Genomic DNA, 136,899 nt, shown 5'->3' with positions numbered 1-136,899 from the left:
ACTAATCGATATCAGCTTGTTCCTAAGCCTTAATGGACATGAGGTGTGAGAAGGTGGGGGCGGGTGTGCTGGGCCCCGGGCAGCAAGGGCAGTGGAGCACAGGAGCAGGGATTCTGCGGCGGCGGCATCTGCTTTTTCAATTGGCTGCACCGTGAAGTGCCTCACTCGGGCCACCGGCGTCCTTGGCGCGCATCCTGCTTCACGAGGGCACCGGGGAAGCCCTTGTCCCTCCGCCTGGCCGTGGTCTGTCCTCAGTGTCCCGGGCACACCAAGAGTGCCTGTCGGGCTCCTGGCTCTCGGGGCAGGGGTGACGAGGCCAGGGGGCAGGGGAGGTGGTGGGCAGGAGCCGGGCGACCCTCCACGGACAAGCTGCTGGGCTGGACAGTTATACGTATGTCAGAGCACCTCGGGCCTTACTTTTTCTGTTTTATTTTGTTCAGTTTTTATTTCTTAAAAATCCACCTTCTGCCGGGACCGGTGTGGCTCAGTGGATAGAGCGTCGGCCTGCGGACTGGAAGGTCCCGGGTTTGATTCCGGTCAAGGGCATGTGCCTTGGTTGCGGGCACATCCCCAGTGGGGGGGGGTGCAAGAGGCAGCTGGTCGATGTTTCTCTCTCATCGATGTTTCTAACTCTGTCCCTCTCAATTCCCCTCTGTGTAAAATCAATAAAATATATATATTTTTTAAATCCACCTTTTAAGTTTCCTTTTCCTTTTCTGTACCTCACTTAAAAACAGACTTAGCTTTTCTAGACGGCCTGCTCTGTCTCTTCAGAAACAGCCGTTGCCGTGGTGGCTCCAGGGCTGCAGCACCTGACACGGGCTCCTAGACAGAGACACGCTCTGTGGCGTTAGCTTTCCTTCGCCAGAAGTTTGGATGATAAAAGTCTTAACAGTGAAAACAAGACCAACAGGCAGATGCCCAGTCACTCATTGTGAGCGCCCCTGTCTTTGCAGGATGTTAAAATCTTCGGTGAGGACGGGACATGCAAAGTGGTGGAGATTCCAGTGGACATGAAGTCCCGGGACCTGTGCCAGCTGCTGGTGTACCGCACTCACTGCGTGGATGACAACACCTGGTCCCTGGTGGAGTACCACCCTCACCTGGGGATCGGTAAGGGCAGCATGCAGCCACACCCCCCACCAGCTGCACAGCGCCGTGTCCCTGCCTCTTCTCTCTCCCCCCACGTGTCCCCTCTCCCTCCCGTGCCCTCTCCCCCACACACGCCCTGGGCCGTGCTCTACTGTCTGTGCGTGGCGCCAGCTGTGGTGGCTGATGCTCAGCCAGAGCGGGCACCTCTGCCCGAGGCCCAGCCTCTGCCGGGAGGGGGTGCCTCTCCCTCACTCGGCGTCCACGCCGCCCAGAGCGGAAGCCCCGTCCATGTCTCACCCCCGCACGCAGCAGGGCTCCGAGGGGGATGGGCGTGGAGCTCCGGCACCTCCGCGCTCGCCCGCCTTGTCCGAGGCAGGGGGCCGGCCCTGCGTGGCCCCCCTCCTCCTCACCGAGACGATTCTCCCCAGAGCGCTGTGTGGAAGACCACGAGCTGGTGGCCCAGGTGGACAGCACCATGGCTGGCGAGAGCAAGTTTCTGTTCAGGAAGAATTATGGCAAATACGAGTTCTTCAAGAACCCCAACGTGAGTCCCGCCTGCTCAGCCTGGGCTGGAACTCGGGGTTTCACGGGAACAGAGCAGAGCATCGGGGACCCGGGGCAGCGGGCAGCGGGCAGCGGGCGGGCCTGGGCTGCGGGGGGGCGAAGCCCTTCCCTCGACGCCTTCCCCGCAGGGGGGGATTAGGAGCGCGGGCTCTGCCTGAGCAGGTTGGCCCGAGACTCAGCAGAATGAGAGCTTACTCCCCCAAGGAGCAGATGTCGCCTTGTGGTGGTCTGGGAAGGGCGAGTGGGGAAGTTACTATCCAGGCGTGCTGACTGGTCTCCTGCTGCGTCTTGGCTTTTCTGTTTTGGGGGCATGAGGGGGTAGTGCTTGTCTGGTGAAATGCCAGGACAGGCCTTGGGCCTGCGCAGTGTGCAGAGGGGGCTCCGGAGCTTCATTGCTCTTCACGCAGAAGTAAGAAATGGTGCCCCCCAAACAGGCTGTGCATGCTGGCCACTCCTCTCCAAGCTTCCGGAGTGGCGTGGCTCATGCCGTGACCTGGTCGGTGCCCCCGAGGCGTGAGCGCACACTCCTGTGCGGCCCGGCAGGCACAGCATTAGGCGCTCCGCGTGCCAGGGACAGAGGCGTGCACAGGGCAGGGCCACCCCCTGCACACCCCGCCTCACACCGACGGCGCGTGTCTGTCTCCGCTCCTCAGAACTTCTTCCCGGACCAGATGGTCACCTGGTGCCAGCAGTCCAACGGGGGTCAGAACCAGATGCTGCAGGTACAGGGCCAGTGGGCCTCAGGGTCCCAGACCGGAGTCTTCCCTGGAGCTGCCACAGCCTCGCAAAAACTTGGAGCAATTTCATTCTTAATCATGGATCAGCCTCAGTTCTTAATGGAGTTTAGAGAACACATGCTGACCTGGGCAATCCGCTGGAGGCAGCTCCTCCAGCGTGAAAAGGCCCTGGGGCAGGACACTTGCTGTGGCTCGGAGGGGGCAAGGCAGGAGGGAGGCCGAGGGCTCTCAGCCCATCACGGAGCCCCTGGCATGCTCGGCTAAGGGTCCTGCTTGGTAAAGCGCGGGCCTACAGGCCTAGAAACGGGGCCTCCGCTCCCCTGCAGTGGGGGGGGGGGGGGGGGGGCACTGCCTCAGGAGGCTTGTGCTGCTCCAGGGAAGGCGGGAGCAGAAGAGGGGACACTGCTGCCCCTAAATGCATGTGCAGCGTGCACGTGCCAGGGAACTGTTCATGCAGGCAGCCCTGCTGCCGCCCCACCCAGTGTAAAAGGAGCCAGGGGAGGGGAGCGGGGATGCAGCCCCTAGCCCTCTTTTTCTGCTGGTTGGTCACCACCGGCGTCTCAGCCCCTGAGAGGAGCCTCAGAGCCTGGGAGCCCTTTGCAGGCCTCTCCCAGGCCCCATGGCCCCAGCACAGCAAGGCCCAGAGGCTGATGGCTGCTTTACCGCCTGATCTGAAGTGGCTCCAGGAGGGTTGGCCCAGGTGCACCCAAACTGTCCACGTGTCCCCGCTCAGTCCGGTCCCTCCCGGCCGCACCCCAGCGGCTGGGCCTCCCTCGGGAGGAGGTCACTGGGCCCGGGCTGTCGCCCAGGGGTCCGGGGAGAGCTGGTGTGCAGATGCGCGCGGGCCCTCAGGGAGTGAAGGCGGGCACTTCCCGCTGGTGCTGGCATGGGGGGGCTGTTGGCAGACCTGGCGGAGGCTGGAACACAGGAAACGGGGCCTATGCTCTAGCTGCAGTCAAGGTCCACGTAAACGCGGACGCTGGCCGTCCACGCCAGTCGGACAGAACGGTGAGGATTTGAAGAGGGAGTTTATCATTTGAAAACTCAGAAACAGTGCTTCAGTCGTTCAGAGGGCGTTAGGATGCCAGAAGCTGATGGCGCCTCTGTAACCGTACCCGATCCCCTGACTCCACATCCGCCTTTGACAGAACTTCCTGAACACCAGCAGCTGCCCCGAGATCCAGGGCTTCCTGCAGGTGAAGGAGCTGGGGCGGAAGTCCTGGAAGAAGATGTACCTGTGCCTGCGCCGCTCGGGGCTCTACTGCTCCACCAAGGGCTCCTCCAAGGTGAGCTCCCCGCCGGCACGCCACGCACACGCCATGGCACGCCGGACACGCCACCGGCACGCCAGACACGCCACTGCAGGCAGGCGGGCAGGTGCTGCAGAGTGGGCGGGGCCTCCCTCTGCCTGCTCCCGGGGTCCCTTGGAGCTCCTGGCTCCCTGTGCACTGGCTGAGACAGCGGGTGACCACGCAGACTAGAACCTGCAGGCTGCACCCCTCCCACCTCAGGCTCAGCCAGCTGCAGGCTGAGGACTCGCTCCGTCCTGAGTGCCGTTACAGATATTTGAAGGAATGAGTGCCGTTTTGCATGTATCCCCACTGGGAAGAGGGCAGGTGAGGGTGCTAAGCACCAGCCCGATTTCCTGCTGCTCCAGGGGTGTCGGGGGACTGGGAGCCGGGGAGCCAGAGAGAAGGCAGTGGGTGGCAGGCCTCCTGCCTCTGATGGAGATGGAGATGGAGATGAGATGGGCAGTCACTTTCCCAGCGCCTCGCTCTGGCGTCTGGCTCCCTCCCCCTCCTCGGAGACGGAGCCTGGGGCCTGTGTGCCCGGGGCTGGAGGCAGAGCTGAGGGAGGATGGGGCCGGAAGGTGAGCCGTGGGAGCTGCAGGCCTGGTGGAGTCTGACACAGGGAGTGGACGGGACCTGCCTGGGAGCCTGTGCTCTTAACTCTGACCTTTGGGCTCGGAGTCCCCCCACCCCACCCGCTTTGCACTTTGAATGTTTGGTTCTGACTTGGCAGAGTGCCAACGCATTCCCAGTCTTCTGTCTAGGAATGGGGAGGGCTTTCTGGTGGGGGCGGGGCGACTGGTTTTAACTTAGGGATTCTCTTCCACGTGGCGCCTGTGGAATGTCTGCGGGAGGCGCGCAGCCTGCCCTCTGTTGGCCAGGACAGGAACAGCCGGTCCTGGTTAACCCTGCCTCCGCCTCACAGGAGCCCAGGCACTTGCAGCTGATGGCTGACCTGGAGGACTGCAGCGTCTTCACGGTGATCTCCGGCAAGAAGCAGTACCACACCCCCACGGAGTTCGGCTTCTGCCTCAAGGTAGGCCCGCCCTGCAGCCGCCTCCGCCGGCCACTTCAGAATTCAGGCTGTGCGGCTTCCTTGCTAGCTGCTTCTCTCTGAAGCCAGCAGCCCGGTTTCACACTGGGGCTCCTCATCCGTGTGGAAAGCTTTCCTGGCGTTGCGAGGGGTCCGTCCCCGAGGAGCTCGGAGGCCCCGGGGAAGGCGTGGTGGCTCAGGCCCCTGGGGGACGCCCAGCCAATCTGTGTGTGTGAGTGTCGCTCCCGTCCTGCCGGAGGCTGAGGCGGGCTTCTGATTGGCTGTGGACACTCACCACGTCTTCCTTTACCTCCTTTAAAAGCCAAACAAAGTGCTGCAGGAGACAAAGGAGCTGCGGGTGCTGTGCGCTGAGGACGAGCAGGGCCGCCTCTGCTGGATAACCGCTTTCCGCCTGCTCAAGGTACGTGCGTCCTGCCCGCGGCTTGTCCGTCCGCTCCGGGGTCGCCACCCTCCTGCCCCCGGGGTCCGGGAGCTTCCCCGGAGGCTCCAGGGGAGGGCAGAGCCAGGGCCGACCTGGCCGGGCAGGCAGGACGGCAGCATCCCTCATCTCCGCGCTCGGTGCCCTGGTGCCCGTCCGGTGAGCCGACGTGAGTGCCTCCAGGCACTACCACCGTGCCCGGGTGTGGGGGCGGAGGGGCCGGGGCCAGGGTCGGGGGAGGGGGGGGGAGAAGGACCAGGAGTCCGGGCACACGGAGCTCGCAGGAGGGTGAACTGCTTTCTCGGCAACTCTCAGACTCCCTGCCCGAGGGTGGGGGTCCCCAGGCACAGGGACTCGGCAGCACACCGAGTGGTGGCCAGGGCAGGGGGTGCCGCCAGGCAGCAAGTTCTGAAGGAAGTTGAGGGGCTGGGAATCGTACCCCCGACAGCAGCTTCTCAGAGAGGCCACAGCCCGCCTGGGGTGGGAACCCCCTCAGCTTCCATCCCCACAGACGTCTGAGCAGACACCCCTCGGGCCCCTGTCTCCCAGCCCGGTGCTCACAAAGCCCGGGAGAGTTAGTTGATCAGGAGGAACTTGGGGGAGCAGGATCTGGAGGGAAGTTTGCTGGCTGACCTGGGGCCAGCACAGGGCGTGGTCCAGGAACCCCGTCACTAAGCCCCCAGCCCCACTGCCGCTTGCAGCTGCACAGACTCGGGTGCAGCCGCCTGGAGAAGCAGGCGCAGCGGAGGTGGGCACAGACTCCCCTCCAGACGCCCAGGAGGAGCCGCTCGGCTCCCGCGCCTCGGCCCCAGAAGCCGCTGTGTGATGTTTGCCCTGAGGGGACAAAGAGGGTCTGCAGCGATGTTTTACTGTTGCCTGGGAAGGCGGTGCTGAGGTGGGGGGTCCACGCCTTCCAGGCCTGCGGGGAGAGTGTCCGGGCGCCCACCCCCAGCCACAGGCGCGCTCTGCAGAGCAGGGCAGGAGCAGCTCGCGGGGTCCCCCTGTGGAGACAGAGGGAACTTCATCAAAGAGCCAGGAGCAGTGTGCTCAGAGCAGGCACTGGGAAGAGGGTGGACCTCTGTGCTCCCCCACTTTGCCCACGCCCCTCCTAAGCATCTGAAATCCCGGTGCCCCTGACACTCAATCCTGGTTATTCCGAAAGCGAGCCTGCTCACGGAGGAAGCCTGAGCGGCCAGGAGTGTGGTCTGCACACGCTTCCAAAGAGCACGGCACCGCGAGAGAGAAAAGTGCGAGAACAAAGGACAGGGGAGTCCTGAGGGAGGAATCACTAAGAACGTGTTTAAAAATAATATGAAGTGAAATGGAAAAATAGCAAATAAAGTTTCAAAACACAGGCATAAATATGCCACAGTATATATTTACATACTGTTCATGAGGCCCCTAGAACCATAAGAATGCAAAAAAAATCACTATGAATAACTTACCCTGGAATTGCCCTCCTTAAAACTTCAGTTGGCCGAAACCAGTTTGGCTCAGTGGATAGAGCGTCGGCCTGATGACTGAAGGGTCCCGGGTTCGATTCCGGTCAAGGGCACATCCCCAGTAGGGGGTATGCAGGAGGCAGCTGGCCGATGTTTCTCTCATCGATGTTTCTAGCTCTCTATCCCTCTCCCTTCCTCTCTGTAATAAGTCAATAAAACATATTTTTAAAAAATTTCGGTTGCCCCTGGGATGTGCACCTCACACTGGGACCCGATGGTGTCGGGGCTGGAGGCGGAGGAGGCGGCACGGGGAGAGCAGAGCAGAGCAGCCACGGTGTGAGCAGAGGTGGGAGATGGTGCGTTCTCCGTATTGAGTGATGGTTTTGGTCTGCACACGTATGGCCTGTTTTGGGAAAAGCAAAGTGAACCGGGCGTGCGGGGCTCTGAGGGGCCTCCCTCCCCTTCCCCCTCCCCCTCCCCATCCCCCCTCCACTCTCCCCTTCTCTCCTCCCCTTCCCCCTCCCCTTTCCCCTTCCCCCTCCCCCTCCCCCCTCCCTTCCCCCCTCCCCTCCTCCCTCCCCTCTCTGCTTCTCCCCTCCCCCTCCCCCCTCCCCTCCCCCCCTCCTCTCTCCCCTTCCCCCTCCCCCCTCCCTTTCCCCCCTCCCCTCTCCCCTTCCCCTTCCCCCTCCCCTCTCCCCCTCCCCTTCCCCCTCCCCTCTCCCCCTCCCCTTCCCCCTCCCCCCTTCCCCTTCCCCCTCCCCTCTCCCCCTCCCCTTCCCCCTCCCCCCTCCCCTTCCCCCTCCCCTCTCCCCTTCCCCCCTCCCCTCTCCCCTTTCCCTCCCTCCTCTTCCCCCCCTCCTTCCCCTCTTCCCCCTGCCCACCAGCACTGACTCTGCCTTTGGCTTTGGCCCGCAGTATGGAATGAGCCTCTACCAGAACTATCGGCTCCCCAACCACAGAAAGCCAGCCTACCTGAGCTCTCTCTCCGGACCCGCGGTAAGTGGACCTGCCGCCCTCCGAGCCAGGCCACCCCTCAGCTCTGCACACCAGCCGCCGCCATGTCTCATGCAGACGGGGTTGGGGGGGGGTGCAGCCTCCGCAGGCCCCACCCGTGGAGCTCTATGGTCCCAGAGAAGCAGCCTGCCCGCACCCATGCCCAGAGGCCGCCCCATCGCCCGCCCCGCACCCCGGCAGTTCAGGCGGACGCTCCGCCCCATGGCAGGCGCACGGGCTCCCTGAGGGTTGCCCTCGCCCTTAGCTTCCGGCCTGAGACCTGGGTGCCCTTGGCCGTGCCACGGTCCTTCGCTGGTGAGCGGGCAGAGGCCACGCCGCCTCCCGAGGCCCAGACTCGTCCTCCCACTGCATGGTCTGCGAGGCCCGTGGCCCTCCTGGCCCTGGCCCTCCCGCCAGAGGAGCCTGTGTCCCTGCTCTCGTGTGCCCGCACGAGGGGGCATTTCTGTCTGAGGAGACCAAACCCATGGGAGCTGAGGGCCCGTCTGTCGGCCCTGAGCTCCAGCGCGCCTCAGAGCTCGGAGGACTGCTTCGCGCGGAGCGCCCGGCAGCTCCTGTGTTCACCCCCCCCACAGCGCAGTGTCTCTGAGAACTCCCTCGTGGCCATGGACTTCTCCGGACAGACCGGGCGCGTGATCGACAACCCCGACGAGGCTGAGAGTGCAGCCCTGGAGGAGGGGCACGCCTGGCGGGTGAGACACGGCCCCTCCGCGGGCCCTGCCTCGCTGCCCGCACTGCGGCGCTGTGTGCGCCCCGGGGGGAGGTGGCATCGGCACTACCACCACAGCGCCGCCCCCTGCCCCCGGCACCCAGGAGGGACCGGGACGGGGCAGGGGCGTCTGGTCCCTGCTGGGGCGTGTCAGGGCCTGGGTGTGCGGGCCACAGAGCCCACGCCTCGCAGCCCCACCCCCGACCGCTCCGGGGCCTTGAACCACCCCTCAGGTTCCCGACCCTGAAGACGGTGCGGAGCAGGAGCTGAGCCTGGCTCACCGCGCTCCTGAGCCGGAGCGTGCGGGGCGGCCCCAGCGGGGGGGTGGGCTGTGGTTTCTGCTGAGGTCCGTCCGCCCCCCCACACTCTCCGTGGGGAGCGGGCGGGCGCCTGCACGGTGCTCCGGCTCTGCCTTACCCCGGCCCAGCCCTTCGTGCTCCGTGGCAGACAGCGCGGGCACTCGGCGGGCCCCGTTCCCCCGGCAGGACGCCTGAGCAGCGTGGACGGGGTGGGCGGGCTGCCCGCTGCTGGCAGCACTGACGTGGCGTTTCCCTTGCAGAGACGCAGCACCAGGATGAGCGCCCTGGGCGGCAATAGCCCCTTGGCTCATGCCTCCCTCAACACCGGTACGTGGGCCGCTGTGTGCGCAATGGAACCCGCCCCCAACCCCCATCCCCCCCTACACCGTCCACCCAGGGTGTCCGCTCCCCCCACACACCGTCCACCCAGGGTGTCCACCCCCCCACACACCGTCCACCCAGGGTGTCCACCCCCCCACACACCGTCCACCCAGGGTGTCCGCCCCCCCACACACTGTCCACCCAGGGTGTCCGCCCCCCCCACCGTCCACCCAGGGTGTCTGCCCCCCCCACCGTCCACCCAGGGTGTCTGCCCCCCCCACCGTCCACCCAGGGTGTCCGCCCCCCCCCCACCGTCCACCCAGGGTGTCCGCCCCCCCACCGTCCACCCAGGGTGTCCGCCCCCCACACCGTCCACCCAGGGTGTCCGCCCCCCCCACCGTCCACCCAGGGTGTCTGCCCCCCCCACCGTCCACCCAGGGTGTCTGCCCCCCCCACCGTCCACCCAGGGTGTCCGCCCCCCCACACACCGTCCACCCAGGGTGTCCGCCCCCCCACCGTCCACCCAGGGTGTCTGCCCCCCACACCGTCCACCCAGGGTGTCCGCCCCCCCCACCGTCCACCCAGGGTGTCCACCCCCCCACACACCGTCCACCCAGGGTGTCCATGGCCTCAGGAAGGGGCCTGCCAGCCACACGGCTGTGCCCAGGGCAGCTCTGCGCAGGGCCGGGACTCACCTCCCTCTCTCTCTCCACCTCTCCGCCGCCGGCTCCAGTGATTCACAAGAGCCAGCACTGGTTCCATGGCCGCATCTCCAGGGAGGAGTCCCACAGGATCATCAAGCAGCAGGGGCTGGTGGACGGGTGAGCGTGCGGGCAGGTGCTGAGGGCGCGATGGGGAACCTTGGCCTGGGCATGCGGGCCCCAAGACCCGCGTGTGTGCGTGTGCGTGTGCGTGCACGAGTGTGTGTGCGCGCCGAGTCTGGGTTTCACACTGACGCTGTCACCTTCCTCCCAGGCTCTTCCTGGTCCGCGACAGCCAGAGCAACCCCAAGGCCTACGTGCTCACGCTGAGCCACCACCAGAAAATCAAAAATTTCCAGATCTTACCTGTGAGTACCCACGTCACCGCTAGCCCTCTCCGCGGGTTCTGTTTCGAGTCACAGGCCAACCAGACTGCGGGCAGTCATGGCAGGCACCTCCACGCTCCCGGGGGAGATGCTTAACGAGCTTCCCCAGAGACTGTCCTGGAAGGGCGGTGGCGGGCGGGGGGGGCGGTGCGGCCGGCCCGCGCTCTGACCTGGGAGTGTCTTGTGTCCCGCAGTGTGAGGAGGAGGGGCAGGTGTTCTTCAGCCTGGACGACGGGAACACCAAGTTCTCCGACCTGATCCAGCTCGTCGACTTCTACCAGCTCAACAAGGGCGTGCTGCCCTGCAAGCTGAAGCACCACTGCGTGCGCGTGGCCTTGTGACTCGCTCCGCGCGGCCGGCGGCTGGGGCGCCCTGCGGCCGGGGCCCCAGACCCGCCTGAGCTGGAGCCGGAGGGAGCTCACACTGGAAGGAGCAGGAGGCCTTTGCATGGTGGAAACACACTTTGATTCTGCGCCGGGGGAGCAAGCCGCTCCCTCTGGTGCCACACACCCCCCCCCCTCCCCCCCGGATAGTCCTTGGATGTCACAGCGAGGTGCTGCTGGCCCTGCCCGCCACGCAGGGGCTGAAAGCGAGTGCTAACGGAGGAAACTGGAAGAGCGTCCTGGCGGGCCGCGTGTGAATCATAGCAGTGATTGGAAATAAACTCTTGCCCTGGAATAATCTTGACAATTCAAACTGACATGTTTACTTTTTTGTATTGATCCCTCTTTTGCACTCCTTGTTTTCAATGTTGTATTCAGCCCCTGGTGGCGGGGACACGGCTGTGCAGCGCATACAAGACGGAGAGAAGTTTCACGCGGACGGTAGATGTTGCCGACGGAGCAGAGGTACCAGAGGGCGGCCGCCTGCAGGTCACCGCGGGCGGACTCAGCGTCCAGTGATCAGCGCCCCGCCCTCCCCCGTTTACCGGCAAAGCTTCTAAGGACATCTAGGTGTCACCTGCGGCCGCATTGGACACGCTTCGTGGACCAGTCCGGCAGCCACCGTCCGTCGCGCTCTCTCCGCACCAGGTGCCGCGCTCATGCTCCCAGGTGCCCTCCTCCGCAGCCAGGAGCCTTCGTTTCCGGGGACACCCGCGCCCGCCCGCCCGGCCGAGTCCCCCGCTGGTTGGAGACAGGCAGCTTTCTTGAGACTCTGCTACTCTCGTCTGCCCGTGGTCCGTCCGCCGGCGCCCCTGCCGCCTGTTCTAGAAGGATCACTGCCTGACCCCTGCGGCGGCCTGAGTCTCCTCATGGCTGTCCTCCCTCGGGGACTCCAGGCTCTGATAAGAAATGTCACCTGCTTGGCTTCCTGCAGAGACCCGCAGGTTTCCATGGTGACACGGATGGAAACATTGAAAGGGCACCATGTCTCCGCCCAGATTTGTGAGTTTCCATGGTGACACGGATGGAAACCTTGAGAGGGCACATCCCTGCCCGGATTGGCAGGTTTCCATGGTGACACGGATGGAAACGTTGAAAGGGCATGTCCCCACCCAGATTCACGGGTTTCCATGGTGACACGGATGGAAACATTGAAAGGGCACCATATCTTTGCCCAGATTTGTGAGTTTCCATGGTGACATGGATGGAAACCTTGAAAGGGCATGCCCCCGCCTGGATTGGCGGGTTTCCATGGTGACACAGATGGAAACATTGAAAGGGTATCATGGTCCAGGCCCAGATTCCCGGGTTTCCATGGTGACACGGATGGAAACATTGAAAGGGCACCATGTTTCTGGCCCAGATTCCCGAGTTTCCATGGTGACACGGATGGAAACATTGAAAGGGCACCATGTTTCTGGCCCAGATTCCCGGGTTTCCATGGTGACACGTATGGAAACATTGAAAGGGCACCATGTTTCTGGCCCAGATTCCCGGGTTTCCATGGTGACACATATGGAAACATTGAAAGGGCACCATGTTTCTGGCCCAGATTCCCGGGTTTCCATGGTGACACAGATGGAACCATTGAAAGGGCACCATGTTTCTGGCCCAGATTTGCAGGTTTCCATGGTGACACAGATGGAAACATTGAAAGGGCACCATGTTTCTGGCCCAGATTTGCAGGTTTCCGTGGTGACACAGATGGAAACATTGAAAGGGCACCGTGGTCCAGGCCCAGATTCCCGGGTTTCCATGGTGACACAGATGGAAACATTGAAAGGGCACCATGTTTCTGGCCCAGATTTGCAGGTTTCCATGGTGACAAGGATGGAAATATTGAAAGGGCACCATGTTTCCGGCCCAAATTCCCGGGTTTCCATGGTGACACAGATGGAAACATTGAAAGAGCACCATGTTCCAGGCCCAGATTTGCAGGTTTCCATGGTGCCACAGATGGAAAAATTGAAAGGGCACCATGGTCCAGACCCGGATTGGCAGGTTTCCATGGTGACAAGGATGGAAATATTGAAAGGGCACCATGTTCCAGGCCCGGATTCCCGGGTTCCATGGTGATAAGGATGGAAAAATTGAAAGGGCACTTTCTGGCCCAGCTCTGCGGCCTGTGCCTGATGCCCCCGGCCTAAGACCCGGCGCGGGAGGCAGCTGGCGGCCTCTGCCGCCTCGTCCCTCACAGCAGCAGGGGACGTGGACCAGCCTGGTCAGCGGGACACTGCTCCCACTCCGGGGCCGCTCGGACGGTGCCCGGTCCCAGAGGGGTGTCCCCAGTCTGAGAGTGGCCATGTCTTTCTTTCCTTTGGTCTCTGACGAGCACACAGACCTCTGTGGTGCAAGTGATTTTCTTGTCTAGTAGCAGTTCCGATGTTGACTGGCCTCTGAATGTGCCCCCACTGACCCCCCGAGGGGTCCCCAGAAACACACAGGCCTGGCCCGGGGCGCGCCCTGGTCAGTCAGTCCAGGGGAAGCTGTTACTCTACAGGCCACACTCTGGTTGTTTTCTGTGCCTGTCCATTTATGCAAATGAAGAAGTTTCAGTAGACGTTTTTAGCTATAGTTACTCAATTGTGTTTTCTTTTTTTGTACCCAGTTTATCTTTCATAGCCTTGACCCTGGCGGGCCTCCCGTGGTGCTGGCCGTGCTGCCCGCCCACCTGAGGGACTGACGTGACCGCCCCTCGCTGGCCGAACGTGAGCCTGAGCACGGGAAGGTCCCGGCCTCTCCCGCTGAGTAGACCAGGCCGGCAGTGAGGCGAGGCCCGCCGTCCCCGTAGATGGCTAGTGTTTGCGGCATTTCATATTTATACGCACGCGTTTTATTTAAAGGACAGCAGGAGCCCGACTCTGACTCAGTTTCGCATGTAGCTGTGTGCCCGGCCCGTGGCACCTTCCGGCCTCCACCAATCGACGCGAGTGCAGGCCTGGCACAGGGTCCTCGCCCTGCCCGGCCGGGAGGGCCCGACAGCAGCCGGTCCCTGGCCGAGGCTCGCCACCGCCAGCCAGGGGCTGAAGACATCGGCCTTTATTTTTGTATTTCGGTGACGTGAATGTAAACGGGACAGCTCAGGGTCGTGTGGAGCCTGTTGGGTTTTTCTCTGCCTGTGATTTCTTTTCTTTTTCAGTGATACTCGTGTAACCGCCTGGGCCCGATGGGAGGGAGGAGGAGCCGCGCTGCGGTGTCGGCCCCCAGCGTGCTGGGGAGAGTCCCAGGATGCTTTTTTGTTTGCTAAACTTTGAAGAAATATGTGCCTCAGTCTAGAAGTCTTGTCCTCTCTCCTCTGCATGTGGCCCTGGCAGGCTGACCAGCGTCTCGCCCCTCGGGGTGGGACTCGCTCGCCCTCAGTGTGACGCCACAGCGAGCCCAGGGTGCAGACGGCGCAGAGACAAGCTCTCCTCATGTGCTTTGCTCCTCTTTGTACATAGCTCCTCAGCTCATGAACCTAAGTACACACTTTCAGGTATTTTTGTACCAATAAGGGACTGGTGATCTGTTTCTTGTAATTTGAAATAAACATTAATAAACATACAGTGTTCTTCATTTTCCATGGTGTGTACTGTCTCTTTATTTCCACCCTCCAGCCGGCCAGCGGCTGAAAGCCCTCACGAGTGGTGTGGGATGATGACCACAGGCGTCTCCGCACTGGGGGGCGGGGCGGCTGGAGGGAACCGGCGTGGGCTGGTCTCGGTCATCACCGGGTGAGGGGCCCCGGCGGGGGGCCCGGGCCTGGAGCGCCAGGCGCCGTCTCCACTCGGACGCCTCGGTGCTCACACCTGACCCCCACCCAGCGGGCCGTCCCGGGCGGGACCTGGGTCTCCCCGTCAGACGGGAACTCGGCGGGAAGTCAGGAGAACGGCTGGCCTGGCCTCGCCTGGCTGCTGTCCTGGCCTCGCCTGGCCGCCATGTGCCTCAGCCGTCCCCCCAACCACGCAGAGAGGGTGGGCTGTCACTGCGGCCTCGCCCACCCGCAGGACCCCCCTGGGCCCATGCTCCTGTCCGTGTTCCCAGAGGTTCTCCGGGTCTGCAGCTCACCCCGCTGTGGCCCCAACCTGCCCCCCGCCCGAGTCCCCACCTCCCTCCCCAAGCTCCCGTCCGCCCTGCCCCTGCCCCCCGTCAGGCTGGTGCCCGCCCTCACCAGCTCGCTCCCGGGGCGGTCCCTCCCTGCGTGTCTCTCCGTGTCAGGCTGTCTCCACCCTCAGCGTTGCGCCTGCCTGCCCGGGGCCCTTCCCTTCAGAGCCGTCCCCGGGCAGAAGCCGGCAGCTGACGGAGAGGGAGCAGGAAGAAGGATGCGCGTCGCCGAGGGAGTGGCGGGTGGGAAGTCCGGCAAGGAGCCTGCTGACCCGAGGGTCTTGTCTCAGGACCAAGAGCAGCCGTCCCCGTGGCCTCAGACGTGGGCTCCAGGAGCCCGCTGTGCGTGGCCGACGTGGGGAGGCCCTGGCGGCTTCGAGGAGCAGGAGCCCCGGAGCTGGGACCAGCGGCCGCCGGAGGAGCACATCCCAGCTGAGGCGGGCGGGAGGCCTGTGGCTTGACAGCCAGCCTGCCCTGCAAGCTCTTCTCCTGCCCCGCGGCGGGCCCACAGCCAGCCACCCGCCGGCACAGGCCACGCTCCGCCGCCGGCGCTGGCGACCAGGCTGGCCGGGCTGCCAGAGCCCAAGGCGCCCCTGGGAGGAGGGGCCCTGCTGGTGCCGCAGGCAACCGCCATGCACCCGAGTTCTTTTTTCCTAATTCTCACCTGAGGGTGTTTTCCCCACGGGTTTTTATCTATTTATTTTGAGAGAGAATGGAAGGGGTGGGGAGAGAACTTTTTCTTAAATATATTTTTATTGATGTCGGAGAGGAAGGGAGAGTGAGAGTGAGAGAGAAACAGCAAAGATGTGAGAGAACCATAGATCGGCTGCCTCCTGCACGCCCCATACTGGGGATCGAGCCCGCAACCTGGGCCTGTGCCCTCGACTGGAATCAAACCTGGGACCTTTCAGTCCACAGGCTGACGCTCTATCCACTGAGCCACACCGGCTAGGGCGAGAGAGAACTCTGGATGAGAGAGACACGTCGAGTGATTGGTTGTCTCCTGCACATGCCCTGACCAGGGCCAGGGATGGAACCTGAAACTGAGGTCCTTGTCCTTGGTCAGGAGTCCGCAGGCCAACACTAACCACTGAGCGACCCGGCCAGGGCCACCCGAGTTCTCACAGTGTCCGCCGTGCCACGGGAGGCTTGAGGGAAGACGTGGGGGCGAGGGCCTGTGATGAGCCACAGCAGCATCCTGCAGGGTCAGCTGGCCTTGGCCTGGCCTGACCTTGGACTGCGCCCTGGAGGCTCACCTGGGACCCAGGCCGCCAGGACCCAGCTCAAAAGGCAGAATGCTGGGGATGCGAGGGGCCCCCGGGGGCGGCGGGGTCAGCTGCCGTCTTCAGCCGGGCTGCAGCTGCCAGCAGTGCCGCTGCAGCCCAGACACTTCGGGGCGTGGCGCTCAAGGGTCATGGCACATGCTACACGCCACACGCCACACGCCACACGCCACACGCCTCTGGAGCTGGAGAGGCTTGAGCTGTCACGGGTCACCGAGCTGCCACATGCAGGTTCCCCTGGCTCCCCGGAGGCGGGATTGAACCCGGCCGCAGCGCGGAGAGCACGGGGACCTGAGTGGAGAGGCGGGGCTTCTGCTGAGGGGCCCTGTGGTCCGGGGATGGTCTGAGGCCCCTCATGCCCAGGGCCCCCTGGGCCGGCTCGCAGCACCCCCTCGGGCTGGACCCTACCTGGCGCCCGCCCGCTCGGTGCCCGCCTCCCTGGGTGGGCGTGTGTGAGCCCCGGGCCCGAGGGTGAAGCAGTGGGATCGGGCACCCCCTGAGGGTTTCTCGGGGTCCGTTCGGGTCACGGAGTCTCCGGTCTCAATGAGGCGGGCCTTATGCCCGCACGCTGTTCTAGGACCAGGCTCGGGCGCTGCCCCCTGGGGAGATGGGCACTCGGTCCCCGGGGGCGAGGCTTTATCTCGCCAGAGCTTAATGTTTAACCAGCTGGTGAGGCTGAAAACCAAGGCCCGGCCTCGGCGTTCGCCGCTGCCAGGCAGACCTGCGTGAGCTCCCACCGGCTCCTCCCGCCACTTGCCCCCGCCGCCCTCCCCAGGGGCAGGCCCCAAGGACAGGACCCGGGCCTGAGTCTCCCTGCTGGTGCTAACCGGAGGGTCCTCACCGGAGGGCCCCGCGGGACACACAGCACCGCTTCGACCTCCACTCCACAGCTCAGAGGCCGCTCACAGGTTAATTCCCCGCGGGCGGGGCGGGGCGGGGGGGGGAGTGGGGGTGGTTACTGGCCCTCCACGCGTCTCTCCCGCTGCAGTCGGTTGGCGGGGGGGGGGGGGGGAGCTGGCAGTGGCCGTCCCTCTGTCCAGGGTCTGACCGGCGGTGCCGGGTGCGACGACCCAGATGGCCCAGCCCAGCCGCTGCCCCTCCGCCTCCCCCCCCCACGCCGCTGTCACCCGCTTCCCGGGCCTGCGTCTCCCCGGGAGCGGGTGCTGCCCCGGCCGGTTTGGCTCCGTGGGACGTGGGCGTCCATGGCAGCTGGGGCCTAAGCCACGGCCTGGCACACGGTCCAGCTCGCGGGAGGCCGAGAAGCATCGCCGCTCCCCTCGCTCCCCCCTCGCCTCCCTCCGCGGCACAGGACCCCCTCCTCACGCCAGGCAGTCCGCTCGCTCCCCTTTCTGAGCGATGCTCCCATCTCTGTGGCCTCGCCCCAAATCAGCGCCCCCCCCGCCCCCGGCCTCACTGCAGCTCAGCTCCGTCGATGGGGGAGACCCCTGAAGCCCGCGTCCATGAGGGGCATCGCCGGCCGCTGGTGGGGGCCGCAGAGACCTCTGCCCCCCGCGTCCTAGCGTCTCCGTCGTCCCCGCCCGAAGGGCCCTCCCCCGAGGGAGGCCGTCCCCGTCTCATTCCCGCCGCGGGCCCAGTGCCCGCACCACGCGCTGCCCGTCCCTCCGGCGCGTGGCTCCGCCGCCCGCGCTCCCCCCTCGGGGTCCCGGGCCCTCGCCGGCCCCCGGCCAAGCGTGTCCCCCGCGGACGCCCACCCTCCGCAGCGCCATCGGGCCCGGGTGAGGGGCATGACCCCGGCCTCTTTCCCCAGAGCACGCGGCCCCTCCTGCGTGGCTCCCGGGTCACCGGGGTTCCAGGGCCGCTGCCAGCCGAGCGGGGAGAGCCCCGCCCGCAGGGTCAAAGGGCCCAGCTCTGCCCGGCCTGGGCACACGGCCACCTGCTCCAGCGCCCCTCCAGGCCGGGGCCCTGCGCAGCCACAGCAAGGGGTGCGGCCAGCGGGCCTCTCCCCTGCCGGGGGCCCATCTCGCAGGCGGCCCCGCCCTCGGCCCTGCCAGCCCCTCCCTCCGGCGCCCTGCCCAGGCCTGCAGGTCCTGCCCCGAGGGCCCGGCCCGGGAGACGCTGGTCCTCAGCCAGGCCCACGGCTCTGACCGCCACAGGCCTGAGAGTGTGCCCCGTGTGGGTGCGTGTGCACGTGCCTGCCTGCTTTGTGTGTGCATGTATGTGCTGGGGGCATGTATGGTGCCTGCATACTATGTGCACGTGCATGTGTGTGCTGGGGTGTGGTGCATGCATGCTGTGGGTGTGTTTGGTGCGTGGGTGGGTGTGTCTGTATGCTGTGTGTACATGTATGGGGTGTTTGCATGCTGTGTGTGGTGTGTCTGTGTGTGTGTGTGTGTGTACACGTGGTGAGAGCAGCAGAACCACCTGCGCCTCCTGCCTGAGCGCCAGCCCCTCACAGAGGAGGCACCTGTCCTGCCCCGTCTGGCCAGGCGGAGGGAGGCGAGCCCTGAGGCGGGAAGAGCTGTGCTTTGGGTGCTGGCCACTTCGGGCGGAAGAACAGGGCTGTGACTCAGACCCTCTCCTGCCTCTGCTGCTCTCTGACCGAACCCTGAGCCTGTCCCTCCTGCCGGGGTCCCCGTCACCCCGGGGAGGAGAGAGGTGCTGGCTCATCCTGTGCCGGAACCTGCTGGCAACGAACAGAACCTGAGGGAGGGGGTGAGGATAAGAAAAAGACAGACGAGAACAGATGGGGTCGGGAGGGCTCAGACCCGAGGTCTGCAGCCGCGAGTTTTATTTTTCCAACCTTTAAACACAACCTGAAGGAGGAAATATTTATTTCAGGGAAATCGTGCAGGTTGCCGTTTCTGCTAACATGATGAGTTCCTGTACAGATAAGTTCCTTCAGCACCTGACCTTTTACAACCCCCTGACCTTTTACAATCACCTATCTTCCTCTGAACTTGCAGCTCCTTCTGCATCCGCAGGCTCCTATCAATTGTTTTAGCCTAAGGCAAAGACATCTGCAGTGAGCAGCACTCCTAGGGGCAGTAGTAATTTCCACTGAGGTTAATGGAAAGGGGGCACATGGAGAGCTGTGTCCTACACCCACGCCTGCACTCAGGCATATAGGACAGCATTCAGGGCAGCTCCCCACAATCCTGTCACAGAGCAAGCCCTTCCGCGGTCCGGCTGCTGGCCCCCGTGCCCTGGGCAGATGGGCTGGGCTCGCTCAGGGCCGGGCCTGCCCAGCCCTGTCTGGCTGTGCCCCGGGGCGGTGGCCGCGCCGAGATGAAGGAGCAGACAGCGTGACTCTGATTGGCTTCGGGCGGCGGACACCGGCTACATAAATGGCAATCGCATAATCACATCCTCTGTGTTGTCAGCTGCGCGGGGAGCGGGCGGGCGGGCAGGCGGACCGAGAGCGGCCCCGTGAGTACCCTCTGCCTCCGGGAGGGGCGGGCGGGGAGCGCCTGGGCTGGACCGGGTGCGGGGACAGGAGGGTCCGCCTGTTGCTTCTGGTTGGGCTGGCGGGCAGGCCCCGGAATGTGCAGGTGGGGCTGCTCGGAGCTTCCTGCCGACACAGGTACCCCCGAAGGCTGCCAGCAGCAAGGTCGGGGCAGAGCTGGGAGCCTTGGTGACACCAGAGTGAGAGGCCATTGTGCCCAGCCGGTCCCTCCGGCATCTGGACGCGGGGCTGGGGCCGGGGCTGGGGCCAGGGCTGGGACCAGGCTGGGGCTGGGGCCGGGGCTGGGGCTGGGGCTGGGACCGGGGCTGGGGCCAGGCTGGGGCTGGGGCCTGGGCTGGGCCGGGGCTGGGACCAGGCTGGGGCCGGGGCTGGGACTGGGACTGGGACCAGGGCTGGGGCCAGGCTGGGGCTGGGGCCTGGGCTGGGCCGGGGCTGGGACCAGGCTGGGGCCGGGGCTGGGACTGGGACTGGGACCAGGGCTGGGGCCGGGGTGGGGCTGGGACCAGGGCTGGGGCCGGGGTGGGGCCGGCAGACCAGTTTTCAGGGTGCAGCTGGGTGCCCAGCCCGCTGCCTGGGGTGGGGGGGCCCGGGAGGCCACCCACGGGTGCTTGTAAAACGGGTCTGATGTTTGCCGAGGGCCTGGCCACGTGGGCGCTGCTTTATGAATGAGCAGGTGACTGCGGGGGCGGGGGGGGCAGGGGGCTGCTGAGCAGCCTCCCGCCGTGTCCCTCTGCTCCGCCTCCGGGGGGGTCCACGAAGCCCTGTCTCCCAGAAGGCCTGGAGCGGCCCTCCCCGGGCTCCTCCTCCAGCGGCAGTCTGCCTCGGGGCCAGGCCCACGGGCAGGGCTGGGCAGCGTGGGGGCCGCCCTCCGGGGCCCGAGGGCCAGAGAGCGGCTCTGTCTGGGTCAGCCCTGAGTCCCACAGGGAAGGGACGTCCGGGTTCGAGAGGACGAGGACGTGGCGAAGTGGGGGTGTCCCCAGGCGCTGGAGAAAGCTGAAATCCTGCAGCCCCCCCTCCCCCCCGCCTCTGGGGTGGGATAGCTGACACCAGCGGCCCTCCCCTCCCTCCGACCACCGGGTCCCCGCTCCCCCCGCACCCCCCTCAGGACAGCCCCCAGGAAACTCCATGTGAGTGGGGGGGTCTGGGGAGAGGAGACCCCTGACCGGGTTCGAGGTGCCTGAGGGCACGATGGAGGCAGTGCTCAGGGCGGGAGGCAGCGGGAGGGCCCGGCCTGGGAGAAGGGCTCACCCTCACAGCCCACAGCTCCCCGAGGGCCTCAGTGGGGGGGTCCCAGGCTGACGGGGGCTCACACCCCACAGCTCCCCGTGGGCCTGAGAGGGGCAGGGGGGCGGGGGCATGCGGGGGCACATGGGGGCACTCCATCCCCGAGGGCGGCCCCGGGATCACCGGGCGCAAAGAGGGGCGGTCACACTCCGCGTGCTGGCGGTTTCCATGGGAACGAGCTGCAATAGCAAACACGCCAAAGGATGCAATTTGTTCGAATTACCCTAAATCAGACGTGTGCACCGTCATTGCGGCGGCGATGTGCATGTGTCAGGCGGGGGTGGGAGTGTGCTCAGCGCCCTGATGGTGGGGGGCCGTGTCCTCCCGGTTCCCCGGCCGATGCCCCACCGCGGAGCCCCGGCCAGGCCTCGGCTGCGTATTTGTGGTGACGGGCCATGAGGTGAGGAGAGCCGTGGAGAGGCCCGCATGCCCACCGGCCTCCCACAGGGGCCGTGGCCGCAGCCTCCGACGAGGCTGTGAGTTTGTGGGGCCGAAGGAGAGACAGCGGCCAGAGGCTCCATCCTCTCCCGGGCCGGACAGCCTAAGAGGCTCAGCCTGGGCTCTGGGCCGGACACGCACGGCTCTGTCCAGGCAGCTGGGAGGGCAGGAGCCGCCTGTAGGCTGCTGGGCACAGGAGGCGCCTGGGCTCCTACCCTGCCCTGCAGGAGCCACTGCGCAGGCGTGGGAGCGGACACGGGCGTGGGTGTGGGCGTGGGCGTGGGCGTGGGTGTGGGCGTGGTTCAGGCGTGGGCACGGGTGCAGGTGTGCAGCAGGCGTGGGTGTGGGCGTGGGTGTGGGCCTGGGCGCAGGTGTGGGGCGGGCGTGGGCATGGGCGTGGGTGCGGGCATGGGCACGGGCGCAGGTGTGCGGCAGGCGTGGGTGTGGGCGTGGGTGTGGGCCTGGGCGCAGGTGTGTGGCAGGCGTGGGTGTGGGCACGGGCACAGGTGTGGGGCAGGCCTGGGCCTGTGCAGGGTCCCCGTTGCCCAGCAGCAGACGCACACGGAGTGCGGGGAGCGGAGAGAGGACGGACGGAGGCCGGGAGGTGGGAGCCGGGGGCAGCTCCCGGGGTGCCTGGTCTCGCTGGCTGGCACAGGCTGGGGAGGCCCGGGGGCAGGGCCCGCCTGGACGCCTCCACAGGGCACTGCCCATGCCCGGCCCCGCCGTCCGTGTGCGGAGCAGGGTCCCGACCAGCGAGGGAGGCGCCGGACTGCCTGCGGCTCCGGAGAAACTGGTTTTTGGAGTTTCTGGCCTGAGGTGTTCCCGGGTTTGCCGCCTGGCTCTGGCCGGACCGGCCGGCCGTGCCATCTGGCCGCGCTCCAGCGCCTCCGGGCTCCCGGCAGCGGGCAGAGCGGCGGGCGAGGCCCTGACCTCCCGGGTCTGAGTGCTCCGTCTCCGAGCCTCGGCCTCACGTCTGATGGGCCGCAGGGCGAGAGGGAACCTCCTGAGCAAGATCATGGAGACTGAACGAGAGAGCAGGCGGGAGCCTGGCCCCGGGCTGCCTCCTGCACGCCCCCTACTGGGCATTGAGCCCACAACCCAGGCACCGGCCTGGCCAGGAATCGACCCTGACCTCCTGAGCCAGGCTGGCCAGGCTGTGGCTCATCCCTTACGTGTCCTGGTCCTGTGCTGCCACTCGTGTCGGCGGCGCCGGGCTGGCACGGAGCCCGTCACGGTGTGACGAGACGCCGGGCGGGGAGACAGCGCCGGGCCGAGCCCGCGCCAGCCGGCTTGTGCCCGGCAGTGTGGGCAGGGGCTGCCCATGGAACGCCATGGAGCTCAGCGGCCAGTGACGCCGTCTGGTCATGTCCACAGACACGGTTTCACAGGCCTTGTCACTGCCTACCCTGCCAGCCTGTACCTGCTGGCATGGGCCGGCCATCTCAGAGGCACCCTGTCCGGCCTGCACACCCGCCGGGAGGTCTCTCTGGGGGAAGGGGCCGTGTGTCTGTTTGCTCGGGCCGCTGATCCTCCGAGAACCCGGGCTCCTCTGCCCGGCGCTGCCCTCGGCCACGCAGCAGGGCTGCTGGGAGACAAGGCCCTCTCCCCCCGCTCCTCACCTCCCACGGGAGGAAAAGGGCCTGAGGACTGAGGACCTGAACCCTGACGCGCTCACAGGCCGAGCAAAGTGAGCCGCACAGCAGTGAGGGCGCCTGCAGCCCCAGCCGGCTGTGGTCTCTGCTGGAGCTGCAGCCCCAGCCGGGCTCGGAGGGCACTCCGGGGGCAGGGCTGGGGGGCACTCCGGGGGCAGGGCTGGGGGGCACTCCGGGGGCAGGGCTGGGGGCACTCCGGGGGCAGGGCTGGGGGGCACTCCGGGGGCAGGGCTGGGGGCACTCCGGGGGCAGGGCTGGGGGGCACTCCGGGGGCAGGGCTGGGGGCACTCCGGGGGCAGGGCTGGGGGCACTCCGGGGGCAGGGCTGGGGCGGAGGGGCACTGTGGGGGCAGGCCATCTGTCAGAGAAGAACTCCAGACGGCCGGGGAGGTGGGAGCTGTGAACTTATCAGAGCTCGGACAGGTAGCTGTGAGACAGGAGCCAGGCGGCAGGGGTGAGAGACGGGGCAACTGCCTCCTGCATTCCTGCACGTCCACAGGCCTGAGGTAGAGAGAGAGAGAGAGAGAGAGAGAGAGAGAGAGAGAGAGAGAGAGAGAGAGAGAGAGAGAGAGAGAGAGAGAGAAAAGCATCCATGATGAGAGAGAATCATGGATCGGCTGCCCCCTGCATGCTCCCCACTGGGGATGGAGCCCACACCCCAGGCTGTGCCCTGACCGGAGATCGAACCCTGACCTCCAGGTGCCCAGGTTGGTGCTCACCACTGAGCCAGGCCGGCTGGGCCTGAGGTAAATGTTGAAGCCAAAACAGGCTTCACCAAACCCAGAGCCTGGCTCCATCTCAGGACCCTGCTCAGCCGCGCAGACGGCAGTGCGGCCACCTCGCCAGCGCCTGCACAGGGATCAGCGAAGGTGGGGGGCGGGGGCTGAGGGGCCGGAGCGGGGAGTCCGGGAAGACGGGGCCACAGCCCAGAGCTGGTGGCTGTCGGGCGCCTCCCCTTGGGGCCCCCTGGCGGCCAATGAGCTCTCGCCGGCCCGGCCGTGCCGAAGGCCAGAACCGGGGCCTCCTGGACTCGCGCAGCCCAGCCCGGCCGGCGCGGCCAGCACCTCGTGAAGGCGGTGGGCGTGGAGGCCGTGTGTCTGTCCCACGGCGGGGCCGTGGACGGGCGGAGACAGGGAGGGCGTGGCGCTCGGGGTGAGGGGCTGCCCAGCGGGGAGCAGGGAGGCCACACGCCCAGCCCCAGCTCCGGGCATTTCCCGGTCCCCGTGGGAGTGAAGCGCCTGAGCCCGCCGGGGGCTCTGTGGCTCAGCACCAGCCTACGAACCAGGAGGTCAGGGTTCGATTCCCAGTCAGGGCACAGGCCCGGGTCGCTGGCTCGAAGCCTAGTAGGGGGCGTGCAGGAGGCAGCGGATCCATGATTCTCTCTCATCATTGGTGTTTCTCTCTCTCCTTCTCCCTTCCTCTCTGAGATCAATAAGGATATTTTAAAGCCCTAGCCGGTCTGCTCAGTGGATAGAGCGTCAGCTTGGGGACTGAAGGGTCCCGGGTTCAATTCTGGTCAAGAGCATGTACCTTGGCTGCGGGCACATCCCCAGTGGGGAGTGTTCAGGAGGCAGCTGGTGGATGCTTCTCTCTCAACAATGTTTCTAACTATCCCTCTCCCTTCCTCTCTGTAAAAAATCAATAAAATATATTAAAAGAAAAATAATATATTAATAATTTTTAAAAAGCGTGCCTGGCGGGGACCTGGCCCAGGTGGCCCAGCGGTCAGCGGGCGTGGACCGGCCGCTCCGCGTGGAGGTGTCGCTGCCCACTGATCCGGCCCCCTCCTCCCGCTCCCACAGGTTCTCTGAGGCCACACCATGGACGCCAGCGAGTTCCGGCGGCGCGGCCGAGAGATGGTGGACTACATCGCCGACTACATCGAGGGCATCGAGGCGCGCCAGGTGTACCCCGACGTGGAGCCCGGCTACCTGCGCCCCCTGATCCCCGGCTGCGCCCCCCAGGAGCCGGAGGCCTATGAGGACATCATGAGGGACGTGGAGCGGGTCATCATGCCGGGGGTACGTGGGCAGTCAGAGCTGGGGGGGGTCCACCCGGGCCTCGGCCGTCCCGCCGGACAGCGGCCCAGTCACTGCAGTCTGGGCAGGACCCCGGAGCCAGAGGGGGGACAGTCTGAGCCGCACAGCGGCGAGCAAGGGGGCCGGGAGGCAGCCCAGACCGGGCCTGGGGGCCAGGGCCGCCGGCCGCCCTGCGGAGCCGGGGTGTGCGGGCCGGGCTGGTTGGCCGGGGCACACGCCTGCCTCCCTGCCCGGCGAGGTCAGCCACCTGCAGAGTGGTGGTGGTCGGTATGTGTGGAAAGGGGGGTGGACGGTCGGTCCAGGGTGCCCGGAGCCGGGACCGGTGTGGGCTCGCCCGGGCCGGGGCCCCGAGGGGCTGCAGCTCTGGGGCTCTGGCCGCGCTGTCAGCCTCTTCCCGGTGGAGGAGGTCCTGGACAGCGGCGGGCAGGAGCCCCCGTCCTCCCTGCACACGCGCTCAGACTGGACGCCAGGCCCTGAGCCCTGTGGGGGCGGGGTGGGGGCAGCCCGGATCCTCACAGCAGGGCTCAGCGGCCCCCTGACTCCCGGGAGAGTCCCTGACATTTGCGCCCGGAGCCTGGCCCCCCGCCGGCCCCCGCCTGCCGGCTGAGCAAACACCAGCCCAGCCAGCCTGCAGGCCGCTCTCCGTGAACGTCAGGCCAGACGCCAGCGCCTCCCTCCCTCCCAGGGCGCCAGGCCGGGTCCGAGGCCTCGGGGCCCGGGGCGGGGGCAGGACAGGCCGCTGGGCCGTCTCCTGGACTCCGCCGGAGAGCTACCCCCCCGTGTGGGGCAGATGGCCGTGCCCGCACCCCCCTCCACAGAGGGCGCTCTAGAGGCGGGCGTGCCGGCACAGGAGCACGTTAAAGAAGCTAAACCGGCCGCACCGCATCTCCCCGCCCCCCTCCTCCCCGGGCCCGGGTCTGCCTCCTCAGCACCTCACATGTCCCGCCCGGACCCGCGGGGCGGGGTCCGAGGGCGCAGGCCGGAGGGAGGGGACTGAGCCGGCCAGCAGCAGGCCTTGTCAAATGTATTTTGTTATCATCACTGCATTTTCCTGTTGGAGGATGGAGGGTAGGGAGAGGGGGAGAGAGAAACATCCATGTGAGGGACACGGATGGTCTGCTTCCTGCACACACACAGCGTGACCGGGCTGGGAACAGAGTCTGCAGCCAGGGTACAAGCTGTTGCCCGGGAATCGAACCCGAGACCCTTTTGTCCGAGGGCCAGCGCTCTAACCACTGAGCAGCCGGCCGGGCACTGTCAGGCCTTTGCCGTGTTCCTGCCTGGACCTTCTTTGGAGGGAGCCGGCCGATCTCCCACCCGGTGCTGGCCATGACCCGGCCGTGCCCACAGGGAGCCGGGTCCTCGCTCCGGGGGCTCCTCGTGCGAGTGACCGCCCGCCCGCCCGCCCGCCCGCCCGCAGGTGACCCACTGGCACAGCCCCCGCTTCTTCGCCTACTTCCCCACGGCCAGCTCCTACCCGGCCATGCTCGCCGACATGCTGTGCGGGGCCATCGGCTGCATCGGCTTCTCCTGGGTGAGTGCTGCCGGGGGAGGCCGGTGGGGGTAGTGGAGGGGGCGGTGCCCTGAGGGCACGGTGGGGTCGCCCTGCAGAGGGCCCTCATGGGGAGAGGACCGGGAGCCGGGGAGACAGACCTTCCTGGGAGCGTGAGTTCCCGCCCAGCCCTCCGCACGCCGGCTCCCTCTCCGGCCACGCAGCTCAGCGTGACCAGCCTTTCTAGAGCCTTCCACAGGAGACGGTGCTGACGGCGAGCCCGCGGTGCCCGCGCCCTGCGGCAGGGTCACTGCCCGGCGCTGCGTCCGCCCCGGCCACTCTGCCTCGCGTCTGGGCAAAGGGCTCCGCTCCGTGGGCCTGGGCTGGGACAGTTCGTAAATGTGTTTTCATTTTTTATTATTTTTTATTATTTTTAAAAAGTGTATTTTATTGATTTTTTACAGGGAGGAAGAGAGGGGGATAGAGAGTTAGAAACATCGATGAGAGAGAAACATCGATCAGCTGCCTCTTGCACACCCTCTACTGGGGATGTGCCCGAAACCAAGGTACATGCCCTTGATCGGAATCAAACCCGGGACCTTCCAGTCCACAGGCTGACGCTCTATCCACTGAGCCAAACTGGTTGCGACTAAATGTGTTTTTATTGATCTCAGAGAGGAAGGGAGAGAGAGAGAGACAGAAACATCAGTGATGAGAGAGAACCATGGACGGACTGCCTCCTGCACGCCCCCCCCTGGGGATCGAGCCTGCACCTCGGGCACGTGCCCTGACCGGGAATCGAACCCTGACCTGCTGGTTCCTAGGCCAACACTCAATCGCTGAGCCACCCGGCCGGGCCAGGGTTAGACGGTGTTACCCGGGTTCCCTGGCGATGACACCCTGCTGCCGGGCTCGGCGTTCTGCGAGGAGCGCGCTGTGCACAGGCCAGCCCGGAGGACTGAGCAGAGGGGGGGGCGGCATCGCCAGGAACCACGTCTGCGGTGGCCACCCTCGCGCCCAGACACACGGCCTCGGGCAGACCTGGCGCTGGGCTGGGGAGCGGTCCTCCGGCCCCTGTGCGGACTCGGGTCCCGGGGGCAGGGCCGTCTCTGTCCCTGCTTCTCCCGGAGCTCCACCCCGGGAGGCACCCGCTCCCCGACCGCCCCGGGGTGGGCCTTCGGCAATGGGTGAACCCAGCTTCGCGGGCAGAACCGAGCCCCACGGGAGCAGCCGTCATGCCCTCGGCCCTCTGTGGGGAGCGGGCGGGCGCTGAGGGTGCGTCCCCTGCAGGCGGCGAGCCCGGCGTGCACGGAGCTGGAGACGGTGATGCTGGACTGGCTGGGGAAGATGCTGCAGCTGCCCGCCGCCTTCCTGGCCGAGAACGGGGGCGCCGGCGGGGGCGTCATCCAGGTGAGGCGCCCACGGCGGGCGTGGCCACGGCGAGAGCCGGGCTCCGGGCCCCGCTGCCCACCCAGACGTCCCTCTCCCCATCCCTGCTGCCCACCCAGAGTCCCCACTGCCCACCCAGACGCCCCCCTCCCCATCTCTGCTGCCCACCCAGAGTCCCCGCTGCCCACCCAGACGGCCTCTCACTCCCCGTCCCCCCTCCCCGTCCCCCTGCCCACCCAGGCGTCCTCACTCCGCTGCACGGCGCTGTGGGCCGGGGTCCAGCTCGTGCCCGGAGAGTGGTCCCTGGACGTCTCTCATTTCTGGAAGGTTCCCCTCCTGGGCCACTCCCCTCCCCCGTCTCAGAGCCGCTGAGCTCCCTCTCCCGCCCCTCCTCCCTCACGTGCCTCGGACGGACGCAGATGGCTCTCCGCTCCGGCCCGGTGAGGCGGCGGCGGCAGATGATCCCGCTAATCCCGGTGCCCAGCGCCTTACGTAATCCCCTCAGCCAGATCCGTCCCCCAGGGCGCCCAGGCCGGTCCCGATGGAGACCGGCACCTTTGGAGGCCCACTCCCCGGGCTCGTCCTGTGGGGGCGGGGCCCTCCGGGCGGCGGGGCCTGGGAGTTGGCCTCCTCAGGGCCCTCTGGCCGTGACCGCAGGGCCCCACGTGCGTGGCTCAGGGCTGTGCCGTGGCTGTGGGACTCCTCCAGGCCCGGCCCGCGTGGCAGCTCAGGCCCACCCCCTGTCCTCCATCAACTTTTTAAAATGAATTTTTATTGATGTCAGAGAGGAAGGGAGAGGGAGAGAAACGTCCATGATGAGAGGGAATCATGGATGGGCCGCCTCCTGCACGCCCCCCATGGTGCTCAGCCGCTGAGCGGCCGCCAGGCGGCCCTCCCTCCGCCTCCGGCTCCCAGCGGCGCCAGGGGCGGGCCCAGGCGGCGAGCACCTTCCCAGCCTGGCGCGCGCCTCCGGGGCAGCAGGCCGTTCGCACGGCAGAGCGTCGGACGGGGCGGCGTCTGGCGGTCAGGGGGCCAGACGGTGGCCGTGGCTTCCCGCCGCGCCCACGGGCCTGTGTGCACCGAACCGCCTCGGCCGGGCGGGGCCCTGGCGTGGCGGCCCTCCCCTGTCCGGAGTGAGCGCAGCCCGGCGTCCAGGCGCAGTCACGCTCCTCCGGGCCCGGACTCGGCTCCCCCGGACCCCCGGGCCTGGGCTCGCTGGGCCCGGCAGGTCTGAATCCGTGGCAGGAGGCGCCGCCCTCCTGGCGGACAGGGCTGGTCGGTGTCGTCTGCAAGGCCCCGGAGCCCCGGCCGCCCGCCCTCCCGGCCCCCTCCCAGCCGTAATGACAGCCTGGGCCCAGCACCGCGACGCCCGTGACACTGTCAGCCCAGCCTCTGCGCCCCAGAGCCGGGCTGTGCGCGTTCCCTAATGCGTCTGAGAGCTCTGGGGGGGCCAGCCCTTACCGTGGGGGGACCCCGAGCTGGGGCGGGCGGCCATGGCAGCCTGTGTCCCTGAGCCTCGCGGGACTCATCGAGCTCCTGCGCAGGGCGGCCCCCCTCCCGGGGAGCGCCAGCTTCCAGTACCGCCCCCCCCCTCCCCCCCCCGCAGCCCGCTGACCCCGGGCCCGGTGCTGGGGTGTGGCTGGCGGGGGTGTCATGGCTTTTCTAAAATAACTCTTTGGTAAATTTTTTTATTGATTTTCAAGAGGAGGAGAGAGAGAGGGAGAGAGAGAAACATGCACGATGAGAGCGAATCACGGACCAGCTGCCTCCTGCGCGCCCCCCATGGGGACGGAGCCCACAGCCCGGGCTGTGCCGGACCCTGGCCTCCCGGCTCTCAGGCCGGAGTGAGCCCCGGGGACGGAGGAGCGCCCCCTAGGCCGGGCCGGCTCCTCTGCCGCGCTCTAAGTGGCCCCTCTCCGCCTCTGACCCAGGGGAGCGCCAGCGAGGCCACGCTGATGGCGCTGCTGGCCGCACGGAGCCGGGCCACCCGCCGCCTGCAGGCCGCCCGCCCGGGGCTCACCGCGGCCGCCGTCATGGAGAAGCTGGTGGCCTACGCCTCCGACCAGGTGAGGAGCCGCCGCCAGGGTCCGTGTGTCCCCTCACTTCGGGTCCGGTCCGAACCGGACAGGACTGGGCGCCTCCCGGGACGGGCACTGCAGACGGCCCCGGGCCGGACACACCGCGCTGAGGAGCCGCAGGGGCTGGGGGCGCCGCCCGCCCCCGGAAAGGAGCCCGTGAGCCTCGGCGCCCGGCTCCGGCCGCCCGCCCGGCGCCCTCGGCAGCCCCGGCCCTGCACACGGACTCAGACGTGGACTCAGAGCCCCGCTCCTCCCCACGCACTGTGGTTTCACTGTTAGTCTTCAAACGCACTTTCGTTGGTTTCAGAGAGGAAGGGAGAGGGGGGAGAGAGAGGAGCATCCGTGGGGAGGGAGAGTCGTGGGCCGGCTGCCCCTGGCACGCTCCCCGCTGGGCAGCACGTGCCCTGGCCTGGACCCGCCAGGACCTCCTGGCTCAGAGGCCGCCGCTCAGCCCGGAGCCGCGGGGCCGGGCCGGCTCCTTGTCTGAGATCCACGCTCTCCGGCACGTGGGTGCCTCCTCGGAGCCTCCCGCCTCCCCAGGGGACCACAGCTGGTGCCCGGCCCTCTCCCCGGGCCAGAGGCCCGAGGACCCAGCCGCGGCCGGAGGCTCTGCACACCAGCCCTCCTCCGCCAGCCAGCCCGGGAAAGGGTTAAAGAAAAAACCCCAAATGCAGAGCAGGCGAGGGAGAGGAGGGAGAGGGCTGGCAGGGAGGCGGGTCGGAAGGTCAGCGGCGGCCCCCCCGCAGGAATGTGGGGCCCCGGCTGAGTGGGTGCCGCTGACAGGCTTATCGCCGTGCCTTTCTGACCCGGCCCGCAGCTGCGGGCGCTCGGCCCCAGCTCATCCATCCGCGTCTCCCGGAATAAACGCGCCGCCCGCGTGTCTGGGCCGGCGGCGGGGCGGCGGCGTGGTCTGGCTCCGGGGAGACTCCGCCCCCTCCTCCCCGGGGAGACACCTGCGGGTGGCACGGCTCCCCAGGGTGGGGCCACCGCCCGTCTCCGGGGGGAGGGGGAGAGGAACGTGCCCGTCCGCGCCCAGCACCCCGAGGCCCGGCGAGTGGCTGCAGGGGCGGTGCAGCCTCTCGCAGGGGGGCTGGCGGAGCCCCCGGAAAAGGGTCTGGGGGTTCTCTGTCCCCCCGGGCACCGTCCCAGGGCCCGGGCGGGAGGGAGGGGGCTCACCAGGCCCCTGAGGACCCGGGGCTCCTGGTTCCGCTGGGACCCCCCGGCCGGCGCCTGGGGAGCAGGGCCGTGCAGGGCGGAGGGTGCAGGGTTGGGGTGCCCTGGGAACCTGCAGGGAGGGCAGCGGATGGGCGGGCCGGAGCAGGCAGGGTGTGCCCTCTGGCGGGCGGGCGGGCGGGCGGGCGGAGGGCAGCCTGGCAGTGGGCGCTCGGGCCGTGGCCTCACTCGCTGCTCTCCCCGCAGGCCCACTGCTCCGTGGAGAGGGCCGCACTGATCGGAGGAGTCACCTTCAGAGCCATCCCTTCGGACGGCAAGTTTGCCATGAGAGCGTCCGTCCTGCAGGAGGCGCTGCAGCGGGACAAGGCGGCCGGGCTGGTTCCTTTCTTTGTAAGTTCAGCCCCGGCCGGGCTGCAGAGGCCCCTGGGATGTTCCCTGGCCGCAGGGCGGCATTCCCAGGGACCGGAGAGGGGCTGGTGCCCAGCCCTGCCCGGGCTGTTTCACCAGGACCTCCAGGGCTGGGCCGGCATCGGAGCCGGCACTGCGGCTCAGCCCGAGACACACCGCCCAGCAGGGGTGGGGGCCGTGACCCCTGTCAGAGCAGCTCCCCAGGCAGGTGTGAGCGGCCACCGCCCGGCTATCTGAGACCAGTGACCAGGGCCCTGTGGCCAGAGGGGCAGGCCCCGGGACCCAGAGGGCCACGCTGAGCCGGAGTCCACACGGCAGCTGGTGGCTATAACCGCACGTGTGACAGCCAGGCCTCTGGCCTCCCGTGGGCTCCCGGGCACCGCCCTCAGTCCCGGCTCCGTGGAGAGCCTGCTGCGCCCTGGGCAGGCTGGCACCCGGGGAGAGGGGGCGCGAGCTGGGCAGTTTCCTGGCTTCTCGGGGTTCGCTCCCACCGGCTGAGGCCAGGCCAGAGCAGACAGCCTCGGGCGGGCATCTGAGCGAGCAGGCAGGCCGGGGCGGGCGGGGGTGGGGGCGAGGGGCTGGGACGTGTCCTCGCGGCAGGACCCGCCGCCGGGGGCTGCCCGCCCGGCGCCAGCCGGCCCCCGCCCCCCGCGCAAATGTGATTAGGCCTCGGCTGAAATCAGGTTAGCGCCGCGCTGAGCCGTAATCAGAGCCCCGAGCGGAACAGGTGCTGGGAGTTAGGGTGGCTGCGGAGAACCAGGGCAGCTGACTCCACACCCAGACCCTCCCAGGGCCCCCGGCCCCCCGCCGCCCCCACTCCCTCCTGGCTGCAGGCGGGGGCTCCTGGCAGGGGCGCTGGGCTCTCCTCCTGGACGGGCAGTGAGAGTCCCCCACAGCCCAGTCCATCCTGTGTCTCCTGACCCCCCCCCCAGCCTCACGGAGGCCTGTGACGCGGAGGCCACACGCCCAGCACTGAGGCTGTGGCCGCCCGGCCCCGTATCACAGGGCCCAGCCTGGGGACATGGCCCCGTCCTGCTCCCCGAGGCCGCCCCGCGAGGAGGAGGCCAGAGACGGGGCTGCCGCTCAGCACGTGGCCCGGAGACAAGCGCACGCTGTGCCCCGTGAGCAGACAGAGGGGTTTAACTGTTTAAAAAGCCAGCACTTTCCATCGGTTTAACACCTGAATAACGTGCGTAAGCTATGACTGCAGGGCGTGCGGAGGGAGCTCGCAGACACGTCCCGCACCGGAGCCCTCACAGCGCTGTGGGACACCCAACACGACCGCGGGGTTCAGGGCCCACTCGGCCCGGTTTCCGGAGAAGGCCGGCCCAAAGTGAAGAGAGGCTAGCAAAGAGTTAATTCGGGAGAATGGGGGCCTCTATGGGGAGGACGGCTCCAGTGCCCTGGCCTGTGACCATCCCTTTCACTGAGGTTCTGAGACAAAGACATCTCTTAGGCGGGAAGTTCCAACAACAGAAAATCAACAAGAATGTACAAGCTGCCTTTACTTATTATTACCAGAGACAATCTTAGGTTTTGGCTATCGGCACAGGCCCTCTGAGGAAGGCGGTGGAATGGAGGCCCCGCCCCAGGGGCTCCGAACTGAGGGACCGGCTCTGAGCAGCACCCAGACGGCCCGGCACCGGGTCCCGGGGGCCATGGCTCACGTCCGCTCGGGATGCGGGGCCTCGGGGAGGGCCCCCCAGTGCGGGGTGTGGGTCAGGGGTCCCCGAGGACGCAGACGGGGAGCAGTGGCCATGGCTGTGCAGGGTGCCAGGCGGGGAGGTGCCGGGGAGAGGGTGCCCAGTGCGGGCAGCAGCCCAGGAGACCCCGTGGGGAGGCAGAGGCCAGGACAGGGCCGGTGGGCTGTGAGAACACCCCAGCCTGCGAGCTCCCCACCCGCACCCCACCCCTGCCCCGTGCCCCAGAGCCAGCCTTCCGTCTGCCCGGTGTCTGGTGTGAATGCTGCGTGTCCGTCACGCTGCTCCTGGCCCACGCCTGTGGTCTGTGGGCATCAGGGGGGCCTGCTGACCTGTGACGGGAGGACACCCCCCAGAGCCAGGAAGGGACCTGCGTGCAGCCCTCAGTGCCAACCTCCGGGGCCTCGCCCAGCTGTGCAGACAGCAAGGGCTGTGTGTGGTGTGTGCTTCTCTGTGTCTGTGTGTGGGTCTGTGTCTACGTGTCTGTGTGTCTCTGTGTGTGTCTCTCTGTGTCCGTGTGTGTTTGTCTGTGTGTGTCCATGTGTGTCTGTCTGTCATCCATGTGTCTGTGTCCATGTGTATCTGTGTGTCCATGTGTGTCCGTCTCTGTGTGTCCATGTGTGCATACGTGTGTGTCCATGTGTCCCTATGTGTGTGTGTCCGTGTATCCATGTGTGTGTGTGTGTGTGTGTGTGTGTGTGTGTACCAGCCTCCACCCCACGGCCACGGAGCAGCTCGCATTAGTCACTCCTCAGCCTGCTCCCCGTGCCTTCTGGCAGGAAGCCCGGCCATGGCTCCTGCTCACGTCCCCTCCCCGCCCCCTGCACAGCCCTGTGCTCCCACGTGGCCCGCAGCCCGGCCTGGACGTCGGTGTCACGGCTGGCTGTCCACGCCGAGGGCTGCTGACTGGCCTCTCCGGCCCAAATAACACTGAGCCTTTACAGTGGGGAGGGGGACTCACAGACTGGGCCCACTTCGGAGAGGCTCGCCCGGGCCCAGGTCCCCGAGGCCAGCCCACCCGGCGCCCGGGCCCACAGGGCCTCCTCCTGCCCATGGGGCCACGCCGCCGGCTCCAGCCCCAGGTGTGCGGCCCCGAGCCCAGGCCTGTCGGCCCCTGGGCTTCGTGTGCCGCCTCCGCTCCGAGGGGCCCTGGGCGTCCAGCCGGGTGGTCACAGGCCTCCCCTGCCTCAGGGTCTGACCTGGCTTTCCCATCTCCCTCAGCGAAGGCCACCGTTCACACACACACACACACACACACACACCCGCAGGCATACACACAGATACACACACAAATGCACCCTTAAACACACACACATATATCCTCTCTCTCTCACACACACACACAGAAACACAGACACACATGCAGACATACACAGACACACACACATGCCCCCTTAGACACACAGAAACAGACACACATGCACCCTTAGACACACACACACCCTCAGACACACACACACCCAGACACACACACATACACACACCCTCAGACATACACACACACACACACGCACGCACACACACACACAGAAACACAGACACACATGCAGACATACACACACACACATGCCCCCTTAGACACACACACATATACCCTCTCTCTCTCACACACACACACACACACACAGAAACACAGACACACATGCAGACATACACACACACACATGCCCCCTTAGACACACACACATATACCCTCTCTCTCTCACACACACACACACACACACAGAAACACAGACACACATGCAGACATACACAGACACACATACATGCCCCCTTAGACACACACACATATACCCTCTCTCTCACACACACACACAGACACACACATGCAGGCAGACAGACACACACACAAATGCACCCTTAGACGCGCACACACACCCTCAGACACACACACACCCTCAGACACACACACACACACACACACACCAAGTTGTGGAGAAGCTGGGCTCCCTCCCTCCTGGCAGGAAGGACACGCGTGTTCCTGGTGGAGACGTGTGGGAGCAGAGGTGGGGGAGAGGGTCAGGGGAGGGGGGACCTGTGCGCCTGGCGCTCCGCCCGGCTCCCGGTGGCCGGCGTGTTCCTCCCCCGGGGCCCGTGTGGTGAAGCTTCCGGCGAAGACCCACGTGCCTCGGACCCAGGTCTCCCGGCGGGTCCTGGGCGGGGGTGGCAGGGACCACGGGCCTGGAAGGTCGTCTGCTTTCTGCGCAGGTGGTGGCCACGCTGGGGACCACGCCCTGCTGCTCCTTCGACAGCCTCTCGGAAGTGGGCCCGGTCTGTGAGTACCCTCCCCCGGGCGCCCCGGGGCGGTGGAGGCGGACAGACCGCCAGGCTCCCCTCCATCGTGCGACTTCCATCCTCGCAAACGCGTCTCCGTACATACCACGTGGGCGCCAGCCGAACGGTCTCCCACGGGGTCCGCCGTGGATCCCCCGGGGACATTTCCCCGTGGGTTTTGGGGAGAGTGGGAGAGAGGCAGAGGCGGAGAGAAACACCCATGTGACAGAAGCACATCGGAGGGTTGCCTCTGACCGGAGCCAGGGCCTGAGGAGCCCGCAACCGAGGTCCATGCCCTTGGCCGGGATCAAACCGGGACCCTTTGGTCCACATGCCGACGCTCTGTCCACGGAGCCACACCGGCCGGGGCCACACGGGCTTTGTGTCTGCAGAGCCCCAGACCTCCTTAGCGCCAGCTCCCGCAGCTCTGACGTGGCCGCCTGGACCACAGGGCAGAACTGACCCGCACACGCCATTTCTCAGGGGCACGGCCGGCTGCCCCAGGGAGAGTCCCCTCCGGGCTCCCGGCTCCCGGCTCCCGGCTCCCAGCGCCCTGCAGGAGGGCCTCTGCTCCACTGAGAACCATCGCCCCGGAGTATTCTCCCCCCAGTCCTCCCCGCCTCCCCTCAGTCCTCCCCGCCTCCCCCCAGTCCTCCCCGCCTCCCCCCAGTCCTCCCCGCCTCCCCCCAGGCCTCCCCAGCCTTCCTGGGTCAGGAGCCAGGCCCCTAAAGCCATGAGCAAAGCAATGCTCTGACTCCCCTTCTCCGGAGAGGGGCCCGGAGCCTGTGCGTACGGCCACCTCCCTCCCCCGCCTGCAGACCCGCTGTGCCCACAGCCTCCGGGTCTGCCCGGGGGTCAGGGTGCGATCCCGTCCACCTGCCCTCTCTCCCCGCACACGCTCTGAGCCCGGGCTGTGCGGGCACCGCGGGCCACCATGCAGGTCCCTGCCCCCGCTTCCTGCCGTCAGGGGAGGGGCTCTGAGGTCCAAGGCCGGCAACGGTGGGCTGTGGGCCGGACGAGGTCGGTGGCCAGACCCACCGGGCCCCCTGGAGCCCACACACAGCCCCTGGGGCCCCACGCCTCCCCGTGGAGGACACGCCGGGAGCTCACGCCGCCTGCTTCCAGGTAACCGGGAGGACCTGTGGCTGCACGTGGACGCGGCCTACGCTGGCAGCGCCTTCATCTGCCCCGAGTTCCGGCCCCTCCTGGACGGCGTGGAGGTGGGTGTGCGCCACGGAGCCCGTCACATGTGTGTCCTTACTGATCCGAGAGGAGGGCGGGGGAGAGAGCATCAGCGGCCAGGAGAACCACGGACCCGCCGGCTCCCGCAGGCCCCTCACCGGCTCCCGCAGGCCTCTCACCGCCTCCCGCAGGCCCCTCACCAGCTCCCGCAGGCCCCTCACCGCCTCCCGCAGGCCCCTCACCGCCTCCCGCAGGCCCCTCACCGGCTCCCGCAGGCCTCTCACCGCCTCCCGCAGGCCCCTCACCAGCTCCCGCAGGCCCCTCACCGGCTCCCGCAGGCCCCTCACCGCCTCCTGCACGCCCCTCACTGCCTCCCGCATGCCCCTCACTGGGGGCGGAGCCCACAATCCGGGCATGGGCCCTGACTGGAAATCGAACCCCGACCACCTGGTTCATAGGCCGACGCTCAACCAGCGTGCCACACCGGCCAGGTCCACGGCCTCGCTCCCCGCTCCAGGCCAGGCTGACGAGCTACTTTATTCTTTATTTTATTTTATGTTTTTTTCATCCTCACGGAGGACATTTTCCCAGTGGTTTTTAGAGAAAGTGGGAGGGAGGAGGAGGAGAGAGAGAAGCACCAATGTGAGAGAGACATATTGGCTGGTGGCCTCCTGCGTGTGTCCTGATTGGGGCCTGGGATCGAGCCAGCACCCGAGGTGCCTGCCCTTGACGGGAATCGAACCAGACTCCTTTGGGTCTGAGGGCAGCCCAGGGCAGGAATGCCTCCTGCAGGGTCAGGGAGGGACCTGGGCCAGGCGTGGAGAGCCGATGGGGGGCCGCCTCCGCTCTGTGCTCAGAGACAGGGTTTCGGTGGCCTCGCCGTGCACGGGCGCAGGGGTGAGGGCACGAGGCGGCTGCTCAGACCCGCTGCCCCGCACCCCACGCCCTCTGCACCCTCCCGAGGGCTCTGCGGGCTGTTGGGGGGTCAGAGGAGTCAGTCGTGTTCAGCGGGCTGACCGCCTGGCAGGCAGCGGGGGGAGCATCAGACGCCGTGATTGATGCTCACCAGGCCGGAGCCCGGCTCTCTCACGTCCGCGCCATCCCTTTTCTGATTTCCGGCGTGGGCCTGACCGTGCCCGAGGCAGGACAGGGGCTCCATTCCACCACGCCCCTCCTCCCCCCGCCCCCCTCCCTGCCTCAGTGACGGTGCCTGGGCCACTGCGTATGGCGAGGGCCGAGGCCAGACCCTGGGCGGACACGGGCACCGAGTGCCTGTGGCTACGGGGTGCTGACCCCCGCTCGGCGGGTCCCTGCTGGTGCTGGCTTTTTGGGGGCCTGGGGGCTGGGATGGGAAGAACAAACACCTCACGTGGTGGGCGGCACCCACCCTCCCAGGCCTGGCTTCCCCCGCGCCAGCAGGCAGGAGGAAGGGGGTCTGGCTGCCCCCCTCTCGCCCTCCCCCACCCCCGGGGCCTGGTCCTGTCTCACCACCAGGTTTAGGGTTTCAGGCCTTTTCCTGCGACTCCCTCCTCTGCCCCGTGAACTCGGGGTGTCACCTTTCACGGGGCCCTCCCGCTGCCCCCTCCGCGGCGGCGGCCGCCAGCTGGGTTCTATCAGCGCAGACAGGATCTGGCCGGCCGCGGGGTCTGCCTCCCCCACCGCCCCCTCCTGCGCGGCCTCCCGCTCCCGCTCAGATAAGGCTGCAATATCCTGTCTGGGGCCCGCGGGAGATAAGGCGCCCTCGGCGAGCGGGGAGCAGGGCCGTTAACCAGGCCGCCGCGAGCGGAGCTAATAATGCGCTGGCAGGCGGCCCCCGCCCGCCCGGCCGCGCCGCCGCCTTTGATCAGCAAACGGGACCTTGTCATTTCCTGCCTTTTCTCCACGGGTTTTATGGAGGGAGGCCGGGAGGAAATGAAGCCGTGCCCCGAGCGGCCGCCCGGACCACGGCCCCCCTCCATCACCCCGGCCCCCCTCACCTGCCCCCTCCCCGCTCCGTCCCGCCTGCCTCCTCGGCCGTCCTGGAGCCGAGCAGGCCTGCGAGCTCCACGGCCTCCTAGGAGCACGCGGACGGGCCGGCCGCCGAGGCTGCTAGGCCCTGTGGGGCCCGGCCGGCCTCCGGGGGCGCCCCGGCCAGCAGTGCGGGAGAGCCGGGCACACTGTTCGAAAGCACAGAGCTGAGCCCTGAGGACAGGGAGCCGGCAGGGCCCCCTCAGCCCCCGTGGCTAACGCCTCCCATTCTCTCCGGAGCCCATGGTGGTGCCCACAGCGGGGCGGCCGGCCAGCTGTCTGCAGCTGGGGCCTGCACCCCTTCCCTGCCAGCCCGCCTGCCTGGCCAGCCCCGGGCGGTCCCTGTCAGCTCCGTGCTGCGTGGGAGGGGTGCGTGGTCACGGCCGGGTGGACGGGAGTGGAAAGGCCCTGGCCGGTCAGGCGGCCGCCGGCCTGTCGGTCGGCGGGGTCTCCCGGTGCAGTGGGCACCGCACCACCGGTCCCCTGCGCAGTCCTGCCTGGTGGCTGCGAGTAACACACCATCTCCTCTTTGTGCCCGGGCTCCGGCAGTGTGCAGACTCCTTCAACTTCAACCCCCACAAGTGGCTGCTGGTGAACTTCGACTGCTCTGCCATGTGGTGAGTCCGCCCGCCAGCCCGCCCACAGGCAGAGCCGCCGCTGGGGCGGCCCCGCAGCCCCCTCCTCCGCCCCCTGCACCCTGCGTGCCCCCTGGCGGCCACTGTGGCTGAGTGGGTGGGGGCGCGGAGGCTGAGGGAAGACTCTGCCCCCCAAACCTGCGGTGGGACTCGCCGCCCCCGGACAGACGGGCCGGCTCCGGTGGGACTTGCCGCCCCCGGGCAGACGGGCCGGCTCCGGTCTGGCAGCTGCCACGCTGCCCGGTGCCACCAGATCTGCGCCCAGACGCCAGGGACCAGGAGCTCGGTCCGATCCCGGCCGTTCCCGCCGGAGCTCAGGCTGCCGCGCTGACCGCTGTGCCGTCGACGGGGGATGGTCCAGGGCTCCCCACAAGGGCGGCCTGGGCCCCAGATGTGGCTCCTTGGAGTCCGTCAGAAACAGTGCCGTCCGTCGGGCTCCAGTCTGTGTGAGCAGGGCCTGGGCCTGTGCTCTCACTCCATTTTAATTCTGTCACTCCTCACCCAGGCTGTCTTCCCACCGGTGTTCAGAGGGAGTGGGAGGGAGGGGGTGGGATAGAGAGAGAATCGTGGGTGAGAGAGAGAGAGACATCGATGGGCTGCCTCCCGATCATGCCTGGCCAGAACAGGGACTGAGCTGCAACACAGGACGGGCCCTGCCGCTCTGTCCACTGAGACAAGCCGGTCCAGGCCAGGGCCTGATTTAATCCAATCGCCCCTTCAAACTCCGTCTCCAAAGACCCCAGGCTGAGGGCGGGGCTCGGGGCATGGCGGAGGAGTTGGGAGCACGGCGCAGCCCACCCGGTGTGCGCAGCGGTGCAGGGACAGGCCCGGGCTGACCACTCGATCCCGGGTCAGGGCACAGGCCCGGGCTGCCGGCGGGACCCCCAAGGAGGGCGTGCAGGAGGCAGCCCGTCCGTGCTTCTCTCTCATCAGGATGCTTCTATCTCTCTCCCCTCTCCCTTCCTCCCTGAGATAAAAATAACAAAGACGGCACAAGAGGCCTTGCACACAGCACAGCACAGGCCCCCTCCCCGTCTGTCCGCGCTGAGTGCTGACGGGCTGGCGGGCGGCTTGACCTTGAGATGCCCTTGGTGCGGCCTCACCCAGGTGTGGGCTCACGCCGCCCCCCCAGCCGCCCGGGGAGCTGGCGGGCCCCAGGGCGGTCCTGTCCCCCAGCAGGACCATGTCTCACAGTAGATGAGCAACAGCAGGAGGACGAGGAGTGGGGATGTGCTCGCGGGGACACACACACACACACACACACACACACGCTATGGCAGGGAGCAGCAGTGCGTGGGGCCCCAAAATGATGCCGTTTGGGCTTAAGCATCCTGAGTTTGCCTGTTGTTTAGAAACAGGCACATCCAGACCACGGCTGACGGAGGATTTCTGCAGGAAATTCAGCAGGCTGGGTGTGATCACGCAATGCAGTTGCCTGGCGCCCCCTGGGGGCGGTGAGGGGAAGGACATCGGTGTCCGCGGAGGGCTCAGGTTTTCTGCCAGTGGCCAGGGGGGTGTATCGCTGTTCACCTCTGTTTGAAACCACAGTTTTAGCGCCGCATCATACTGTATTTATGTGTTTGTTTATTTTAAATTCTCACCCGAGGGTGTTTTTCAATTGGTTTTTAGGGAGAGTGGAGGAGAGAGGGAGAGACAGAGACATCGACGGGGTGCCTCCCGCACGCACCCTGACCAGGGCCAGGGCCGGGGAGGAGCCTGCAATCCTGCTACGTGCCCTGGTCCAGACTCGAACCCGGGCCCCTTTGGTCTGCGGTGTTCTCGGCAGCCACCATGCTGAGAGAGGGCCCCCACGGCACAGACTCCAGGGGATTAGCACCGTGTGCCAGGGACAAAGGCCCAATATTTAGTCTTTTCCAAAATATGTACATATGTTTTCACTGATCTCAGAGAGGAAAGGAGAGAGAGAGAGGAGAGAGAGAGAGAGAGAGAGAGAGAGAGAGAGAGAGAGAGAGAGAAAGAGAAACATCAACGATGAGAGAGAATCATGGGTCGGCTGCCTCCTACAGTCCCCCTCCTGTGGACTGAGCCCGCAGCCCCGGTGTGAGCCCTGACCGGGAATGGGACTGTGACCTCCTGGTTCACAGGTTGACACTCAACCCCTGAGCCATGTGGGCCCAACAGTTGTTCTTCCTTATCCCCTGCCCGGTGCTCAGCGGCCATGCCGAGGGCGGGAAGGGGCCGGTGGAGGGCACGGCGGCCGGGGCCCTGGGCGGCCCTGAGCCTGTCCCCTCCGTCTGCAGGGTGAGGAAGCGCGCGGACCTGACCGGAGCCTTCAAGCTGGACCCCGTGTACCTGCAGCACAGCCACCAGGACTCGGGTGAGCCGGGCCACCCGTCCGGGCGCCGGGGCGTGGGGCCGGGCGCGGGGGCGTGGGGCCGGGCGCCTGCCGGAGGGGCGGCCGTGCCCGCTGGGTCTGACCGTCTCTTCTCTCCCCAGGGCTCATCACCGACTACCGGGTGAGTGGAGCCTCGTCCGCACGGAGCGCGGGCCGCCGGGAGCCGGGCAGGGGCGCGGCCGGTTGGCCGGTCTCGGGCAGAGCGGGCACCATGCAGCCACCTGGCCCAGGGGCAGGCTGGGGGTGAAGAGCCTGCTGGGCGGGATCAGAAGGCAGAACGGGGACCTGGGCTGGGACCCCCGGCCTCGCACCCGACGCCGTCTGGGTGTGGGGCGTGTCTCTCTCTGTTTGGCGCGGGGAGGACAGCCTGCAGGCGGTTCGAGTGCGGTCCACGGGGAGGCAGAGTGCCCCAGCCGCTCACGGTGCCCAGGCAGCCGGGCACGGCGGGCAGAGGCTGTGGCCTCGGGCGCCCGGTCTCCTCCTTACGTCAGGCCCAGGGACCAGCAGCACTCCTCCCCGGGGTTATGGTGACGGCTGCGAGCCAGCGAGGGGCTGGGCTGGGAGTGAGACAGACCGACCGAGTGTGTGTGTGTGTGTGTGTGTGTGTGTGTGTGTGTCCCGGGATCGGGGTCTGGGCGGGGCCAGGGGCGAGGCTGGTACAGGGGGAGTTTCAGCTCTAAGCGGCTTCTGCCCCTCCCGGTGCTCCCGGCTCCCCACAGCGCCTGCCCAGTTCCAGCCGGTGTGCCCCCCCTGCCTTTCGCTGAGGCCTGCTCTCTCCTCTCCTGGCCTTACCATCCCCAGGGCGTGGGCGGCCCCGGCCTGGCCACTGAGGCTGTCTGTCCCAGGCTCTGTCCCCTGAGGCTGTCTGTCTGTCCCTGAGGCTGTCTGTCCCTGAGGCTGTCTGTCTGTCCCTGAGTCTTTCTGTTCCTGAGACTGTCTGTGTGTCCCTAAGGCTGTCTGTCCCTGAGGCTGTCTGTCCCTGAGGCTGCCTGTCTGTCCCTGAGGCTGTCTGTCTGTCCCTGAGGCTTTCTGTTCCTGAGACTGTCTGTCTGTCCCTAAGGCTGTCTGTCCCTGAGGCTGTCTGTCTGTCCCTGAGGCTGTCCGTCTGTCCCTGAGGCTGTCTGTCTGGCCACTGAGGCTGTCTGTCCCTGAGGCTCTGTCCCCTGAGGCTGTCTGTCTGTCCCTGAGACTGTCTGTCTGTCCCTGAGGCTCTGTCCCCTGAGGCTGCCTGTCTGTCCCTGAGGCTGTCTGTCTGTCCCTGAGGCTGTCTGTCCCTGAGGCTGTCTGTCCCTGAGGCTGTCTGTCTGTCCCTGAGGCTGCCTGTCTGTCCCTGAGGCTGTCTGTCCCTGAGGCTGTCTGTCTGTCCCTGAGGCTGTCTGTCCCTGAGGCTCTGTCCCCTGAGGCTGTCTGTCCCCTGAGGCTGCCTGTCTGTCCCTGAGGCTGCCTGTCTGTCCCTGAGGCTGTCTGTCTGTCCGCAGCACTGGCAGCTGCCGCTGGGGCGCAGGTTCCGCTCGCTGAAGATGTGGTTCGTGTTCCGGATGTACGGGGTCACCGGGCTGCAGGCCCACATCCGCAAGGTGAGCTCCCGCTGCTCTTTGGCGGTTTCTTTATTGTAATTCTAACTCATTGATTCCAGAGAGGAGGGGAGAGGGAGACATCGCCGGTGAGAGTCCCGGGCGGCTGCCTGCCGCACGCCCGCAGCAAGCCTGTGCCCGGGCCGGGGATGAACCCTGACCTCCGGGCTCACGGGCCGACGCTCAGCCACGGAGCCACGGCCGTCACCTGCTTCTTTTAACGATGGCCGAGGCCATCATTGCCCCCCCCGGCCCCGCCGCTCGCACAAGGTCCCGCCCACCCCGTGTCCTTCCTGGCCCCGGCCCGTGGGTCCTCGGCGTCCACGGCAGGGGCGCGCCTGCGGCTTCCGGCCCCCCCACGTCCCGGGGCCGGGCTCCGCCCTGTGCCGGACAGGGAGTCCCGCCGTCCTGAGACGGCCCGACCGGCGTCCCTGCTGAGCCGCCACGGCCCCGTTGTGGGGAGCACGCGGGGCTGAGGGTCAGAGCTGCTCTCCGACGCCATGAGCTCCGCACCTCGGAGGGAGCAGCGGAGTGCTGGGTTATGTCTCCACCGCGATCCCGGCTGCAGCCGGCCTCTTGGGCGGCCCTGCTGCCTCCTGTAGACACTCAGTCTCCCTCTGAGGTGACACCGAGGAGAGGAGGGGCTCCGCCAGCCTGCCCCCCCACTGAGTGCTTCCAGAGCCTTCCAGGCCCCTGCAGGCTCGGTCTCTGGCGCCCCCTGGTGGCACCACATTTCCATGTGACTGGGAACTGCGCCTTTAAATGGGGGCTCAGCCCCACCCACACTTTAAGCAGAAATGCTGCTCAGAGGCCCCAGCCCCTCCCCTCCCAGCAACAGCACCGGCACCAGGCTGGCTGCCTGAGTTTAGACCAGAAAGACACGCACGGAGACCACCTTCTCAGCTCAGTCCCGCCGGGTCAGCTCCTGACTCCGCACCCACGGGCAGTCGCAAGCGTTCCTCACGGAGGAGCTGAATGAGCTCTCGGTGGAGGCGGCGAGCACGTGGCATCACACACAGCCGCAGCCTCTGCAGGCCCGGAGCTGGGCCCTGGCCCCACGGCACAGCTCAGCCTCAGTCTCCACATCTGCAGAATGGGCTGAGGCACAGCCTGCTCTGGACACTTGCTCAGCCACCCCTCCTTTCTAGAATTCTCAGTCCTCTTTGCAGCGTTCTGGTGGGTCAGACGCAGGAGAAAGGGGTGGGCGGGTTTCTCCTCTCCCGTGGTAACACGAGGGGCCTCTGTCTGGGGGACGGGGGTGAGAGAGGGGGTGACAGAAACACTGAAGAGAATGGCGTGTGCGGTGCGGGGGCTCTGACGTGCCTCCCCTCCAGCACGTGCGGCTGGCCCACGAGTTCGAGGCCGCGGTGCAGCGAGACCCTCGCTTCGAAATCTGCGCGGAAGTCACCCTGGGGCTGGTCTGCTTCCGGCTGAAGGTATGTCCACGTCCATCTGTTCTCTTTTTTGTTTTTAAATATTCTTATTGACGAGAGAGAGAGAGAGAGAGAGAGAGAGAGAGAGAGAGGAGGGGTGGAGAAACACCAATGATGAGAGAGAACCATGGACCGCCTGCCTCCTGCACCGCCCACATTGGGGATGGAGCCCACAACCCGGGCCTGTGCCCTGATGGGGAATCGAACCCTGACCTCCTGGCTCCCAGGCTGAGCTCAGCCCTGTGCCACGCCGGCCGGCCAGCCACGAAAGGGCAGCCCTGACGTGTGGCACGTTCCCCGCCGGGCCCGTCCTCAGCCCGCCCTCAGCCCAGCCGCGCCTGGGCTGTCTGTCCGTCCGTCCGTGGGGACAGCGGCCCGCCCTTGCTGAGGCCCTCCCTCGGCCCAGGGTCCCAACCAGCTGACGGAGGAGCTGCTGGACCGCATCAACGGCGCCCGGGAGATCCACCTGGTGCCCTGCCGCCTGCGGGACCGCTTCGTGCTGCGCTTCGCCATCTGCTCCCGCGCCGCCGAGCCCGCGCACGTGCAGCGGGCCTGGGCCCACATCCAGGCGCTGGCCACGGCGCTGCTGGCCGCCCGCGGGAGGACAGGTGAGCCGGAGGAGCTGCGGTGACGGCTCTGAGAGGCTAGGCAGGCTCACTTCACAGCCACACGTGAACGCTGCCAACGGTGTTTGTCTGAACCCCCCCCCCCCCCGAATTCTCCCGTTCGCCGAGGGGACTTCCTGTCACGCCCTGGGGCGCCCCAGAGTGCACACACTCTAACAGCTGCGCTCAGTGTGCGGTGCCTCCCCTGGAGTGCCACGCCGCTATCCTGTTACACCAGCGCACAGTATCACAACACCGCGCATCGGGTATGCTGCGGGGACCCCACAGAGGCTGCCCCACCATGCACACACACTGCAACAGCTGACAGCACAACTTCAAAAAGGAACCCTGCCTTCACAACCATCCAAAGCACTGAGTAAATGCCACCCCCCCGGGGACAGACAGGGTGGAGGGATGGAGAGCTGAACCCCTGGCTGCCCCTGAGCGTCGCAGAGGCCGCCGTGTCAAGCCGGGGTCAGGTGCGAGAGGAAGGGCGCGGAGCTGTGTCCCGGGGGGGGGGGGGGGGTGCGTGGGACAGTCTTCTGACCTCGAACAACGTGACCGCTCCCACCCAGGTCACAGGCTCTCACACATCCTTCTCTGTGCTGTGCGACGTGTACAACATTCTGATTCTTTCGTGTGTGTGTGTGTGTGTGTGTGTGTGTGTGTTTTAATATATTTTATTGATTTTCCACAGAGAGGAAGGGAGAGGGATAGAGAGGTAGAAACATCGATGATGAGAGAGAAACATCGACCAGCTGCCTCTTGCACACCCCCCACCGGGGATGTGCCCGCAACCAAGGCACATGCCCTTGACCGGAATCGAACCTGGGTCCCCTCAGTCCGCAGGCCGACGCTCTATGCACTGAGCCACACCGGTTTTGGCTTGTGTGTGTGTTAACGCAGCCATATGTTCCCGCCATTTCCCCCGCAGAGATCCAAGCTGAACAGAAGTGTGCCTGAGAGCGGAGGGAGGGATAAACACCACCGCTCCGCGGACGGCTTCGCACACCCGCAGGCCTCCCTCCCGCTGCCAGCCCCCGCCTGCCGTCTCCCGGCTCTCGTCGGCGGAGAGACCTTATTTCCACGTGAAAAGCAATCCCGGCTTGTAGCGCCGAGTCGTTGTTTGGCTGTGGCTTTGTTAATTAGGCAATCATAGTGCTTCCTGCTCTTGGGGCTGTCCATGGTGGGGAGGGCCTCCCGGGCCCTCTCCTGGGCAGGCCGCGGTGAAGGGCTGGAGTCACACCTGTGGCCTCACCGTGCTGTCCTGTGGCCTCACTGTGCTCCGTCCTGTGGCCTCACTGTGCTCCGTCCTGTGGCCTCACTGTGCTCCGTCCTGTGGCCTCACCGTGCTGTCCTGTGGCCTCACCGTGCTCCGTCCTGTGGCCTCACTGTGCTCCGTCCTGTGGCCTCACTGTGCTCTGTCCTGTGGCCTCACTGTGCTCCGTCCTGTGGACAATAAACTATCGGAAGAGCAATGCCATGTGTCTGGTGAGCTTCCTGTCCTGCGCTGTGCCCGCTGATGGTGATACTATGGACGTACCCTTCAGAGTGGCCAGAGGTGCGGCATCCTTGGATATTTGTAAACAGCATTCATTCATTCAACTATGTTTATGGAGCGTGTCATACATGTCATACATGTCAGGCGTGGTTTTCAATGCCCAAACAACATATAAGGCTTACTGGGAGACAACTCCAGCTCTTAAATAAATAGACAGCAGGATGAAGGAGCACAGAGTAGGCCCACCACGAACAGGGTGGCTTTTACGGTCACGTGGCTATCACGGTGTTAGTTGCTGCTCAACAGTTATTTCTCCACCTCTCCTCCAGGCAGTCCCTCTCCCAGGAAGGGAGACCCCAGGACCGCTGAGCCTGGACAGGGAGAGGAAGGCTCCTGGCTCCCCAGGAAGTGGCTTCCTCCTTTTTCGAAGAGAGAATTTCCGGGGAAAGATCCCCGTGTGCCCCCCTCCTGCTCTAAGTGTGTAGGCCGGCCTTGGTGTGTGGGCCCTCCTGGGGCAAGGAGTCCAGGCCTGGGGGGAAGGGGGGAAACCCACCGGGAGAAGGCGGAATGGAAGACGGAAAGACAGCCTGCATGACCTCTGAGGTCGGGTCCTCAGACCCCAAGGCCCCTCCAGACCTCTGAAGTGCCACCCCGGCACGAACGGCCCCAGAGCTGGCTGTGAGCGGCTGTTCTGTTACTGGGTCTGAAACGCCATCCACTGCGCTAACCTGACGGGGCTGTCTCTGAAGCCAAAGCCCACGGTGGCCAGGAGGCCTCTCAGAGCTTCGGGCAGGTCCCTCAGGGGCAGGCTGGGAGGGGTGTGCGGGCGCAGGGGCGGCTCAGGCTGCAGGGCTCACAACAATCCCCTTACATCGCACAGGAACTTTGCTCGCCCCTGGACTTAGTCTCAGTGTCAGCCTATATCTCCCCCCCCCCCGCCCCCCGTGTGCCCCGCCTCCGGAGCCATTGGGCCATCCTCCAGGGCCCCTGGGGGCAGGGGAGACCGGGGAGCGCATCCTGGGGGACCCTCTGAATGCAGCCCCCTCGCCGCCTGCGCGTCTTCATTGGAAAGGACTTGAAGGATGAAGCGCCTCGGCAGGGAAACGCAGTTTGTCCTAAGTAACCCCGCAGGCTGCACAGCCTGCGCTTCCACTTTAACCAGACAGCCTCCTGCGCCCACGTGTGCCGGCCGGGCCAGCCCCGCCCCCGACGCACAGCCCCGCCCCTCAGCCCCGCCCCCGCAGACAAGTCCCGCCCCCGACGCTCAGCCCTGCCCCCGACGCTCAGCCCTGCCTCCGACCCCGCCACCGACGCGTGGCCCCGCCCCCTATATTCAGCCCCGCTCCCCCGACGCTCAGCTCCGCCCCGCTCAGTCCCGCCCCCGGACGCTCAGCCCCGCCCCCACGAACAAGTCCCGCCCCCGACGCCCAACCCCGCCCCGCCCACCAGTCCCGCCCCCGACGCCCAGCCCCGCCCTTGCGGACAAGTCCCGCCCCCTGACGCTCAGCCCTGCCTCCGACCCCGCCCCCGACACGTGGCCACGCCCCCTACGTTCAGCCCCGCCCCCGACGCTCAGCCCCGCCCCGACGCGCGCCCGCCCGGCACAGGCGCACGCAGGGCCCAGGCTGAGCGGGTCCGCAGCGCGCAGGCGCACGGCGGTCCGCGCGCTTTATGAAGCCGCTTCTGTGTGGGGACCCGGGCGGCGCGGAGCGGAGGGGCCGGGCCGGGCCAGGCGGAAGCGTCAGGCGCGGGCAGGCCAACGCGGGCCCGCAGACCCTCCGGGGCGGCGGCGGGACGGCGGCCGGGAGCGGTCCTCGCAGGGGCGTGCCCTCCCGTGCTCTCAGGTGACTCCCCTCAGGGCGGGCGAACCGGGCCGGGGCCGGCGTGTCTGCGGCGGAGCCCGGGGTGGACTCCTGCCTCCCGCCAGGACCCGAAGCCGCAGGGACCGCGGTCGGGGTCACCCGGTGGGAGGGCGGGCCTGGGGCCGCTCTGAGGAGGGCTGGGCCGGGAGCCTCCGGGTGGGGGCGCCGTTCCGAGTTCTCGGAGTGGGAAGCCCCGTCCGGCAGGGGGCGCTGCCCCGTGCTGGGGTCTGGAAGGCTGCGGGGTCTGCAGCGCCGCCGGTGCAGCTCGCAGGCCGGGGTGCCCGCTCCGAGGCCCGGAGACTGCGGGGCCGGGCGGCCTGATGCGGACAGAGCCCGTCCTCACCGAAGGGAACCCCCCGCGGTGCACCTGTCCGTGCGGGTGCGGCGTCACCGGGTCTGGGCGCCGGGACGGAGGCGGCGTGCAAGCCGGTGGCCACGGGGACAGGCCGTGCGGCCGGGCGAGCCGCTGGGTTCCTCGGAGGGGGTGCGGGTGGCCGTGGAGCGGAGGGGGGTGAAGGCGCGGAGACCGGGCTGGAGGGGTGCCCCCGCCAGGAGTCCGTGGCGGACCGCTCCCTCGCCCTCCTGTCGCCAGGGTCGCACAGAGAGGTTAGCACGGTGAAATGGTGCGGGGAACGAGGGGTGTCCGGACATGTCGGTTCTAGTTTTGACTCTTTATTGACTTCACAGCTTTAAGCAAATTAGAATCTCCTTGAGCCTTCAGTTTGTTTTTATTTTTAATCCTCATCAGCGGATATGTTTTCCCCATTGATTTTTAGAGAGAGCGGAAGGTGGGAGGGAGAGAGAGAAACATGGATGTGAGGGAGATCCGTGGGTTGCCTCCGGCACACACCCTGACCTGGGCTGAGGACCTGGGGCGGGAACAGATTCTAGCCCAGGTGCGTGCCCTTGGCGGGAGCCAGACTCACTGAGCCACACCAGCCGGGGCTGAGGTGACGGCTTTTAGCAAAGATTCATGAACACCTACCTGCAGGGCAGCGGGTTCTCTGTAAGGTGCCATGGGAGATACACGTGTGTCACAGGTAACTCCGGCGGTAAACTTTAAAACACACCAGTTCTTCGTGTATCCTTTATGCAGTGCTGTTAGGAAACGTAACAGCTTTTTATACATCTTCCTCGGGTTGGCAGGTAAGTCCCACATGTGGCCACAGGCTGCAATCTCTGTAGTTGTATTAAAATAGTTTCACCTCGATGCACAGAAGCTTATAAGGACACCTGGAGGGAAGAAATCTGAAATATTACAAGCACTTTACAGCAGATTGTGTCGCTGCTCTGGCTCCTGTGTCACGGAGGCTTCCCTTTTTAATACTTGGTGAGATCGCGGGATAGTGAGAGCCTGGGGCCTCGGTGCGAAGTGCTCCTTCCCAGATACACCCTCAGGAACACGGATACACCCTGAGGAACACGGATACACCCTCAGGAACACGGATACACCCTCAGGAACACGGATACACCCTGAGGAACACGGATACACCCTGGGGAACACGGATACACCCTCGGGAACACAGATACACCCTCAGGAACAATGAAACCCCCTCAGGAACACAGAAACACCCTCAGGAACACAGATACACCCTGAGGAACACGGATACACCCTGGGGAACACGGATACACCCTCGGGAACACGCAGCAAGCCGCTGTTCCTGTTCCGCGCTGCTCTGCTCGTTGGCAGTAGCCCCGAGGGCCCATGCACAGTCCCCAAGGAGAGGGCCAGGCCTGCGCGCTCCTGGAGTGAGCCCTAGCGAGCTGGCGCTTGTGCGGTCCCGGCCCCGGAGCTCCTTCACGTCCCAGCCTCCGCGCCTGCAGGTGCTGAAGGGCTGGCGCAGTGTTGGCATTTTTATATTCGCGTGTGACCTGACTCATCGATGTCTTTCTCTTCACAGGTGAGGCCCAGGACTCGGCAGTGACAGAGGCTTGCTTGAGCTCATTCCTGTGTTTTCCTTGGAGACCAGACTTCAACCCCAGGCTCGGCTCGGTTTGTTCCGTTTGTCTCTAGTTCATGCTCCTCCGTGGTGCCCGTCTGCTGATTAATGCTAAGTCCTTTCCTTAGGAATGCTTTCCCCATTTGTGTGGGAAGTTATCACTAAGACAGTCCAACCCGTAACGGCTTTATTCAGTCAGGTCTTTTGTCCTAAATGCTTGAAGTGTATGAGTAACTAGTACTCCCTTGCACATGGCCTGTCCTTACAGATGTACCTTCTAAGGTCCCGTATACCTCCTTTCAGATGAGCGGGGTTAAAGTCGCCTATGCCGTCTTTCCGTTGTCCTGACGCTGTCACTCTGTCTCTGCAGAACCTGTACCATGCAGGCTCTGAGCTCCCGGGCCGTGCACCTGAGCGAGTGGCGGAAGAACTACTTTGCGGTCACGTCCGGCACGTGCCCGGCGGCACAGAAGGCAGAGGCCTACCGGGCACAGGTGCTGCGCGTCCAGTATGCATGCGCCAGCTCCGAGATCTCCCCGGTCTGCGCCTCCAGGCTGTTCAGAAAGTATGCAGAGAAGTACTCGGCCATCGTCGATTCTGACAACGCTGAAACCGGCTTGAATAACTACGCAGAGAGCGTCTTAACTTTAGCGAGATGCCAGCAGGCGGACAGTGGCCAGTGGCAGCCGGGCCTGTCGGTGAGCAGTGTTTTCCAGATGCGCAGCGTGCAGGCCATGATGCGGGCGGGCGGGGAGCTCCGCGGCTCCCTGCTGGGCGCGGCTGACCCTTCGGCGGTGATCCCCGGCCGGGCCGTGGCCCCCAAGCCTCCCACGGTTAGCGCTGGTGGTGGCTCTGGGGAGAGCGCCCCATTGGCTAAGCCAGCTCCCGGGCCAGGCTGGGCCCCGGGCGTCCCAGAGAGCCATCCCTCGGGCCCTCTGCGTGCCCAGCCCCCTGTGGCGAGTAACGCCCCCAAGACGTGTCCCACGGCCTCCGCACCCTTTGGCGACTGGGCCACCCCGCTGTTTGGAAACGTCAGGAAGGAAACCGGCAGTGCTCCCAAAGCCAGCCCGGGCCTGGGCCTGTTCCTGGCCCAGCAGCCTCTCGCCCCTCCCGGCAGCGGCGGCCCCTGGGACAGGAGCGCGTTCGACGGCGCTGGCCCTGCCGAGGCCCTTTCTGCCCCGGCCCTGAGCAGGGCCCTCAGGAAGACAGAGGGCAGCGGCCCCCGGGAGGAAGGTGGCCTGCCGACCTTCAAAACCGCAAAGGAGCAGCTGTGGGTGGAGCAGCAGAAAAAGCACCACCCTGCTGCCCGGGCGGCGTCCTCCTGTGGCGGCGTCAAGAAGTGCCTGGGAGCCAGTCGGTCCCGAGGGATTTTTGGGAAGTTTGTCCCTCCCGTACCTAAGCCAGAGGGGGGGGACGCGAACGGGGGGGTGCAGTACAAGCCCGACAGTGCCGGGCCCGCAGAGCCAGCGCCCGCCGTGGACGAGCGTCTGAAGAGCTTGGAGCCCAAGATGATCGAGCTGATCATGAGTGAGATCATGGACCAGGGGCCGCCGGTGACCTGGGACGACATCGCGGGGGTGGAGTTCGCCAAGGCCACCATCAAGGAGATCGTCGTGTGGCCCATGCTGAGGCCTGACATCTTCACGGGCCTGCGGGGCCCGCCCAAGGGGATCCTGCTCTTCGGGCCGCCTGGGACCGGGAAAACCCTCATCGGCAAGTGCATCGCCAGCCAGTCCGGGGCCACCTTCTTCAGCATCTCCGCCTCCTCCCTGACCTCCAAGTGGGTGGGCGAGGGCGAGAAGATGGTCCGCGCGCTGTTCGCCGTGGCGCGGTGCCAGCAGCCCGCCGTCATCTTCATCGATGAGATCGACTCCCTGCTGTCCCAGCGGGCAGACGGCGAGCACGAATCCTCTCGGAGGATCAAGACCGAGTTCCTGGTGCAGCTGGACGGAGCCACCACGTCTTCCGAAGATCGCATTCTAGTCGTGGGAGCGACCAACCGGCCTCAGGAAATCGACGAGGCGGCCCGCAGGAGGCTGGTGAAGAGGCTCTACATCCCGCTCCCCGAGGCCTCCGCCCGGAGGCAGATCGTGACGCGCCTGATGTCCCGGGAGCAGTGCTGCCTCCGCGAGGAGGAGCTGGAGCTGGTGGTGCAGCGCTCGGAGGGGTTCTCGGGCGCTGACATGACGCAGCTGTGCCGGGAGGCGTCCCTCGGCCCCATCCGCAGCTTACAGGCCGCCGACATCGCCACCATCACGGCCGACCAGGTCCCGCCCATCGCCTACGGGGACTTCGAAAAGGCGTTCAGGACTGTGCGGCCCAGCGTGTCTCCCACGGACTTGGAGCTTTACGAGAACTGGAACAGAACCTTCGGCTGTGGGAAGTGAGCAGGCCCTCCCAGTCAAAGAGGCGCCTGTGTGGCTCTGTCTTTCCCGGCCTTGAGCTCCGGACCCTGGGGAGTGTGTCCTGAACCCGGAACTGCAGGTGGAGCCATTGCAACTGACAGCCTGTGCTGCTAGAAGCCTGGTTTTCTTCCCGTTACTCCCTGAGGTGTACCTGGTCACACCCAACGCGAGGGTCTTGTTTCTCACACCTTTCTTTTCAGGGTGTAGTGTGCCCAGATTGAAACCCAGTCCTACTTATAAACGAGGGTGTGTCACTTACACGTACCTTTTATGGCTGGGCTGTGGTTACCTTTGAGACGGCGTGTTCCCTGTTGTTTAAGAGGGAAAGTGCCCTTTTTTATTTCGGGTTTTGACCTCTTGCTGATGTCCTCTCTTCCCAAGACCTGCTAATAAACGCGTTCACAGGGGGAAAGTGTGGCCCCTAGCAGATGCACTGTGGGCTTGAAGGTGCATGGTTTTCTAGGGCAGGTGTTGTCTGACTGCGTGTGACGCTAGGTGACACGTTTGCAGGTGTCTGAGGGCGCGCTCTGCTGTACGAATGGACATGTTCGCTGCGGAAGAGAGGACTGTGCCCTCCCCTCTGGGAAAGCACTGCAAACAGCTGGGAACAGTGCTTCCAGGTGTTCCCACAGCATTCTCCTGTACCCTCACTTCTCTCCTGTACCCTCACTTCTCTCCCGTACCCTCACTTCTCTCCTGTACCCTCACTTCTCTCCCGTACCCTCACTTCTCTCCTGTACCCTCACTTCTCTCCTGTACCCTCACTTCTGTACCCTCACTTCTGTACCCTCACTTCTCTCCTGTGCCCTCACTTCTCTCCTGTACCCTCACTTCTCTCCTGTACCCTCACTTCTCTCCGTTTCCCGTTAGCATTCATCGGCAGCATCTTCCCCGACATGGCCCTGGACTCCATCGTGGCGATGGCCTCGGGAAGTCGGTCTTCGGAGTGCAGTGAGGGCAGGATGTTGGGCTGTGTTCCTTCTGTTCACTATAATCAAAACTATGTTGACTGCCTACTCACTGATCTTTCCTACCTTTCCTACCAGTCAGTAACCCCTGAGCCTGGAGCCAAAAGCATCAAAATGTGGAATTAAACACTGGAAGTTATTAAAGCACCGGAGGAGTGTGATGCTGCTGCGAGCGCTCGGTGAGACGTGGAGGGCAGGCGGGGCCGCGCCTGGCCCCTCTGGGAGGAGTGGGGTCCTGACAGCCAGGAGAGGTTTCTCTCCCCGATGTCAGCGCCACACCAATGAGTTCACTGACACCTTCGGGAGGTGAGAAAACACACTACACATCCGAGCCTGGAGAAGGTGAGCTGTTTACGGGTTATGAAACGGCTTTAAAAACCACGCGGGTGCCAGGCCCGCTCACCCCGAGGAGAGGGCGGGCCCCGGTCCGGGCCGAGGCGGCTGCTCACGTCCGCCCTCCGGAGGACCGGCAGGCGGGAGCCAGGTGAGCGGGCGCCACCCGCCGACGAGCAGCCTCCGTGTGACTTCCCAACGGTGATGCGCTCTGTGATTTGTAGACCCAGGGAAATAATGTTTTTAAATGGAACGTGCAGCTGAGAGAGTAAGCTGTGGCTTCTTGTTTGTTCTGGGACCAATAGGTTTGCTAGAGGCAAGGGGTGCGCATTGAAAGCCCAGCGGTCCACCCTCAGAAAACAGCCTTGCTCATAGACACGGGCTGAGAGGACAGTGACCAGATGCTAACACCTCATATCAGAATCCTGAGCCAAAGTCATTCATCCGACTGCAGACTGAGCTTTGAAAAGTAGCTGTGAGGCACATACAGATTTCACCTTCATTTCAGGAAGCGCGGTGGCAGAACCCCTTTCACAACGGAATCTGTGAGCAGGCGGTACATATGCGTGGCGTTCCTCTGTGACCGTGGACCTGTGAGCCCACTTTTCCCCAAGGGGGGGGCCAGGTGAGGCCGACTGCATCGGGGGAAACAGCTGGCGGCCGCGCATACCCTCTGACCCCGTGCAGCGCCTCAACGCAAATACAGGATAAGCCACTGGAAGCACAATTTCACAAAATACAGAAAATTGCTGTAAAACCAGGACGCGATTGCAATCTAAGGGAAATGGTGCAGATAAATCTATTCTAATGGATAAGCTTAGATGCAAACTAAATAAGCCAGCATCTCATTATTCCAGCCGGCCTGGACTAGATGGGAAAGTGCGGCCGCCCGTGTGGGAAGGGAAGGCGTTCTCGGGAGCCCTGTGTGCTTTGGGGAAAGCCAGCCCTGCGTGGCTCTCGCCGACTCGGGTCCACGCTGGGTGTGGGGCAGACGTTCCCTGAGCCTCATGTCCTCACTGCTGCCTGGAGCTCACATGCTCTCTCTGGATTAAGTGCATCTTTCTGCTTTTCACTTACAACCATCGGTTGGCGAGATTGGGCCGAGAGACCGGGCTGGCATCACCGCCTGACAGGGGCGAGGGGCCCTCCACAGGCAGGGCCACTCCCAGCGTGTAACTCGGTGGTTGAGCAACACTGTTAAGAAAGGAGCCGGGCCTGTCTTTCCTGCAGCCACACACGCAATAGGCGATTAGCAAGGGGAACTCGAGGCAAACCTGTTGCTTAAGACGCTGCTAAAAGTGCGCCCCGGCTGAGGCATCTGCGGAAATGCCTCTGAGATGGGATTCAGTGTAGGATTTCCTTTGCAACATCAGGTGTGCCAATGCATGTGGGACTAGGACACTTTGTAATGTTCTGGAGAAGTTAGGACACCTTTGAAAGCAAGGAAGCCAGTTCCCTGGTAGCTTGATAATGCATGTTATCGCCTCTGAGATCACTTATCAGGTTGGAGCAGGAGGAAGTCTGAAGGACAGCTGAGCTGGGGAGGCCCCGTGTGTCCAGGCGCAGAGCCCGGGCGGGGCCTCGGTATAAAGCAGGGTCTGCAGAAGGAGGCTTCCAGTTGTGAGTGTGCGGACAGGAGGTTCTTGTATGATTTTCCAAGCAAACGGCTGGAAGCCTACTTTTGCTCACCCTCTGTAACCGCTGAGATTCTGGAATTGGCGTCTTTGTGTTCCTGGCTCTTCTTAATGCTTAACGCCTCCTGTGCTTTGTTTTCCACAAAAAGATGTTTCCTAAGAACACGAGGAGTGACTGGGAGCAAGGAAGTGGGAACTCCAGGGGCCGGCTCATATATGTTTACACTTTTCCCTTCCGCTCTTCCTCCTCCGTCTCCGGTCTGACGAAGTGAACTGACCAGTCGTGTCCACGGAGGGTTTGGGATCTGCTGGAGTTTTACATGGAGTACTTTTCCCTTCCGCTCTTCCTCCTCCGTCTCCGGTTGGAGCCTGGGTGGTATTGGAGAATGAGGTGCTTTAATGTCTGTTCAAACAGCTTTGTCGCCCAGCCCGGTGTCTCAGGGAGAGCAGAGGGCTGCATCCTCAGCAGAACCTCGGGGAGCGGTTCGGAGCATCAGCTCCACGGGGGCCCTCGGTGACGAGGCCTCGGGCTGGGGAGGGTGGTCCGCAGAGATCTGTGGGTGAGACTCCACGGGCTTGAACTCATGAACCCACAGGAGGCTGCGTGTGTGAGAAACGGACCGGCAGAAACGGTCAGCTTAGACCCGCGGGACAAGCCAGGGGAGGTAGACAGAAGAGGGTCTGCCCGGCGCCCCACCCTTACCCGAACCTCGCCGGCTCACCCACTTTTGGTCTCATTAAAATGCCATCTTTTTTATTCACTTAAACCTCAGACCACAAGAAGTTGCAAAAATTAGGATGGAGGTCGCTTGGGCCCTCCCCGTTTCCCCATGACGCCAGCGGCACCGGCGCATCGGCACAGCCTGTGCGTGTCCTGGGTGGGAAGACGGATGTGACCCACTGGCTAGTGGGCTTCCGTCCGTTCCGCCGGGAATCTCTCACCAAAGTGTGGCTGCCGCTCCACGCAGCACCATCTGGGGCGGGGCCTCCGAGCTGGGTCTCGGGGTGTTGGGGGGACTCGCCACTGGTCAGCAAAGGGAGACGAGCAGGACCCTGACCTTTGTCCGCATGGTCAGCAGCCTCCAAGCTGGGTAATTGGTCTTTCTCTGAAGTCCTTACCCCCCGCCCAGACTCCATGTAAAACTCCAGCAGATCGCCGAAACCGGTTTGGCTCAATGGATAGAGCGTCGGCTTGGGGACTGAAAGGTCCCGGGTTCGATTCCGGTCAAGGGCATGTACCTTGGTTGCGGGCATATCACCAGTAGGGGGTGTGCAAGAGGCAGCTGATCGATGACTCTCTCTCACCGATGTTTCTAACTCTCTATCTCTCTCCCTTCCTCTCTGTACAAAAAATCAATAAAAAATTAAAAAAAATAAAATAAAAAGCTTATTTAAAAAAAAAAAAAAAAAAAAAAAAAAACTCCAGCAGATCCCAAACCCTCCGTGGACACGACTGGTCAGTGCACTTCGCAGACCCCTGGATGCAGGCGGGAGGCGGGGAATGTCTCCTCCCTGCCAAGAAATGAGGGCCTGAGGCCATGGAGGGGCAGGGCCCGGGGGAGCTCCACAGAGAGGTCAGGGGACCCCCAGGGGATCCGGGACTGGGGCCTCTGCCAGTTAGGAGAGGCCCCTGCCCCTGGATAGGGAGATGCCTGCTCGAGTCAGAGTCAGCGAAGTTGGTGCAAGGACTGCTCTCAGGAGGCAGCACAGCCAGCGACAGGCCCGGGGTGTCTGGAGACAAACCAGCAGCCAATAACCTGTTGCCAGCCTGTCCTGCCCTCACTGCTGGGCAGCCGAATGTCTTGCCCCCCAGCCTCAGCCTGACCCTCTGGGCGAGATGCTCCCGGGGCTGGTCCTGTCCTGGGAAGCCAGGCTGGCATCAGGCCCGTGCACCCCTTCACCACTAGGTGGCGCGCGCCCCTCAGCTTCCAGGGCTCCAGAGGCCAGTGGTCCCAGCAATGTTCCTGCCTTTAAAAGAATTCCAGCTGGGACGGGTTTGGTTCAGTGGATAGAGCGTGGGCCTGCGGACTGAAAGGTCCCGGGTTCGATTCCAGTCAAGGGCATGTACCTTGGTTGTGGGCACATCCCCGGTTGGGGGTGTGCAGGAGGCAGCTGGTCGATGATTCTCATCGATGTTTCTAACTATCCCTCTCTCTTCCTCTCTGTGAAAAATCAATAAATAAAAAAAAGAATTCCAGCTCTACGCCCAGGAAATGTTCAGTTCATTTGCTAGAAGCTCCCCGGTACGTTCCTTTTATCTCTGTCAGTTAACGTACCTCACTCACATTTATAAAAAATGTCTGATTAATTTACTGGATTCTCAAAACGCTCTGGGAGATTCCTGCTGTGGGACCAGGGCCTTGACTCCCTGTACCTGGCAGTGCTTCCCGGGCCCAGGACAGGAGGAGGGGGGTGGAGGCTGGGCCCTCCCCTTCAGCCTCCGCGCCCTCCGAGTGCAGACCCACTGAGCTCGCCCGGAGACAGTCCGGCACCTCCTCCCCACGTGTCCCAGGCGCTGGGGTGGGAGCTGCCCGCTTCCCTCCGGGGCCCTGAGCGTGTGTGCTGGTGACGTGGGCACAGGCAGTGCTGGGAGGCCTCCAGTCCTCCACCGGAACCTTCCAGAACCACACCCGCCTGGCCCTCAGGGCCTGGGAGGCCACACGCTCCCCGAGGGAAGACCGGTGATGGGCGGCAGCTCTGTCTGGGAGACGCTGGCCAGCTCGCTCCGGGCGGGGCCGTGGCCCGGGCGCCGGGAGGCCGGATCCCGAAATGTAAACGCGCCTGGAAGGCGGGGCGGTGTGCACACCGGCTTTCACAAGGAGGTTTCTCCAGCTGCGGAGGAAATGAGGCAAGCGGCTTCAGGGAAGCAGAAGCAAGAGGAAAGCCATTTGCCTCTTTTCCTCTTTTTCTCGGGAGGAGGAGGATCCTGCCAGAACGCACCGCGGGCGCTGCCTCCTTCCCTATTTGCGGGAAATCCACCCCCTCGGCCACCAACGTCCCTCTCCGCGTGGCAGGCGGGTGGGGGGGGGACTGGCGTCAGGGAGGACGGCGGCCCCGCACCCAGGGACCTTCCCGGACTCCACTCCGCGGCCTCGCCTGGGGACCAGTTCCCACACCGGAGGCCCAGCTGCCGGGGAGGCTGCCTCAGGCCAATGCGCCCGGGCACAGAGGCCGGGGGAAGTGAAACGGCTGCACAATTTGAATACGGAGGCAGCTCTCAGGATTCGGTCCCAGCGAGGCCTGGGGAGCCAGCGGGCCAGGCCGCAGGGGCGGGCTCCGTGGGCGCTGGGAGCAGCCTGCTCTGGGGGCTTTGGGACCTGGGGGCTGGGGAGCCAGACAGGCGCAGGGTCTCGGGGCTCCAGTCACGGCACGGGGAGTGGGGCGGTCTCCAGGCATTGGGGTCACCGCACGGGGTCACGTCCGGCCACAGCTCCGAGGCTCCTGTGCTGCGCCCGCCCTGGCTGACGGCCTGGTGACTGAGAATCGCAGTGAGGCCAGGCCGGCTGAGCCTTCATTTCGGGGCTTTTCCCACTGTCTTCCTGGTCCCCCAGCCCAGGTCTTCACTCCATCGCCTGAACCAGCACCCGGCCCAAAGGGGATTTCCTGATCATGTTTCCCCCAAAACGATTGTGTCCACCCCAACTCCCAGCATGCAGTGCTGCCGCAGGGTCACAGGGGTGTGAGGGTTTCCACCCACGACACCACTGGCCGCGTCTGAACAAACCGTGGCTCCCTGTCGGGGCTGCATAAACCCGGGCGCCAGGCATGGGGGCTGCTGGGAAAACATGCTTCCCTGGCCCCATCCTCCCTCCCACCCTCTCATTACTGGGACGTTCCTGCCGCAGGTGGCGGGCAGACAGACAGACAGACGGGGCAGGGCAGGGACGTGGCAGGTGCAGGTCACCAGGGGGACGCAGGGTGCCTAGCCATGGACAGGGAATCACGGGGACCTCGCCCCAGGGTGACCTCTCCCCCGCACAGCGCTGGCCAGGCGGTTTGGGCCCGACCTCTCTTCCCCAAGGTGACCTCCAGGCCCAGAGAAGCAGGGGAACCAGCCCAGATGCCCCTGGACGGTGACCCCGCCCTGGGGCCGGCCAGCCCTTCTGTGGAGATGCCGAGCCTGAGGGGACACAGCCGGGAGCTGCTGAACATCCTGCTCCAGGGGCAGCCTGTGCCCGCCCCCCCTCCCCTCTTCCCAGCCCAGGCACAGGCCCATCCGCTCGCTCGTCCGCTCCGGGCCTGCCTTCCCACCAGAACTTCTGGTTTGCCAAATAAACGTGCCCCTGCAGTTGGAGTCCGGCTCTTTTATTCTGTCCCAGCCAGACCCCGGGTGCCCAGGCCGCCGAGCCGGTGCGGCCTGACCCCTCCGCAGACCTGGGGCCGCCCATAGCCGGCTGCTCAGTGGTCAGTCACCTCTGTGGGCGTGTTGCTTCCATGTGGCTGTTGGCCGTGTGTGAGCCGGGGCGGGGGGGACGTTGGGGGTCCCTGTCTTGTCTGAGCCCTGGGTCCCACGTTTGCTGATGGGAAGAGGAGCCTGTAGGAGCCGGCTCTCGGGGGCCCAAAACCCAGCTGGCGACATCAACCTGCCCACACACTGTCCCTGTCCGAGGTCCACGCCTCTCAGCCCGGCCGGGGTCTCTCTCCGAGGCCCAGACCCCCCGGCCTGGGGATGGGGTGCTGCCTGCTCTTCACAGTGAACACAGACTCCGGCACGCTGGTCAGATCGGTTTTCCAGGTCCCACGAGTGAGGCTGGGCCCGGAGGAGACAGGCGCTCTCCTGCCTGCGGAGAAGGAGGCCGAGGCCCCAACCGCAGCGCCGAAACCAAGGGGCCAACCCACCCCCATTGCAACCCCAGCCCCAGGCCCAGCCCCAGCCCCAGCCCCAGCCCCAGCCCCAGCCCCAGCCCCGGTCCCAGCCCCAGCCCCAGCCCCGGTCCCAGCCCCAGCCCCAGCCCCAGGCCCAGCCCCAGGCCCAGCCCCAGCCCCAGTCCCAGTCCCAGCCCCAGCCCCAGCCCCAGCCCCAGGCCCAGCCCCAGGCCCAGCCCCAGCCCCAGTCCCAGTCCCAGCCCCAGCCCCAGCCCCAGCCCCAGCCCCGGTCCCAGCTGAAGCCCAGCCCCGGCCCCAGCCCCAGCCCCAGCCCCAGCCCCAGCCCCGGTCCCAGCTGAAGCCAGGGGCCTCTACCCCATCACTTGCACAGAAAGGCTGACGAGGCCTCTCTGAGGCAGGCTCTGCCCCCGCCCGGATCTGGAGCTTCACTCAGTCTCCTGCATCCCAGGCCCACCCCGGCCTGACCGCTGCTGCTCAGCCAGAGGGACTGCGGGTGACCAGGAGGGCAGTGGGACTGGGTCACACACCCTCGCCCCTCTGCCCAGGAGCCTCGGAGGCTGTGGCGCGGCTCGGCTCTGAGCGCTGTTTGAAATGGGACGTGAGCATGTCTCCCACCGCCTTCCCTCCAGCCCCTGTGCCCCCAGGACACTCAGCCCCTCCCCGGCCCAGCCCCGAGAGCCTGACCCCGGGGTGCTGAGGACGCAGGGAGCCTGGGCCTGGGGCCTGTGCCCGCCTTTCTCTGGGGCAGGGCCAGCCTGACACAGGGGAGCTGGGCGGTCGCCGGGGTGGGAACTGCGCTCCCGAGGCCAGGGGCGTCCACCAGGTCCCTCAAGGCGTGTCCCTCGCTCGGTCCCTCGTGTGCTGCTCGGAGAAGGCGGGGCTTTATGAATCCCCGTCCCACCTGTGCCTCCCCTGCAGGACCAGACCGGACACCTCACCGGCCTGGCATGGCCCCCGGGCCAGACGTCCCCACGCTGAGCGAGGGCAAGACAGCCCTCAGGGCCCTGACCTGCCTGCTGCGGAGGTGTGGGGGGACCAGGACGAGACCTCCGCCCTCAGAGACTGCTGGGGGAGTGGCCCTCACGGGGCACCTGGAGCCCGATGCAGACTCACACACAGAGGCTCCAGAACCAGGCACAGCGCTCTCAGCTTCCGGACCCGTGGTCGGCAAACATCAGTCAACAGAGCCAAATACCAACAGCACAGGGAGTGAAATTTCTGAGAGCCAAATGTTTTAAACGTTAATTTCTTCTAACGCTACTTCAAAATAGACTCGCCCAGGCCGTGGTATTTTGTGGAAGAGCCACTCTCAAGGGGCCAAAGGCGTGGGTGTGGGTTAGGATTAGGGTTAGTGTCAGGGCTAGGGCTAAGGTTAGGGTTAGGGTTAGGGCTAGGGTTAGGGTTAGGGCTAGGGTTAGGGTTAGAACTAGGGCTAGGGTTAGGACTAGGGCTAGGGCTAGGGTTAGGTCTAGGTTTATGGTTAGGGCATAATAATCTCAGCCTAATCCTTGGAAAAGCTGAATGCCCAGGTAGCATTTGGTATCCCAGGGTCAGTCAGTGCCTGTGTGTGTTGGACCGGGGCTGCAGCTTCAATGAAGATTGTTTGAGGGCATGCAGCTGCCTTCTGTTTCAGCTCTGGCCCCAGCTGATGCCAATGTGGAGCCTGTACTCGGCCCTGGAAGGGCCTCCGGGCTTCCTGAGTCTCGGTGACCTGTCTGCATTCCCGGCTCAGAGACAAGGCCTTTCCCTGTCCTGGCGGATGTACCTGATGATTCCTCTCCCGGGGAAGCTCACGTCCCTGTTAAAAGGAACCGGGTGCTTACAGGGGTGGCAGCTGAGTGTGGGCGGGGGCCAGGCAGGCTCTGTGCAGGGCGTTGCCCGAGGGCGGAGGACCCTGACCCCGCCCTCCCTGTGGCTGGGCCGCCTCTGCCACAGGAAGCCGGGCTGGGCGTGAGGAAGGCCCCAGGTGCGGCTGAGGCCTGGGAGGTGTGGCAGGTGGTGTAGGTCCCGGAGGCCCAATGAGCGGCTCTTGCTTAGCCCGCCCCCCCACTCCCCCAGGTCCCGAGCAGAGGTAACGGGTGTCCCCGTGGGCAGGGCATCGCTTGGTGACGCGGAGTCACAGCGAGCCAGGGCGGGGCCTGGGAGCGGGAGCCTGAGACCGGGGCCCCTGGACGGGCCGCACAGGGGGAGGGGAGGCTGGGCCGGTTCGGGCGGGAGCAGAACTGTCTGGAAAATTCACACGCCCAGAGCCACCTCGGCCGGTCCCACAGCACATGGGAAAGGGGAAGTGAGACTGGTCGCCGCACCGTGGTCCGTGCCCTGTGCGCGGTGGGGCTGGGGTTGGTACCAAATTATCCCCGTTATGCAAATCCCTCCGGGCTGCTGGGCCAGGCCTGTGAGGGCCCTCGGTGGGCGGGTCTGCTTTCCGCCCAACACCGGCTGCTGGGCGGGGGTGGGGTGGTGCCGGAGCAGGGAGGGGAGGGGCAGCCCCCCAGCCCCCCAGGCGCCCACCGGCCCGATGGCGAGGGCCTGGACCAGGGCCGAGGGGGGACAGCTCCGATGGGGCCTGGCCGAGTGGAACCAGCACGGGGACTGCACAGTGAGGTGTCACCCCTCCAGGGAAATGACACCGGAAACTGGCGTTTCTGAAGCGGCAGGTCCACGCCAAGGCCGGGCCTCGTGAGGCGAGTTCCCCTTTCCTTCCGGCCCCGCCCGCCGTGGCCTCGGCCCCCTCCGCCCCCCCCCCAGCCCCTCCCAAATGGCTCTGAAGCGCCAGTGGCTTCTTCTCAGCCCCCCAGCACCTGCCTCTCCTGGGCCCCAGGGCTGAGGCCTCCTGCAGAGGGCGCTCAGGGTGGCTCCTGCCTCGGCTGCTCTAGGCCGCCCGCCGCCCCCCTCCGTCCCTGCACCCCCACCCCTCTGTGTCCCCGGCCGGGACTCTCCAGCCTCCGTCCTCTCTCACCGCTGAGCGCCACCAGCTCCTCTCCCAGCCCCCCGCCCTGTCCCAGGGACGGCCTGTGCGGGTTTGAAGCCTGGGGCCCAGGCCTCGTGGGTCCTTCGGGGACGACGGCTGGACCCTCGGAACCAGAGGCGGGGCGGCTGCAGAGCCACCGGAGACCCGCCGGGAGCTCATGGACCAGACGTGTATCCTCACGGCTCCGTGGGCGGGACCCCGGTCCACCTCACACCGCGTGGATCCAACGCTGTGCGTGTGCACGTGCTCACCGCCCTGTGCCTGGACCTGAGCCCACAGGCGCCTGCCTTTCTCCCAAAGGGAGGTCATGCCCTTCTGGGGCGGAGCCAGCCCTGGGCCCCCGGCCCTGGCTGAGCATGTGTGTGCCTGCGGCGCCCCGGGGCAGGCCCTGCACTGGTCACTGTCCTCTGTGCCCTGGCCGCTCGGTGGGCTGTGTGGGCCAGATGTACCTCTTGCTGCCGCCCCCTGCGCCCCCCCCCCCCCCACACCCGACAGGCAGAAGCTCCGCCGGCGGGACACCGCCCCCCGGGCTGCCCGCAGGGGCCGCCATGCGCAGCACCTCCCTCAGACACGGCAGACTTCACTTCAGGACGAGGCAGACAGTATCCTGCGTTTATTCTCTATGACTACACAAGAGCTCTCAGAAGGGTACAAAAGGGACTCTGTCCTCCAGGCCCGCCGCCGGGACAGTCTGACATCCCTCGGAGGCCGGCGGGGACCCCCGTCCTCCCTCCGGTCTGTGCCTGCGGCTGCGGACCTGCTGCCCGGCACACGGGGCCACACAGCCGCAGGGGGGCGTGTGAGGGCGTCCCTGCCACGGTGTCGTCACTGACGTGGCTCCCATCCCGTGAGCACAGGGCGGCCGCATGGAGCTGCCGAGTCCACCCGCTCAGGGTTCATTTTAAGTAAAACGCCCGCAGCCAGTGCCGAGGGGGCTGCGAGGGGAGGGCTGGGGAGAGCCGCTCCCCCGTTGCCGCTGGGCCCCGAGGCGCCAGGCAGAGGGAGCCACCAGCTTCCTGGCCTGGCTGCCGGCCATCGGCTCCCCTCTCCCCTCTCCTCGCTTTGCCGAGAAGACGACCATGTTTTGCTGTCAGAGTGACGATGTCATCGCCACCAGCCCAGGAGAAAGCACAGACAGGAAAACAAAATGGAACAGACGCACAGCTCCGTCCCAGGGACACGCCGGTGGACGGGGACAGGCTGGTGCCCGAAGCGCCCGGGGCTGCAGCCCTTCACTGTTAAAGCCACGGCCCCTTCTCCTGAGAGGACGGGGCCTGGTCGGGCGGGGACAGGCGTTCTGCACCCGGGAAGCTGGGGGGGGGGGGGGGAGAGCCGGGGAGGCCGAATGGCGAATTCTCACATGACCAACGTGTGGCCTGTGGCTTGTAACCCTCCTCTCCCTGGGGTTTATTTATTTTTAAAAATATATTCTTATTGATGTCAGAGTGGAAGGGAGAGAGAGAGGGAGGGGAGGAAGAGGGGGAGGAGAGAGATAAACATCCGTGATGAGAGAGAATCGTGGATCAGCTGCCTCCTGCACGCCCCACACTGGACATCGAACCTGCAACCGGGGCCTGTGCCCTGACCGGGAATCGAACCATGACCTCCTGGTTCACAGGTTGGTGCTCAACTGCTGAGCCACACCAGGCAGGCCACCTGACGTTTACTTTAAGCCCAGGGAGTGAGCAGGAACCCGAGACACAAGCCCCCACACCGTCCAACCACAGGACGAGCCACGGGAGGGTGGGGGGAGGCCTGAGCTTTGGTCAGACATGGCCGCCTGTCGGACATAATTTAATCCCCGTTGCCAGCTAGGACCCCTCATTAAATACAACGTTTCAGAGCATGGCCATGGCGCTGCCATGTAAACCCGGATAAGAGACAGTCCACCGGCTGGAAGAGGCGGGGGGGGGGGGGGGGGGGGGGAGAGCTCTTAGCAAAGGGCGCTGACGGCTCTGGGCCGGCCTGGTCGAGGCCTCTGGAAACAGCAGCTCCCGCCGAGCCCTGGGGGGGCGCCCCGGGTCCACGAAGGCCCTCACGTGGTGGCCGGCGGGGGCAGCCCGCGGTGCTGTGGCAGCTTCACCGCGCCGCGCCACGCCATCCGTGCAGAGTCCCGGGCGTGGGCGGCCGTCTCTGTGGGCTCCGGCCTTTTGTTGTGGTTACTCCTCACTGAGGGCATTGTTTCGTGTGGGTTTTGGAGAGAGTGAGGGGGGGCGTGGGGGGGAGACAGAGAGACACACCTGGGTTGGCTCCCACAGATCAAGTCCCAACCAGCTTACAAGCCAAGACCACGGAGGAGCCGCCCCGGAGAGGCAGCCTGCACCTGCCTGTCTGTCCACGTGAGCCAGTGTCCGGCAGTCCGTCCACGTGAGCCCGGGGCCACCGGTCCGTCCACGTGAGCCCGTGTCGGCGGGTCCGTCTACATGAGCCCGTGTCGGCGGGTCCGTCTACGTGAGCCCGCGTCCGGCAGTCTGTCCACGTGAGCCCGCGTCCGCCAGTCTGTCCACGTGAGCCCATGTCGGCCGGTCCGTCCACGTGAGCCCGCGTCCGGCAGTCTGTCCACGCCGGCCCTGGCCCGGCCGCCGGGCTTAGCTCAGGGGGTAGCGGTGCTCGCCCCGCGTGATGTGGGAGGAGAACTCGTAGCGGTCCTGGCTGTGGTAGCCGCACATGTTGCACTCGAAGGGGTCGCGGAAGCCGTGGCAGCCCATGTGGATGGTGTACATGACGTGGTCGAGGAAGAGCACGCGGCAGTGTTCGCACTTGTAGGCCTTGAGGGGCTCGCCGCCCGCGCCCACCACGCGGAGGGCGTCCGGGCCGCCCTCGGAGGCCGCCCGCAGCACCTCATAGGCCGGCAGCTCCTCCTTGATGGCCAGCCCGTTGCGGGCGTGGGCGCCGTGGCCCAGGCACAGCAGGCCGGCGCGCGGCTCCTCGTTGCTCTCGGTGTCGGTGGAGTCGTGGCCGCTGTGGCTGGGCGAGGCCTCGCGCTCGGAGGACAGGGTCTTGGCCTTGCAGAGCAGCAGCAGGTTCTCCACGGCGCTGTCCTGCGCCGACAGCCCGGCCCGCGCGGCGCCCTCGCCCGGCGGCTTGTGCAGCGGGTACAGCGGGCTGAGCACGGCGCCTGCCTCCGCCCCGCCCGGCGGCGTCTGCACCAGCGGGCGCAGCGACTCGGCGCCCAGGTAGCTGATGGCGTTGTTGATGGCCTGGTCCATCACGTGCGTCTGCATCAGCTCCTGCTCCTTCTCGTAGCCGCTGCTGCCATCGTAGGGCGCGTCCGGCAGGCACTTGTCCCCTGTGGCGGGAGGAGGGTCAGCGGGAGGGGGTCAGCGGGAGGAGGGTCAGCGGGAGGGGGGTCAGCGGGAGGGGGGTCAGCGGGAGGGGGGTCAGCCAGAGGGGGGTCAGCGGGAGGAGGGTCAGCGGGAGGAGGGTCAGCGGGAGGGGGTTCAGCGGGAGGAGGGTCAGCGGGAGGGGGTTCAGCGGGAGGAGGGTCAGCGGGAGGGGGTCAGCGGGAGGGGGGTCAGCGGGATGGGGTCAGTGGGAGGGGGGTCAGCGGGAGGAGGGTCAGCGGGAGGGGGGTCAGCGGGATGGGGTCAGTGGGAGGGGGGTCAGCGGGAGGAGGGTCAGCGGGATGGGGTCAGCCGGAGGGGGGTCAGCGGGAGGGGGCATCAGAGGGGGGCACAGAGGGCGCCACGGGGCCCACACCGCCCAGAGCCCCGCCAGGGGGTGGGGGGGTGGGAATGGGGGGCAGCTCTGCCTCTGGGTGCCTGGCACAGCCCCATGGGGTGGGTTTGGGGGATCCCGGGGCACGTGAGGGAGTGGATCGGGGGCAGAGCGGTGCCGTCCTCTGAGAGCACAGGTGTGAACGGACTGAACGGGCCGTCTTTTCTCACAGAACTCCGTGTGCCACTGACACGGCTACACGGGAGCTCTGTGTTCAACACATGTCCTGCATGACGTGTAACTCGCCACAAACCCATTTAATCCACTGAACATGGTGACGATGTGGCCTTTCGCACAGGGAGCCACGCGCTTCTCTGAGGGGGCGGCATGCCGTGCTCAGACCCCGAGTCTGACACGTGGGAGGCGCTATCGGGAGAGACCGCACTCTGTTCCTCAGACCTACCCCGCCCCACGTCCCTCACTGGGACCCGCCTCTCCCTCGGCCGCAGCCCCAGGACCGGGTGCCACGGACAGAGAGCCTGCAGCAGACCGCGCTCCCGTGGGGGAGGTGGCTGAGCAGGAGACGCCCTGGAGCCACGGCCCGAGACCGCCACGAGACGCACGGCCACGGCCACGGCCACGCACGTCTGCGCTCCTTCTGCGGGAGCCCCTCCCACGAGCGCCGGAGTCTGCGCCCAGCCCATGGGGAACTAGAACGGCCTCCCGGAAGGACACCCCCACTACACGGCTGTGCGCCCACATGGAGCCGGGCTGCAGGGTCCCCGGCCACAGCCCGTCAGGCCGACAGCTCCCCTCCAGGCGGGTAGCTCACAGGCTGAGTGCGCGGGGCCGCCAGGAGGATGGGGAGCATCTGCATCCCCCCCACCTCCTTCCTCAACACGACTTCCCGGAACAGCTCCCACAGACGGCAGTGGGACAGCAAGGCCAGCCAGCAAGATGGCCCCCGTCCTCGCAGCCCAGAGGGACGAGGGGGGGAGACCCCAAAGCGTGATGGCACATGCACTTCGCGTCCTCCGAGGACAAAGAGGCTCCGGCGGGGTGTGTGTGTGTGTGTGTGTGTGTGTGTGTGAGCGGCTCGGGTCCCACAGTGAGCCCAGCAAGAGGAACCGGGGCAGAGGAGCCTGGAGCTTGGGGGGCAGCGCCGGCTGGGGGGCCAGGCTGGACCCTCAGAGCTTGGTCCGCGGCCGGCTGAAGCCATTGTGGCTGAAGGGAGAAAGCCTCACGTCCCCAGGAGGGCCAGGCCGGGGAGGGGGGGGGAGTGGGGGATAGAGGAAGGCACTCACTGGGCTCTCCTAGGAGTCCCGGGCAATGGCTGATGGTGCGGGAGGAGGGGCGGCAGGAGGCCCCAGCCTCCCACGCTGACCCCACATCCAGGTCTCCCGCCAGACCTGCCACAGACGACCAACAGACCACCCCACAGTTCGCAGACGTGCTAATAACCTTATTATTTGTTCTTTGTAAAATCCCTGCCCCAGGATATTTCCCATTGGTTTCTAGAGAGAGTGGGAAGGGGGGAGCCAGAGAGAAACATGGATGTGAGAGAGGCACACCAATGGCACCCAGGCCAGGGAGGAGCCTGACACAGAGGTACGTGCCCTTGGCTGGAATCGAACCCGGGACTCTTTGGTCCGCAGGCTGGCGATGGGCCAGGGCACTAAGAATTCTTTAAAAACCCTGTGAGCATCGGTGGCCCAGGAGCTGGCTCAGCCTGAGTGTCCTCAGTCTCTTTTCTCGCTCTGAATGGACAGGCATCACATGACGGCTTGGCTTCCGCTCATTTTAACACTGGGGGGGGGGCAGGGGGGCACAGGCCCTGTCTCTACTCAGATCACACACAGTGCCCCTCTCCCGTGGGAAGTGCCGGGCGGGAGCCGAGGGGCCCCCTCGGAGACGTCGCCCTGCACGGAGGGGCCCACGCCCGGGATGGGGAGCGGCCCCAGCCAGGGCCCCTGAAGAGCATTCTGGGCATTTGGCCCGCCCCAGCTCGAGGGGAGCAAGCTGGGAGATGGGCTTTCAGCCCGGCTGGCGTGGCTCAGCGGCTGTGCATCGACCCGGAACCAAGAGGCCGCTGGTTCGATTCCCGGTGAGGGCACAGGCCCGGGTTGCGGGCTCCATCCCCTGTGGGGGTGTGCAGGAGGCAGCCCGTCAATGAAGTTTCTCTCTCATCCATCTATCCCTCTAAAAAGAAAGTCAACAAAAACATAGATATTTACACTGAATGGCCAGATGATGATGATCTCTGAACACATAATAATCTGGCCACTCAGTGTATATTCCATAGAATAAAAGGCTAATATGCAAAATTGTCCCCTCAACCAGGAGTTTGACTAGCAGGCAGGCCGGCCAACCGCCCATGTCCCCTCCCCCTGGCCAGGCTGGCCAGACCCCACCCATGCACGAATTCATGCACCGGGCCTCTAATACATATCACATATACACTGAGTGGCCAGATCATTATGTGTTCAGAGACTGTCATCATCTAGCCTTTGTGTGCCTATAAGAGACAGCCTTTAACCACAGTTATACTGCCTCACCTGCCCCCCACCCACCCATGGCGTTCTCTCAAGTTCAGAGGCGCCCCCAGACGGCTCTCACAGGAAAAGGAAGCCCGGGTACAGTGGGGAGGGCGTCGGACCATCGGCCGATCTGTGCCAGCCGAGAAGAGCAGGAGATGAAAGCCCGTCTCGCCGGCTGTGAGGACGGCTCAGAGGGAGAGGAAGCCGCAGGCCCAGGAGCCACGGCCCGGGAGAGGCTCGATTCGCGGAAGACAGGAAGCGGCTGGCGGGCTGTGTGGCGGACCGGAGAGATCGGGAGAGGCAGATGTCAAACAACAGGATGCGGCGAGGAGGGGGCTGCGGTCCGGGCCCCAAACACCCCGACGCCTTGCTCAGAGCCGGTGCGCGGTCCGAGGCCCCGGAGCGGCCAGGGGCAGGGAGAAGCCTGGCCCAGGGGGTCCGCACGGACACGAAGAGGCGGGACACCCTGACAGACACGGCAGCTGTGTCCGAGAGACGGCAGGGAGGGCGCAGAGGCGCCTTCAGCGAAGGGGATTTCCCAGAAATAGGGGGATCGGGAGGGGGGGGTTTAACCCAGAGCGCGAAGCCCCGGTCACAGCCCAGGGAGGAGGCCGAACGCTGAGGCCGAGGAAAGGGCTCTCGAGGCGACCGGGAGGAGACGGGATCCTGCCATGCTCATCGTGAACGCTCCGAGAGGCTCTCGGGGACACAAAGGGCCCCCCCACCACGCGGCCGCGGGCTCCCCGTCCACAAGCACAGGATGACCGAGCACGCACCACGCCTGTCGGGTTTTCTCAGAAAAGGCTGCATGACTGTGAGGTCCATGCGATGAAGAGATCACTGCCTCAGCCAGCACCTGCCCTGGGGTCTCCCCGGCGGGGGCAGGGGTTCCAGAGGCGCAGGGGGCGGGGTCTCCACACCCTGACAAAGCCTGGCAGGTGAGCAGGAAGTCAACCAGCTTCCCTTCCCAGTCAGTGACCCCCAGCCCAGGACTGAGCCCCGTCCCCCCCCAGGACTGAGTCCCGCCCCCCCTCCCGCCCAGGACTGAGCCCCGCACCCCCCCCCCCCCAGGACTGAGCCCCGCACCCCCACCCCCCAGGACTGAGCCCCGCACCCAGGGGACTTGATGCCCCATGGCCAGCAGCCTAGTGGCCCATGACTCCGCCCCCTCTGCTCAGGAAGTGCGGGCTCCTGGGCACAGTCTGCAGCTCACACGTGTGGGCGGCTCCCGAGTTCCAGCAGGTGGTTTGCAAAAGTGTCTTCAACTTCCTTCCCAACCCCCAACCCCTGGCAGGTCTCCCTGCAATGCTCATCCTCCTGAGGCCCCTCCCCCCTCCCCCCCGAGGCCCCTCCCCCCTCCTCCCCGAGGCCCCTCCTCCCTCCTCCCCGAGGCCCCTCCTCCCTCCTCCAAGAGGCCCCGCCCCCTCCTCCCTGAGGCCCCTCCTCCCTGAGGCCCCGCCCCCATCCTCCCTGGGCCACGCCCCCATCCTCCCTGAGGCCCCTCCCCCGTCCCCTGTCTATTTTGTCCCAGTGATAACATTGACCTTAACACTGGCAGTTGCTAAGTGTTCTCACAACCTGGGCATTACTATAAATCCAGGGAGACAGCTCGTGGCTATGACAGACTCCCAGTGGCCCCAGCGGGCCCCCCTCCCGCTACTACGTCGGGCGCCCGCCCACCGCCCACAGCGGGGCACGCTCCACGGGAGAGGCCTGCTCTCAGCTGGCACAGGTGTGGATGCCCCTGCGAGCCAGCACCCACGCCCCGTCCCTCCTCCTGCAGCCCAGTCTGCCGTGAACCAGCAGGCGGGGCTGGCGCTCCGTGTGACCGGCCACATCCAGCTCAGGCCGCAGTGTCTGGCTGTGCCGTGAGCCTGGCCGCTCGGACCTGGGCCCACGGACCCGCCACCCGTCCCACCGAGCGTCCAGGGGCAGGTCCTCCCTGAGGACGGGGAGCCCCTCGGGAAGAGATGGGGTTTAAGGGCCGCCCCCCGGGGGACGGGCCTCTTTCTCCCAGCCTCCCCGGACCGAGGCCGACCCCACACCGGGTGTGAAGAGACAGCAAACATGGACTCTTACCAACGAACTTCTGAGGCAGAGAGCTCTTACGTTTGGCCACGTTACTGGCGAGCCTGTCCAGCACCAGGGCCCGCTCGGCACCCGCCTTGCACAGGTCCTCAGCCGCCTCGGCGTGGTTTGCCTCCTCCTTGATGACTGGAACCAAACGGGGGAGGGGGGTCAGGAGCGCTGGCGGGACCCCGGGTCCCAGCGTCCATCTGACACGTGTCAGAGGCCGAGAGAGCCAGGCCCTCCCCGGCCGGCTCAGTGCTCGAGCGTCCACCTGGGAGCCAGGAGGTCAGGGTTCCGTTTCCGGGGCGCTCTGAGCCTGAGGGCAGCTGCGGCCACTGGGTGACAGCTGTGTCACATGCCCCCTCCCCCCCGCTCCTGTCCTCCCACCAGACGGAAGGGTCACAGGCTTGATCCCCGGTCAAGGATGGCACCTCGGCTGCAGGTGCAACCCCAGGCCCATTGGTGGCGGGCGCTTACCTGGGTACAGCGTGCCCGGGAGCCCCATGGACTGCAGGTAGTTGTGGCAGCGCTCCTTGTGTTCCTCTAAGGAGCTCCGCTGCTTGTAGCTCCGGCCACAGTATCCGCACTTGTGAGGTTTGCCGACTGCGGAAACAGAACCGAGTGCGAGGCCCCGTTAAATGCCGGCCTGGGGGCGGCAGGGGGTGGGGGACATGTGACACAGCTGTTACCCAGCTGCCCTCAGGCTCAGAGCGCCCAGGCCACGCCGAGGGGTTCCCGACGCCGCAGCGGAGGGCACAGAGCAGCCCCCGGAGCTCCGGGCTGGCAAAGGGAAGGGGGGACCTCTGGTGTCACCAGCACAGCCAGGGCCAGCTGCGCGCGGAGGACGTGCCCGCTGGGCAGTGGCTCCTGCCCGGCCGGTTCCCACCGCCTGGCGGATGTCCACCCGACACCTTACAGCGTGTCTGCCACGTCCCCGGCCCGTCACCTGTCTGGGGACCCAGGCCGCCCACTCACACCCGGAGCCTGCCCGGCCTGCTGGTCACTTAGTCCCTGCACTCCTCCCCCTCCACGTGGCACACCCCTCCACGTGGCACACCCCTCCACGTGGCACACCCCTCCACGTGGCACACCCCTCCACGTGGCACACCCCCCCACGTGGCACACCCTCCACATGGCACACCCCTCCACATGGCACACACCTCCACGTGGCACACCCCTCCACGTGGCACACCCCTCCACGTGGCACACCCCTCCACGTGGCACACCCCTCCACGTGGCACACCCCTCCACGTGGCACACACCTCCACGTGGCACACCCTCCACATGGCACACCCCTCCACGTGGCACACCCCTCCACGTGGCACACCCCTCCACGTGGCACACCCCTCCACGTGGCACACACCTCCACGTGGCACACACCTCCACGTGGCACACCCCTCCACGTGGCACACACCTCCACGTGGCACACACCTCCACGTGGCACACACCTCCACGTGGCACACACCTCCATGTGGCACACCCCTCCACGTGGCACACACCTCCACGTGGCACACCCCTCCACGTGGCACACACCTCCACGTGGCACACCCCTCCACGTGGCACACACCTCCACGTGGCACACACCTCCACGTGGCACACACCTCCATGTGACACACCTCCCTCCACATGGCACACCATCCACGTGACACACCTTTCCCCATCCACGTGGCACACCCCTCTATGTGGGACACTCCCTCCACGTGGCACACCCTCCACGTGGCACACCTCCCCTCCACGGGGACAACATGCGCCTCTTGTGACTGACAAGCGGGGACGGTAACAACGCCTGTCACTCACCACTCCCTCCGTGGGGAGGCCAGGTCTCCTCATGGGAGAGTCCCTGTCGCCTTAGCAACCCTTCCCCGGCCTGCAGCGCCTGCCCCGACCCCGATGGGGAGGTGACCTTGACCCCACTGTGACCCCGGCTGGCCTGCTGGCTCGCTGGGCGGGGTCACTCCCCGGCTCCGTGCGGCCCTTTCCTGGCAGATGTAGGACCCCGACCGTCAGGGTGACGCCGGTGCGGTCGTGGGAGCTCCTCCTCGTCGGTGCCGGGAAGGCGGTCGGGATGGGGAGGGGGTGCCCTCAGTGACAGGGTCCACCCCAGGCCCCGTGAGGGTCGTCCATCCCCTTTGTAGTGATGGCACCTGAGCTCCTGAGATCCCGTGTGTGGCCTGGAGCCGTGTGGCGTGGCCAGCAACACAGATGTGTGTTTGGGCTTTCGGGGCACTAGCGTGACGCCAATGACAGGGCAGCTAGGACATCCTCTGAAAAGACCCCCTGACCTTTGGGACACTCTCCCTGAGGCGGGACTTCCTGTGCCATCGGCCCCAGGAGGGACGGGGAACCGCAGGAGGACGGGGTGACCGGGTGGCCGTGCTCCACGGAGGGCGCCCCCGGGGCGGGCCCAGCAGGGCGGCTCCGGCACCTACCGGAGTGCGTGCGCAGGTGGCCGGTGAGTGCGTCCCGCCGGCGGCAGGCGTAGCTGCAGAGGTGGCACTTGAAGGGCTTCTCGCCCGAGTGCAGCTTGATGTGGCGCAGCAGGTTGCCCTTCTGCGTGAAGGAGGCCCCGCACTGGTTGCACTGGAACGGCCGCTCGCCTGGGGGGAGACAGGAGGTGAGCGCCGCCGCCGCTGCCCGGGCCCGAGGAGGACACGGCCTGGACGGAGGGGACGAGAGGGGGTGCGCCTGGACGGAGGGGACACTGCCTGACCCCGAGGAGGACACGGCCTGGACGGAGGGGACAAGAGGGGGTGCACCTGGACGGAGGGGACGAGAGGGGGTGCGCCTGGACGGAGGGGACACCGCCTGACCCCGAGGAGGACACGGCCTGGACGGAGGGGACGAGAGGGGGTGCGCCTGGACGGAGGGGACACCGCCTGACGCCGAGGAGGACACGGCCTGGACGGAGGGGACAAGAGGGGGTGCACCTGGACAGAGGGGACAAGAGGGGGTGCGCCTGGACAGAGGGGACACCGCCTGACCCCGAGGAGGACACGGCCTGGACGGAGGGGACACTGCCTGACCCCGAGGAGGACCCGGCCTGGACGGAGGGGACGAGAGGGGACGCAGCCTGGACGGAGGGGACGAGAGGGGACGCGGGTAAGAAAGTTGCTTCCCGGCCCGGACGCCACGCTGCAGGTCTGATAGAACATCAGCTCCAGACGAACCTGCCAACCCTCACGCTTCACTGGTCGGGTCAATTTGATCTGAAAATCTAATTTTTCCCCTAAATCAGAGCGGCACATCACAATGCAAATGCAGGCTCATTTGAATAAAGTGACTGCGGCGTCGGCGATGAGGAACCGCTCTTCCTGATCAGCAGTTCTGGAATAAACCAATATCCAGCCCGCGTGCTGTGGCATTTGGTGGGGCTTTTTAATGTGGCTTTTTTCAAAAGGGTCTTTAAAATACGCCACTGAAGCAGCAAAATAAAAAGGAAACTCATTAAAAATGCATTTCAGGATCACAAGTTCATTTCGGCGTTACATTCTTATATTTAAATGAAAGGCAGTTCATTATAACACTTATAATAACTCCCTTTCATTTACCACTCCCTGCCTCCCCCTTTCAATTTCTTCTCCGTTACCTGTCTGTCCCTCCGCGGGCCGTCAGCAGGGAGACAGACGGAGCGAGGGGGACGGGCAGGAGGAGGAAGCGCCGAGAAACGCACACCGCGTGGAGACCGGATGGACACGGGCCGGTCAGTCCAAAAAGTCCCGTGGCCCCTGAGGCCCGGCGGTGCCTGGCGTGGCGCTCCCGCCGCCCGGCCCCGAGGCCATGCGGCACTGTCGCAGAAAGTGCGCGCACCCTCGCTACAGACACCCGCAGGTGCCGCTCGCTGCCTGCCCCTGGAATCCTCTCGGGGGCCATGGCTGAGGAGGCCGAGGACGGCCGCCCTCTGCGGTGTGGGCAGCGCGCCCCCACATTCTGGGCCCCACGGGGAGCCCCAGGCGCCGGGACCGCGCGCTCTGGGCCGTGCGGGGCTGGAATCGGGTGGGACAACCACGCAGCGCTGGCTTTCCCGGTGAGGCCGTGTCCTGTGCGGGAGGCACAGCAGCTCCCCCAAACAGGTGCCCCGGGACCATGGCGCCCGCCTGGCGCTGGCTACTATGGAAACACGCTCCTGGGACGGACTTTCCCCAGGAAGATGGAGCTGTCACGACACGTGTGGCACGGTCTCCCTAGCAGAGTCGCGTGACGTGGGCGGTGTCACGCACCAGAGGGACCCGCTCGGCCTCCATCTGTGACATCAGCCGCTGGGAAAGCCGGCGAATTGCAGGGACGTGACCGCAGTGGGGGGGGGGGGACCCCTGACACTGACCAGGAGGCATGGGGTCCATGCCCAACCGGTCAGGAAGGAAGCGAGCGGAGAGGGCCAGCACCGAGCCGGCGGGAGCCAGAATGCACAAACCGGAACGGACCCCGAGTTGGCCGGCAGGGCCAGGCCCCCGAGGAGTGCCCCACAGAGAGGAACACCCTGGGCCCTGCTCCCACACACGTGTGTGCGTGTGTCCGTGTGACCCCTGCGTGCGGGGATGCCCAGCCTCGCTCTGCCCGGGACCCTCCGTCCGGGAGGGAGGCCTCGTGCGTGGAGATGCCGGTGACAGGGATGGGACGCTCCGGTGTGGACACCCACAGCCAGAGCCCCGCCCAGGGGTGAGCACTGGCTCCCGAGGACTGGAGGGTAGGGGGAGGGCAGCCCGGTGGGCCCTGCAGGGAGCCCCTGTCTCAGAGGAGACAGAAAGGACGGACCCTTGACCTGGCTGGTGATGCTCAGTGGTTGAGTGGTGACCTATGAACCAGGAGGTCAGGGTTCGATTCCCGGTCAAGGCACAGGCCCTGGTTACAGGCCCGATCCCCAGTGTGGGGTGTGCAGGAGGCAGCTGATCAGTGATTCTCTCTCTCCCTCTCCCTTCCTCTCTGAAATCAATAAAGAAAAGACAGACCCTGGAAGCTGTGTCCCCTCCGCAGAGCAGGATGGGAGGGAAGCAGGGGGCTGAGAGAGAGAGAGAGAGAGAGAGAGAGGGAGAGAGAGGGGCCTTGCTGGGCTGCGGCTCCCGTGTGCCTGCAGAGCGGCTCACTCGCCATCGGCTCCGGGAAACCGTTCATCCCGATCCCTCACGGCGTGCGTGTGCCACGGGCAGGGCGTGGGCTCAGGGCCTCCCCTGGGGGCAGTGGGGCAGCGGGGCAGGGGCCACCCTGCAGTGGGATGGACGCAGAGCTCAAGGGATCAGTGAGCCGCCGGGGCCTCAGCGCCCCCTGCGGGTGGCAGCGGTGATGGCGGTGAGGGAAGCCAGCCCTAGAGGCTGCCCCTCCTGGCATTCCATGGAGGGAGGAGGACTGCAGCATTTACCCCGGCCTCTGCCGGGAGGCTGTGCCTGTGACCACGGAACGGGCGAGAAAGCGGCACCCGCACCCTCACTTCCCGAGGGGAGTCGGCGGGAGGCGGACGGAGGCAGCTGCCCGGCCTGCAGGCACCGGGGTGGGCAAGCCGGACGCCGGGCAGCACGCAGCCCCGTGAACCCTGGGCCCGGCCCCTCACGGGGGAACAGAGCCCCCTCCCCACCCGTTACCTGGGCACCTTTCTTATCTTTTCTGCCAGAGATCCCAGCATTCAGAGCGGCGCTGCCTGGCTGGCCTGCCTGCGGCCTCACCCACCACCCGCGGGCGCCCCTGGCTGGAGGCGGCCGCTCTCGCCCTGCGCACGCGTGGAGCCCAGCCTGCCGGTGCGGCTGCTTGTGGCCGATGGATTCCCGCGCGCATGTGCGGGCGCGGGCTCAGTCCCCGGTGGGGGGGGGCGTGCAGGAGGCAGCGGCTGGGGAGCAGTGTTTCTCTCTCCCTCCTTGCTCTCTAAACACCAGTAAAACATCTTGGGGGCGGGGAGCCTCTGTAACTCCTCACAGGGCCTGCCCTCCTTTCTTTGGGGAAAGAAAAGGAAGAAACGGAGCTGCACCCCAGTGGAGTGTGGGCCTCCATGAACCCCTGGGACCCGAGAGGGAGAGCAGGGGTGCAGCTGCCTGTGGGCCTGCGGGGGGCAGGGCAGGCGGGCAGGACGGCTGCTCCTTGGACCCGAGCTCACTAGGCTGCCCCTGGGCCCCGGAGGAAGGCCAGTGCTCACCACCCTCCGCAGGCGCTCGGCCGGCCAGCACCAGCCTCCTCGGGGCCCAGGCCCTGCCACAGCCGAGCGCCGGCTCTCAGGGGAGCCTCGGGGGCCGGTGGAGAACGGGGCCTTCCTGCACGTTCCGCTCGGAGCCCGTGCGCGGCACCCTGTGCGGCCTGCAGGGTCCCCCACGCCCCGCCGCCCCAGTGAGGCCGAGGCGGTCCCCTCACTGGTCGGGGCGAGGGCGGGCGTGGGGAGAGGCGGGAGCTGTCAGCCAGGCCGCCCCAGGCCCGCAGGCTCTGCAGGGCAGCCATTCCCCCTGCGGGCGGGGGCGGACCGGCAGCTCAGGGCGGGCTGACCGCGTGGCCAGCGCTCTCTCAGGAGGCGGAGCGCGGGTCCGGCCCTGCAGGAACCAGCGGGACAGCACTGTGACCACCCCGGGCACCCGGCGTTTCTCCGCACAGCCTGTCCCTCTCCTCCCTCCCCCGGCTGGGGGGGACCACTCCGTGACGGCGGACCAGGGTGCCATGGCCCACGCCCACCCGCTCCACGGCCCCGGACGGCGCCCACGGTCATGAGGGAGGCGGGAGACGCGCACAGACGAAGGCACCCCGTCAGCGGGGACTGGACAGCGGAGGGAGAAGCGGTGACAGGGTCCCCAGGACAGGGCGGGGCACAGGGAGGGGGCGCCAGCGGGGACACCCCCCCCCCCGCCCGGGTGAGCGGACCCTGGCCTGCCCGGCCTCCTCTGGGGCGCTGCCCCCTCCAGGCCCCCTGTTCGGACTCCGTGTGAGGCTTGTCTCTGATTCTGAGGGGGGAGGGGTGCAGGGGGGGAGGGTGCAGTGGGGGCTGCGCGGTGCCAGGGGCGGGGGAGGACATGCTTTGGGAGCCCACCCCCTCGCTCCGGTCCCCGCACACCCAGCCCTGATGCTGGTTTAACACGTGTGCTCTGAGCTCGGCCGGCTTCCAGCGGAGGTTTGCGGGTTCCACCTGTCTGTGGGGTTCGCTCTCGCTGTCTAAGGGCAGACCCCCTGGCACGTGAACCTCACAGCAGGCCCCCCCCCCCCCCCCCCCGCCACTTGGAGGGCGGCCAGACACGCCCGGCCACCATGCTCTGGCCCCGAGGCTGCCAGCTTCCCTCTCGGGGTCTCGCTTCTGGGGTCGAACTGGCCCTTTCCCTGCGCCTGGGGGCGGGGGAGGAGCGGCCCGCCGGCTGGGAGCCCTGCGCTGAGCCCGCCTCCTGCCGCCCCCTCCCCGCCTCCCCCGGAGGACCTGGCCTTACCCGTGTGGCTTCGCTTGTGCACCATGAGCACATTGGGGCCGATGCACACAATCCCACAGACGTCGCACTTCAGTTTGCCGTTCGGGAGCCGGATGCCGCCGGCGCCCGCCAGCGCTCTGCCGCCGTGGGAGCCATTCACGTCCTCGCCCGCGGCGCCCAGCACACGCAAGTCCTGGGCACACGCCTCCCCATTCATGTCACAGGCACGCCCACGCTCTTCATCACTCTGAGCCTCTACCTTCACGGGGCCCGCTGCAAGACACAACACAGGCCTGTCACCGGGGCGCGGGCACCCCCACAGCCCGGCGCCCCCGCTCGGCGCTCAGCAGCCGCCAGCACGGGATGGCGGGAACCACGGCCCCTCCCGCTGCCCCCCCTCCCGGGTCCCGGTGGCGTCCTCAAAGGTGAGAAGGTGACACCTTGAGGCCATTTACTCGGTGGAGGCGGGGCCCTCGCTCTAAGCGGGTGAGGGTCCCCGGGTCGCGGGGACAGCGTGGTGGCTCTAGGGGAGCTGGCCGTCTCCACCAGGGCCCCCCCAGGCGGTGAGGGCGACCACCGTCTGGTGTCAGGGCCCGGCCAGACCTCGCTGGGCAGAGTCCCCCTGACCGCTGTCCCGCCGAGGGCCCCCGTGGCGAATGCAGCGCGGACCCAGCTCGTGGCCACACCACCGGGACCAGGAGCAGGGGGCTCTCTCTGGGCCTCTGCAGGCGGGCGTCTCTGAGCTCAGAGCCCGGAGCTCAGAAGGGCCTGAGTCTGCGTCCCCCCCGCACCCTGCCCCAAGCAGGGGCCAAGCCCAGCAGGCCGGGAGCAAGGACTGGCAGGAGGCTGGGGAGCGTGTGCAGAGGCCCGAGGGTGCTGCTGCCCTCAGCCTTCCGGCCTCCCGGGCCTCAGTGCTGCCGGCGACCTTTCCCCGTGGTGACCTGGGCCTGGTACAGAGTCCCCCCATTTACTTTTATTATTTTTAAAACATATTTTTATTGATTTCAGAGAGGAAGACAGAAACATCAATGATGAGGAAGAATCACTGACTGGCTGCCTCCTGCACGCCCCCTATGGGGGATTGAACCCACAACCTGGGCTCGTGCCCTTGACTGGAATCGAATCCGGGACCCTTCATTTCGCAGGCTGACTCTCTATCCACTGAGCCACACCAGCCAGGGCGGGAGCCCCCGTTTAGAAAACATTAAAGAGAAAGGGAAGATGCTCTCCCGAGAGGGAGGACATGTGGGTGGCCGTGCCGCAGAGAGAGCCGGCGACTGTCGTGTGTCTGACCCGGGAGCACACGGAGAGGGACCCTGTCGGCGGAGGGCGAGGGCGGCGTGAGGGGAAGCAGGCACGGACGCCGCCCGCACCCCGGAGGCTCCAGGCAGGAGACTGGGGTTTGGGGGGGCCCTTCTCCTGGCTGTGCCGTGGGACACAGCCAAACAGCAGGCTCACCAGGCCAGCCTGTCCCACCAGCCGAGCCGGGGGCGGGCTTCAGAGCAGAGGAGGCCCAGCCCAGGACAGGACAGGCCCAGGCCCGCCTCCCAGCTCCGGGGAAAGCTCCGACAGCACCCGTCTCTATGGAGGAGGAGGAGGGACGGGAATGTGGGAGCCGGGCAGGGCTTCCTCCGTGAGCCAGGCCACACCGCCCCCATCAGAGCGGTCCTGACGGCTCAGCACAGGAGGCGTCCAGCCGGGCTCGCCACACCCCGATTCCAACGGAAAATCAGAGACAGAACCCCTCCCGCTGCAGCGACCGACAGAGGAGACACGTGGGGTGTGGAGCGTGGCACGGCAGTGAAGATGTGCGAGGAGGCGGCACGAGGGGTGTCCGAGCTGCTGCAGAAATGGGGATACGCGACGCCACACGAAACTCATGCTAACGGCACGACCCCAGACACTGCATCCGGACGGAGGTGTGAGAAGGGCTGAGCGTGATAAAGGTACACACACCATTTATTATGATGCACACCGTGCTAAGTGTCTGTGGTTGTAAAGATGTGTGACCAGGAGCACTGCAAGCCTCCCTTACTGTGTCAGGCCTGCCCACGGATGAAGTCAGGGAGAGAAAAGAGGAAGTGTATGACACCCATTTCCTCCCAATGAGGGACGCACACCGGCTCGGAGAAGGTCCCGGGGCTGACACGTGTGTCGCTTTTCATTTTTAAGAAAAAAGAAGAGGTGCTGAGGCATGAGGACAATTCCCCCCACGGCCATCAGGTGGCGATGTTGGCCTAGAACAGTTTGGTTGCTGTTGGGCTGGGACTGGAAGGCCCCTGGGCCAGGGGGAGAGTTAGGATTTGGGTGCATGGGGGAGGGGGAGGAAGAGGGAGGAATACGAGGGCCTGGGAGCCCATTCGTGTGACCTCACATCAACACACACTCCACCTCTCGTACCGAAGCTCCAGGGCTGACAGAGCATTTCCTACCCAGGCCAGACCCGCTGTTTCCTCTCCTGCTCGGCAGAGGAGGTGACCCACGCTAGTGGCAGCACTGGGAGCGGGCAGAGGGGGCGATTCTGTCCGTGCCACGGTCCCATGTCCACTGCGCACACGCCACGTCACTACAGAGGGACGCTCCTTGGCACTTGTCACATCCAAAATGCCGCTGGGGCCCGGCCGGTGTGGCTCAGTGGTTGAACGTCGACCTAGGAACCAGGAGGTCCTGGTTCAAATCCCGGTCAAGGCACATGCCCAGGTTGTAGGCTCCATCCCCAGTGGGGGGCATGTAGGAGGCAACCAATCCATGGTTCTCTCCCATCATTGATGTTTCTCTCTCTCTCTCCCTCTCTGAAATCGATACGAACACATTTGAAAATAAACAGCATGTCACATGTGCACGTGGCTGTCGAGGTTGTACTGTGGATGGGAGCTGTCTCCTGCACAGAACGGTCCACATGCGCCGGTCTCACACTGACAAGCATGCAAGAGGCGATGGAAACACACGCACGGTACGCACACGATGGAACGAAGCCAGACGGTGGACACACGTGTCCGTGCTTGTCAGGAAGCAGAGCACATACTTACGAGAGAAAGAACGGGGAATTAGTGCATGAAAGTCCCTAAAGCCATCGGCCGCGTAGGACACTGCAATGAGAAGCAGAGGGAAGCAGTGAGCACGGCAGAGGCCGCAGGCCTGCGGGGAGCTGCGCTTTTCGGTAAAGAGAGCTTCTTCTCACACGGCCATCGCTCCAGATGCCTGTGTGTCCTCACACCCACGGCGGCTGCAGCCCGGCTCCGTCCTGTCCCAGCAAACACGGCCCCGCCCCCTGCTCCCTCCCTGGCCACAACTGCCCCCGACCCCCCCCCCCGACAGCTGGCCCTCAGGGTGGTCAGCGCCACGCTGCCCGGAGGCCGTCTCAGGGAGCTCCCCTCCCCCAGCCTCCTGGCCTCCGAGTCCGGCAGACGGAGAGTTCGGAGAAAGTGTGTCTTTAAATCGGGGGCACTGTAGATGCCACGTGACAAACTCTGAGGACAACGGCACGAGCCTGGACACTGCCGACGGGGCCGGTGACCGACGGGAGAGGGGGTGTCGGCGCGGACACTGCCGACGGGAGAGGAGGAGCAGGGGAGCGACGGCTGGTCCTCGGCAGCTCCCCCGAACCCGGGGCCCTGCCCCATCAGAGGCCCGAGCAGAGGGCTCACGTCCGCTCACAGCTCGCTCTGGAGGTTTCGGGAACCCTGTTCCGCTCGCCAGGAGGCCAGTGCAGGCACCTGGCAGGAGCCCCTGGTCCCTGCCTTCACTGACGCGTCCCTGTAAGAGGCCTCTGACGCCCGGGGCCCGGTCCTGTTCCCACGCCCAGCTGAGGAGCCTTCCGGAAGGCAGACCCCCCCCCCCCAGCCCTCCCAGCCTGCCTGCACCGTCCGCTGCACTGAGCTGCACTGAGCTGTGCACGGGACAGCCGCCGTGGCCGCCGCAGGGCGCACGAACATCCTCCAAGCCCGAGCCCCCGGCCTGTCCAGGCGGCACATGCTCAGGTGAGTTGGGAGGACTTAGCAATGTGCTGGCGCTGGGCTCTCACACGTTTTCCTTAATCACATCAGCCTCCGGGCACAGCTGGGCCGTCTCATTAACGCGTGAGTGTGGTCCCCAGTGACCTTTGCAGTGCGTGCCCGTCGCCCCTCGCCCCCAGAGCAGGGCCTTAGGCGGGGGGCACCGGGCCCCACGGCCGGACCCCAGGCCAGGTGCCCGCTAGAGAACCACTTAAGCCTGGAGCAGTGGCCAGGAGGAGAGGGAGGGGAGGGGAGGGGTGGGGATGGGGAGGGGAGGCAGCACTTCAGGGCAGTGGGAGGGTCGTTGGCGTTTCTATCCAAATCCGACTCCACGAGGGAACCGTGTGCAGGGGCAGACGTGCCAGCATGCCCCGACAGGAGCCCGCACTTGGATGGCGGGCAGCGGGCGGGCTCACAGTCAGGAGTGGGCCAGCTGCTGGCGGAGGGCGTGTGGCTGAGTCTGCGAGGCCGCAGGTGGGGGCACCAGCCTGGGGGCAGGAGGGGAGGAGGGCCGGAGGGACAGATGCCCACAGGCTGCCCTCGTCTGGGTGTGACAGCCTGTGCCCTGCTCCCTGCGGGCGGTGGCACCATGGGGTGAGAGGGAAGGGGTTTGGCACAGGAAGCCTCGGAGACCAGAGGAAGCCTCTGACTGCGCTCACCCACCACCGCTGCCATCCCAGTGAGGGGCTGCCGCTGTCCCGGGGCCTCCTGTCTGAGGTGGGCGGCCAGGCCGAGGGAGGCGAGGACCTGAGACCACCCCACGCCCCATCCCCCCGGCCCCGCCCCCACTCCTGCCTGCCCTCCTGTCCCCACGGCTGGCGCCCCGTCAGCCCAGAGATCCCAGGAGCCCAGGCCGCCTCGGGGAGCCAGAGATAAAGTATCGGCCCCTGGACACACAAGGGTGGATCCCCGCCCCTCCCCGCACAATTCCAGCCGCGGTGACTCAGCAAGGAGACACGGCCTCAGCTCCCGTCCCTGGCCCATGGTCCAGCTCACTGGCTCACTGTCCCAGGTCCCCCAGTCCCCAGGCCCCCCCTAGGTCCCCCAGCCCTCAGGGTCCCCCCCGGTCCCCTACCCCTGGTCCCCCCCAGGGTCCCCAGCCCCCGGGTCCCTTCCACTCCTAGGTCCCCCAGCCCCCGGGCGGGCTCCCTAGGCACAGATTGAGACGCACACACAGCAAACTGCTGACCCCCCACTGCCTGCCCTGCAGCTCCGCCTGGGGTGCTCTTTGGGGTCCCAGGCTCGGGTCCGCTCGGGGTGGGCTCTGGGCCTGAGGACGGTCCTATGGGCCCACCTATCTTCTCTGTCCTGCCATCGGCCTCCCAGGTGGTGGCCAGATGGTGCCCTGACCTCTCCTTAGATCTTCCCCCCTTTGCCACTGCCCCCCCCTGCCCCCCCCCCCGACATGGACCCTGGAGGGTTCCCCTTCAGTGCCCGAGAGGGAGTTTCTGCCCCGGGGGGTGGTTGAGGGGGGGAACATGGGACAGCTCCTGCCGCCCGGGGAACCAGAGTTTTGGTGCACGAGGCCCAGGGCCAGGGCTGCAGGGAGGGAGTCCCCTCCCTGAGACCCCACCCTCCCCCCGCTGCCTCCTGGCCCCTCCCGCTGACTCTGCACCCCATGTCCCACCCCACGGGCCCTGGGGCCGGCGGTGTGGCCCCAAGGAGCCCGAGCAGGCCCTGAACCACAATGCTTGGCGTTTCCTCCCGAGACAGACCTCAGTGGTCCCGGGAGGGAGGGAGGGAGGGAGGGAGAGCAGGTCACCGGCTCTGAGCTCAGACCACACGCTGGCTCACCCAGACCCTCCCCTCCCCCAGGAGCCAGCCCCATGGGGACACGGGCCTGGGCGGGTCAGGCACTCCTTCTCCTTATCTAACCGCCAGCAGACTGGAGCTGCAAGCTAGAGAGAGAGGGAGAGAGAGGAAGAGGGAGAGAGAGAGGGAGAGGGGAGGGAGAGGGAGAGGGAAGGGAGAGGGAGAGGGAAAGGAGAAGAGAAAGAGGGAGGAAGAGGGAGAGTGAGGAGGCCGGAAACACTATCCCATCAAACAAGGGAGAGGCAGGGTTCTTTGGGGAAGGGGGTGTTGTCCTGTGGGGTGACCATTTCCGAAGGGAAGTTGGGGACCACCGGGCCCAGGGCTTGGCTCTGTCCCGGCTGCACCGCTGCGGTCAATCGCCATGGGAAATGGGGACACGGAGCCCAGCGCCCTCGGGGGCAGACATGTTTGGGAAGGAAGGAATGAATGAGTGAGTGAATGAGCAGGTGCATGAGGTGCCACAGCCCCACCCGCGGGCTCACCGTGGCCAGGCCGGGCCAGACGGCTCACCGTGGTGCCAGTCGGCATGTCCAGGCGTAAACCTTCGGTAAGAAAAGGTGAAGGTATTCTCAAGCCATTCTTTTTTTTAAAAAAATATGTTTATATTGATTTCAGAGAAGAAGGGAAGGAGAGAGAGACACCAATGGTGAGAGAGAATGATTGATGAGCTGCCTCCTGCACGCCCCTCATGGGGATGGAGCCCACAATCTGGGCCTGTGCCCTGACCGGGAATCGAACCCTGACCTCCTGGTTCCTAGGTATACGCCACCACTGGGCCCGCGTGGGCCTGGAGCAGTTCCTCACCCTGCTGGTTAGAAGCAGCTGAGAGTGTCGGGGTGAGGAAGTGCCCCCAGGATGAGTGAGGGGGGCTGGCCGCTCGCTGGGCGACGCCATGTGCCACAGCCACGCCCCGCCCCACGCCCCTCGCCCCTCGCCCCGCGCCCCGCGCCCCGTGCAAGGACGCGGACCGGACTGCAACCGCGTGCAGCGAGCATGCACCTTGCGGGGGGAGGGGGATGAGGGCGTGTCACCTGCTCCCGGTCCCGCTGCCAGGAAGTGGGAGGCGGAGGACCAGGACGCTCTGAGGTGAAAACAGGAAACGGTGAGCCAGTGCCCTTCTGGGAAATGCCGTGTCTGCGAAGGTGCAGTCAGGCACGGCCGCGGCTGTTCACCGCGGACACCGATCGCTCCCGGTGATAAATGGCTTTTTAACAGGAAAACGCGCGTCCTCACACTGAGCCCCTCCCCACCTGTTTGAGGCCCAGGCAGCGGGAGCCACGGGCTTCTGTCCACAGACAGGAGCAGAGGGGGGTGTGGCTGGGGTGAGGCTTCGTCTCCTGTGGGGCATGCAGGAGGCGGCGATCGATGCTCCTCCCCTCATTGATGTTTCTCTCCCTCTCCCTTCCTCTCTGACGTCAATTAAAAAAAAATATTTTTTTTAAAAGAGGAGAGTCCTGCCGAAACCGGTTTGGCTCAGTGGATAGAGCGTCGGCCTGCGAACGGAAAGGTCCCACGTTCGATTCTGGTAAAGGGCATGTACCTTGGTTTCGGGCACATCCCCAGTAGGGGGTGTGCAAGAGGCAGCTGATTCTCTCTCATCGATGTTTCTAACTCTCTATCCCTCTCTCTTCCTCTCTGTAAAAAATCAATAAAATATATTAAAAAAAAAAAAAGAAAAAAAAAAAAAGAAAGAGGAGAGTCCTAGCTGGTTTGGCTCAGGGGATAGGGCGTTGACCTATGGACAGAAGGGTCCGGTTTCTATGCCTGGGTTGCGGGTTCGATCCCCAGTGGGGGTCGTGCAGGAACAGCCGGTCAGTGACTATCCCCTCTCCCTTCCTCTCTGGAATCAATAAAAATATTTAGAACAAAAACCGGCGGCAGCCCCAGGTGCACCGGGCGGGGGGAGTTCACGGCCTCGGCTCAGCGCCTGCGTGCCCATCGGGCCGGTCTGTCCAGAGGGGTGGTTCTCGGGGACGGATGGCCTAGTGGCTCCGAGTGGAGGTCCCCGGGCCCAGGCCGCCCGGCCCCGCTCAGCCCAGGAGATGTGGCACTGAGACCAGCTGCTGGGCGTCCCGATGGGGCACCGAGAGGGCGGGGCACAGAGGTGACGGAGCGGGTGGTTCCCCCCAGACATGTCTCTAACCGGACGGCGGCCACCGTGCAGGATGTGAGGCGTGGCCACGGCTCCCGGTGTCACCCACTGTCCCTCATCCACCTCCTGTCCAGCCTGCCATTGCCCTGTCCCCCTGCCCCGCCCCTGCCCCACCCACCACCCCTCACCGCGGGGTAAGGGCACTGCTGGCGGCTTCAGCAGCGTGACCTCCTCACCTTCCCCTACCCCCCCCCCCCACCTCCCCAGCCACACTGCCTGCCGGTGCCACCCTGCCAGGTCAACTGCTCCCCCTGACACAGAGTGGCCGTGTGTCTGAGCCGGTGCCCCGCCCGCAGGAGGCAGCCCGCCCGGAGCTCTGACCTCCAGGCCCCCGAGGAGCTGGGTCTCAGCTGTACCCACCCCTTCCCTCTCCTCCGAGGGGGAAGTCTGTCTTTAAATCCTCACCTGAGGATATTTTTCATTGAGTTTTGGAAGGGAAGGAGGCAGAGGGAGAGAAAGAGTGAGAGAGAAACATTGATGTGAGAGAGAGAGACATTAATTGGCTGCCTCCTGCACGTGCCCTGACTGGGGCCGGGAAATCAAACCCACCACTGAGGTACGTGCCCTTGTCTGGGAATCAAACCCTCAACCCTTCAATCTGACGCTCTGACCACTGAGCCACCAGCCAGGGCTGAGGTGACAATTCTGCTCACAGCCTCTGAGGGCATCTCGTGAGAGCACGAGTCAGCCACCTTCCCCTTCTCGGTGGGACTTGCGGGATCTGCCACAGCTCCTGAGGCAGCCTGTGTGGCCCGTGGCCTGCGTGGCCCAGGCTCCGGCTTCTCTGTGGATCTTGAGAGGGGAGCCTTCCTGAACAAGGACACGGGACAGAGGGAGGGAACTTCAACAAGCATCGTCCACCCACCACGGCGACCGCTCAGATGGAGAGCCAGCCGCCAGTGCCGCGGCAGCACCTGCTCTCCCGCCCACCCCCGGCTCCCCTGCTCCTGAGCGAGCCGTGAGCGCACGTGGCCCGGCACCGGCTCCCACCCGCTGGGAGTTCCGGATCCGCAGGACCGGTTTGCTCCGGAAGCAGTGCCGCTTACAAAAGCGGGAATGCAGCTGATAAGAGGCGTGGCCCCAGGCCTGTTGGCGTGTGTGAACAGAAAGGTGGGGTACCTCCACCCCCGGGGGCCCTACACGGCCGTGAACAGGGCCTCCTGCCCTGTGAGGCATCACACGGTCACGGTCAAGTATCCGTGGAATCTAACGAACACAACAAACTGAGGAACAGAACAGACCAGAGACGTGGCCGCAGGAGCAGCCTGAGGAGGACGAGATGAACCAAGGACCTCCTGCGCACACCTGCAGGGCCCTGGGCACAGACGGGGGGCAGGGCCGGGCGGAGGGGGCGGAGGGGGCGGGCGGCTCGGTGGGAATAAAGGAGACTTCGGTAACTCCTGACAATAAAGGCTAATGTAAGAAAAGAGGGGCCGCAGCGATCAGTAAAAAGAACTGTGGAGTGTGGCCACGGCAGCCGAGTGGCCCGGACACGCCGAGAGGACGTGCTGGAGGGAAGGCAGGCCCGTGGGAACGGGCGGGGCTCTGCTCTCGCTGTGACGGGCGGTGAGAACTGGTCACTTTGAGGAACTTGCTACGTCGCTTCCCATGGTTCCAAAGCCTGGCTCTGACCCCGGGCCTGTTGGCAGACGCACGACCATGAACTGCCTCCATCCCCACACGCTGTCGGACAGGAGCCCGGGCCCGAGGGGCGGGGATCAGAGCCGAGTATCTCCTCCTCCCCCCCCTCCGCCCCCCCCCCTCCACCCCCCCCTCCGCCCCCGGGGCAGCCAATGCCACTAACAAAGCAGATGACCTGAATGTTTTTTAAAATTAAAAAGGCTGCGTTTTTTGCCGAGACCGGTTTGGCTCAGTGGATAGAGCGTCGGCCTGCGGACTGATAGGTCTCAAGTTCAATTCCGGTCAAGGGCATGTACCTTGGTTGCGGGCACATCCCAATAGAGGGTGTGCAAGAGGCAGCTGATCAATGTTTCTCTCATCGATGTTTCTAACTCTCTGTCCCTTTCTCTTCCTCTCTGTAAAAAATCAATAAAATGTATTTAAAAAAAAAAAAAAGGCTGCGTTTTCCGCGGGCACCTTGCGAAGCTGCTGTGCAAATAGGACCCCAGGGCCTGCCGGTCAGTGTTCCAAACATCCCCCCACTCTCCCCGCATTCTCCCCCTACCCCCACTCCCCTGCCCCTGAAACAGCCCCAGCAACACAGCCTCCTCCCAGCAGCCCTGAGGAGGCAGCCAGGCGCGGTACTGGAGGAGGGAGGCGCTGGGCGGGGCCGAGGAGCCAGCACTCCGGCCTCCGCGGGTGGGGACCGAGGTCCGGGCTGCACAGACCTGAGGACGCATGAGCAAGGGCACAGGGAGCCAGGGCTACTCTCCTCCTCCCGCCTCGGCCCTTCAGAATTAGACCATGGACGGCCCGGCCCGCGTGGCTCAGGAGTTGAGCGTTAACCTGTGAACCAGGAGGTCAGGGTTCGAATCCCCATCAGGACACGTGTCGGGGTTGCAGGCTCCATCCCCAGTGTGGGTCGTGCAGGAGGCAGCCGATCCACGATCCTCTCTCGTCATGGATGTTTCTCTCTCCCTCTCCCTTCCTCTCTGAAACCAATAAAAATATATACTTAAAACAGGAAAGGCGAGAAGAGAAACCACACCCAGCAGCAGGTGCGTGACCAGGCCGGTGCGGGGAGGCAGACGGCGTGTCCCCGTGCTGCTCCTGGTTCTCCTCTCACCACCTTCCTCCCTGCTCCGTGTCTCTGCAGGGAAAACCCTCTGAGCCTCAGAACCTCGCCTTTCTGTGCCTCCAGGGCACCTGGGACCAAGTGGGTCTTTCCAACCCTCTTCTCACTACCCACCCTGTCCGCCCCGCAGGTGCTCCCGGCCTCCCGGAGCTGGCCCCTCGGCCCCCGGAGCGGGGCGCTGGGCTGCCCTGGGCATCTCCCCTTTCGTTCTGCAGGGCTGGGCGCGGGGGATGGGCTGGGCTGGCGCCTGGAGCTCCCGGCCAGCGGCGCTCAGGCTGCTCTCAGGACTAGAGCGGTTCCACTGGCAGCATTCCTCCCGCCCACCTGTGCGTGCAGGGAGCACGCGGTTCCAGAGGCACACGTCACGCCCAGACCCCAGTGCTGTCGACTGGGGTGGCTTGTCCCTTAGAGGGGGAGAAGGCTGGGGGCGGGCAGAGGCTCAGACTGGGAAGCCAGCTCTTGTCACGCGGAAAACCGAAAACACTCACTTCCCTTCTCCTCCATCTGCATGTGACTTACGTGTTCGGGGACACGCTTTCCTGAACATTTCGGTTTAAAACGTATACGTATTTTTATTGTTTTTAAAACACGTCTGTATTGGCTTCAGAGAGGAAGGGAGAGGGAGAGAGAAACATCGATGATGAGAAAGGCTCTTGGATCTACCGCCTCCTGCACACCCCCCCTGGGGATCAAGCCTGCACCCCGGGCCTGTGCCCCGACCCGAACTGAACCCTGACCTCTGGGTGCACGGGGTGCCGCTAGGCCCAGGAGCCACGCGCCCACCCTGCCCTCCGTGCCATTCCCCTCCCTGCCCGAGGAGACTGCGTCCCGACTTCAGCTCTCTCTGGGAGGGCCCTCCCCCGGGGGTGGCAGTGCCTACGGCACAGCCGGGCAGCCAGGGCACTGCGTCCGGACGCCGCACGCCGCTGGGTGACCCACAGGCCACGGGGCGGCACTCCTGCCCTGGGTGACCTCACACGCAGCCCGGAGGCTGACAGTCTGCTCCTCTGTCCCACAGAACGCCAGGGAGACACGGACCGCAGCCATGCCAGGACCAGTGTCCTGAGGAACCGCATGGGAGACCAATTGTAAAAGGAGGGAGGGAGGGGGGAGGGAGGGAAGGGAGGAAGGGGGGGGGAGGAGACAGGAAAGAACCCTAAGACAACAGCAGCACAGCGTCAGGGTGCAATGAGGCCGGGGTCCTGGCTGCTCAGGATGAGGGCGCTGAGGGGAAGCACAGGCTTTGTCCCCCACGCTGCACCCCCTCACGCTGCTCCCGCCCTCACTCTGCTCCCGCCCTCACGCTGCTCCCCCTCACGCTGCACCCCCTCACGCTGCTCCCCCTCACGCTGCTCCCCCTCACGCTGCTCCCGCCCTCACTCTGCTCCCCCCCACGCTGCTCCCCCTCACGCTGCACCCCCTCACGCTGCACCCCCTCACGCTGCACCCCCTCACGCTGCTCCCCCTCACGCTGCTCCCCCTCACTCTGCTCCCCCTCACGCTGCTCCCCCTCACGCTGCACCCCCTCACGCTGCACCCCCTCACGCTGCTCCCGCCCTCACTCTGCTCCCCCTCACGCTGCTCCCCCTCACGCCGCCCCCGCCCCCGCGCGGGAGCAGGAGGCAGAAGCAGCTGTGGGGGTGGGAATAGCCCAGCGGACACAGCGGACAGGCTATCCCACCGGCCGTGAGGTCAGACTGGGAGTGAGCGCGGAGGCCGCTGTGGGGTGGCAGCGGGGCTTGGAAACGGTGAGTGGACACCGGGTTTAGAATGAAGAACACGGCCACTAGCTCCTCATTACTGAACCCCTCAAACCGCTGCCTCGCCCGAGCACCGGGCGCCGCCATGCCAAAGCCGATGCGGGCGCGGTCACATCACGGTCACGGTCATTCTTTACCTTCAGGGGCGGAGGGCAGACTGCCGCTCCGCTGAGGCTGAGGACAGCGCGCCCGCCTCGTCCCAGACAATCAGGAGGCCATCACAGCTGCCTGCAGGCCCCCATCAGCGCTCTCATTCCAGCCGGCTCGCCGCTGATGTGCCCGTCCTTCATCCTGAAGGGGACGCGGCCGGCCAGGCGGCACCGTCCCCGCCGGCAGGGACAGACAGGCCGGCCGGCCGCCCGGAGTCCAGCCTGGGCCTTCAGTGGGAGCTGCAGGCTCAGCCAGTAGCCTCCCCGAAGGGAAGTTGTCCCCACTCTCTCCCCTCCCCCCTCCCTCCCCAGGCCGCCTGGGGACACGCCCGGCCCGCGCCCAGAGGCCCTGCGCTGAGCTCAGTCCCGAAAGTGGGGCAGGCGGGCGGTTGAGTGACTCCAGTTGCTGCCGTGCCAGGTGCCCCGGGGAGAGCCGTCCTCCACAGCCCCACCTGCGTGCTGCCGCCCGACCGGGCCCAGAGGAAGCCACAGGCCCCGGCCCGGCCCCTCCTCTCCGGGCTGGGCTCCGTCCCGGGACCTCACATGGCGTTCGGAACACCAAGTTCAAGTCCAAGTTAATGCTCTCCTGGGGAGACCCCTGGGAGTCAGTGGCAGGTTTACGGGGCACAGAGCAGTCCTGCTTTGCGTTCCAAACTTCTTCACACCAAATAACAGCCGCGGCCACAATCTCCCCATGCCAGCCTGACATGCCAGGTGTCCCCTCGGAAGTTCGACCGACTGGGAGTTTGACTGCTCGCTATGACGTGTGCTGACCACCAGGGGGTGATGCGGAACGAAGGGAGGCCTGGCCAGCAGCCGCTAGGGACCCTCCCCGTGCATGAATTTCGTGCACTGCACCTCTAGCAGTAATAATAACATGTCCCAGAATCCCCTTCCAATCACGCTCTCCCAGCGACACACCTACAACTCGGGGAGTCTTCTACCCACAGAGCCTGTGGGCCTTACAGTCCCGTGTGTGATGGCCACAGGCAAGAGCCGTCTGTCATCAACTCCTGTTGGACAACCTATGCTGACCTCTCACTTCCCATGGCTCCCCACAGGCTTTTCCTCCCACAGCACCTGCACCCGCACCCTCACCCACACCAGCACCCTCACCCACACCCTCACCAGCACCCTCATTCTCATCCTCACCTTCATCCACACCCGCACCTGCACCCTCATCCTCATCCTCACCCTCACCCTCATCCTCACCCTCACCACACCCGCACCCACACCCACACCCTCATCCTCACCCTCACCCTCACCCTCATCCTCATCCTCACCCTCACCCACACCCTCATCCTCACCCTCACCCTCATCCTCACCCTCACCACACCCGCACCCACACCCTCACCCTCACCCTCACCCTCACCCGCACCCTCGCCCGCACCCTCACCCACACCAGCACCCTCACCCACACCCTCACCAGCACCCTCATTCTCATCCTCACCTTCATCCACACCCGCACCTGCACCCTCATCCTCATCCTCACCCTCACCCTCATCCTCACCCTCACCACACCCGCACCCACACCCACATCCTCATCCTCACCCTCACCCTCACCCTCACCCGCACCCTCGCCCGCACCCTCACCCACACCTTCACCCACAGACCCTCACCCTCATCCTCACCCTCACCCACACCCTCACCCAGACCCTCACCCACACCCGCACCCACACAGTGGCTCCTACCCCCTCGGTGGCTGTCGAGGTGCCGAAGCTCTAGGGGTGCCAGCGGAGCAGGTAACCAGCCCCCACAAAGCAGAGCCGAAGCCCCGGCTAGCACCTGCTGGTTTCCATGGTGTAAATTCTTCCAGCCACGTGGCTCTGAGCTGCCAGCGGCTGAGCCAGCGCCCACGGCTTCTCGGGACCTGCATGGCCCCTGTTGGCCCTGGCTCTAGCATGCCACCCTGGGGGCTCCTTCTGAGCTGCTTACACACTCCTGTTCACCCCCTGCCCCCCGCCCCACCCCCAAATCCCAGCAGCCGGGGTCAGACTCGGCCAGAGCTGGACGACGGGAGCTGTGGTTCCTCTGCTTATCTGGGCGGCGCAGTCCTGCCTCAGGCACGCAGGCTGGGGCCGGGGGGTGGGGGCCGGCTTCCCGGGCCACGGCTCATTCCACCGAAAGGCACTGGTTCTGTGGAAAGGAGGGCCCTGGGCAGGCTCTGCTGGGCCTCGGGCCTTGACCTTCCTGCGTTTGCATAGAGGGAAGCATTTTTTTTTTCTGGGTTATATTTACACTTCCCAAATCAGAAACGTCCTAGCAGATGGGACAGGTGGCAACCGGCAACCGCAACTCAACCACCCCCCTTTTATTTTCCATTTCTTTCTGAAACCTCCCGTGAAGGAAAGCTAACGGCACGTCGGTTGGCTGCTCGGTGCACACAGCTCGCTCTGCTCTCCACACAGACGGAGCCAGGCGGAGCGCGGACCAGACCGCTCCTGGGGGTGTGGGGGGGGGGGGCGCCTCACTTCCCGTCCCCGCCCCGTTGGGGAGCCCTCAGCGTGCAGCGGAGATAAGAGGAACCGGCTCTGGCTGTAAATAAGCAGCTTTTCCGTTACATCTCCAGAGGCGGGAGTTAGCCTGGAAGCCGGTCCGCAGGCTGGGATCTGGCTCTGACAGGCTTCTCTCTGGCCGGTTTGGCTGCAGATGTCCTGTCCCTTCCATTCCCACGCCCGGTCTGGGACACTGGTCTGTAGTTAAAGCTTAACTACCCGGCTGCAAACCGCCCCCGATGGGCAGGGCTCTCATATGTGAGGCGCGCTGACCCGCGTGGCTGACAAGGCGGTGGTGAAATGGGGGGTGCAGTGGGGCTCTCACCTGAGAAATATGGGGGACCCCTTGGGGGCATGATGACCGAGGTGAGGTGGGACGTGGGTGGCTAAATATGCCACTCGGGGAGGAGTCGGCGCTGCCCCCAGTGCCACCTGTGCCCATTGAGAAGCCCCGACCTGAATAGTCTGCCTGGTGGAGCTCACATCCTAACCCACCTGCGGTTCTCAGCCTCCACCGAGAGGGGAGGGAGTCCCGATGCACTCACTCATTCACTGACTCACTCACAGGCTCCATTAATTCATTCACTCACTCATTCACTGCCTCACTCACAGGCTCCACTCATTCATTAATTCACTCACTCTTTCACTCACTCGCTCCTCACTCACTCACTCATTTATTAATTCACTCACGCATTCATTCATTCACACATTCATTCATTCATCATTCACTCATTCACACACTCACTCATTCACTTATTCACTCACCATTCATTTATTCACTCATTCATCACTCACTCATTCATTCACTCACTCGCTCACTCATTCCATGACCCTCACCATCATTCACACCCCTACTGCGCCTCCCCCCAGAGCTGCTCTGGGACTTCGCCACCACCTGAGGCCTTCCTCCAGCACCACCTGCTCACTGCCCTTCCCTCCCTTTCCCAGGGCTGCCCACCATGTTTCTCCCCAGACCTTTCCCCCGCATCAGGGCTCACTCACTCCCTCCTCGCCCTCTTCCTACCACCCCGCCTCCTCCTGCAGGCCTTGGCCACACCCCCTGGTTTAACGTCGGTGCCAATGGCTCGCCTCCGTGAAGGCCCAGCTCTGGCAGGCCTCTCCCACCAGCGCGAAGGCAGTGCAGCCCGCCACCTGCTTAAGCTGGAGCCTCGGGCCTCTCACCCACGGCCTGTTTCTACGGGACAGGCCCCTGGTCAGCAGCACCCTTCTGAGTGCCGGGCCGTGTCCTCGGGAATCCCGGAAGACGGGCATCTCTCCACTGGCATCACCTGGCTTGGCTGTGTGCAGGCGACCACCTGCTGTCTGCCCCAGGCCTCCCGACCAGTCACAGCCTGGACACGGGCTCCCTAAGCCGCCACTCAAACCATCGCGGCCCGTCAGCCGCCAAGAGGATCGGGCGGGGAGGCGGGGGCAGATGGCCGTGGGCGCCTGCAGGTGCTTCTCAGGGGAACGAAGACTCCAACTGAGGAGCCACCCTGAGGTCCAGCCGCCAGGCCTGCGGTGCCCAGGCCCCTGCCCCGCGGCTGCAGCTCTGATGCTGCGATAACTCCGCTCAGGCTCGGGCTTATCAGCTCGGCGATGCCCGGAGATACAGCACTTCCTCCAACTGCTGAGCGAGCAGCCGGCCGCCTCCCCCGCGGCCGCCTCCAGCCGGCCTCTCCTCCCTCCCCCTCCCCGTGGAGCCCGCCAGGCCGTGCATCCTGTCAGAGCCGTGCTGAGGTGGGACTGACACTGAGGAAGCAGCTAAAGCAGGAAGCCTCTGCGGCTCTCCGTCCTCCCCAGACCCAGTGGAGGGTGTTCCTCAGAGAGAATTCTTGGGCAAGAAAGAAACTTTGTTTCTCCACACATGACCCTTTCTCTGGGTTCCAATGAGGGGAAATAAAGATTTCTTCCTGCTTTTCTTTAGTGTTTTCCATTGTGGCCAGGGGGAGTCGAACCCGGGTCCAGCTCCCAGAAGGGAAGGACCAGATGAGCTAACTCCGCTCCCAGAAGCCACCTGCAGCCACGGCGGCCGTGTGATCGGCTGTGGGGAGGGGGCCGCGGGGCCGGCCCAGCACGGGGGCGGGGGGGGGGGGAGTGCGGGGCGGGCACTGGGCGGCAGAGGCCAGGGGCGCGTCCAGAGACAAGCCCAGCGCTGCCACCTGTTCACTCGCTCCCCCTCGCTCTGGCCCCGCAGGAGCCATGGCTGCCCCGCCCGGTCCTCTGGGCAGGAAGCCAGTGGAGGGCCAGCCCCTCCGGGTTTCAGGCTCGGTCACTCCTGCTGCATCAGCCACCCCCGTGCCCAGGGAGTCCTCTGGCCTGGGCCCGGCTCTGCCCTCAGCGGGGTCCCCCCTCCTGCTCTCACTGCTTGGCGCCTGCTGTCCCCCTCAGGCCCAGCTGGGTGGGTGCCCTGCTTCTGGCCCCTTATCTCTGCTCCAGCCCTGCCCCCCCCGGCCCCTCCTCTCCGAGGGCACAGGCACCTCCAGGCAGGGGGCCACAGCCTTGGGAGCCCCAGGGTCCTTGCTCAAGGTTAAGACCCAGATGCTTTTGTTAAAATCAATGTGTCTGCTTCCGTCCAGGTGCCCACACTCCCTGCTCCCCTCCCCCCTCAGGTGAGGCTGCTCTGGGTTCCGCTGCCCCTTCACAAGCCACCTTCCCTCCATTCCACCTGTTCCACCCGTTCCATCTGCCCTGCCCTGTCCCTCTGTCTGTCCGACCCTCCCCTCTGTCTGTGCTACTCTGTCCGCAGCCAAGCTTGCTGCTCCCTTCGCCCACCCTGTGCGGGGCTGGGGACGGGTCTGCTGATGAGATCAGGGCTCAGCGCTGCCGCCACTTTAAGGAGGAAGCCGAGGCCCAGCCCAGCCGGAGGGGCTCCACTCGGTGCTTCCGTCCCTCTGAGATGCCGCTCCCCCCAGCTCTGCCGGTCCCCAGCGCTCCCCCTGCCCCCACCTCTGCGCAGAGCAAGGTGCTTCCAGGCCTTTAGCTTCCTAATCCCTGCCCCTCAGCGGTCTCCTCTGCTCTTTTTTAAAATGGTTTTAAATTGGTTTTAGAGAGAAAGGAAGGGAAAGGAAGAGAGAGACCTCAATGATGAGAGAGAATCACGGAGCAGCTGCCTCCAGCATGTCCCCAACTGGGGATCGAACCCCCAACCCGGGCCTGTGCCCTGACTGGGACTGGGACCTCCTAGACCTCTGATGCTCTAACCACTGAGCCATGCTGGCTGAGCTCCTATTCTCTCCACACATGCACCTCGCTCCCCACGCACAGTGCACAGTGAGGAGATGACACTCCGCACACGGGTGCCTGTGCTCACACACACCGGAAGGACGGCCTCTAGGCCGGGGGCAGGCGGGCAGGGGCTGGCTCCTGGGCCCTGCTCTGCTCACCCCTCACCCCTCACCCCTCACCCCTCACTTCTCACGCACTGCTCTGCGCTCCGAGCATTGTTTATCACCGTACTTTCTGGCTGTAATTTCCATTTTCCGGTGAATGTAGCCTCTGGACCAGCGGGGAGGGAGACGTGAAATGCCGGTCTGTCCCGCCACCCTGAGCGCTAGCCGAGGCAGCCTCTCGCTGACACCTGGGATGGGGACTGTCCCCAGCCGAACCCCCAAACCCCGACACCCCCACGCCGGGCACGGAGGACGGGGGACAGGCTGGCGGTGTGCCCCCCACGTGGCTGCCCCCGTGGCCACCGTGGGGTCTCGGCCGAGCGGCCGGAGCGTCTGTCAGACAGAGGGCCGCCCAGGACCGCACTCCGCGGCGAGTGGCTGAGGGGCCGTGGGGAGGACGGAGGCAGGAAGGAGCAGATGGAGGGGCCCCGCCGCCCACTCACCTGCCCTGTCGCCCTTGGCGCCCTGCTGGCCTCCGGACGTGGTGGACAGGTCTTCGGGGACCGGCATGGGCTCGTCGCTGTCGTCCGGGGTGTCGCTCACGGGAGGGCTCTCCTTCCCTGTGGAGAGGGGGGTGAGCGCTGGTGCGGCCCCCGCTGGGCCTCACCGGCTCCGGCCTGGCGCCACGGAACCGCGGCTCTGCTGAGATGCCGCTGGCACAGCCCTGGGGTGTGTGTGTGTGTGTGTGTGCGCGCGCGTGCCCGCACATTTACACATGTAGACGACACGGGGTCACACGCGTTCTTCACAAACAAACTGGCTGAGCCGGGGCCGTGACCACAGCCGCCCTCTGTGCAGGCGCGGGAGCGGGGTCAAACCCTCCTCCCGCTCTGGAGCAGCCTGGCTTCTGTTCCTGTGATTTTCTAAGTCCTCACCTGAGGATACTTTCCCGTGGGTTTTTAGAGAGTGAAAGACGGGGGGAAACACACTGAATGGCTGCCTTCTGCTCACACCCCACCCGGCCCGGGACTGGGGAGGAGCCTGCAACGAGCGACATGCCCTTGACTGGGATCGACCCCGGGACCCCTGGTCCGAGGCCGACGCTCCACCCACTGAGCCGCACCGGCCAGGGCTCTTTTCCACCACAGAGCACTGTGGCGGCAGGGGCACCCGGCTCCGACAGGGCCAGGGCCCAGCACCGGCCGACCCCGCGCAGCCGCCCGGCTCCTCACACCGGTGCCCGCTGGGCTGCGGGTGTCTCCGGGCGTCCTCAGGGTGCCCTGGGGTGGCTGCGGGTGTGCGATCCCCTGACCTCCGTGCTGAGGTCGGGAGGCAGGGCTGCGGGGAGCTGACAGAGGGGAGGGCGGCCCGAGGGGAGGGGGGAGCGGTGTGAGGGGAGGGGGGAGCGGCCCGAGGGGAGGGGGGAGCGGCCCGAGGGGAGGGGGGAGCGGTGTGAGGGGAGGGGGGAGCGGTGTGAGGGGAGGGCGGCCCGAGGGGAGGGCGGCCTGAGGGGAGGGCGGCCCGAGGGGAGGGCGGCCTGAGGGGAGGGGGGAGCGGCCCGAGGGGAGGGGGGAGCGGCCCGAGGGGAGGGGGGAGCGGCCCGAGGGGAGGGGGGAGCGGTGTGAGGGGAGGGCGGCCCGAGGGGAGGGCGGCCTGAGGGGAGGGCGGCCCGAGGGGAGGGCGGCCTGAGGGGAGGGGGGAGCGGCCCGAGGGGAGGGGGGAGCGGTGTGAGGGGAGGGGGGAGCGGTGTGAGGGGAGGGGGGGGCGGCCCGAGGGGAGGGGGGAGCGGCCTGAGGGGAGGGCGGCCCGAGGGGAGGGCGGCCTGAGGGGAGGGCGGCGGGGTGTCCGCACTCCGGTCTGACGGGTGGGGGCCCCGGGAGCTGAGGCGGGCAGCCCGGCCGGGGGCCCAGGCTCACCCAGGGGTGCGGCCCCGCCCCGCCCGGGAACCATGGCAACCGCCTCCGCCAATCAGCACGGAGGTCAACCACCGGAGACACAGCCCTTCAGGGAGGGGAGGGGGACCGAGCCCGCAGGAAGGGGAGCAGAGAGAGGACGGGTGGCCTGCCTGCGGCTGCAGGGACCGCTGATGGCCCGGGGCGCATGGGGGGCCCTGACGGTGTCCGCTTCCTCCGACCCTTCAGAGGCTGGGGGCTCACACCCAAGACACCTCACACCGGGACACGCCCACCGGAAACACCCCCACATCGGGACACGCCCGCACGGGACACGCCCATAACTGGACACGCCTCCATGGGACACGCCCACATCCAGGACACGCCCCTCCTGGTGATTGCAATGGCTGCCGGTGGAGCTGGGGCTGCGGCAGGGCTCTCCCCAGGACCAGCGCCACCTGAGCTCCGGGCCTCTGTCCCTGGGGGGCCCTGCCAGGGAGAGGCTGTGGGCACGTCCGGAGCCAATGCAAAGGGGAAAAGGTGGCTCACTTTGGGAATCTCCCCGGAAAACAAAGGCTGAGAGACCCGGATGGAAATCACTGGCTCATACCCCGGCCTGGTGGGGTGTGTGACGTCACAGACGCGTCATCGCCGCGACCGAGCCTGGGGAGCAGCAGGGGCTCTCTTACGTCATACCGAGGGGGCCCCAGCAGGAGGGCGGGCGGAACCGCGCCTTCTCTGGTGGGAATGATCCTGCACAGAACGTCAGGGGCTAACGTGGGGGCGCTGCAGGGGGGAGGCTGGGCCACCAGGGACCCAGGTCACTCGCTCTCTCGGGGAGCCCTGGGGCCCACAGGCCTGGGAGTGGAGACCCCGTCGAACAAAGGCCTGATCGCCGGATGCGGGCCAGTGTGGGGTGTGCATGTGCGTCTGTCCCAGCAGCTGTGGTTCTCAGGCTGTGGGGGCGGGAGCTGAGACACTTCCTGTCACACCCAGCTTCTCCTGTGACCGCCTGCAGGACGTTGGGATGCTCCATGGCCCTCTGATCCTGGGCTGGAGCCAGGGGCACCACGGAGAACCCGGACTTCCCCAGGAGGACCTGTCCTCTCCGCCCAACTCATGCTGGTGTGTGTCCCTGTAACCCCGACGGCTTTTTAAAAATGTAATCCATCTTCAATGGAATAGAACAGCCCAGAAATCGACCCAAACCACTGTGCTCCGTTAATGTTTGACAAAGGAGGCCAGATCATACAATGGAGTCAAGACAGTCTCTTCAATAAGTGGTGTTGGGAAAACTGGACAGATACATGCAAAAAAAAAAAAAGAAAAAAGAAACTAAATCAACAACTTACACCAATCACAAGAATAAACCCAAAATGGATAAAGGACTTAAACCTAAGACAGGAAACCATAAAAACACTAGAGGCATTCACAGGCAGAGAAACCTCAGACAGAGGCCGAAGCAATTTCTTCACCGACACAGCTCCTGGGGCAACGGAAGCTAAAGAGAAAATAAACAAATGGGACCACATCACAATAAAAGGCTTCTGCACAGCAGAAGAAACCATCAACAAAACAACAAGAAAGCCCAATGTATGGGAGAACATATTTTCCAATTTTATCACCGATAAGGGCTTAATATCCAACATCTAGAGGGAACTTATACAACTCGACAAAAGGAAGATAAACAATCCAATCAAAAAAATGGGCAATGGACCTAAATAGATACTTTTCAAAAGAGGACAGAAGGAAGGCCAAGAGACATATGAAAACTTGCTCAAAGTCACTAATCATATGAGAGATGCAAATCAAAACAACAATGCGGTACCATCTGGCACCTGTCAGAATGGCTATTATCACAAACCAACAAACGCCAAGTGCTGGTGAGGATGCAGAGAAAAAGGAACACTCGTGCGCTGCTGGTGGGAATGCAGACTGGTGCAGCCACTGTGGAGAACAGTATTGGGTTACCTAAAAAAACTGAAAATGGAACTCCCATTTGACACAATGATCCCACTCCTAGGAATATATCCCAAGAAACCAGAAACACCAATCAGAAAGGACATATGCACCCCTATGTTCATAGTAGCACAATTCACCATAGCTAAGATTTGGAAACAGCCCAAGTGCCCATCAGCAGATGAGTGGATTAGAAAACTGTGGTCCATCTGCACAATGGAATACTACGCTGCTGTAAAAAAGGAGTTCTTACCATTTGCAACAGCAGGGATGGACCTGGAGAGCTTTATGCTATGCTAAGTGAAATAAGCCAGTCAGAGAAAGATAAATACCACATGATATCATTATGGAATATAATGAACTACATAAACTGATGAACAAAAACAGATCCAGAGACAAAGAAGCATTGATCAGACCATCAGACCTCAGAGAGAAGGCAGGGGAGGGTGGGGGTTAGGGGGAGAGATCAACCAAAGGACTTGTATGCATGCATATACATAAGCCTAACCAACAGACACAGACACCAGGGGGTGAGGGCATGAGTGGGGACCTGGGGGGAAATGGGGGTGGGATAAGGACACATATGTAATGCTGTAATCAATAAAGAAAAAAATTTAAAAACCAACGGGAGGAGCCAAGCCACTGAGTGAAACACTAAGGTCCCAGGCAATCTTAGAAAACGGGACAACTGACGCCTGGACCAGGAACAGCAGGGGTGGGTCTGGGAGACACTGAACTGGCACAGTGCGGGGCTGGCAATGCAGGCAGACGGAGGGTAACCGAGGCACATTCTCAGGTTCAGGTGAGAAAGAAGTAGGTGTTTAATGAGTGCCGTACATGTCCACGGTATTTCTCTCTCTCTCTCTCTCTCTCTCTCTCTCTCTCTCTCTCTCTCTCTCGCTCTCGCTCTCGCTCTCTCTCTCTCACACACACACACACACACACACACACACACGGTATGTGGCACAGCCAACACAAGCTCATTTCCACGCACGTTTATTTCTGTCCATCTCTCCTTTTATATCCTTTTGTTGAAACTTGTTTCCAGGAGTAAAAACACACTTTTGAAAAGAAACAGTCATTTCAAAGAAAAATAAAAGAGAACGTAATGGACCTCTGTGCGGATGGTCCGGTGGAGGGGTGTGTGCGGGGTTTGGGGTGCCGGCAGCCACGGGTGGGGGCCAGGAGGACACTCACGCCAGGCGCCTGCCGGTGGGGCGGGCTGCACCCCGAGGCTAATACACAGTGTCATCCCTGCCGGTGGGGCGGGCTGCACCCCGAGGCTAATACACAGTGTCATCCCTGCCGGTGGGGCGGGCTGCACCCCGAGGCTAATACACAGTGTCATCCCTGCCGGTGGGGCGGGCTGCACCCCGAGGCTAATACACAGTGTCATCCCTGCCGGTGGGGCGGGCTGCACCCCGAGGCTAATACACAGTGTCATCCCTGTCATCGAGAAATAAAAAAGGATTTAAAATTTAAAAAAATGTAGCCACTGTTAAAAAACAAGACAGACTGCACTGGCTGAGGACACCTCCCGGCGCCAGGTTCCCTGTGTCCGACGTGGGGGGACCAGGGACTAATGCGAACAGTGGGGTGCGGTGTGAGGCGTGGCCAGCCTGATGGATAGGACCCCCCCCCCCCCCCCCCCGCATGGAGCAGTGGGAGCCGGAGGAGAAAGTGTCCTTGGCTCGGGCCTCCAAGCAGCCAGGGCCGGGCCCCAGAGCCCCCAGCCGCGCTGTCCTCGGCCTGCCCTCGCTCCCCAGCCTCAGCCCTAAGAGGCCCTGATTTGCCTAAAAGCCCGAGTCGGCGGGGCGGCTGCGGGGATAAGCGCCGGGCGGCGGGAGCCGAGCGCTCAGCGACCTGGACGCCGCGCGGGCACGGCTCAATGGAAACCCTCGAGATGGGCAAAGCCTCTTCCGTGGACTCTACCGTGTGGACAGTGCCCCCTGCCCCTGCCAGCCCAGGAGGCTTTGGCGGACAGAGGGCATGGCCCCCGGGGCGCCGGAGGTTGGCAGGCACGGCTGGTGGGGGGGGACTCTAGGGTGCTGTGGCCACGGAGCCCTTTCACCAGAGAAATGGGGCCGCTGTGAGGGTGAAGGGACAGCGATGCGGAGCCTCAGGCCACTGAGCACACGGGCCACGGCAGCCACGGATGCAGCAGACGTGTGCAGCCCGGGCCGTGCTCCCCTCCGAGCTGGGTGAGACACAGACCACGCCGTGTGGGCAGCCGGAGAGCGGGATCTGGGGCCTAGGTCGCACTCACGCCCGCAGGGCCTGAGCCCTCCCCCGGGGTGTGTTCCCGCCACCCTCACTGCCCCGCGCTGCCTGAGGAGGACACGGGCGTCCCGTGGTTCTCAGCGTCAGCACTGAGCACCGTGAGGGCGTGCCTGGGGAGCCCTGAGTTCACGGAGACCAGGCCACACTCGCCGACCGTTCTCACGCCCCAGCGGCACCCCAGGGCCAGCGGCACCCCAGGGCCGGCACCACTGGGAAAGCTGGCCCTCGGCTGGGTCGCTGCAGCCGAGGGCGAGTCCACACCCTGTCCCCCCCCCCCCCCCCGCCCCGCACAGCCGCACAGAGGAGGGCCCCTGTGCCCGTAGCCGGTCCGTCTCCAGGCGGGCACGGCTCAGCACACGCCAGGGCCCGCCCCGGTCCTGGTCTCCATCACGGACAGTTCAGACCCAGAGGCAGAATTCAGGGACACCTGGGAACCAGGGGGCAGGCCAGCGACCTGGGCTGACATGATGGGGCTGTAAATACAGAATATGGAACCCCTGGAGGCCCATCTGCTGCCCCTCCACCCCCCACCCCTACAGCACAGGGGTGTTTCCTCACCCACACACGGGGAGGGGCTGGGCGGCCTGTGACCCACCCCGCTTCACCGCCTACTCCTCACGGCTCCACTTCCTGTCCCTGGGCCACGGCCCACACGGCTTGAATACACATAAGGGGCCCCAGCTGGTGTGGCTCAGTGGATAGACCCTCAGACTAAAGGGTCTGGAGTTTGATTCCCATCAAGGGTTGGTTGCAGGCTCCATCCCCGACCCTGGTTGGGGCTGTGAAAGGCAGCCAATCAATGTGTCTCTTTCACATTGATGTTTCTCCCTATCTCCCTCTCCCTCTCCCCCACTCCCGTCTCCCTGTCCCTCTCCCTCCCCCCCATTCCCCTCCCTCTCTTTCATTCCACTTTTTCTAAATATCAATGGAAAAATATCCTCGAGTGAATTAACAAAAACAGATATAAAAATAAACAAACATATGGGGAAGGCAAGCAATGTTGCTTCCACACTTAGAGATTCTAAACTTTCCCCAACTGCTTCTCTCTCTCTCTCTCTCTCTCTCTCTCTCTCTCTCTCTCTCCTCCTGTCCGTCCCCTTCTCTCACTGTTAAACAAGGGCCTTGGCAGGTGTTGGGTCCAGAGAAGACCAGCCAGTCACCGCCCCCTTCCCCCGGGGGGGACCCACGTGTAGGAAGTCCCTCCCGGCTGCCCCAGGCTTCGGGCAGAGCTGACGGTAACTGGAGATTTCGGCTCAGCCTCTCCGGCTGGGACGGCCTCTAAGGGCTGGCATTGAACACTGACACCAACTCCCCCATGGCGTTCCCTTCTGTGTGCCCCCCCCGCCGCCCCTGACATGACCGGAACCCCCACTGGGCCCCCGAGGGCTCACCTGAAACCTGGGACAGGTCCTGGCTCTCGTCTCCATCCATGGTCCTCGGGGCGCCTGGGAAGAGAGGGAGGGTCAGTGCCACGCAGCCCGTCAGACGGAGCACGGCGATCGATCGGCGGGGATACAGCGCCCTCCTCCCCGGGCATGTGTGGGGAGCCTCAGCCGGGCCCGGCCGGGACCCTGAGGAAGCGGCATCACAGAGATTTATAAAAATACCATCACGGCACAGGAGGACCAAATTTGTTATTTATTGTTAATTTCCTGCTGCATAATAACCCAAAATGCAAACTGACTGCAACAAAATTAAGCAGAAAATTAAATGGCCCCGGGTCATTGTGGGGCCCGCATCCATCCTGGCGGCTGATCCATAGTTATGTTCTCTCTAATTTACTGAGCACGCATCGATGAACCTTGAGTCGGCGTGGTGACACGCGCGGCGCCCGCAATCAGAAAAACGAAGCAATTTGCTGAAGAATGTCTCATTTACGCGGGCGCGCGGGGGCCGCCGTCCGTCCATCAATAATGGATGCGCCTCCCGCCGGCAGCCGGCCAGGCGTCCGTCTCTGTCCCGCGCCCGGCCGCCTAGGCCTTCCCGGCGCTCCCGCCCGCCCGCCCGCCCGCGGCGAGATGAGCCGGAGGGGCGGCTTCCTGTTTGCTGACGGACGCGCTCCCCGGAGGGTTCAAAACGAGCGAGCGGCCGGAGGAGCGGCCCGAGGAGCCACCCGCGGGCGGGCAGAGGGCGGCCCGCAGGCTCAGCCTCGGGGGGACCACGGAGGGGCCTCCACGCTGCTCGGCTGCTTGGCCGGGCACCGTCAGAAGAGGCCGCTCTCCCCCAGCAACCTGGGTCTGCTTTGTTTTGTTTTGTTTTATTCAGTTTAGTTGTTTAGTTTTTTATTGATCTCAGAGAGGAAGGGAGAGGGGGAGTGAGACAGCAACATTAATGATGAAGGAGAATCACGGATCTGTTGCCTCCTGCACGCCTCACACTGAGGACGAAGCCCAAAACCCGGGCCTGTGCCCTGACCGGGATGGAGCCCTGACCTCCTGGTGCCCAGGTCCACGCTCCACCGCGGAGCCGCGCGGGCTGGCTGGGTCTGTTTTCTGGGGGCCCCTCTGTCTCTTTGGTCCCGATGTATGGGTCTGAGCTGTGTGGCCTGTGTTCAGCAGAGACCTGGCCGGGGCGGGGGGGGGGTGGCGCTGGGGGAAGAGGGAGGCGGGGGGTGGCGGGGGGCGGGGGGGTGTCTCTCAGGGGTCCCTGCCCCCTGCAGCGAGGGCGGGCGTGCATGCGGAGGCCGGGCGTGTGCTCACGGGGCACGTGGGGCACAGGTTTCTGCCCAGAGGCTGTCCTGGTCATGAGGCCGGGAGTGGCCGTGGCTTCTCTGGACAGGAGGGGCTCCCCATGCGTGAAGGCCCCGGCGGAGTCACAGGGCGACATGCGTGTCCAAGGCTGCATGTGGCTCAGTCTCGGCTGGTGGCCACAGAGGGTGAAGGCCCAGGACCAGGGGACAGAGCAGCCAAAGGCAGAGCCCACCCAACAGCCAGCAGGGCGCCAGGCCCAGGAATCCCAAGGTGTCTGAGGCTCCTAGCCTGGCCAGTGTGGCTCAGTGGTGAGCACTGACGTATGAGCCATGAGGTCAGGGTTCGATTCCTGGTCGGGGCAAAGGCCCAGGCTGTGGCTCGATCCCCAGTGGGACCGATGGCCTCGGATGCAGAGGACTCAGGCCGGGAGCAGGTGCCTGAGCGACTCGCCCCCCCACTCCGAAGGCACAGGTCTGTCCCACGTGGAAATGGGAAACGGAGGCAGAGGGGCGTGAAGACGGGATGGCGCTGGGATGGGGTCCCCGAGGAGATGCACTAGCCTCACTGCACCCCCAACCCGTCTCTCCCTCACTCCCTCCCTCTCTGACTCTCTGTCCCTGTGTCTCTGTCTCTGTGTCTCCCTCTCTGTTTCTCTGTCCCTGTGTCTCTCCCTCACTCCCTCCCTCTGTCTCCCCCTCTGCGTCTCCCTGTCTCTCCCTCTCCCCCTTTGTCTCTGTGTGTCTCCCTCTCTGTCTCTCTGTCCCTGTGTCTCTGTCTCTGTGTCTCTCCCTCTCTCCCTCTGTCTCTGTGTCTCTCCATCTGTCTCTGTCTCTCCCTCTCTGTCTCTCCCTCTCCGTGTCTCCCTGTCTCTCCCTCTGTGTCTCTGTGTCTCCCTCTCTCCCTCTCTGTCCCTGTCTCTCCCTCTGTCTCTCTGTCTCTGTGTCTCCCCGTCTCTCTGTCTCTTTGTCTCTCTGTCTCTGTGTCTCTCTCTCTTGGGGACAATGAGCTTTTGGAAACACCTCCTGACCTTGGCTGTCTTCTTCCTCCCACACCCACGAGGGCGGGAACTGGCTGTCCCTGGGGCAGCCCGGGAGCCTGGGCAGGGCTGTGTCCGGGAGGAGTGGGCGGTCTGAGGGGGCGGGCCTCGGACCTCGCAGCGCCCGGCCGTCCTGTCTCAGGAGGAGCGCCCGTCCGTCCTAGGATTGGCCCTGGAGCTCTGGCTCCGCCGTGGCTCTGAGAGGGCGTCCGGCTCAGGGGAGTCAGAAGCACGCGAGGCCATTGGAACCCACAGCTCCCGCCTCTCCGCCCCGTCCACTCGGCTGCAGGCTGAGTCCACCGCCACGGCCCGCCACTGAGGGCCCCACCGTGGCCCGCCACCGAGTGCAGCTCCACCGGCAACCTGGCTCCGCTCACAGCTCCCGTCTCCTCCCCAACACACGCCGGGCAGGCCGGGCAGCACCTGGAGGGCACGGCACGGGCCACGGTGACCGCAGGCGCCTCGGGGAGGCGCGGGCCCTGCAGCTTGTGTGGCGACAGGTGTCCACCAACCACGCGGTCACTTTGTACCACATATCACTCCCGTCATTACAGCGTATGCCTGAAACCGGTACAGTGCCACGTGTCAACTATGCCTCAGCGAGAAAGACAAAAATGACATGCACACATACACATATACACATGCGCACACATATTTACACACACACACACACATGCACACATACACACATATTCACACACACATATGTGCATGCATACGAACGCGTGCCCTCCCTGACACAGGCCAGGGAGTCTGCCCAGGAACACTTCCCAGCACCGTTAGGGACGCACATGTGCCAGACACACGTGGAAGGAACAGGCGCCGTGTCCGTGCTTCACTGAAATGCCTACGCGGGGCCCGGGCCCAGGAAACCCCGAGGCCGGCCGGACATGGCTTCCCTCTGAGCGCCAGGCCGGGTCCCCCACACAGGCCCGGTCCCGCACACAGACCGGGTCCCCCACACAGGCCCATGTGCTGAGGGCGTTTTAACCTTAGCCAGGCCTGTTCTCACCTACAGCCCATATCGTCATCCCATTCCACAGAGAACCCGAGGCTGAGAGAGCAGGGGCCAGCCGCAGGCACACGCCGTGGAGACCACAGAGTGAGATTCGAACCCATGACCGGGCGATGGTGACACCGTCTCAGTCCACTGTCCCTGTGGCCGGGACCCCATCGCCCGGCGCCATCACCCCGATTTCACTCGGAAGCACGCCCGCTCTTTGAAGACCTGCCATGACCGCCCCCCCCCCCCCCCCCCCCGGTTTGTTTCCATCCTGGTCACTGGTCCTCCGGCAGCACCTGCTCTGAGGACAGCGGGACGCGGCCCACAGCGCACGGCCTCGAGGGGGCGGCCTGGGGCACGGGGCGCGGGTCACCGTCCTCCCGCCCTTTCGGTTTCCGACGAGATTTCACCCTCGGGGTCCGTCCTGTCCCCGCGAGAGACGCGTCTCCGCCGAGAGGCAGCCGCGCGCGGCCTCGGGGCGTCGGGGACCTCCCGGGTGCTCCTGGCGCCTGGCGGCGGGGGGGGGGGGCACAGACTTCCTGCCCGAGGTTCACTTTCGATCCTTTTCATCTTTCAAACACGAGCCGCCTGTCCATCCACCATGCTCACACTGTCCCACCGGCGGCTGCCCAAGTCCCACGGGCGGCAGGGACTCCGGCGTGCCCCCCGCCCCCCCGCCCCGCGCGCCCCGAACGGAGCCACAGACGCCTCCGTGGTTCTCCGTGCACCTGCATCCGAGGGCAGAGGAGCGCCGACGGGCAATGCCGGGCTCATCTGTTCCAGGCCGGAGGGCGGGGCTGGGGGGGCAGGAGGGCCAGCCATAAGCTGCACCTCTGAGACCTCCCAGCGGGAGCCACACAGGAGCCGGAGGACCACGGGCTCTGACCTGCCGGCGTGGAGCGCCTGCCTCCAAGGACACAGAGACAGTGGGCGGGGCCACTGAACGGGGGGAGGGGCTGGACACAGGCTGACAGCAGGGGGACAGGGGTGTAGCTGGGAGCTACGGGCCAGGAGGCTCCAGTGTCGCAAACCCCATCTGCCTGTCCAGTGTCCCTCCCACATCCGCCCAGCCCATGCCCCATGTCCATTCCATGTCTGCCCATCCCGTCTCCCTCCTGTGTCCACCCATCCCGTGTCCCATGTCCCTCCCGTGTCTGCCCATCCCGTGTCCCTCTGTGTCCCTCCCGTGTCTGCCCATCCCGTGTCCCTCTGTGTCTCTCCCGTGTCTGCCCTGTCCTGTGCGCCGCCCTGTGGGGCCTCCCGCGCCCCGGCTCTCACACGCCTCCTCCTGAGTCTGTCCACGCAGCACCAGCCTCACAATCCACTCGCTGGGCCGTCCCCGCACCTGGCCCTCGTCCTCGCCGGGCCCCTCCCTCAGCAGCCCCCTCAGGGGGAGCGGCTGCTGGCGCCCCGTCACTTCAGTGAACCTCAAAGCGCAGACACATTCCGTCCGCCTCTCCCCGTCCCGGAGCTGGGGCACGGCCAGCGACTGCGACCCCCGACCCCGTCTCACAGCATCGCCACCGAGAGGCAGCGGGAGCCCCTCCCGCCCCGCGCCCCCCTCCCCCCCCCCCCGTCTGCTGTGACAGGCGGGGACCAGGCCACCGGCCGTCAGCTGTGCCCCCCAGGCAGGCGCGTCCGCTCGCTGGGACCCTCTTTGCCTCGGGAGCCCGCAGCCCGTTTGGGAAAGTCTCTGCTTCCTGCTTCTCAGGCACAGAAATGGGCGCCGGGGAAGCACCTCGGGGTGCGGTGACCCCGCACCTGCTTTTCCTCCGCCCGCCCACCTCCAACGCGGAGCCCGGGGGGGGGGGGGGCCTGCCTGACCCTCTGACGCCTCCTCGCCGGGAAGCCGCGGGGAGCCGGGCGGGCGGGATTCTCTACGAGAACCCACAGCGACCAGCTCCACCAGGTAAGCAGGCGTCTGGTCATAAAAGCCGGAGAAGCCAGCCCTGTTCGCACTGGGAGACCCCAAACGCAGACCCCGCCGGCCTGCTCCGGCTCTCAGTAGCTCCGGCACTTCCGCCTCGAACCTCACTGCCCCAACTTCAAAGGCTCAGCTGCCAAGTCCTCGGCGGAGGCCGGAGGGGAGAGAGGGACGAGGCAGTCAATGGAGTGTCTCACCGACGGCCACGGCGTGTCACCGATGGCCACACATGTATCACCGATGGCCACAGTGGATCACCGATGGCCACAGTGGATCACCGATGGCCGCAGTGGATCACCGATGGCCACAGTGGATCACCGATGGCCACACATGTATCACCGATGGCCACAGTGGATCACCGATGGCCACAGTGGATCACCGATGGCCACACATGTATCACCGATGGCCGCAGTGGATCACCGATGGCCACAGTGGATCACCGATGGCCACAGTGGATCACCGATGGCCACACATGTATCACCGATGGCCGCAGTGGATCACCGATGGCCACAGTGGATCACCGATGGCCACAGTGGATCACCGATGGCCACACATGTATCACCGATGGCCGCAGTGGATCACCAACGGCCACAGCGTGTCACTGATGGCTACAGTGTGTCACTGGGCAGCTAGCACTGCTGTGGGGGAGGCGCCTGGCAGTGGCAGGAGAGGGCCCGGGTGCTGGCTGGCTGTGATCGGGTCAATGAGCGGGACAGTCGTCGGGTGCCACCTCATTCCGTGGAGAGAGCTCCACACTAGCCCAAACCCCAAGGCGCCGAGGTGGCCGCCCAGCCCCAGGGGCAGGCCCACGCGGTGCCGCTGGGCTCCCGCCCCCGCTGCTCGGAGCCTGCCTGAGGCCACCACCTCCAGCGGGCCCCCGCCCCCCGGGGAGGGGCACCCAGAACCTCCGAGGGGCTGCGACTTCCTCCTCCGCTGGCTGGCGCCTCATTTAAACCGAAAGGGGCCCTGCAGGGCGGGCGGCTCCGCTCGGCTCCGCCAGGCTCCCCGCCGCCCTTTGGGCGCTTAAACTACTCACCTGCAGCATCTCACCTTTTCCTTTTTAGAAGTTACTTTTTTCTTTTTAACCAAAGCTCTGTCTGCTCTACATTAATCTGAAAATGCTTTACGTCCGGGGAAACGTGGACCCGGGCAGAAGCAGGAAACCGCAGCAGAGCGCTGGGCCCGCAGCCCCGGCCGCGGCCAGGGTGTGACAGGCTAAGGGGCCTGGGCCTCAGCTCCAGCCTCCAGGCAGCCTCTCGGGGCCCTCCCCCGCAGCGCCCGCCCGGAGCAGGCCGTCACGTCACTGTCCGCGGGGGCGGGGTGGGGCGGGGGACGGGCTCTGGCTCCAGGGCGGCGGGGAGGACCCTCCGGCCTGGGAGACCTCAGACACACCCTCCCTCCCCCTCCGCCCAGGACTCTGACTGAACCTTCCCGCCAGCCACGGGCGGGCCCCCACCCAGGCTGCCTGTGTGCTCCAGACACGTGCCCCCGGCCGGCGAACGCGCACCAGACGGACTCCGTCCGCCGGCCGTCCACGGTGACGGTTTCCAGCGGGCAGAGCTGCCCTGTGTGCGGTGTGGGCCGCGGTCTGAGACGGAGTGCGGACACCTGTTTCAGTGCGTCTGTGGCCACTGACAAGTGCTCTAGCATCTCAGTCCGTTTAAGCGTCTCTGCAAAACCCTACGTGAGAGGAAGCAGGTGGTGGGGGGGCTGAGGGTGAAGTTGGGGCCCCTCCACGGCCCCCCGCACCTCACACCGGCCCTGCGCACCGCCATCTGCCTGTCAGGAGGCCGGACGCGGGCGGACGCGGCGCCACATGGCAGGAAGACTCAGATTGCCGTGGGCCGCCGCGGGCGGGCGGGCGGGCGGGCGGGCGCCCTGCGCAGTGAGGGCTGTTTTCCCACGGACCGCCCTCTCCTGCCCGTCCCTGGACAGCGGCCCCCACCGGGAGGGGCCCCGGGACCCCAAGGCCAGGGAGCAGGGTCTTAGGGACCCTCTCCATCACGCGACCGAGGCTGAGGGGCGGCGGGCGCTGGGGGAGACATGGGCCTCCATCCCGGAGCCCAGCAGACTGCCCGGGGGGGGGGGCACTCACCAATGAGCCCACGCCTCCCACGGGCGTCCCGGCGTGGACGGGTCCCTGCGCTGGGCCCGGAGCCCTGTGCCCTCGGCGGCCGCTCCTGTCTGCGCCCTCACATCCCGGGGGCGGAGAGGAAGGAGGACCGGGGGCCAATATGCAAAGAAGGAGGGAAGAGGGAAGGAGCGCTTCCTGATCCAGCGCCGAGATGGCGCGCTCAGGGCAGGTGGGGGCGGGCCCTGAGCCGTGCTCCCCAAGGGCAGGAGGCGGGAAGGGGGGCGCGAGGCCTGCCCTGCCCCGGAGCCCGCCCGCCCGTCTCCCACCGCGTGGGCCAGGGCCTCCGCCCACTCGTCACAGGAAAATGTGAGCGGACAGGAGGCCCTGGACGGGCTCCTGGCTCCCCTTCAGGCCCTCAGCAGGGCAGGGGAGGGTAGCGGAGGGGAGGGGAGGGGAGGGCAGCGCAGGGGAGGGGAGGGGAGGGGAGGGCAGGGGAGGGGAGGACAGGGCAGGGGAGGGGAGGGGACGGGAGGACAGGGACAGGGACAAGGACCACCACAGGCGGCCAGGCCTCCTCTCCCCTCGGTGCCGTCTGCCCAGCCCCCCGCCCTCGCTCCTCCTGTGCCACAGGATCTGACCAATCGTGTCTGGCCGTCACCGCACACCCACACCCCACGCCGCTCCTGAAGCCACGGCGCGAGAAAGAGCCCGCTCCGGGAGGAGGTGCTCGGGGAGTCTCCCCGCACACACAGCGGGAGCACGGGGTGGCCATGGAGAAGAGGGGTGCAGGAGCCCACAGCTGACATCACCAATGGCTGGGCTGCCCAGTCCCCGTTCCCTCCTGGCCGAGGCTGGCTCCGCGGGGAGCACGGTGCTGACCCGGCGCCTGGCTCAGCCTGCAGCTGGCACGGGAGCCGCGGGAGCCGGCAGGACCTCCTGGCTCCAGGGCGGTGGCCAGCGGGTCTGGGCCTGTGCGGTGGCCACTGGTCTCGGGGACATCACACACGTCTGGGCTGATGCAAAGGGCAGGGAGCAGGGCTCAGGGCAGAGGGGGGTGAGAAGGGAGGCGGGGGGGGGGGGGGGGGAACACCACGTCGCAGGAAACAGGAAACCAGGCCTGTCCGTCTGAGCGGAACCCGGCCTGCGGATCCGGCTGCACAACCGGCGCTTGTGTCACTGGCCCAGACCGAGGAGCCCAGCGCCTCCCCCGGCGTCCGGCGGACTCCGGGCCGCGCTCACCGAGCACGCCGCCACACCGGGCCGCTGCTCCGGCACCGGGGCCCACATGGACCGTCATACGTGCAAACCCACCGCCTCAGACAACGGCCAAAGCCAGCAAAGTTCACCGGAGGCTGACACCCCCTGCCCCAGGCCGCCCTCGGCATGCGCCTGCGTGTGCGTGTGTGTGTACGGGTGTGTGCATGCGTGTGTGTAAGTTCGGATCCACTCGTGCCACAGAGCGGTGAACAGACAGACAGCCGTGTCCGTGGGTGGGCGCTGTGGCGGCCGTGGGCAGGAGGTCCAGGGGCTCTCACATTTCCTAATGCATCACTGCGGGGACCAGCCGAGACCACACCGCCAAACGCGCACCGACAACTCCAAGCCACGTGGGTCGGAGCCCCCACCAGAGAGCCCGTCCCCAACTCTGTCTCCAGCCAGGCGAGGGGGCTCAGCGGCCCCAGCACCGCCCGGGAATGGGGGGGGGCTCTGGCCGCCACGGGCCTGGGAAGGGGGGGGGCAGCGTTCAGGTGGAGCACGGACGCCGGGACTCACAGCCGCATGGCGGCGTCTGCAGCTCCCGCCTCCCAGCCTCGCAGCTCAAAACGGGAAGAGCACAGGCGCTGAGCACTCACCGCCGGCTCTGGGCCTGTGGGCCCGGCAGCACATGCGGGTTTGTTTTCATGTCAAACGAGGGGTAACCGTGGGCGCTTGTGGCCGATTTTGAAATCAGTGTGTGCTATCAGACCCAGAGCACAGACCCTCGCCACCCGCACCACTGTTCCTCTCCTGCACACGGTATTCCTGTAACGCCGTCCGCGGGTCCAAGGCTCACATCGCCACCGTCTCAATCGTAAGCCACAAACGCAGTCATCTGCTGTGTCACGGAAACAGCCTGACACGCCGGACATAAATAATGTTCACAGGGCTCCTTCCCAGATCCCCCGGGGAGGTCGGTCCTAGGACCCTCCTCCTACAAACGCCGGGAAACAAAGAATAAATTCCAGAGGCTCCGACCACCCGGCAGCTCTGTCTCCGTCTCCTCTCAGCGCGGCCCCCCTCACCACCTCTGAGTGCCCACCTGCCCCAACAGCCTGCATTCAGACATCTTCACTTTCCCTCCTTCCTTTCTCTTTGAACAGAAGTTGATCTCGGGAGTGAGGACATGTTTATTCAACAGCAGTTTGTCTCTCCACGTTCAGAGGCGCTGAAGGACCCCGTGGGGAGTGAGAGGGGGCCTGAGCATGCCCCTGCGGGCTCACCGCCCCCAGAGGGAGGCCTGGCCAGACCCTCGGAGATCCCCGCCGCCACCCTCTGCCCCCAGAGCGGAAAAACAAACAGCCTCGCGCCTTCCGAGATCCCCAGGGAGCACCCGTCCCCACACACTTTGGAAACGTTTAGAATCCAGCAGCAGGGCACCGGTGAGCCCGAGCCCAGATGGCAGTCAGGGAGAGCCACCAACTCTCCAAACCGGGACCCGAACGCTCCTCCGCAGGGAGCAGAGCGGGCGGTGAGCTGTGCAGTAAAAGCAAATCTCACCCAAAACAAGAAAACCCCGCCGCCTCCCAGGAAAGGACCTCACAGAGGCCGGGCTCACCCTGTCGGCTCTGGTCGGTGAGAGGCTCAGACGCTGGAGGAGCTGGTCCCGGTGGCGCTGGAGGAGCTGGTCCCGGTGGCGGGCGCCCAGCAGTCCCTGCCGGCGGCACCTGCGCTCCCTGCCGCCCGGAGCCTGGGCTCCGGTCCTCCTCCTGCCTTTCCGCCCCTCTCCCCGCGGCACCCTTAGAACCCGGACAGCACTCACCCGTTAGAACCCGGACAGCACTCACGTGGGCTCCGCGGCTCAGCCCGGAGCCAAGGCCGGTCCTCGGCGGAGCGCAGCGGGGACTCCGCGCCCGGCTCCAGGCGCCGCGCTCCCGCCGGCCGCGCTGGGGGGCCGGGCCGGGTCAGAGCCGCGCTGGGGGGCCGGGCCCTCGGACGGGCCGGGGCTGCGCTCAGGGCCGGGCGGGCGGGCGGGCGGAGGAGCGGCCGCAGTCAGAGCGCCTTTCCCGGGGCCGGTCAGCAGGACTTCCTGGAGTTGCTCCCTCCACTCGCTTTGTTCCCCATTTCCCCGCTCCCACCGCGCCCGGCCCGCGCCCCGGCCCCGCGCACAGCGCCGCCCCCCGGCCGCCCGGTCCCGGCCCGGCCGGCTGCGCCCCAAACTCTGGGCTGCGCAGTCCCGCTCCACCTGCCGGGAGCCCGCCCCGCCCGCCGCGCGGGACAGAGAGACCGTTCGGGCGCGCAGGGCGCGGGGCGCGGGAGGCGCGGGGCGCGGGGGGCGCGGGGGGCGGGGGGCGCTGGGTGCCGGGTGCGGGCGGCGGGACCCTCCGCCTGCCCCGGGCCCCGCGGCTCCTCCCCTGCCGCACCGTGGGCCCCGCGCGCAAACTTGGTGGCCGCGGGCGCGGGGCTCCGGGCTCAGGGCGGGACAGGGACGGGGACGCGGCTCCGGCCGTACCTGCCGCCGCCGCCGCTCTCCCTGTGCCCGCCTCGCCCCGCGCAGCCCCGACCCGCCCCCCGCGCCCCCGCCCGCACCGGCCCCGCATCGCCCGGGCCCGCGGTGGGGGGCGCTGCGCCCGGATGGCGGGGGCGCCCCGGACCGCTTCACCCTCGGGCGCCCTCAGCCCCGCACCCGCACCCGCACCGGCCGGTCTGGGCCCCGCGTCTGGCCTGCGAAGCTCGGACCCGGGACCACTCTCCGCGTGCTGGCGCCCCTGCCCGCCCCGCCCCGCCCCACCCCACCCCGGACGGGCCGCCAGGCTCCAGGGCGCCGGGGCGGGCTGCGCCCCCAAATTCCATGCCCACCGAGGGGAGGGATGGATCTCCGGGCGGGAAGCGGCTCCTGCTCCCAGGCACCCAATGGAATCCTCCCCCCGCATCCCTCCATCCCCACCTGCTCAGCCAGGACCGCACCGGGAAGGCGGGGAGGGGGCGACGCCCGAGGTGGCCCCGCGCGGCTCCGTGCGCCTCCGAGTCCCTGGCCAGCGGGCCGAGTGCGGGGCGAAGTGGCCGAGCCGGGAGTGGGGGCGGGGGCCTGGGAGCGGGAAGGGGGTGGGGGGCAGGGGACAGGGAGCAGGGGCAGCGGGGAGGGGTAAGGGGCTGGGAGCAGGGAGGGGGGCTAGGAACAGGGATGGGGAGCCCTCCTTGCTCAGCTCTGGGAGCCCATCACCTGTGCCAGGCACCACCTGGGCAGGGCGGCAGGTGCTCAGTGAGAAGAGGCATCACCCTGAACTCAACCTGATCGCCAGGAGGCCCTCGTGCAGAGGGAGGGGCCGAGGCACTGTCTTGGGGGCTCCTGGGGCAAGTCTGGGGGGCGCTGGTGAGAGCCGAGCCCCTGTGAGCGGGAGAGCCGCCCCGGGCTGCCTCCCTGCAGGGGCGAGGCGGGGAGGGGCAGGTGTCAGCCTGCGGGGGGGGGCAGAAGATGTCCTTCAGACAGCTGTGTGCGGAGGAGCGGAGGCTGGTGAGGGCTGGCCCAGGGCCCTGGCACCCACTGCCCCTGCCACTCCCCGGTGCCACCCAAGTCCCTTCCACCTTCCACACACACCCCCGACTCCTGTCCATCACCCTCCTCCTGCAGGGACCTACCGGCCCACGCCCAGAGGAGGCCGGCCAGGCACAGACCCAGGTTCCATCCCAGACCCTGCCCTGCCTGTCGGGCCCTCGCTGTCCGTATCTGCACAGGAAATACACAGCTTTACCCTATGAGCTCTCCTCGGGGGAGGGAGGCAGAGCAGGTGTGGGCCCCTGGGGCTGTGGGCGCCTCTGTGTCTTCCCTTTTAAAATGGACTTTTATTGACTTCAGAGAGGAAGGGAGAGGGAGAGAGAGAGACATCCATGATGAGAATCATTGATCAGCTGCCTCCCGCACGCCCTCCACTGGGGATGGAGCCCACAACCCAGGCCTGTGCCCTGACAGGGAATCGAACGAGGACCCTTCAGTCCGCAGGCTGATGCTCAACCACTGAGCCACATGGGCCAGGCTGCAGGCACCGGTGGTGATGGAGGAACGTGGGGTCCGGCCCGCGGGGAGGAGGACGGTGCGGACGGCTTTCCCGCCGGAAGGCACGGGGACTGGTCCCAGGGTTGGCACTGCTACCCCCTCTCTCCAGAGGTAACCAGCCTCGGTCCCACCGTCCCACGGTCCCACAGCAGTCTGGGCGGCTCCCTGCAGGCCCTCCCCGGAGCCCCTTCCCGGCCTGAAGGTGCTGTGCCTTCCGTGGGGATGCCTGGCGATCCGGCGGCCCCGCCCCTCTCCCCACGGAGACCTCCCCAGGTGACCTCCCGGGAACGCCAGCTGGAAGATGGCAGGCCTGGCCGCCACCTGACGGTGGAACAACACAGGCAGCTCTGACCCTGGCAGCTGAACCTCCACCTGGAACTGACTCCCCCACCCTGAGCCCCACCCTGAGCCCCACCCTGAGCCCCCATGCCGAGCCCCCAGCCCACTGCTCTGCAGGGCCGGACAGTACCGTGACAGCGAGGGAACACATGCTGTATGTTGTAAGCCTTACACACCGTAAGGTTCCTGCAATGCCGTGAACCAGAGGACGGAAAGGGTCGTGAAGAGGAGGAAACACACCCGAGGTCACGCCCGGGAGCCGGGCATCATGACACGTGGGGGGAGGCCGCGGCCCAGCTCGGCGGGTTCTGGGTTCCAGGGAGAGCGGGAGGCGGAGCGAGGCCCCGGCTCCAGGAGCGGCCGAGTCACAGAGCCTCCCGCGAGCACCCTGCCGGGCGGCAGGCAGGTGCTCAGGAGCCCGCGTGGCCTGGCTCCCAGAGTCACGGCAGGTCGCTGAAGGTCACTGCTGCTCCTCAGAGCCCTTCCGAAGCGCTGGGAGGCAGGACACAGCTCTCCTGTCCCCTCCCCGTCCACTGGCCCCGGCCAAGGTCCCAGGCCCCTGCACACCTCCCCCCTGCCTTCCCCCTCTCTTGGCACTCGGGAGCCACAGAAACAGCTGAGTCGGATTGTGGCTTCTTTCCTGGAGGGCGGACAGCTCACCCGGGAAGTCGGGTCCCAGGACACACGGCCCCTCCTTCCCCACCCGGGTCCCCACGACTCCTGCCAGCTGCTGTCCCCGCCCCCCGGCCAGCGGTTCGCTCTGTCTGCCGGCCCCAAGCCCCTGGACAGCTCCCTGCTGGTGGCCACCTGCTCAGCTGTCAGCTGTCAGCTGGACTCGGAGGCGTCACTGCCTGCCCTCCTCCCTCCCTCTTCTATCCCTCCCCTCCCCTCCCCTCCCTCCTTCCCTCCACTTCCCTCCTTCCTCCCTCCTTCCCTCCCTCCCTCCCTCCCTACCTTCCACCCTCCCTCCCTCCCTTCCACCATCCTTCTGTCCCTGTTACCGCCCAGGAAGGAAGCAAAGAGTTTAGAATGCGGTCCTTCCGAGTCCCCACCAATGACCCAGGCCCGTGTGGCTGCTGGCCGGGGTCCCCAGGAACCACCCTCTATTTGGACGGGGGGAGAAGCAGGGGGTCACTAGTAAGGCCTGGAGCTGGGAATTCCTGGAAGATGGGACCAGCGACGGCCACGTGCTGGTTCGGTGTTGACGGGATCCCTCCTCGCAGACGCGGTTCCCTCCTAGGACAGAGCTCGATCCCATGGGAGGCCCCGGAGAGGCAGCTCTGTGCCCGCTTCCAGCGCACACCGGCTCCTTCCGCCCATCGCTGTCCTGCAGTCACACGAGGGCTCGCTTCCCGCCAGTGTCCCTTGCTGCCCAGGATGACGTCTCGTCAGCTTTGCTGCAGGGCACCCCGTCTCCAGGGCACTGCAGGGAGTGGCCCCGCAGTTTGGGAGAAGGGGTCACGTCATGACAGAGAGTAAAGGTGGCTGTGCTGAACGTGTCCCCTGGCTTCAGGGCGAGCTGAGAAAGGGGGTGTACACGTAGGTGAGGCCGTGGGCTGCAGCAGGACACCTCCTACCCTCCGAGGTGACCTGCCCGGACAGACAGCCGGCTGCAGCGGGGACTCCTCTCACCACCGCGGTGACCTGCCCAGACGGACGGCCGGGTGCAGTGGGCGGGCTCTGGAGGCTGAGCTGTGGTTGTGGACGAGCTCAGGGCTTCTCCTCAGTACCTGGGGGCTCAGCAGCCTGCAGGCAGGTGTGGCTGCTCCCGCTGGACCTCCATCTGTGAGCTCAGGTCAGACCCACGCGCCCCTCCCGCCCAGGAAGAGCCGCCGGGCACCTCCAGGGCAGCTGTTGGCCCCGAGGCCGCCCAGGCCATTAGCCGGTGAGACGCAGAGCAGCACATGATGGATGCCCTGGGAACTGGACGGCGCTCAGAGCGCGGCCAAGCAGGTCGATAGGCAGATACTCAGCACCGCTGGGCCAGGAAGGGCATCTCCATCGCCCACACCCGGCCGGCTCCCTGCGCGGACGCCTGGACGGTCCCAGCTCAGGAGCTGGGGGGAGGTCGGCCCCTGGGGAGGCGGTGGGTTATGTCTGCGTGGCTGTGAGCTCGCCAGCCATCACGTCTCCTCCCCAGGGAGGGAGCTGGATCCTTACGGCTCTTCTCTCGCTGGTCGGGAGGCGGAGGGAAGCAGCCCGCGCGGCAGGTGAGGCAAAGGGAACAGCCGCCTTGCGTGACCCACCAGTCTCCTCCGAGGCCTCACCTTCTCCGGGGCTGAGAGTGCGGTTACGGGGCTGACCGGGCCTTCCCGGGAGAACTCACACCACAGAGAGCAACGCCCGCCGTGCACGGTCTGTCTCCCCACGTGGGTCCTCATCAGCCCCAGTGGGTGAAAGCCGACCAGAAAGAAACACCCATTGAGCTACCAGCTGTCAAGTGTGTACACATTTTTTCAGGACACCACATATATATATATGATAGATAGATAAATAGATGATAGATGGAGAGATGATGGATGATACAGTAGATAGTTGATAAATGATTGATAGATGATAGATAGATGATATATAGGTAGGTAGATAGATGATAGATAGATGATGTATAGATGATAGATAGATATAGATATACCCTATCTAATAAAAGAATAATATGCAAATTAACCATCTTTCCGTTATGCCCACCAGGCACGCCCACCAGCCAATCAGAGTGAGTATGCAAATTAAACCTGAACCAATATGGCTGCGGCCACAGAGAGCAGGAGGGAGGCTTGGGCTTCCCCAGTGATGGAGGAAGCCAAGCTTTCCACACACCCTGGCGGGCCCAGGCCTCCGCTCAAGGGTACAAAGTTTCAATTATAGAAGGTAAATAAATTCCAACTGAAATGGTGGCAGCCAGGGACTGGAAGAGCAGGAGGCTAGGGTTGCCCCCGGTGATTGAGGAAGACAAGCTTCTGCAGCACTGGCTGGCTCAGGCCTCCACTCCAGGCTACAAAGTTTTAATTATAGAAGATACATAAATTCCAACAGAAATGGCTGCTGCCAGGAAGCGAGCAGGAGGCTTGGCCACTCCAGGCTACAAAGTTTCAATGGTAGAAGGTAAATAAATTCCAGGGACCAGGGCCTCTGCTTGGGTCACCGGGGGCGTGGCTGGCCTCCAACCACCACAGGCCCCTCGCTCAGGCTGCCCCACGCCCCAAGGAAACCCTCACCCTGATCCAGGACACCCTTCAGGGCAAACCAGCTGGCCCCACCCGTGCACCAGGCCTCCATCCTATCTAATAAAAGTAATATGCAGATTGACCATCACTCCAACACACAAGATGGCTGCCCCCATGTAGTCAAAGGTCCTGCCCCTATGTGGATACAAGATGGCCACCACAAGGTGGCCAGCAGGGGAGAGCAGTAAGGAGGGACCAGGACTGCAAGGGAGGGCAGTTGCAGGCACCAGGCCTGCAAGGGAGGGCAGTTAGGCCAGCAGAGGAGGGAAGTTGGGGGCAAACAGGCTGGCAGGGGAGCAGTTAGGCATCAATCAGGTTGGCAGGGGAGTGGTTAGGGGGTGATCAGGCTGGCAGGCAGAAGTGGTTAGGGGCAATCAGGAAGGCAGGCAGGTGAGCAGTTGGGAGCCAGCAGTCCTGGATTGTGAGAGGGATGTCTGACTGCCTGATCCGCCTAACCAGGCAGTCGGACATCCCTTGAGGGTCCCAGATTGAAGAGGGTGCAGGCTGGGCTGAGGGACACCACCACCCCTGCAGGAATTTCATGCACCAGGCCTCTAGTTTTAAATATAATTTTCTTGATTTCAGAGAGGAAGGGAGGAGAGATAGAAACATCAATGATGAGAATCATTGACTGGCTGCCTCCTGCACACTCCATACTGGGGACCAAGCCCACAACCCAGGCATGTGCCCTGATCGGGAATCAAACTATGACCTCCCGGTTCATAGGTCAACACTCAACCACTGAGCCACGGCAGCTGGGCCTGTTTCTATGTGAATTTGTAGCTAAATGAATGGGTGCAAGCAGGCCAACAGGACCCATTCCTTGCTGGCTCCCCATCTGGGTTAGATGGAGGGGAGTCGGTGGTCCCAGCCTCATGGCCCGGGGTAACCAGGGGCAACGCCGGGGAAGACCACGTGGCCGAGTCCTCGGCTTCTCCCAGGCCCGGTTTGCAGGGAGCGTCTCCTGGTAGCGTGCGTTTGGGGCTCCACCGCGGAGCTGACAGGGAAGGAGCACATCAGCCCCCCCGCAGCGGCGGAGGGCCCTCCCAGCAGTGCATTAGGCGTGCGGTGCGAACCCGCCGTGGCGCCGGGAGACTTCACGGCTTCCATTAACCGGCGCGGAGACAGAGGGCCAGTGTCTGCCTTCCCTCGTGGTGGAGCACTTTGCATAGACCCCACCCCCCGCTGAATTGCTCAAATTCGTTAAACGTACAAAAAGGCCCCCTCCCGTCGCGGGGGTGGGGCAGGTGTTTGATGAGGCAGAGCAGACGAGCGCTCCTCTCCCCATCGGGTGCCGAGGGGACGCGGCGCTCAGTTCATGCTTCCAGGGGGGAGGAGGGTAGGTAACCAGGTTAATAATGACAGAGAGAGGAATTGACACCACAAAGGAAAAATAATTATTCTCGCACTTCGTGACAGTTCCAAGACAGACGTCGTTGGCTAAGTGAGGCTCGGGTAGGCACGGGGGGTGACACACACCTTATATGCATACGGGATAGTGACAGCAGACTGTCAGATCGGGGAGCGCACGATTGTCAAATGTGAGACGCCGCCTCACAAAGCCTGGAGCACTGCCTAACTACTATTTCTCCTCTCAGAGACCCCGCCCCGCGGCCCTTCCAAAGACAAAGGCCCAGTCACTTAAGGACCGAAGCAGGTCAAGGGTAGCGTGGGACCCAGCTTTGGACTGGGGCCTCCTAAGGACACACACCTTCCCTCCGAGGCCTTGAGAAGACGCACACCGTCGTCCACTGCTTCGGCACACATCGGCCCACCCAACGGGGCCGTCAGAGTCCGGCTTCCTGAGGCCCACCGGGAAGGGTCTACACCAGCGTCAACGAGATCCCAGATTGAGCAAGTCCTAGCCCAAGTCCCAGAAGCGGTTTGAAGATGGCGGTCAACCACATCGTCAAACAGAGGATGTTAGGCTTGGCCATCACTGAAGCTGCTTCTGGAAGGCATCGCCGGCCTCCTGAGCTTTGGGAGAGCTTGGGTAGATGGAGAGAGTCAGCTGCTGGATGGTTAGGTTAGATTTGGTTTGGTTAGGCTACCTTTGGTTAGGTTAGGTTTGGTTTGGTTATATTAGGTTAGGTTTGGTTATGTTAGGTTTAGTTATGTTAGGTTTGGTTATGTTAGGTTTGGTTCGGTTTGGTTTGGTTAGGTTCAGTTAGGTTAGGTTTGGTTAGGTTAGGTTTGGTTGGGTTAGGTTAGGTTCGGTTAGGTTAGGTTTGTTTTGTTTTGGTTATATTATGTTTGGTTATATTATGTTTGGTTGTATTAGGTTTGGTTAGGTTAAGTTTGGTTAGGTTACCGGTAAGTTAGGTTTGGTTAGGCTTGGTTTGGTTAGGTTAGGTTTGGTTAGGTTCAGTTAGGTTAGGTTAGGTTCAGTTAGGTTAGGTTTGGTTAGGTTTGGTTAGGTTAGATTAGGTTTGGTTAGGTTTGGTTTGGTTATATTAGGTTTGGTTAGGTTAGGTTTGATTAGGTTAGGTTTGGTTTGGTTAGGTTTGGTTAGGTTAGGTTTTGTTAGGTAAGGTTTGGTTAGGTTAGGTTTGGTTAGGTTTGGTTCGGTTTGGTTCGGTTCGATTTGGTTAGGTTTGGTTATATTAGGTTTGGTTAAGTTAGGTTTGATTAGGTTAGGTTTGGTTAGGTTAGGTTTGGTTAGGTTTGGTTAGGTTAGGTTTGGTTAGGTAAGGTTTGGTTAGGTTAGGTTTGGTTAGGTTTGGTTCGGTTCGATTCGGTTCGATTCGGTTAGGTTTGGTTAGGTTAGGTTAGGTTTGGTTTGGTTAGGTTAGGTTTGGTTTGGTTAGGTTCGGTTAGGTTTGGTTTGGTAGGTGGAGAGGATCCCTAGGGAGAGTCAGGAGACCGGCTTCTGGTCCTGCTTCTTTCTCCGGCCTTGGGCACGTTCTTCGTTGACCTTCCTCAGCGTTGGTGTCTTCCTTGCCAAGGTCAGTGTGGTGGACAAGTGACCTTGGCGATGTCTCCTGACAGAGCTCCATGCCTTGACGTGGGCTTGGGCAGGGCACTGATCCCTGTGGATGCGTGGAGCCGAGCGCAGCCATGGGGGTCCTGCCATCTCAAGCCCACCGACCTGTCTCCCAGGCCACGTCATCCCCAAGGCCCAGCACGGAGGGTCACGCTGCTGAGAGCGGCCAGGCCTTCCTGTCCTCCCAGGACACATGGACACCCCCCCTCCCTCCCCAATGGAGGCCCTCTGGCCAGGCCGGGGAGGCGGGCGCCAGGGGAGGGAGAACTGAGGAGCTCCCTGACCCGAAGCGTCAATAAGGCAGAAGGTGCCGACGATGAAGAGCCGCGAGTCCATCGGGAGCACCCTCAGCGGACGCTCCGTGGGGCTGGGCGGGGTTTTCCCGGGAAAGTCCGCCCGCGGGGAAGGAGCGAGGCACTTGTGGAGACCAGGACCCGGGAAGGGCGGCCCGCGCAGGGGCGAGCTCACTGGGAGAGTAAGCGCGTTGCTCTGGGGAAATCCTGACTGTGCCCGGGAGGGAGGCGGCGGGTGAGTGGGAAATGCTTTGGGGAAAACCCGTAACTTCCCCAAACGCCATGTAAATGCCCGCGGCGAGGAACATTCGCAGGAAAGCCGAGAGCTCTCGGCACAGGCTGTGCGTTGGAAATGCTGAGTGGAAATGAGAACTGCAGACGCCTGTAGTTCAAAGGCCACCCTCCCCCGAGCTCACAGACCGCGGGTGGTGTGCAGGCCATGTCCGCGTGGCGCACGAACGCTTGGTGGGAAGAGGGTCTGACCAGGATTACAGACCCGTGTTCTGAAACACTGGGTTAGCAGGCAACACAGGCTCAAGGACACAGCCCCGCGGTGCATGTGGACGGGGACACGTACCGCCCGTAGGGGTTACACGGCCAGGAGGTTGTGTTGCGTGTAAAGGAGGATGAGCCAGGAAATCGCATGTGGTCACCTGCCGAAAGGTCTTGTCGGTTAGCAGTGTGTCTAGGGGTAAAATTGGTGTGGACTTTAAATCCTCCGGCCAATCAGAAGCCAGGGACAGCCACGGGGGGCGGGGTCGAGAGGGCGCCGGGGGCGGTGATGTGTCTGCAGCCCACCCGGCGATGGCCCTGTCTCTGTCCATATCTGGACACGCCTCACCCAGTGGCTTTTTATCATATATTTTTTATTGATTTTTTCATAGAAGAGAGAGGGATAGAGAGCTAGAAACGTCGATGAGAGAGAAACATCGACCAGCTGCCTCTTGCACCCCCCCTACCGGGGATGTGCCCGCAACCAATGTACATGCCCTTGACCGGAATCGAACCCGGGACCTTTCAGTCCGCAGACCGACGCTCTACCACTGAGCCAAACCGGCCAGGACCCAGTGGCTTTTTAAAAAGAAAGGAAAAAAGACCAGGTTGACATGCAGGGACACTTTGAGATAATGTTTGCAATGAGTGTGAAAGGGTTACATTTGCTCATATACAAAGAGCTCTTACTTGTGAATAAAAAGTACAAAGAAATAACTCAATGACCAGTGGGCAAAGGGCTTAATTACACCGGCAACAAAAGAGATACAAAGGACCATGGAATGAAATGTATGTATAAATATATATATATATCTCCCACTCAGTGGCGGTTAGAAAATAAAAATAAATGGCAAGATGTGCAGTTCTCCGTGTGGCCCTTGAAGGCTGTTAAGGGGAGGGAGACGTGGGGGCTCGTGGGTGACATTCGTAGAGTCATTTAGAGCCGTGGTCAGCTAACTGCGGCCCGAGAGCCACCTGCGGCTCTTTGGCCCCTTGAGTGTGGCTCTTCCACAAACTATCACGGCCTGGGCGAGTCCATTTTGAAGAAGTGGCGTAGAAGAAGTTTATGTTTAAAAAACGTGGCTCTCCGAAGAAATTCCAGTCGTTGTCCTGTTGGTATTTGGCTCTGTGGACGGATGATTTGCCGACCGCGGGCTAAGAGGACAGTGTAGGGTCCCAGGTCACGAGGAAGCAAAAGGTAACATGTGTAACGTTCACTTTGTAACTTTGAGGAATACCTACACATGCCTAAAAAAGTGTGTGTGTGCGCGCACATGTGTATACACACACGTGTGTGTGTGCATGCATGTGTGTGTAAAATGGTCATGAGAATGAGGCTTTTAGAGAAAACGGGAAGAATCTCCATGCTCACCACAGGGAGGGCTGGCGCCGGTCCCCACAGGAGCGTGAGCTGTGAATCAGAAGGTCGGTCTGTGTCCGCGGTGAAACGCTGGCGCCCTGCAGGGTCCCGGAACGAAGTGGCGGGCCCATGCCGGCCTTCCACCGCCGCTCCGTGCGCACACGCAGACAGCGGGCACGACACGCAGCACGGCCTCTGCCCGGGGCTCCGCGGCCACTTCTCCTCCTCCGGCGAGTCTTCTGTTGTTAGGCCGCTCCCCACAGTCATTTGCAGGTGATTCTTTTTTTTTAATTAAATATATTTCATTGATTTTCCACAGAGAGGAAGGGAGAGAGACAGAGAGCTAGAAACGTCGATGAGAGAGTAACATCGACCAGCTGCCTCTTGCACACCCCCCACCGGGGATGTGCCCGCAACCAAGGTACATGCCCTTGACCGGAATCGAACCCGGGACCTTTCAGTCCGCAGACTGACGCTCTACCACTGAGCCAAACCGGTTTTGGCTGCAGATGACTCTTAATATTATTTATAAAGCCACACATGCTGAAAGGCATGGTTTGCCTCAGTAATAATAATAGAAAAAGGGTTAATACAAAGATGAGCTCGGTCAGAATTATGTTGACAACTATCCCGTGACCATGCAGCAGAAAGAAGGCACAGAACAAGCCAAGGCTGCTGGGAAAGTCCGCTGGAATCCGGAGAGGAGAGAGTCTCAGAGCGCTGTGCAGCATCGGCAGCCTGATGGCTACCTTCCCCGGAGAAGGGAGGATGGAGCGTTTGTCCCCCGATACCCAAAACCAGACCGGCCACGTTTAGAAAGACACAGGCGCACGCCTCCAAAAGCATGTGGGATGCATCTGCCACGCATCTGGGTCCGCAAGACATGTTAGTACACATGTGTGGAGGCCAGATTAACGGGGAGAAGGTAGCTGTGCGATTTACCAGGTGCACCGTTAATAATGCGGGCTTTTTCAATAGATGGAGGTACACATACGGTGAGATATATACGATCTGATATGTATGCTATTTTGTAGTACTGACAACAAGCTTCAAAACTGCATATGTCAAATTTGCTGAAAGTATTAACATCATAGCTATTTTTACACTTAAAAATGTTGAATTATGTGCCAAAAAAAGAGCATTTGTGGGAAGTTTTCATTCATTACTTTATTTTGAAGAAAAGTGCTGCTGAAAGTGATCTTATACTTCCGGAGGGAAGCTTATGGTGAACACACTCCATCCCAAGATACTTGTGAACGCTGGTGTAAACGCTTTAAAAAGGATGATTTCCACGTGAAAGACAAAGAATGTCCAGGTCAATCGAAAAAGTTTGAAGACCAGCAATTGCAAGCATTATTGGATGAAGATGCCTGTCAAACTCAAAACAACTTGCAGAAAGATGAAACCTTGATCAGCAAACAATTTCCGATCCTTTACAAGCAATGGGAAAGATTTTAAAGGAAGGAAAGTGGGTGCCACATCAACTGAACGAAAGACAAATGGAAAACCGAAAAGTCATCAATAAAACGTTGCTTCAATGGCACAAAAGAAAGTATTTTTGCACTGAATTGTGACTGGTGATGAAAAGTGGATTTATTTTGAGAATCCCAAATGCACAAAATCATGGCTGATCCAGGTCAACCTTGCAAACATCGCTGCCAGGCCGAATGGCTTCGGAAAGAAGACAGTGCTCTGCGTTTGGTGGGATCAGGAAGGTGTGGTGCATTATGAGCTTCTCAAACCGGGTGAAACCGTTAATACTGATCACTGCCGACAACAAATAATCAATCTGAACCACGCTTTGACTGTGAAATGACCAGAATGGGCCAGAAGACACCACAAAGAAATTTTGCTTCATGACGACACACCATCACACTCTTCAAAGCCAGTTAAATATTAACCCACCCGCCGTGTTCACCAGACCTGGTGTTTGTGGGCAAAGCCTGAACGGACGAAGGTAGCTCAGTGCTGAGCTCAGAGAGCACTGAAACCTGGACACGGTGTGGCTTGGTCTTGTCAGCCACGTTCCGTGGGATAATGTGCCGGAGGACCTGGAAGCGCCCGTCCGGGGCTCCGACGGGGCCGGTGCAGGGCCCTCTGGGGAGAAGGCGACCGGGGAGGACAACTGGACGGGCTCGGGGCCGCAGGGCGAGGGGTCCTGCCTGCACAGCGGTCTGGGCGCCTCTGCCCCAGGCCCCCCGGGCCGCCTCCAGGGCAGCCTTTGCCAATCGACCTCTGAAAGCCTCTCCCCTCCCCCATTGCCCGGCCCTGCCCGCTGTGCCGCCGCCGGCTCACCCGGTGCCTCGGGGCGCCCGCCGGGGAAAGGGTGATTCAGACCGAAGGAACCCAAACAGGAAGCCGGGAAAGTGAATCTCACAGCCTCCGTGCCCCTCCGTCCACTTTCCTGGCCCAGAATCACCCGGAGACTATTTTTACCGGGCCCTGACCCGGCGAAACCCCGAGGTTCTGCAAATCGGACCAGATTTAGACTCCACGTGTGTTTCCTCCGTCGCTCTCATTTCTGGGAAAGCGGCCGTTGGAAGGGACGGCCTGGCTTGCACTTGCTTATCTCTAACCGTCTGCCCATCCGAGGAGCCGGGCCTCCCCTGGTACCCTGTGCGGTGGCAGGGGGCCCACGGGCCACGGGAGGGGGGGCACACCAAGGGGAGCTCAGGCCCAGCCTCTGCGAAGGCCCTGACCCGCCCGGAGCCGGGAGGCCCGTGGTGTGTCCCCTCTCAGGGGTGCAGCTGGTCCGGGCACAGCCGGGAGCACGGCCAGTGATGTCGGCTCTGTGCCTGGGGCCCGGCGGGCCGGACGACAGGGGACACTTGGTGAGGCACACGCTGTCTGCCCGCTCCACCGCGCACCTGACCCTGATCTGTGCAGAGAACAGGCTGACATCAAGTGTCCCTTCCGGAGTTCGACCGCTCACTACGATGAGCGCTGACCACTGGGGGGCAGGGAACGAAGGGAGGCCCGGCCTGCAGCCGGAAGGCCCCGCTCGGCCCCGGTGGCTGGCCAGGCCTCGGCCTCCAGCCGAGCATGGACTCGTGCACCAGGCCTCAGGACAGACTCCCGTGGAATGCCAGCTGATACCGAGCAAACCGCCCCTCTCCTCCTCCCCAGGTCCTCCCCACGGCCGCTGCACCACGCCGTCCTCGGACGCCCGGCTGGAGGGGAGGAGCCTCCAGTTCCCCGCTCAGCACAGAGGCTCCCTGAGGCGCGGAGGTGGCAAGACCAGGGGGACAGCTGGGGGCCAGAGGCTCCCGCCGTGGGGCCCTCTGGTGGGAACAGTCCTCCCCTCCCCCAACAGAGGGTCTTCAGGTGCGCTGGGGGGAGGGGTGTCCTCGGGCAAACACTCCTGTTTCCACCTCAGGATGGTGTCCGGGAGCTCCCTCTCCCTCACTCCCCATCCCTCTCTCTCCACCTCTCTCTCTCTCTCTCTCCACCTCTTCCTCTCTCTCCATCTCCCTGCTCGCTCTCCCCGCGCTGTGCCTGGCCTCCGAGCAGAGCCTCCTGCCCGTCTGTCTGAGAGTGAGACCTGAAGCTTGCAGTCTATTTCTGGTTCTGCCAACTGCCTCCCGGGTGACCTCAGCCACTTCCTGCCTCCCCTCCGAGTTCCCTCTCCGAGATGACTGCGGAGCATTCTCAGCAGCCGGAGCCCCACACCGAGAGGCGCCCACAGACACAGCCTCTGAGCCCCAGAGCCGCATGGGCGGCCGGTGGCACCTGTGGGCGGGGGGTGGTTTGCCAGGAGACTGCTCCGCTCTCTCCCGGCAAAGGCTCAGCGCCTCCGTCTCCTCTCCCGGCCGGTGGTCATCCCGCCTGGAGCGGGTGGAGGGCCCGGCAGAGCTGAGGGCGAGGCTGGAAGTGAACTTCAGCCCAGGAACAGCGGGCCCGGGTGGAACCTGGCGGTGGCCACAGCTCCCTGGGCTGTGGCTGCGACAGGACGTGAGCCGGGCGAGGGAGCTGGCGCCGAGCTACTGGCCGCTCTGCACGCGGGGCGAGTGAGAACAGTCACTGCCTGGGGTGCGGGGTGATGACGGCCCATCCGGGCGGCGTAAGCGAACAGGAGTGACGTCCCAGCTACTACAAGGATCACACGCTCCCCACGGACTCAACAGGAGACACGAACAAAAGAAAGAAAGAAAAAAGAACAAACAGAAAGGGCAGAGTGACATAAATTACCAGAATATCTCCTACTTCAAATGCCTTTCCAAAGGCTCAGTGCTCTTGCTGAGACTGACAGGATTTTGAGGGTGGATTTTAAACATAAAACAGCGTTTACAATGACACGTAACGGACGATTTCAGAGGATCCGAAACAAAACTAGGGGAAAGGACAGAGCAGTCAGACAGAAAGACAGACAAACAAACAAATAAACAGACAGACAGTTTCATTCCTACAAACAAAAGAACTCTAACAAAGCGAACTACCAAGTTAGTCCGACAACAATAAACATGATGGTTCTAACCTTGTAAAGTAAGAAAGGGCCTGAAGTACATAAACACACACACACACACACACACACACACACATGACGGAAAGGAAACACCACTCGCATGGTCTTCAGTGGAGATGCATACCATGTTCATGAACCAAAGACCTCACTATGCTGAGTTTTCTAGATGGAGGAGTTCAGTCCGATCGGCTCAAACCTCTTCACACTAAAGAGCCCACCGGCTAATGCCCACCTTCCGGGGGGAGAGCTGTCACTGGCGGTCAGGGCAGCGGGAGGCAGCAGGTGCAGGGGGCCCAGCCTCCTCGGCTAGCAGGGAACGGCTGGCCGGCCGACAGGGCTGGGTTTGGCGCAGAAACAGACAAATCGATGCGTGGGACAGACTGAGCCCAGACACAGACTCGGATGCGTGTGGAAACTTAACATGAGATAGGATTGCAGATGACGGGGAAGGAAGGATTGCTCTGTCGTATCTGGAGAATAATTTCATGCACACAAGAAAACAATAAAAGTTAACCCCTGCCTCAGCCCAGTCCCCTATGTCCAATCATTATAAACCAAATTATAAAGCACTGAGTCTTTTTAAGAAGAAAATGTAGCGAAATCCATTTGTGATGTCACCATAAGGAAAATGTTAACACAAACACAGGTTGTAGAAAGGAAAAGATTGCAAACATCTGTAAAAAAAGAGTGTACAGACAAACTCCGAAGTGGAAGAAGTGTCCTCCACAAACACATGTCACAGTCGTTTCCGGAATATATCAGAATGCGTATCACTCACTCTCTGATGACAGGAGGAACCCCGAGAGTCAGACTATAAAGTCAGTAACAGAGCAGTCGCACACAGACCAGGTGCTGAACAGGCCATTGCCAGAGGGGACGTGAACCACTTGCCAACACACGAGAAATGTTCGACTCATGAGCAATTAGGTACATGCAACTCAGCGCTGAGTTATCGGACTCCGAGATGCGAGAGATGAAAATATCAAGCATGTAACTTGTAATGACAGACTGTGGAAACCAAAACCAGAAGGCCTGCTGGCGGGTGCGTGTTTGGGGCGTGTGACGTGTGCAGGGCGGGCTAAGAGCGGCAAGTCCACCTGACACGCCAACTCGGATCCATGCCAGGAACTTCCTGTCGAGTGGACAGAGCAAGCCACAAAGAACGGAAAAGTCCAAAGACAGGAAAATCAAATAATGCGCTACTTACAGATGTTGGAAAATAAGAATACTTTTCTAGCTGGCTGGAATGGCTCTGTTGGTTGTTGGTTGAGCATTGACCTATTAACCAGGAGGTTATGGTTAGATTCCTAGTCAGGGCACATGCCTGGCTTGTGGGCTCGATCCCCAGGGGGCACTCACAGAAGACAGTGGATCCATGATTCTCTCTCTTCATTGATGTTTCTGTCTCTCTGCTCCTCTCCTTTCCTCTCTGAAATAAATTAAAAAATATTTAATTTTTAATTTTATTGTTTAACGTATTACACATAGTAGTACACAGGTCTCCTTTTTTCCCACCCGTTGACCTCCCCCCTGCCCCTTCTACTCCCCAGCACATGCCCTCATTCCCCCCCCCTCCAGTGTCTGTGTCCATTGCTTATGCTTATAGGCATGCATACAAGTCCTTCGGCTGATCTCTACCATGTGCAACCCCGATGCACCCTTCTTACACGCTAACTTACAAGTTCTGCTTTCTCCCGTGAACTTCGGGAACTGCATTTTCTTTTCTTAGTTTTTGGTTAATTCTCACCTCAAGGTATTTTTCCATTGATTTTTAGAGAGAGTAGAAGGGAGGGAAGAGACAGAGAGAAACATCGATGTGTCCCATTGATTGGTTGCTGCATACACGCACCCCGACCAGGGCCTGGGCCAGGGCTGGGGAACCTGCAACCAAGGCATGTGCCCTTGACTAGAATCGAACCCAGGACCCTTCCGTCTCAGGCCAGCACTCTACCCTCTGAGCCACATAGGAATCGAGTTCCAGTGTGATGCTGGGGCCTGTGAATAAACACACCCACTCACAGATTCTCGGTGGAGAGGTATACCATGTTCATGAATTGAATAACTCGATGTGCTAATGATGTTGGCCCCTGGAACAGGAGGGGGCAGCAGGCCTGCCTGGAGCCCTGCTGCCCCCGCCTTGGCTCACTCCCCACCCCGGACGGCTGTGCCCTGGTCCTCACTAGGAAAGGCTCCTGAGCCAGACTGTGCAGAGCGGAGGGCCCCGCGGCCCTGGTCCCTGGGGTCCCAGTGGCTCCTGCTCCTGTCTCTGCGGGAGGCTGTTCACAGGCTCTGTGGGCGCCTTGGAGGGGCCTGGGGGGGGGGTTGGCGGGAGCTCCTGGTCCTGCCCAGCAAACCCTCGTTCCTGAAGGAGGGACGGTGGGAGAAGCATGGGCGCTGTCCAACCACAGCCCTTCCAGAGCCGGGGACAGTCCTGCTGCCTCCCTGAGCACCTCACAGCAGGAGGCGGAGGGAGGTGTGAGCCGGCCTGGCTGCGCTGGCCTTGAGCTCGGTGGGTCTGGTTTGGAGGAACTTCCTTTCCTTCCTCACCACCTGCCCTCTGCTCCCCGCAGCCGCCGAAGGCTGCAGGCGCCTCCCGTGTGCGTCCCCGTGGTGGTGAGGACAGGATGCAGGGAGGCGGGCCCTCCCCCTCCGCCGTCACCCCCCCCCCCCCCCCCCCCCCCCGGCTCCGGGCCCCACGCTGCCGCTTCCGCACCTGCCAGGCGCGTGGTTGGGAGCGGGAGCCCAGGAAACACCTGGTCCTCCTGGCTCCGCCCGCGGTGCCGCTGCCCCAGCCACGGCCTACGGTCCGTCCTGACCGCCAGGGCCACGCGACCCTCCCCTCCTGGGTCAGGGTGCAGGGTGCCTCGGACCGGGGAGGACTCCGGCTGGGAGTATCAGACCCCCCCCCCCCCCCCTCCACACACCGTGCACTCACCCCGTGCCAGCAGCTCCGTGTGCGGGTCCCAGGGGAGACTCCCCGTTTAGTCTCTAGAAGGTTCCAGCAGTTTCTCCTCACTTGAGCTCGACTCCTCCCACTTCCCTCCCCGCTCAAGAAGGAACTGTCACCCGGCCAGTGCTCAGAGCTTAGACCAGTGTTTCCCAAACTTCTCTCATGATGAGAGTCACCTGGTGGAGTTGTTAAAACACAGATTCCTGAATCCCAACTAAGAAGTGCTAAACTAGAATTTTTGGGAACATATAGGTAAAATTGTATACTTAACTAGTGCTCTAAGACAGATGTTATATACAGAGCACTAAGTTAGGTATGCAATTTTACCTATATGTTCTCAAAAATTCTAGTTTAGCACTTCTTAGTTGGGATTCAGGAATCTGTGTTTTAACAACTCCACCAGGTGATTCTCATCATGAGAGAAGGTTGGGAAACACTGGCTTAGAGCATCAGCCCAAGGACGGCAGGTTGTGGGTTCAAGTTTGGTCAGGGGCACAAGCTTGGTTGCAGGTTTGATCCCGGCCTTGGTCGGGGGGCGTGCGGGCGGCAGCCAATCAGTGTCTCTCTCTCCTCCCTCCCTCCCCCCTCCACTCTCTAAAATCAATGGCAGAAGCACCTCAGGTGAGCTCGAACAGGAGCACGGTCCAGAGACTCCGCTGGTCTCCGTGAGGACAGAGCCCCTCCTGGGGGTGGCTCCCCCCGACCTGACAGTTGGTGACCCCCCTCCCCCCGCAAAGCCGGGCCCTGGGAACCACCACCGCCCACAGGCTCTGGACACGGAGCCACGGAATGGGAGGCACCTGGTGGGCGCCATGGGCCCAGGAGGGAAATCGCCTGCTGTTCACACACCGACCTGCAGGGGCCGCCGGCCGCCCGCCACCCGCTCCCCGCAGTGGGGTGAGCACGGCCCCCACGCCCCAGGGGTCCGGGGCAGGGGCAGCCGGACCCACACCGCCCCTCCACGCCGCTCACTCTCAGCAGGCAGGAAATACCACTTATTATTTGGTTCTGGGTGTTGGCCAGCAGGTGACCCGGGCGGGGCGGGCTGGGCCTCCCTGGACCTGCTGAGGGCTCTGGCCTGGGTGATGGAGCTTCAGAATGTCCGTCCCGAGCTCCGCTCCCACATCCTCTTTCACGGGCAGAAACACCTGCCCTGAAAAGGGATGAAACCGGGATCCTGGAGCAGAGAGGAAGGAGGCAGAGGGCACGGCACACCGCCTTCCCCACCGGGGTCTTCCTCCGGTCCACGCCAGCTGCGCCCCCGTGTGACCCACTCCACAGCTCTGCCCTGGGACCAAGGCTCGCTGCCCGCCGGCACGGAAGCCGGACTCCGGAGACGGTGCTGGTGCCGGAGGAGAGGGGTGTGTCCCAGGGCTGGCGCCTGAGGAGACGGGGCTCCTGTCACCAATTCCGTCTCCACCTCTCAGCTCCGAGCAGGCAGAGGCTCCCGAAGGAGGGAGAGGAGAAGCAGGACAGAGAGCGGGGTGTGTGTGTGTGTGTGTGAAAAGTGCTCTCCATGCAGACCAGCCGGTCCCCAAGGACCCAAAGCCAGTGACAGGGTGTGCTGGTGTGCATCACCCCATCTTTGTCATCCTGGTTCCATGGCTGAAGGTCAGCAGTTCTGGACCTGGGAGTCTATATCGTCTGAAGTTGGCTCCTAGGATGCTTTTGTTTGTATGTTTTTTTGTTTTGTTTGTTTGTTTGTTGTTAATCCTCACCTAAGGATTTTTTCCCCCCATTGATCATTTAGAGAGAGTGGAAGAGAGAGGAAAAGATAGAGAGAAACATCGATGTGAGAGAAACACAGCGGTTGGTTGCCTCCTGCACGTGCTCCAGCCAAGGCTTGGGCCAGGAAGGAGCCTGCAAGGTTTGTGCCCTTGACCAGAATCGAACCTGGGACCCTTTGGTCTGCAGGCTGACCCTCTAACCACTGAGCCAAACCAGCCAGGACAGTTCCTAGAATTCTCACACAAACATGCTGCTTATCTACAAGCTGCAGTTAGTCCGAGCCGGCACTCACAGAAACCGTGTCAGAGGATGGGGGCCGGGTTACAGTCCCCACTTTTCACTCCGTCATCCAGCACCACACGCGACAGCTCAAACCGAGTTTCTTTAATGGCACCTGACAGGCCCTGAGAAATGTGATGAAAGAAGAAGGAATACGGTAGAAAATACACAGAAACAAAACAGACAAATAACTCTAAGGCTTGAATCTTAGAAAAACGAGTGATATAGCTCAATCCCAGAAATAAATAGCAAAGTAAAGTATTTATCAGGAAGTTTTCCTATTTCCAAATTTTGGAGCCAATATAACAAATTATGAAGAAAGCAAGTAAATGATATGGAACATAAACGCAGGAAACGTCTGCCAAACAAGCACTTACTGAAAGTAAAATGAAAAGGAAAACAAACTGGGAAAGTTTCCCATAAATATGACGGAGATTCCATGGGGATCCTCACAAAGTCATTGGGTGCCCTGTGCTCACGGAGAGATGGTTCACAGTTAACCTCGTGACAACAGAAACGCAGCCTGAACAATAATTTAACACCTAGTTTTAAATTTTTTATTCACTTGATTTTACCTACAAGGCTGTACCTATACGACTGTCAGCTGATTTCTCAGCAGAAACTATGCAGGCCAGACATGAGTGGCAAGAAATATTCAAAGTGATGAATAGCAAGAACCTACAACCAAGATTACTCTACTGGGCCAAGCTGATATTCAGAATTGAAGGCCAGATAAAGAGCTTCCCAGACAAGAAAAAGCTAAAGGAGTTCATCACCACCAAACCAGGATTACATGAAATGCTGAAGGGTATTCTTTAAGAAGAGTAAGAAAAAGGTAAAGATAAATATTATGAACAATAAAATGACAACAAATACATACCTACCAACAAGTGAATTTAAACGTTGAATTTTAAATATTTAAAATTCAACGAACAACTGAAACTTATCGAAACACATCGGCTCAGATGTAAACATCGACAGCAGAGGCAGGAAGAGCTGATCCAGCGGACCAGAAAGGGAGTCAGGGACTTCCTTTCAGTGGCCGCCCTCTCCAGTGCCACCTCCGCCTGAGGCCTCGCGCTCGAAGGCACACCGAGCGGGGGAAGGTGGGTGTCACTCTCGCAGCTCGGAGTGAATTCCTCCTTCCACGGGGCCAGACCACGTCCCGTCTCCTAGGAGGGGACGCACAGCTGGCCTCGGCTGTGCAGGGCCCACACCTCATGACTGGCCGTGGACTCAGACCCTGAGTCCCC

The 136,899-nt window shown here is 64.4% G+C and overlaps 4 protein-coding genes across 21 annotated transcripts in view; 3 read left to right on the top strand and 1 right to left on the bottom strand.

Annotated features, from left to right (window-relative positions):
* The window catches only part of GRB10 (growth factor receptor bound protein 10), an 88,397-nt gene extending 74,431 nt beyond the window's left edge, over window positions 1–13,966 (top strand). For all 5 annotated transcript variants that reach the window (XM_084896173.1, XM_084896175.1, XM_084896171.1 and 2 more), the window contains 12 exons: window positions 957–1,113; window positions 1,521–1,636; window positions 2,310–2,378; window positions 3,542–3,679; window positions 4,608–4,718; window positions 5,038–5,136; window positions 7,512–7,592; window positions 8,183–8,299; window positions 8,876–8,942; window positions 9,670–9,757; window positions 9,912–10,005; window positions 10,218–13,966. In XM_084896173.1, coding sequence (XP_084752299.1) covers window positions 957–1,113; window positions 1,521–1,636; window positions 2,310–2,378; window positions 3,542–3,679; window positions 4,608–4,718; window positions 5,038–5,136; window positions 7,512–7,592; window positions 8,183–8,299; window positions 8,876–8,942; window positions 9,670–9,757; window positions 9,912–10,005; window positions 10,218–10,364 — 1,284 coding nt within the window. In that variant the 3' untranslated portion in view covers window positions 10,365–13,966. The remainder of the gene's footprint in view (window positions 1–956; window positions 1,114–1,520; window positions 1,637–2,309; window positions 2,379–3,541; window positions 3,680–4,607; window positions 4,719–5,037; window positions 5,137–7,511; window positions 7,593–8,182; window positions 8,300–8,875; window positions 8,943–9,669; window positions 9,758–9,911; window positions 10,006–10,217) is intronic.
* Window positions 13,967–16,479: 2,513 nt separating this feature from the next.
* DDC (dopa decarboxylase) lies at window positions 16,480–47,014 on the top strand. Of its 2 annotated transcripts, none has more exons than XM_084896180.1 (15): window positions 16,480–16,680; window positions 24,372–24,590; window positions 26,029–26,142; window positions 27,391–27,510; window positions 29,421–29,555; window positions 30,987–31,130; window positions 35,057–35,123; window positions 36,248–36,342; window positions 38,861–38,928; window positions 41,208–41,284; window positions 41,404–41,423; window positions 42,781–42,879; window positions 44,211–44,312; window positions 44,716–44,917; window positions 45,849–47,013. In XM_084896180.1, exons 2-15 carry the CDS (start codon window positions 24,390–24,392, stop codon window positions 45,875–45,877), a joined length of 1,473 nt encoding a protein of 490 aa, XP_084752306.1. In that variant the 5' UTR covers window positions 16,480–16,680; window positions 24,372–24,389; the 3' UTR covers window positions 45,878–47,013. The 2 variants fall into 2 exon arrangements, with proteins under 2 accessions (XP_084752306.1, XP_084752307.1); XM_084896181.1 differs by lacking the exon at window positions 16,480–16,680 and adding an exon at window positions 19,122–19,159 and having other exon boundaries at window positions 45,849–47,014.
* Window positions 47,015–48,078: 1,064 nt separating this feature from the next.
* Window positions 48,079–53,049, top strand: FIGNL1 (fidgetin like 1). 4 transcript variants are annotated; one of them, XM_084896176.1, is made up of 3 exons: window positions 48,079–48,259; window positions 50,179–50,270; window positions 50,588–53,049. In XM_084896176.1, the coding sequence occupies exon 3, from the start codon at window positions 50,598–50,600 to the stop codon at window positions 52,602–52,604; it is 2,007 nt and encodes a 668-aa protein (XP_084752302.1). In that variant the 5' UTR covers window positions 48,079–48,259; window positions 50,179–50,270; window positions 50,588–50,597; the 3' UTR covers window positions 52,605–53,049. The 4 variants fall into 4 exon arrangements, with proteins under 4 accessions (XP_084752302.1, XP_084752303.1, XP_084752305.1 ...); XM_084896177.1 differs by lacking the exon at window positions 48,079–48,259 and adding an exon at window positions 48,286–48,656; XM_084896179.1 differs by lacking the exon at window positions 48,079–48,259 and adding an exon at window positions 48,286–48,671.
* Window positions 53,050–63,948: 10,899 nt separating this feature from the next.
* Window positions 63,949–133,663, bottom strand: IKZF1 (IKAROS family zinc finger 1). Of its 10 annotated transcripts, none has more exons than XM_084897331.1 (11): window positions 133,625–133,663; window positions 132,049–132,118; window positions 131,897–131,967; window positions 104,953–105,006; window positions 97,934–98,050; window positions 82,010–82,069; window positions 79,002–79,253; window positions 74,049–74,216; window positions 72,097–72,222; window positions 71,659–71,763; window positions 63,949–66,644 (listed from the first exon to the last, which is right to left on the bottom strand). In XM_084897331.1, exons 3-11 carry the CDS (start codon window positions 131,961–131,963, stop codon window positions 65,944–65,946), a joined length of 1,650 nt encoding a protein of 549 aa, XP_084753457.1. In that variant the 5' UTR covers window positions 131,964–131,967; window positions 132,049–132,118; window positions 133,625–133,663; the 3' UTR covers window positions 63,949–65,943. The 10 variants fall into 10 exon arrangements, with proteins under 10 accessions (XP_084753457.1, XP_084753455.1, XP_084753463.1 ...); XM_084897329.1 differs by having other exon boundaries at window positions 71,629–71,763; window positions 133,625–133,659; XM_084897337.1 differs by lacking the exon at window positions 82,010–82,069 and having other exon boundaries at window positions 133,625–133,659.
* Between the last annotated feature and the right edge of the window lie 3,236 nt (window positions 133,664–136,899).

The sequence above is a fragment of the Pipistrellus hanaki genome (genome assembly GCF_964339955.1).
Source record: "Pipistrellus hanaki genome assembly, chromosome: 10".
Taxonomy (NCBI): domain Eukaryota; kingdom Metazoa; phylum Chordata; class Mammalia; order Chiroptera; family Vespertilionidae; genus Pipistrellus; species Pipistrellus hanaki.
This window is presented reverse-complemented; position numbering and strand designations above follow the sequence as displayed.

Coding starts and splice junctions, on each gene's coding strand:
- DDC (XM_084896181.1), top strand. CDS start 24,390: ATGGACGCCAGCGAGTTCCGGCGGCGCGGCCGAGAGATGGTGGACTAC. Junction 29,556..30,986: donor TGGCCTACGCCTCCGACCAG/GTGAGGAGCCGC, acceptor CTCTCCCCGCAG/GCCCACTGCTCCGTGGAGAG. Junction 44,918..45,848: donor GGCCGCCCGCGGGAGGACAG/GTGAGCCGGAGG, acceptor TTTCCCCCGCAG/AGATCCAAGCTGAACAGAAG.
- FIGNL1 (XM_084896176.1), top strand. CDS start 50,598: ATGCAGGCTCTGAGCTCCCGGGCCGTGCACCTGAGCGAGTGGCGGAAG.
- IKZF1 (XM_084897329.1), bottom strand. CDS start 131,963: ATGCTCAACCAACAACCAACAGAGCCATTCCAGCCAGCTAGAAAAGTA. Junction 98,051..104,952: donor GGACCTGTCCCAGGTTTCAG/GTGAGCCCTCGG, acceptor CCCTCTCCACAG/GGAAGGAGAGCCCTCCCGTG. Junction 79,254..82,009: donor AATTCCCCGTTCTTTCTCTC/GTAAGTATGTGC, acceptor TGTGTCTTGCAG/CGGGCCCCGTGAAGGTAGAG.